Below are 136,458 nucleotides of genomic sequence, written 5' to 3' on the forward strand. Positions count from 1 at the left end.
CTGTGGTCCTACTTACATGATCCTGACTTCAGGAGCCAAGTAAAAGCATTTGATTTGTTTCAGCACAGAAAGGAGGGCCTTGTCTTCCACATCGGAGAAAGGGAAAATCCCTCCCCAGGTCCTGCCCCCCAAACTGGAGGAAATGCTCAAGCCACAGTTGGCAACCCCAGCCCCAGCCAATCATGCCCGTCTTTCACAATCAGAGCTCAGGATATGCCATTCCCGGGTTTAGGTTTGATTAGGCCCTAAGCTATTGAAGGTAATAGGGCCCTTTATATGTCCTGTTGTCCTTTGTCAACAACAAATTGTTGCTGTTTTTTGTGTTGAATATATGCTATATGGTAATTTATGGACCTAATAGGTATCTAAAGCCATTTGAACATAACAAAATATGTATTTTATCCAAATAATTGTTGAACTGAAATACAATTAAGAAGTATATTAATAGTGAAACACTGTTGCTGTATGTAGGTTTTATTTTATTTGTTTTTTATCTTATATTTTGGAAATGTACATCCAGTGTTTTTTTTTCCTTTTAAATTTTTTGGGGGGCCCAAGAGAGTGGGGCCTTAAGCTATAGCCTGTTTAGCTTATACGTAAATCCGGCACTGTTCCTGGCCCACAACACCAAAAAGCTGTTTGAAGAAGAGTTGGTTTTTATATGCCAGGTTTCTCTACCACTTAAGGAAGAATCAAACCGGCTTACAATCACTATCCCTTCCCCTCCCCACAACAGACACCCTGTGAGGTAGGTGGGGCTGAGAGAGTTCTAAGAGAGCTGTGACTAGCCCAAGAGAACCCAGCTGGCTTCATGTGTAGGAGTGAGGAAACCAACCCGGTTCACCAGATTAGAGTCCACTGCTCCTAACCACCGCTTTTAACCACTACAATAAGCTGGCTCGGTCCCTTGCTCAATGTGCAGGACTCCGTGCCAACCTCACTACTCCAGCTGCCAGCGTGTTGTAGTGGTTAAGAGCGGTGGATTGGAGAGGTGGACTCTGAGCTGGAGAACCGGGTTTGATTCCCCACTGCTCCACGTGAGTGGCCGACAGTAATCTGGTGAACTGGATTTGTCTCCCCACTCCTCCACATGAAGCCAGCTCGGTGACCTTGGGCTAGTCACAGCTCTCTCAGCTCCACCTACCTCACAGGGTGTCTGTTGTGGGGAGGGAAGGTGATTGTAAACCGGTTTGAGTCTCCCTTAAGTGGTAGAGAAAGTCGGCATATAAAAACAAACTTCTTCTGTGTGGAAGGTTCCTTTCCCCCTCTTCCGGCGCTGTCTCTCCCTCGCCACAGCCTGGTGAAATGGGCCAAACAGGGACTGACCCAGGCGAGGCCGATGCAGTTCCTTTCCCTCTCCCTCCACGAGCTTCACCCTCACACAGGGCTGGTGCTACCATTAGGCGAACTAGGCGGTCGCCTAGGGCGCAGACCTCAGAGGGGTGCAGAAGTGGCCTGAGGGGCTCAGTTTTAAACAAATTAGTTTCTGGGGGGGGGAAGCATCTGAAAATTTATATATATATTTTTTTTTCTTCTAAGATAAGTACCACAACAGTGGATTGACTCAATAAAGGAAGCCACAGCCTTCAATTTGCAAGATCTGAGCAAGGCTGACAGAGATAGGACATTTTGGAGGACTTTCATTCATAGGGTCGCCATGAGTCAGAAGCGACTTGAGGGCACTTAACACACAATAACACCACAACAGTGCTATGGAATATAATTAAAGCCTTATGAAAAGTTTTGTGCTTTTATTTTTTCTACAAGACCTCTATTTTAGAATTAGCAATGGGGCGCGAGGAGGGGAATTAGCAATGGTTAGCAATGGTCTGGCTGGCCCAGGCTAGCCTGATCTCGTCAGATCTCAGAAGCTAAGCAGGGTCAGCCCTGGTTAGCACTTGGATGGGAGACCACCAAGGAAGTCCAGGGTTGCTCCGGACAGGCAAACCACCTCCATGGCGTGTAGTTTAGGTCTATCAATCTTATAAGATGCCACTGTGCCATGTTTTATCATTTTTAATCCTGCTACAGCGCCTTAGCCCTGACCTGGATGGCCCAGGCCAGCCTGATCTCGTCAGATCTCAGAAGCTAAGCAGGGTCAGCCCTGGTTAGTATTTGGATGGGAGACCACCAAGGAAGACCAGGGCTGCTGTGCAGAGGAAGGCACTGGCAAACCACCTCTGCTAGTCTCTTGCCATTAAAACCCCCCAAAAGGGGTCGCCATAAGTCAGCTGCGACTTGACAGCACTTTACACACACAGCAAAGGTTAGCAATGGGGCGGCGGGGGGCAGCCTTGCCTGTGTGTGTGTGTGTGAGCGAGTGTAAAGTGCCATCAAGTCGCAGCCGACTTATGGCGACCCCTTTTGGGGGGTTTTTCATGGCAAGAGACTTAACAGAGGTGGTTTGCTATTGCCTTCCTCTGCACAGCAACCCTGGTCTTCCTCGGTGGTCTCCCATCCAAATACTAACCAGGGCCGACCCTGCTTAGCTTCTGAGATCTGACGAGATCAGGCTGGCCTGGCCCATCCAGGTCAAAGTCCCACTCTCTTTGCCCCCCCCCCCAAAAAAAAACTTAAAGAAAAAAACAACCTAGATGTACATTTCCAAAATGTAAGATCAAAAAACAAATAAAATGAAACCTACATATAGCCACAGTGTTAACATTTTAAGTTAGAACTTAATAATTATTTCACTATTAATTATTTCACTTAATTGTATTTCAGTTCACTATTAATATACTTCTGAATTGTATTTCAGTTCAACAATGACTTGGATAAAATACATATCTTGTTATGTGCAAACGGCTTTAGGTCAGCCTTGCCTAGGGCGCGGAAATGACCGGCGCCGGCCTTGCCCTCACAACGACCCCGCGAGGTGGGCTGAGCGGAGCGGGAGGCGAAGCTTCCCCCCTCACTCTCCCCCCCCCGCTTCCCCCGCCCTCGCCCCCTAGCGGCGGCGGCGGCGAAGGGCCGCCCTCTTCCCCCAGCCCCGTCCCCTCGGCCTCGCGCGGTGCATGCCGGGCCAGGGAAGGGCCCCCGCGCGCGCGCGCGGCGGCCGGGGGGGGAGGGGAGGGGTGGCGTCGGCGTCGGCGGCGTCGCGTCAGGCCTGGATGTCTCGGGGCGGGTCGGGCCCCGGCTGGGGCTGGTGGCCTCCGTCGCGGCGGCGGCGGCGGGGGGCCGTCGGGGGCCGGGCCTGGGCGCTGCCGGCGGCGGGCCTGGCGGCGCTGGCCGCGCTGCTGGTCGTCCTGCTGGGCCTCTCCGGGGCGGCGCTGGCCGTGGCGGCGGCCGCCGGAGGGGCCTGGGCGGCGGGGGCCGGGAGAGGCAGGAAGCCGCCGCCGCCGCCGCCTGCGAGGCCCGCCCCCGCCGCCTCCTGCTGCTATAAGGCCGGCGCCTTGGCCAACGGCGGCCCCGCGATGAGCGGCGGCCCGGCTGGACGGAAATCGCTCTACGGGTAAGGCGCTCTGCACATGCTCGGGCGACGGCGCGGGAGGCCTTTCCTGCGAGGGGCTGGGCGGAGGAAGAGAGGAAGGGAGCAGGTTTTTTTTTTTAATTATTATTGTTATGAATGTTGTTGGGTTATACATTATATTTAAGTCCATACGGTGTTATACATTTTCTTTTCCCCCCACCCAACATTTTCACACCGCAGTCTTTAACCAGGAGCACACGTTTCTGAATTTCTTTTTTTATTATTATTATTAAAGATTTTTAATGAATTTTCAAACGGAAAGAAAAAACAAAATACAAACAACAAAGAAAGTAAAAAAACAAATTTCTTAGTTATCTTAGGGTTGACTTGAGAGGAAGGGAGGAGTTTTTTTTAATTATTGTTGTTATTCATGTTATTGGGTTATACATTATATTTAAATCTATACTGTGTTATACATTTTTTTCCCCCGCCCAACATTTTCACACCGAAATCTTTAACCAGGAGCGCAAGTTTCTAAATTTCTTAGTTATATTCGGGTTGACTTGAGAGGAAGGGAGGAGGGTTTTTTATTATTATTGTTGTTATCAATGTTGTTGGGTTATACATTATATTTAAGTCCATACTGTGTCATACATTTTCTTTTCCCCTGCCCAACATTTTCACACCGAAAGAAATTCAGAAACTTGTGCTCCTGGTTAAAGATTTCGGTGTGAAAATGTTGGGCGGGGGAAAAGAAAATGTATAACAGTATGGACTTAAATATAATGTATAACCCAATAACATTAATAATAATAAAAAACCCTCCTCCCTTCCTCTCAAGTCAACCCTAACATAACTAAGAAATTTAGACACTTGTGCTCCTGGTTAAAGATTTCAGTGTGAAAATGTTATACATTTTTTCCCCCACCCAACATTTTCACACCGAAATCTTTAACCAGGAGCACAAGTTTCTAAATTTCTTAGTTATATTCGGGTTGACTTGAGAGGAAAGGAGGAGGGTTTTTTATTATTATTATTGTTATTAATGTTATTGGGTTATACATTATATTTAAATCCCTACTGTGTTATACTTTATCTTTTCCCCCACCCAACATTTTCACACCGAAATCTTTAACCTGGAGCACAAGTTTCTAATTTTTTTTATTATTATTAAAGATTTGTAATGAATTTTCAAGCAGAAAGAAAAAACAAAATACAAAGAAAGTAAAAAAAGAAATTTCTTAGTTATATTAGGGTTGACTTGAGAGGAAGGGAGGTTTTTTATTATTGTTATTAATGTTATTGGGTTATACATTATATTTAAATCCATACTGTGTTGGGTGGGGGGGAAATGTATAACACAGTATGGATTTAAATATAATGTATAACCCAATAACATTAATAACAATAATAATAATAAAAAAACCTCCTCCCTTCCTCTCAAGTCAACCCTAATATAACTAAGAAATTTAGAAACTTGTGCTCCTGGTTAAAGATTTCGGTGTGAAAATGTTGGGGGGGGGGAAATGTATAACATTTTCACACCGAAATCTTGAACCAGGAGCACAAGTGTCTAAATTTCTTAGTTATATTAGGGTTGACTTGAGAGGAAGGGAGTAGTGGGGGGGGGGGGGCAGAGCGCGGCCTGGTGTTGTGCCCCACGCAGCCCGTGGAGGAAACGCTTCACGTGTGCTCAGATGCCTTCCCCTCCCACAGACTGGTGTTTTTGCCCCACACATGGAGGAAGGAGGCACAGCCCGTGGAGGAGCCTGTGGAGGAGAAAACACTTCTCGTGTGCTCAGATGCCTTCCCCTCCCTTGTAGGCACAGGCATCTGTAGACAGGGCTAGTAGAGAACCCATGGGGTGAGGGCGGAGTATGGCGTGGTGTTCTGCCCCACACGGGAAGGAGGCACAGCCTGTGGAGGAGAAAACACTTCACATGTGCTCAGACACTTTCCCTCCCTTGTAGCTATGTACAATGTGTATTGCCTGCTGGCATAGGCATCTATAGATGGGGTTGGTAGAGAACCCACGGGATGGTAGGAAGGAGGGAGTGGGGGCAGAGTAAGACCTGGTATTCTGCCCCACACGGGAAGAGCAGCCCGTGGAGGAGGAAACACTTGACATGTGCTCAGATTCCTTCCCTCCCTTGTAGCTATGTACCAAGTATATTGCCTGCTGGCACAGAGTGGAGAGCATATGGGGTGGTAGGAAGGAGGGAGTGGGGGCAGAGCATGGCCTGGTGTTCTGCCCCACATGGAAAGCAGGCACAGCCCGTGGAGGAGAAAACACTTCACATGTGCTGAGATGCCTTCCCTCCCTTGTAGTTGTGTACAATGTGCATTGCCTGCTGGCACCGGCATCTATAGTCTGGGCTAGTAGAGAGCCCATGGGGTGGTAGGAAGGAAGGAGTGGGGGGCAAAGCATGGCCTGATGTTCTGCCCCACACAGGAAGAAGGAGCAGCCTGTGGAGGAGAAAACACCTCACATGTGCTTAGATGCCTTCCCTCTCTTGTAGCAGTGTACAATGTGTATTGCCTGCTGGTAAAGGCATCTGTAGGGGCTAATAGAGAGCCCGTGGGATGGTTAGCATGTGGGACCTGTTCAAATCCGTGCTTGCCAGGAAATTAACTCAGTTGTTGTTTTAATTTCTCAGTCTAGCCTGTTTCACAGGGTGGTTGAGAGGATGAAATTGAGGTGGTCTTCGTTATTTCCACTGCCTTCTTTGTTCAACCATTCTGTCCCCACCCCCAGTGACCATTATTTCCAAGGTTGCTCTGATACCATTGATCTCCATCTATCAACCTTAGTTCTACTGCACTTTCTTGTACCACTGTGGGCAGTGACCCCATTTCAGCCCCTGCCAGGGTGTGATGGCAAAAGGGCTTTCTGCCTGCTAGGGTTATTCCAGAGATGGTAAGTCCAGGAAATGAAAAGAGCCCATAGAGAGTTCTGTTTTCCTTGGTCCTGACCATTACAGGAAATTGCTTTTGGAAAAGCATCTCTGATGCATCAAGGAGACCTTGATGCTGATATGCCTGGCTCAAGTGGAAGGAAATGAATGTTGTTCAGTTGCAACTCTTCTGTAAACCAGGTGGGGAAGGACCTTTGCTGGTGATGGACAGGAGCAGTTTATCCACCAAATAAGTTTAAAGCACAATCTTCCCAAGGTTTCAGTGATGGAACTAGAAGAAGAAGAGTTGTTTTTTATATGACAACTTTCTGTGCCACTTAAGGGAGAATCAAACCGGCTTACAATCACCTTCCCCTCCCCTCCTCGCAACAGACACCCTGTAAGGTAGTTGGGGCTGAGAGAGTGTGACTCGCCCAAGGTCACCCAGCTGGCTTTGTGTGTAGGAGCAGGGAAACAAATCCAGTTCACCAGATTAGCCTCCACTGCTCTTGTGGAGGAGTGGGGAAATCAAACCCGGTTCTCCAGATCAGAGTCCACCGCTCCAAACCACTGCTCTTGACCACTACACCATGCTGGCTCTCTGGAACGAACACTGTATGTGAGCATCTCAGTAATTCTCTGATATTGGTTGGGTTGAGAGTTTGTGGCTTGGGTCCTGTTGGAAAGGTCTGCAGGTGGAAGGGGGAGCTCCCCTCCTACTGCTGCAGCCCTCTCCCACTCCTCTGTCATGTTGTGCTGGGGTTCTTCCATCCCCCAAGACCAGCATTTCAGGGGGCATTTCTGGCTGCTTCAGGGGGTTGCAGCAAGGAAGCATGTAATTTACACAGGATTCAACACAGTGCCTTGTCTAGGACCATCCATTCACTGTGGTGGTTGTCCAAGGGTCTTTGTGTGCAAACCCAGCTCTAGCCACTAAACTGGTGTTTCCATTTGTGTCATGACCACAGTTCGCTAAGTGTTCTACCAGGACTCTGAAAATTTTATTTATTTGTCACACTTATAACCTGCTCTACCCCAGCAAAATGTTGACGAAGGTCTGCCTTGTCAGGGTGTCCTAAGGTGAGATGGTTAAGCATTAGAGCACACTACCTTCCCCATGTCAGATATCCCAGTGCCTGGGCTATTGTGTTTTAGGTGTGATTGTGTGTTTTTTTAACTTTCCCTGGGTTGTGAGAATATCTTTGACACCACTTTGTTGACTGTTTACCTTGTTTGTAGATACCCTCGTATTGCCAGTTTTGTTATTGTATTTTCCATTTTTGCTTGGTTTGTTGCTTGGGTTGAGTGAACCACGCAAGATGTTTTAATACATGAATTGTTTTGTTGTTGATTTTATCTTGGTCTATATTTTATTCATCTTGTTTATGTATCTGTAGCCTTGGTTGAGAAGCGTGTGTTAAATCCTTGCAGGATTTCCTTCTGCTTTCCTGAGGAATTTCTGTAATGGCTTGTGACCTCTGAGGACCTGGAAAGACCATAGAAATCCTTCATCTTCTGTATATCTTGTTGTGTTTGACATTTTTATCCCATCCTTGCTCTAAAGAGCTCAATGCAACATAAGTGATTTCCCCTCTGTTTTATCCTCACAACCCTCTTTTGAGTTGGCTTGGCTGAGCCCCGTGGCGCAGAGTGGTAAGCTGCAGTACTGTTGTCCAAGCTCTGCTCACGACCTGAGTTCGATCCCGACGGAAGTCTGTTTCAGGTAGCCAGCTGAAGGTTGACTCAGCCTTCCATCCTTCCAAGGTTGGTCAAATGAGTCCCCAGCTTGCTGGGGGTAAAGGGAAGATGACTGGGGAAGGCACTGGCAAACCACCCCATAAACATAGTCTGCCTAGTAAACGTTGGGATGTGATGTCACCCCATGGGTCAGGAATGACCCGGTGCTTGCACTGGGGACCTTTACCTTTTTTTAGGCTGAGTTAGTGACTGGCCCAAAGGTTGTTTGAGTTTCATAGCCAAGTGAAGATTTGAACTTGCATCTCTTCAATCCCAGTCCACTGTTCTAAACACTGTATTGTGTTGGTTATCTGTTGTATTCATATATTCTTCTAGAAAGTAGAGATGGTTGTTGCAAAAGAAGCCCCCTTTAATGGTTAGGTTGGCAATCTGACTGCACCATCTGAGATGTGCAGGGAGTTGGGAATGTTTAGTCTGGAGAAGAGGAGGTTGAGGGGGGACATGATTGTTCTCTTTAAGTATTTGAAGGGCTTTCACTTAAGGGAGGGCAGGGAGCTATTCCTGTTGGCAGCAAAGGAGGACTCGCAGTAATGGGTTTAAATTGAGGGTGGAGAGGTACTGGGTGGATATTACGAAAGAAAGTTTTACAGTAAGAGTTGTTCAACAGTGGAATCAGCTACCTAGGGAGGTGGTGAGCTTCCCCTCACTGGCAGTCTTTAAGCAAAGGCTGGACAAACACTTGTCAGGGATGCTCTAGGCTGATCTTGCGTTGAGCAGGGGGTTGGACTAGATGGCCTGTATGGCCCCTGCCAACTCTATGATTCTATGCCCACCACAGCCTTTTGATGTGCAGATTTAGCAAGGAACCTTTGCTGATTGGCGATCTCATCTCTTTCCCTCTCTCCTGACAGTGCGCTGTGTGTGTTTTGTCTCTCCAGGGATCACCTAACTCCACCAACTCACTTTGCGCTGCGCCGGCGCTACCCGATCAAGAAGGCTCAGTATGCGTCCCTGGGGACTCTGCCTTCCATTTGCTGGGATGGTTATCGGCGGAAAACCAGGCTATCTACTCATAGCTCCTGCATGGTCCAGAGCCCGGTGACGGTGAAGATTGCTCGGCCAGACAGCAACATTGGCCGTTCCCCACTGTGAGTATTTTTCTAGATCCCCTTCATACAAGGAGCCTGCTGGCTGCATACAGGACGGCTCTCCAAGAAAGGCTTCATTGCACATGAAGCATCCTCTCTTTTTGCTGATTCTGCTTGCTAGATTGGTCGGTTGGTTGCACTGAAGCTGCCAAGCCATTTCTTCTAGATAGCAACAAAAAGGACACTTTCACTTGCAGGATCCTTCTCAAGGCCAAGCCTTATCAGACCGAGACCTGTCAGTATGACCGTTTAGACCAGGGGTGTCCATTCTTTTGGCTTCCCTGGGCCACATTGGAAGAAAAAGAATTGTCTTGGGCCGCACATATAATACACTAACACTAACTTGGGCCGCACATAAAATACACTAACGATAGCTGATTCATAAGAGCCAGCGTGGTGTAGTGGTTAAGAACGGTGGTTTGGAGCGGTGGACTCTGATCTGGAGAACCGGGTTTGATTCCCCACTCCTCCACATGCGCGGTGGAGGCTAATCCGGTGAACTGAATTTGTTTCCCTGCTCCTACACACGAAGCCAGCTGGGTGACCTTGGGCAATCATTCTCTCTCAGCCTCACCTATCTCACAAGGTGTCTGTTGTGGGGAAGGGAAGGTGATTGTAAGCCGGTTTGATTCTCCCTTAAGTGGCAGAGAAAGTCGGCATATAAAAACCAACTCTTCTTCTTCTTAAGTAAATTTACGATTTTGCGTTGGGCCGCATTCATAGCCGTCCTGGGCCCCATGCGGCCCAGGGGGCGCAGTTTGAACAAGCCTGGTTTAGACAGTCTCCACAGCTCATGGCTCTAGAGCAGGGGTACTCGCTCTGTTACTTGCATCTGGCTGTCCTCGGCCAGGGCCTTTTCACCCCACCCTGGTGAAACACCATGCCTGGTGAGGTTCAGGCCCTGCGGAACTTGAAGCAGTTCCGCAGGGCCTGTAAAACTGAGCTGTTCCACCAGGCACATGGTTGAGGACAGCGACGGCTTCCATCTGGCTGGCCTCCCCTCCCCCTCCTCCCCTCCCCCTCTGTTATGGTTCCTGCTATTATTACTGTTATTGTTGTTGTTATGATTATTGTACTTCTTGCTGCTATGGTTGAAGGCACCTGAATTTTATGATTTGTAGAATTTTACTGTAATTTGTGGATTGGTTTTAAAAAAATTAATGGTTGTGAGCTGCTTGTGAGCCTGACCTGATCAGGAAAGGGTGGCCTATAAATCCAATAAACAAATAAACAAGAGGGCTACATTTGCTATTACCATCAAGCTGAAGAACCACGTGGCCTTTGTGTGGCATGTTGTCACTATCCCTCATACACATACTGTAACATAACTATTGATATTAGCTATGTAACGACAACCTTATTTAAGTACCAGACTACCCCTGACTATGTAGGGTTGTCCGTTCCCACAACTATTGAACCTTAGCCAGCTCTTGTGCGGCTGGAGTGAGGGGAGGGGCTTCCCTGCCTGTCTTCTTGCTCTCTCCTCAGCACGCAGTAAAGCAAAGCTTCTTATGGGGTCAGGTAACTGAATGTGGGGGGTCTCAAAAAAATTGGCAACAGTGAATGGTTTCTTAATGATTTATTATCAGTAAACGTTTGATTTGTATACCTATTTTGTATACCTATATGCCCTGACCTGGATGGCCCAGGCTAGCCTGATCTCGTCAGATCTCGGAAGCTAAGCAGGGTCAGCCCTGGTTAGGATTTGGATAGGAGACCACCAAGGAAGTCCAGGGTTGCTATACAGAGGAAGGCACTGGCAAACCACCTCTGTTAGTCTCTTGCCTTGAAAACCCCATAAAGGGTCGCCATGAGTCGGGTGCGACTTGACGGCACTTTACAAACACACACATACCTATATACCCGGGGTCGCATAAAAATTTCTCGGGCGAAAAGGGGTCGCGAGTGGAAAAAGTTTTTAAAAGCCCTGTGGTAAAGCATCACGAGAACGTGAGAGTGCCGAAGTTCCTGCGGGAGAGCAGACTGACCATGAGCAAAGGGAGTAAAGCCCGCCTCCGCCCCACTGTGGACTCTGCTTGCTGTTTTCCCAGGTGGCTGGCCGTGGTTGTTGCACACTCTCTTCTCTGCGGTCAGCATACTGCCCTCTTGGCTGCCACCCAGGAGCTGGGATGAGAATGTGGAGGCTAAGAGAAGGGTGGGGAGTTGCTTGAGAGGATGGGCCCTTTTCTTCCATCCCTGGTCTGAAGATCAGGGACACTTGCAGCTAACCCATTCTTCAGTGGTTGTTTAAAGGTGGGATCCACCTGCTAACCACAAGCCCTACCCGACAGTGGTCTTGCTCTTTTACCTGAAACATTGGACAGGCGCCAGATTGGGGAACAGTGACGTGAAGAGTCACAGGTGGCTCCTGAGCCACTGCGTCAGTATCCCTGCTCTAGAATACTTTTTAATCTGCATCAGTGTGTTGGCTGTGACATCTGCATCAGTGTGTTGCTTTGTGAGGTCACAAGCCAGCCTCGATGTTGATCTGGACAGGCTTACCTGTGTTGTGCCATTTTGCCTAGATTTGGTCGAAGTGGGTGGGAATGAGGGATGGCCGCGATTCGGGTCTTGGGGTGCCGCGTCATGGTGGAGGAGCGCTCTCACCCTCTGTCACTGCCACATCTTCATCTTCCAGGTTGGATCAGCTGGCTTCTCCTTTGGCTTTCTCTCCAACGCCTAACAGTACCCTGGACCCGTGTGCAAAGGAAACTGTGTTGAGTGCCCTTAAGGAGAGTAGAAAGAGGAATGTGGAAGATGATGACCAAAGCTTCCAAAACAACCAGGAAAACAAGAGACGGTAAGAAGAAGAAGAGTTGGTTTTTATATGCTGACTTTCTCTACCACTTAAGGAAGAATCAAACCGGCTTACAATCACCTTCCCTTCCTCTCCCCACAACAGACACCCTGAGAGGTAAGTGGGGCTGAGAGAGCTCTAAGAGAGCTGAGACTAGCCGAAGGTCACCCAGCTGGCTTCATATGTAGGAGTGGGGAAACCAACCCAGTTCACCAGATTAGAGTCCGCTGCTCATGTGGAGGAGTGGGGAATCGAACCTGGTTCTCCACATCAGAGTCCATTGCTCCAAACCACCACTCTTAATCACTACACCACGCTGGCTCTACACCAATGTGGGACCAGCATGTTAGGGGTCCCAGACCCTGGGATTGGATGTCTTCAGGGAAGGTTTTGCTCAGGGATTAAGACCATCTGCATTGTTTCTCTTCAGTGGTAGTAGGCAGGAAATTGTTAACTCTGCCCATCAAGTTTGTATCCATTTCTTGGCTGCACTTTCTGGCTGAGGAGCAGCTAGTCTGGTTTTCAGGTCCGGAACTTCATGAGAGATAGAGGGGACAAGGGAATGTTCCTTTTGCTAGCGGTGAAGTGCCTGCACTAAGCCTAGGAAGTGGTACCCTTCTCCCCCATTGCGAACAAGAAACACTCTGCAAGTTGGGGCAAAGTCGGAGGTGTTTGTCCGGCTCGGCAACAAGCCTTTCTGGAGACAGCAGTGTGCAGTTGTGGTGGGTGCACATTCCATGGAGCCCCACTTTTTCCAGGCATGGGTGGATCTGTAGTTGCACGCCAAAACTGCAGGCTCTGTGCCACCTTCTTTCAACAGGAACTAGGGGGCAGGGGACATCAGTCCACCAATTGTGGCGTCCTCATTGGTGAGTGTTTATTTACCCAAGTGTAGTGCCTGGGTGGTGATGCCTATGGGCACCGTGTGAAGCCCCTTCCTCAGTTATCTGAGCCCTTATTTTCCTTGATGCCAGAGCAAACAGTGATGTTATGAGATATATACTCATTGGAGTCAGACAACAAGAATATGATTTTCTCCTTTTCAGAGTGAAGGCCTATGGCCACGTACAAATAAATTTTACTTACTTACTTACTTGAAAGGATTAGGTTTTTAGAGTGCTGAGATTTGTTTATTTTTTTTAAAAAAAACTTTTTTAGATATATTGTGATTTATGTTGATTTTAACATTGTTACTCACCCTGAGCCTGGCTTTGGCTGGGGAGGGCGGGCTAGAAATTGAAAATAATTAAATAAATAAATAAAGAATAAGCTGGAGAGTGGCATTGACCCAACTCAGTGATTCAGTGATCCACTTGCCCCTTTTGGGTCCAACATCTTGGCCCTGCTCTGATTTTTTTCACATACAAATTCTTTTCTTCCTGCAGGCGCCATGACAGCAGCGGAAGCGGACAGTCTGCATTTGAGCCCCTGGTGGCCAACGGAGCCCTGGCATCTCTGGTACCCAAGTGAGTCCAGGAACTCTGTTGTGTAACCCTGTTTCCTTGGGGATGCCACTTGGTTAGGCTGGGTGGGGGGAAGAAGAAGAGGAGTTAGTTTTTATACACCGACTTTCTCTACCACTTAAGGGAGACTCACCTTACAATCATCTTCCCTTCCCCTCTCCTGTGAGGTAGGTGGGGCTGAGAGAGCTCTAAGAGAGCTGTGACTTGCCCAAGGTCACCCAGTTGGCTTAGTGTGTAAGAATGGGGAAACAAATCCAGTTCACCAAATTAACCTCTGCCACTCCAAACCAGCGCTCTTAACCACTACACCACGCTGGAGAAATGAAGATGGGTAGCGCACTGGTAATCTTTGACTCCTTCCCTAGGCCTGGTTCCCTGAAGCGGAGCCTCATCTCCCACTGTTTGGACAACTGCTCCTCCAAGAGGTCGCGCACGTCTTCCCTCAGTTCCGTGAACAGCCTTTACGTGGGCGGCATTCCCAGCTCCATCCGGAATGCCATCGCCAGCTCCTACAGCTCCACCCGAGGCCTCTCTCAGGTACGCCGGTCCTTGGTGCTTGGCACAGCGTATGGCTCTGAGTTAGTGCTAGAATTTTCAACTGCCAAAGCAGTCTTATTTAACCAGACTTACAGGGTGATGCAGAAGAGTGGGGTGGGACTGATTTCTTCTTGCTTCTCTGCCATGCTCTTCCCTCCCTTAGCTGTGGAAGAGAAGCGGCCCAAGCACTTCTCCTCTCTCCAGCCCGGCTTCCTCCCGTTCGCAGACTCCTGAAAGGCCTAACAAGAAAGCGAGGTACCCCGACTCCAGCCTCATGTGAGTGTTTTTTTTTAAATTATTTTCAATGTAAAGGGGAATACAGAAAAGGGAGGAGGGGGAAAAAGGGGAATAAGGGTATCAACAATAGATTTGGAAAAAAACGAGAAAAATAAAAAAGCAAATCAATCAGTTGACAGTGCCAGGCTATTCATCACTGTTTTACGACCGAAACAACTGCCCTGCTTAAAGAGAAAAGTTTTTGCATTACTGCCTCATGTGAGTGTTGTTTCTCCATTCCATCCTGATATGAGGCATTGCGATGCTTCTGTCGGCGGAGGTTTTTTTGGAGGAGCTAGGTCTCCTGCGTAGGCTCTGGATTGTGACTGGTCACTTTGGTTTCTTCTTGGGGAATCTCCCACTGCGTTTACCAGCAGAGTTGAACCAAGCTAGGTTTTAGGAGACGGTGTGGCATAATTACCAAGGGAATGAGCTATGATCTGGGAGGTTTCGGGTTCAAATCTCATCTCAGCCATATATCTGCCAGATGGCCTTAAATAAGCCCCTGCCCCTGAGCCCCCTTCCCACATCTGGATTTTTTAAAATAGTGTTGGCCTGATTTTTAAATGCCTTGTGTTTTAACGGCTTTGCTTTTAATGGTTTTTCCTATTAGTTGTAAGCTGTAGATCTCTGGAGAAGGCAGCATATATATTTTCTAAATAAAAAAATCTGCAGTATGAGAGCCAGTGTGGTGTAGTCGTTAAGAGTGGTGATTTGGAGCGGTGGACTCTGATCTGGAGAACCAGGTTTGATTCCCCACTCCTCTACATGAGCGGTGGAGGCTAATCTGGTGAACTGGACTTGTTTCCCCATTTCTCCACATGAAGCCAGCTGGGTGACCTTGGGCAAGTTACAGTCCTTTTAGAGGTCTCTCAGCCCCATAGGGTGTCTCTTGTGGGGAGGGGAGGGGAAGGTGATTGTGAGCCGGTTTGATTCTGCCTTAAGTGGTAGAGAAAGTCAGCGTATAAGAACCTCCTCCTCTTCTTCCTCCTCCTGTAGTACAGGGCTGCGGTAAGGTGATAGGCCTGGTTGATTATATGTAACACTTTTAGCATTACTGTGCTGGATGCTCTGATAGCACCATTTTTCTGTGTAATAGTGTGTGTTTGCCATGACCTGGATGGCCCAGGCCAGCCTGATCTCGTCAGCTCTCAGAAGCTAAGCAGGGTCAGCCCTGGATAGTATTTGGATGGGAGACCACCAAGGAAGTCCAGGGTTGCTGTGCAGAGGAAGGCACTGGCAAACCACCTCTGTTAGTCTCTTGCCATTAAAACCCCAAAAAGGGGTCGCCATAAGTCAGCTGCAACTTGACGGCGCTTTACACACACACAGTATGGTGCTGCTGCGCTCGTCTTGTTTGTGGGCTTCCTAGAGGCACCTGGTTGGCCACTGTGTGAACAGACTACTGGACTTGATGGGCCTTGGTCTGATCCTGCAGGGCCTTTCTTATGATGTTCACACACACAGTGTGTGTGTTTGGGGGTATGCGCGAAATTATTCCATGAAAGGATAGGGCTGGCTCTTCTGACAAGAAAATTTTGGGACCATTGCAAGGTGAGGGGTGAGTGGGACCTAACCTCAGGCTGAAGTCTGGCGTTTGAAGCAGCAGCGATAGAAGTGAGTTGCGAAGAGTTCTCTTAATTTTCTTCTCCATTTGCTGCAGAGAGGCTGAGTCTCACCAATCCAACACGTCAACGCCGGTGAAGGCAAACGCGGAGAAGCAGGCAGAGAAGAGTGAGTGTGAGTGCTTAGGGGACGTGCTAAAAAGAGGGGGCATATTGGGCAGGAGCATAAGCAAGACCTTTCTGTGGATAGAATCATAGAGTTGGAAGGGGCCATACAGGCCATCTGGTCCAACCCCCTCCTTAATGCAGGATCAGCCTAGAGCATCCCCAGCCTAGAGCATCCCTGACAAGTGTTTGTCCAGCCTTTGTTTAAGACTGCCAGTGAGGGGGAGCTCACCACCTCCCTAGGTAGCTGATTCCACTGTCGAACAATTCTTACTGTAAATTTTTTCCCCTAATATCCAGCCGGTACCTTTCCCCCCGCAATTTAAACCCATTATTGTGAGTCCTATCCTCTGCTGCCAAAAGGAACAGCTCCCTGCCCTCCTCTAAGTGACAGCCCTTCAGATACTTCAAGAGAGCAATCCTGTCCCCCCTCAACCTCCTCTTCTCCAGACTGAACATTCCCAGCTCCCTCAGCCTTTCCTCATAGGGCTTGGTTTCCAGGCCCCTTATCATCCTCGTCGCTCACACCTTGCGGGATTGAACCCGGTGTGAGGATTTTCTTTTGTTTTTTTCCGATTCACAGGATTGGTGGGGAGAGGAATGTGTGTCCATAAATGCACAGGAAAAACCACCTGCAGGCCTTTTGCAAACTTATTATTGTGTAGCTGTGGTAATATCTCCTGCCATGATTTTGATGTGTTCGGGACTCATAGACAAATGTTGCCCGATGCTAGTGGTGCAGAAGCTCAATTCTCCTTTGGGTTCAGCATTGTCGCATGCTTAAACCCGGCTTGCTGACTCTGGCCTCCTTCTCCAGATGCAGAAACACCCGTGCCGAATAGGCACAGCTCTCTAAGCTTGCAGTCCTCATCTAGCGGCAACAGCAAACGCAAGCGCAAGATCCAGCTGCTCTCTGCTCGGCGTGGAGAGAATTTCACCTTGGTATGTGTCTTCCATCCTTCCGCGACTTTTTTCCATGTCCTGTGCTAAGGGGTGTCTTGAGATCAAAGTTCAGGCTGCCCTGTGGAGCAGGCTAGTGATGGGGGTGTCAAAGGGGAGTGACATGGGCTTTATTCAAGTCCTGCTCCTTGCTCTGTGTCCATATGAACAAACAAGTGTTGTAGAGTAACACCGTTCCTCCTTTCGTCGGTTCACATGATCCGAGGTTGAACCCTGAGGGTGAGCATTTTGACATGGCAGGCCATCTTTCTCCTCTTGGTGTCTGCTCAGTGGCAGGGTATAGCACCCACCTGCATTTGCATTTTTCTCAGCAGCCTCCTCCGCCTCAGGTGGGCTATGCTGTCACTTCTGAGGACTTGGATGCAGAAAAAAAGGCAACTCTGCAGTGGTTCAACAAGGTCTTGGAGGAGAAAACTGGTAAGAGAACACCTCCTTTGCTCCTAGCTACTTGGGTGTGATTTTCTGTAAATTACAGAACTGAGAGGGGGACAGCCCCAAATGGCTAAAGGGGACGGGCTGTGGCTCAGTGGTAGAGCATCTGCTTGGCATGCAGAAGGCCCTAGGTTCAATCCCTGGCATCTCCAGTTAAAGGGACTAGGCAGGTAAGTGATGTGAAAGACCTCTGCCTGAGACCCTGGAGAGCCATGGAGAGGGGCCGTGGCTCAGTGGTAGAGCCTCTGCTTGGCATGCAGAAGGTCCCAGGTTCAATCTCCAGCATCTCCAGTTAAAGGGACTAGGCAAGTAGTTGATGTGAAAGACCCCTGCCTGAGACCCTGGAGAGCTGCGGCCGGCCTGAGTAGAAAATACTGACTTCGATGGACCAAACGTCTGATTCAGTATAGGGTAGCTTGATGTGTTCATGTGAATGGAAGAGTGGTGGAGTACAAATGGAAAAGGGAGAGGGACATTGGGTCTCGTCTTGCTTAGGCCTTGGAGTGACTAACCCGCACAGTCTCTTCAGGGCATTGTTGGCTTTGTGTCTCTGGAGCCCTGGTGCTTTTTGTAGATGAAATGGCCTTTTGGGGGTTCGCTTAGCTGGAGGCCTTGAAACAAACGCAGAGAGAGACCTTGAATGAGAGAAAAGTTTAAGTTTTATTTTACCGGTAAAAGGAGACATCAAACCCCTAGCCATGGGGCTAGAAGATGATGTCTCAAAGGTACAATTGAAGGCCAATAGCTTATATAGTACAGAGAATGAAACGTATCACTTAAGCATACATCTGAACAGTGGTCTGATAGTCCTATGATGTGACCACGATAATTTTTGACATAAGATCCTTTTTGACAAGTTGGTGTGTTCTCTGTGTTCAAAGTTCTACTCTCTGTCTCTCGCTTCTATTAACTATGAGTAAATATACAACAAGCAAGAACAAGCCAACATGCCAATTCGATCCTGTTGTTCCATGTCACCCCACCACTGTGACTTCTATCATCCAGCCCCCAACTAGACCATTTCCACCTCACTTTTCCAGCCTGGTTTTTCTCCCCAACAGATTCTACCCCAACCACATCTGCAGAGACCGCCTCCCCATCCAGTACCTTGTCCTCGCTGATGCCCGCTAAGCCCGCCTCTGTGCCGTTGGCTGGCATGGCTGTGGGGACCAATCCGCTTCTGGAGAGCCTGAAGAAGATGCAAGAGGGACACAGCGGTGTGGTGCAGGCAGGTCAGTCCTGAGGGGCGGGCATCAGGGTCTTGTCGCTCTTCCTTCAGAAGCACCAAAGGCCAGCAGAGAGCTCACTTGACCAGAGCACTGGCTCCTTGTAAACCAGTGTATATTCCCTTTGGAAGCCCTACTGGCAGCTCCAAGAGGGACGGCTTCTTCCCGTCACGCCGCAGTTGTTACTGGTTGTTTTCTGAAATACCGTGAACACTTTCCTCTTTCAGTTGGCATTTGGAATTTTGTTGGGTTTTTCTCTCTAATGTGTTAGTTTACAGCACTGGTTCCCAACCAGGGATCCGTGGACCCCCAGGGGTCCGCGAGAACTAAATTAAGGTCCGCGAAACAAAGTTATAAACCCATAATAAATTAATATTTTCAATTAAAAGTTCTCTATTGTAAAAATATATATTCAAATATTATTCTAAGTTTAATGTTTAACTAACAGTTATGATTACAGTTTATTTTCAAATTCTCTGAATTTTTATTTTGAACCTTGGGGTCCCTTCACCGAACAAAAAAGTCCTAGTGGTCCCTGGTCAAAAAAAGGTTGGGAATCACTGGTTTACAGGGTGTTATGACAATTAGCCTTGGGTGCATATGTTAGAAGTCAGAAACGTATTGAGAGGCCAAAGGTCTCAAATCGTGTTGGAATTTTGAGATCAGGAAGTGGGCGCCACAAAAAATCCACTCTGGTGGGGGCTGGAGAAAATCACAGAATGGCTGCTATTGGGTTTTGGAGCACATCATCTCCCTACGATGGAGGCTGCTGTTTCTGAATGGGTGCTCCCTGCAGACCCCAAAGTTCATGCCCTCGGGGTACTTCTGAAACTCCTTCTCAAGAATTGGCTGTTTGCTTTGGATATGAAGCAAATGTGTGTGGGGGGGCTTAGTGTCCATGGGTGCCACGTTGGGGATCACTGCGATGGGCTTTTCAGTGACTTGGTACAGAGCCTTCATTAAGCAATTTCCAAACCTATTAAAAAAGAGATCAAGGAGAGTCTGCTGCAACAGACCAGTTTGCAGGGATTAAGGGACCAAGCCAGCATGGTGTAGCGGTTAAGAGCGGTAGCTAGGAGTGGTGGAGTCTGATCTGGAGAACCGGGTTTGATTCCCCGCTCCTACACACAAAGCCAGCTCGGTGACCTTGGGCTAGTCACAGCTCTCTCAGCCCCACCCACCTCACAGGGTGTCTGTCGTGGGGAGGGGAAGGGAAGGTGATTGTAAGCCGGTTTGAGTCTCCCTTAAGTGGTTGAGGAAGTCGGCATATAAAAACCAACTCTTCTTTATGTCATGCATAATTTGGGGGTTTCTGCCAAACCAAACTGAAAAGGTTGCTCTAGAAAATACTAAAATTACTGTGCACCATATTGAAATTTATATATTTGTAAAGTTAAAAACATAAGGCCTGTATCATAGGCAAGTCATTCACAGTCAGTGAATATTGGGTCCTACTTTGGTCATTGTACGATTTTACATCAAATGCGTATGAGTTTCATGTATTTATTGGCTGTGAATGACTCGCCTATGATACAGGCCTTATGTTTTTGACTACTGTGCACCATATTGAAATGTATTTATTTGTAATTTTAGTAATTTCTAGCTCAGCTTTTTCAGGTTGGATTCAACATTTTGGTTGAGTTTAATTTGATTTCCTCCCCCCCTTTTGTTGTGGTTTCTGCCAAACATCATAGGTGGCATATGCTTAACACACCTTCTCCCCCACCGTGTTTGACAATGAGCCACTGAATGTTTGGCTTCTGTCACACATACAAATTTGGGCATTGCCGACAGATAAATTAGCCTTGCTTCTGCCGGGGTGACGCTTGTCCTCCTTTGACCTGCGCTAACGAATGTGAAAGAGCCCCGTGGTGCAGAGTGGTCAGCTGCAGTCCCGCAGTCCAAGCTCTGCTCACAACCTGAGTTTGATCCTGATGGAAGTCGGTTTTAGCTAGCCAGCACAAGGTTGACTCAGCCTTCCATCCTTCCAAGGTCAGTAAAATGAGGACCTAGCTTGCTGGAGGTGAAGTGTAGACAACTGGGGAAGGCGATGGCCAGCCACCCCATAAACATAGTTTGCCTAGTAAACGTCGTGATGTAACATCTTCAAGTACTTGAAGGGCTGTCATTTAGAGGATGCTGCCGAGTTGTTTTCTGTTGCTCCAGAAGGTCGCACCAGAACCAACGGGTTGAAATTAAATCAAAAGAGTTTCCGTCTAGACATTAGGAAGAATTTTTTAACAGTTAGAACGGTTCCTCAGTGGAACAGGCTTCCTCGGGAGGTGGTGAACTGTCCTTCCCTGGAGTTTTTTAAGCAGAGGCTAGATGGTAATCTGTCAGCAATGCTGATTCTATGACCTTAGGTAGATGATGAGAGGGGAGGGCATCTTCTGGGCGTGGAGTAGGGGTCACTGGGGGTGTGGAGGTAGTTGTGAATTTCCTGCATTGTACAGGGGGTTGGACTAGATGACCCTGGTGGTCCCTTCCAACTCTATGATTCTATGATCACCCCCCATGGGTAAGTAATTACCTGGTGCTTGCGCAGGGGACGGCCTTTACCTTTTAAAATTATTGTGTTCTGCATTCTGGATTCACTAATCACAAAGAAAAGGATGTCCTGAGTATGTCATTCCTCACATAGACGCTAGATTTATAAGTTTCTCCTGCTTCTTTCAGATGCCGCTTCTACCACACAGACTCCTCAGACAACAGCCCATGCAGTTTCCCTGGAGTTAGGCTCCCCTACGTCTGCGACCTCATCGGAAGCCAAGCCCTCGCTCACGCTAACTGGACCTCCTTCCTCGGCTCCTTCTTCCTCCCCTGCTGCCCAGCCTGCCAGCAGTATGAGCAGCTTGGTAACAACTTCCTCTGAATTGGGCCAAACCCCCTCGAGGCCCTCCTCGGCCCCAAAGCCAAGCATCCTCTTTGGAATGCTCACCAGCCCTCCAGCCAGCCAGCCCGCTGCAACAACAGCAGCCGCAGCGTCTTCTGTTTCCAACACCGCGCCTGTATTCAAACCTATCTTTGGCAGCGTGGCAAAAGTTGAGAGCGCCGGTTTCTCTGCAGGCAGCACCGTCACCCCGTCTCCTGGGACGGCACCCTCCTCTGCTCCTACTCCTCCTGCTACCCTCAGCAGCAGCAGCACGTTCAAGCCCATCTTTGGGAGCGTGTCCCCAATGGCTACTGCTGCCCCATCCACCACCACGGGGTCTTTCTTTTCATTCAAGAACACCCCTCAGCCAGCTCTGGCCGCCAGTCTGCCCGCCACCACCTCGAGCACATTGTCCGGATTTCCTGTTCTCTCTGAGTCTGTTGTGACCACAGCGATGTCTCCCTCGGCCACAGTCAGCGGGACGACAGTCTCGACGGGCACACCAGTGTTCAGCTTCGGCCTGGGCGTGCCAGCTGCCACCTCTGCACCCAGCACCACGGCGGCTGTCACCACTGCATCGTCCCAGCCCTTCATGTTTGGAGTCCCCTCCAGCGGCGCTGCGGCCTCCAGCTCAGCTGCAGCGCCGCTTTTCCAGTTCGGGAAGCCATCGACCACCTCTGGACCCAGCAACGCCATGGCGAGCTCTGCCTTCAGCCAGGCACCCGCCAGCACAGCGGATTCTGTTCCTGGCAGCACCACCACCGCTGCCACAGGCTTCGGTATCTTCAGCAGCGGGGCCACCACCACTCAGGCCCCGTCTGCCGCACCGCCTTCAACGCAGCCCACACTGACATTTGGGTCCTGCCCTTCTGCTTTCAGCGGGGCCTTTGCCACCCCTTCGAAACCACCCCCTCCGTACACCGGGGATGCCAGCCAGCTGACTTTTGAGCCCGGCGTCCCTGACGGGCAGCAGCAGCAGCTCAGCACCAAGCCGGCAGCCAGCCCAGTGAACTTTGGAACGCCCTTCAACTTCTCTGGCTCGGTCGCTCAATCCGCTGCACAGCCAGCGTTTGGCAGCACCGCGCAGGCGACCTTTGGCGGGACCGGGCCTCTAGCATCCTTCGGCGCCAAAAGTACCGCCCAGCCTGCGTTCGGAGCCACGACGTCCATCTTCTCCTTCGGGACGGCCACCACATCAGCTGTGTCAGGTTTTGGATCCAACACCCAGACGACGAACAGCAGCACAGGGGTCTCGGTGTTTGGCAGCGCTGCCCCGTCTCCATTCACGTTCGGGGCCTCGAACGCGCCAACGGCGGCAGGTGGCACCTTCGGGATGGGAGCTCCGGCGGCAGCGGGGGGCTCCAGCGCCCCCATGGTGGGCTTCAGCTTCGGTGGGCAGAGCGGGACTGTGGGTGCAGTGGCGCCCTTCGCCTCTTCCTTGCCACAAATCCCGCTGGGTGCACCGAGCCAGAATACGCCCTTTGCTTTCAATACCCCTGGCACTCCAGAGAACAAGCCAGCATTTGGAGGTGAGGTGTCTTCTGAATGGTTGGACAGCCAACCATTCTCTCTGGCACGGTGGGGGGTGGGGAGAGAGAGCAGGGGACCCGATGCAGCTGAGTGCTGCCTTCATTGTAATTTTCAATTAAGGGTCTGGGCCAAGGAAGTATTTCTTCACACAATGCCTAGTTAAATTGTGGAACTCCCTGCCCCAGGATGTGGTGGTGGCTGCCAAGTTAGAAGGCTTTAAGAGGGGAGTGGACATGTTCGTGGAGGAGAGGGCTATCTATGGCTACTAGTCACAATGGATGCTAGATATGATGCATACCTATTATCTCCAGGATCAGAGGAGCATGCCTATTATATTAGTTGCTGTGGAACACAGGCAGGATAATGCTGCTGCAGTCGTCTTGCTTGTGGGCTTCCTAGAGGCACCTGGTTGGCCACTGTGTGAACAGACTGCTGGACTTGATGGGCCTGGGTCTGATCCAGTATGGCCTATGTTCTTATGTTCTTATGTTCTCTTTTTCACTGTGGAAGTGAGCCTTTTTTTGATGACGATTCTGCATCCAGAGATCCCCATGGCAAAATTTTGAGAATGGATGTGCACCAATGGCTCGTGCAAACTGGGTGTGAATTTCAGCTTTCAAAACTTGGGGCGTCACTCTCCTGCGCTGCGGAGTAACTCTCGGCGCTTTGGTTTGGGCTTGGGGCAGGCGGGTTGAGTTTGAAGAGGCAGATACCGCAGGGTCCTTTCCTGGGAAGTTAAGACGGCCGACTCCACACTGTCTCGTCCTGCGGGCCTTACTTTGGAAAGAGATGCCATGAAAAGAGGGAGAAAGGGGCGAGACAGCGGAGGAACTGTTGTCCTCACTCCCAGCTATAGGAAGGAGAGAGCAAAGAACCCAATTGCTGACTGCTTCTCATTTACTGTGATAGAGGACAGGTCTCATTTACCCTTTCCATCCTCATAACTTCTTCAGTGCTCCTCTAACTTAACCGTTGTTTCGTCTTCTAGGAACTCCTACCCCCACTTTTGGGCAGAGCTCTCCTGCACCGGGAGGAACTACTGGGGGCAGTAACCTTTCTTTTGGAACCCTCATCCCCCCAGCCTTTGGAGGATCAGGGCCTACATTTGGTAAGATTCTGGGGTTTTGAGCACCGTTGGGTTTTTCAGCTCTTGAATTGGAGGGATTCTTTATTCCTTGGTCAACGTTTTATGAGACTTCCTTGTTTCCCTGTCCCTCCAGCTTGAAAGGGAAGGGTAGGGGTTAAAAATGTGTGTAGCATCTCCCTTGAATTTGGACTTTGTTGTGTTATGCTTGTGGGGCTAGAGAGATCTGAAAGGATTTTGAGGCTGCTGCATGTAAAACTGCTGTGTGTGTGTGGGGCGGGGGGGTCTTCTGCCTTGGGAAAAGGCCAAAGACGACCTTGCTTCTCTCCTCTTCTTCCAGGGCCATCGGCACCTGCATTCTCCATTGGGGCAGGAACCAAAACGAGCCGGCAACGGTTGCAGGCCCGACGGCAGCATACCCGTAAAAAGTAGCCAGGAGCTTCTTGCTTGGACTGCAGCTTCTGGCTTTACTCATTCAGAGTCCTGGGCTGGCCTTACGAATCAAGGGAGATGCGGTTCTGGCCTCTGTCCTTAACGAGGCTGGCCCAGCAGTCTCGTTCTGTGAAATCCACAGGAAATTACTTTGGATTGCAGCAAGTTTGTTTTTGTTTTTTACCCCCTCAAGCAGGACAGGGGAAACCAAGCCCTTTTTACTTGAACAATCCATGGCTGAGTCTGGATGGAATTTTGTACGTTATCTGCTATCTTCCCTTCCCCGTATGGAATAGTCTCCCATGGGTCTGTCTTCCCCAGGTCCTTGCCTTCTCTAACCTCAGCCCTGACACCTAGGTTTGGCTGCCAAGCAAGGGTGGTATGTAAGGGGGGGGGGAAGGCACGTCCCAACTTGCAGCCAACTCCTTTTCTATCATCCCCTCTCTGCCTCTCCCTCCTCCACTCACCCTGCTCCCCCAGTATTTTAAAATTCCTTATATGGTATCCCCTGATCCTGGCACAGGCCAGCTCTTAGAAGCCCTTCCCCAAGATGCTGTCGTGCATCTCCAGTCTCCACTGATCTCCAAGGTGAACCTTCTCCAGTTTGTGGATCGTCTTCTTCCACAGGGGAAGCCCACCCTGTCAAGGTTTTGTGGCTTCACGAGGGGCGGGGGGGCTCTCGGTTGAAACACTAATCACAGTCGAAGGCGGCTGCAGGGCTGGTTCAGAAGTCCCGGTGACGATGGGTTTTCCGGAGTCCCCCCGTCCTCTGCCGCTCGTCTGAGCCAGCGAGGCTCTGCTGAAGTACCCAGTTCTTCTCTCTCCCCTTCCCAAATTCTCTGTGTTTGTTCACTGTACGTTTGTGCTCTAATTCTTCTTTTTTTTCTTATTTGCTCTGTGAATCGAGTTTGGAGGAAGAACTTAATTGTATGTATGGCGGCATGTTGATAATGCCGGACTTGCTGTAATACATTTTTTGGGGGGTTGCCTGTCTCCAGCGGAGACGAGCCCCGCCTAATTGGGTGTGGACGGTAGCATCACTGTGTGGCTACGAGCGTTGAATGAACTTGAACGTGAAGCGTCGTGCTGATTGGAAGGCCGGCAGCGGGAGGGGGGAGGGGGCCCGTTTCCCAAACCGCTCAGTGGTTCAGGGGCCCCGCTCGAAGGTCGGATGCCTTCCTCTCCCGTTCACTGGGAGGGTCGCAGCTTCTGTTGGGGAAGGGTCCCGGTGGAAGAGAAATCGCCACAAAAGAATTTATCTAACGCTTGGCATGAGCCAAAATGCACGCCTGTTGCTCTCTTTTCCCAGTGGATTTCTTCCTGCATTTGCAGGCATTGTAGAAGAGAGACTCAACAAGTAGAATTTCTCCCTCCTGGGAAAAGGGGATTGGCATTAGAATCCCCACCACCTCCTCCCCAGTCCTGAAGTGCAAATCCAGCTGCCGGCTCTTTTTAAATACATTGGAGACAACCGTGTGAATGTGTGCGTGCGCCTGCCTAAACTCTAAATTAAAAAAAAATATTTAAACATTTTTTAACGAAATAAAACTTTATTTTTATATTTAAGCTAAATTGCCTTTGAATTCCTTCAAGCTTGGTTCATAGAGGTGTGAAAGTACAAAGCTGTTTGTTAGGAACCGGCCTTGCGCAGTTGTGGGGGTGGGGGAGGCAGGCATGCTTGTCTGCTCACCGCTACCTCCTCACGTGGGCCGGCGTTTCGTATGTTTTTTGTGTTTAGAATGTGGAACGTGGCTAAGTTGTTTTTTTTTAAAAAAACGCTTTGAGAGCTCTTGCACGTTTAGATGGTGTTGTGGGGGGGGGGTATGTTTTGTCTGGGCCAAACAAGCATCTCTTGAGTACAGGTGGGAGAAATCTGACAGGCTGCCGGATGCGTTTTAAGGAATGTGCGTGGCTTGCAAAGGAGCTGGCCCCGTTGGAGGTATCGACAGCTCAGATACCATCAGCGTTTAGGATACCAAAGCCAGCGTCTCGCCATGGGAATAGCGCTGTCTTCAAGGACCCCGTTTCCGTGGCTGAGGTTTTGTTTTTAACCAGGGCTTAGCCCATAGTGTATCTGCATACCATCCCTACTGTGTTGTAGGGTGTGTGTGTGGGGGGTGTAACTACTGCTTCTGTCATTGTGGAGTTAATGTGACTTTATGTCTCTCCCCCAATCAGGGCTGGATCTTGGGGAGGGGGGTCTGGCAGGGGCACTTGCCCCAGGCGCAAGGAGAGGGAAGGCGCCAGCGCGGGCATGGAGAGGGGCACCACCGGCCTGCCGCGTTTCTCTCTGCTGGGGCCACCAGCACCTGGCGCCAGCATGCGCATGTGGCATACACCCCTCTCCATGTCTGCCCCCAATCTGACAGAGGAGATTAAATTCTGCCCTGTGCGGACATGGGGGAGTGACTTGCAGTTAGTTACCAAACCCACCCAGGGAGGGAGGCAAGCAGGCCTTCTCAAGGCTGCGTCCTTTGGATGCGGAAAGGCCTCCGTGGAAAGCAGCCTGTTGCTGGGAGATGCTGTGTGAGTGGGGGGGGGGGAGGGTGCAGGATGTGAATATGGGAAGAATGGGTCTGACCTTTTTTTTAAGCTGTTGCAAAGAATACTTGGATCATTCCTGTTGAGGGTTTTAGTGTGAATGTGCAATTTTTTCCCCCCTGGCTTACGTTGATTTAAAATAAAAAACAAAACTGCTTGAGCCTCGGTCTCTTTCTTTTCTGTTTTAGTCTTTTCAGTAACCTGCTCCCCTATATTTAACATTGAAGAAAACTGATAGGAAGAAAGTAGATTCCTTTGAAATGTGGTGTTGGCGGAGAGGGTTACGGATACCGTGGACTCCCCCCCCCCCCAAAAAAACCCCAAATCAGTGGGTTATAGATCAAATCAAGCCTAAACTGACCCTAGAAGCTAAAATAACTAAACTGAGGCTATCGTACTTTGGCCAATTATTTGAAGACCAGAGTCACTTGCAAAGACAGTCATGCTAGGAAAAGTTGAGGGCAGCAGGAAAAGAGGAAGACCCAACAAGAGATGGATTGACACTATAAAGGAAGCCACTGCCCTCAATCTGCAAGATCTGAGCAAGGCTGTCAAAGATAGAGGACATTTTGGAGGACATTGATTCATAGGGTCGCCATGAGTCGGAAGCGACTTGACGGCTCTTAACACACACACGTTGAACAGCAATTACTCTGTAACCTCCTCCCACCACCGCACAGGATGCTGCTGGGGCAGAACGCACAGTTCCCTGAACGTGGCTGAGCTACTGGGCTGCTAGGAAAGCCATCTGTGCAGTAATGGCAGAGGCACATCTAGTGATGGGGAATATAATAAACGTGCACCCAAACATGACACAGGAGAAGGAATGGGTCACAGGCACTGACACCTTTTTTATTTCACCTTCCAAAAGTCTTTGCTGTCTCAGCCAATCCCTTCTGTTGTTCACACAGGAAGTCTCGGTCTCAGCTGGCTCCGGCAGCTCTTGGCGCCCCTCCCCTCATTCACAAAGCACCTCTTGCCTGTTTCGCCCTCTTCTTGGGAACAGGACAGGAGTCTCCTTCGGCACTGTTTTCAGCCTCAGGGAGCACAGCTGCGGAGCTAGAAATGAAATAACCAGAAGAGCTGAAAAAGATGCGCTTTACCTGGTTTGTTGGTCAGAGCTGATGTTTTAAGCTACTAAAATGAAGCTTTGGGGGCTTTCCTACAGATAGACCAGGCAGCTGGTGATCAGAACAGCGCCTCCCCACTAAAGCATGATGGATTTGATAGTTTTAAAACTTCATCAAGCGGAGAAGAGATAATTTAAGAGTAGGATTATAAACGACAGGCTGTGGTTTAAGCAAATATCAGACTGCGTTTAAGCGAACACTCTTTTCTGGTGCTTTTTCTAGTTGAAACTTTCTTCGTACCTGAATAAGGATGCTAAGGGGACACTTTTGGGATCCGCTGTAGTGTCAAGAACAAGTTTTGCACCCTCACCTTTCCTCAGAGGCTCCTGCATGCCGCCTCTCCAGCACCGCAACAAAGAACCCGTTTGTCAGAGTTTCCTTCGGAGATGCCCGGAGGCAGAACTTGGCCTCAGCGAAGGTGCCTGAACCGCGATGGGACCAGGAGGGCAGGACTTTCACCAGCCTGTAAGAGGAACAGAAGAGCAGGCCTTGCTTGAGTGGCAGAGAATCTCCTGCTTCTACAGACGGGCCTGGAGTAGGGTTGCCAACCTTCAGGTACTAGCTGGAGATCTGCTATTACAACTGACCTCCAGCCGATAGAGATCAGTTCCCCTGGAGAAAATGGCTGCTTTGGCAATTGGACTCTATGGCATTGAAGTCCCTGCCCTCCTCAGGCTCTGTCCCAAAAACCTCCCACCGGTGGCAAAAAAGGACCTGGCAACCCTAGCCTGGAGTCTTGCAGGCTTCCGCTGGAAGCCAAGTGTGTACATTTCTCCAGTTCTTTAGCAATTATTTCCTAATTAGGCTGAAGATGCTGAATAAAGGCATCCTGAAGAGGCAACTCTTAGACACTGGCTAAGGCCCAAGTACACTTCAGCTTTGGGCTGGGGGGGGGAGCTCAAGATAAACATCCCCCACCCTGGACATCCGCCAATGGAAGTCTTGCCCCATGTTTAGCTCAAAGCAAGCTCTCCATGTTCCCGAAACCCAGTACCTGAAGTCTTTTTCCCGCTGCTGCAACACATCCCATACCACATCCTCATTCTCCTCCTGGTGTACCGAGCATGTGGAATAGACCAGGCGCTGGAGGGTAGGAAAGCTCAAGGCATGAGCCAGCATTTTCCTCTGAAATCCAGCCAGTGCTTGTAGCCGCTCCGGGAGAGGGGCATTCTCCTCCACTGGCAATCGGCCGGCCATCCCTAAGGACAGAGAAAGGGATCGGCTCATGGATCAGGGTGTGAGAATTGATACCCGAAGCTGCCCATTGTACTGTCCATTGGGGAGAAAGGTAGGGTAGAAAGGAAGAAGAGTTGGTTTTTATATGCCGATCTTCTCTACCTTTTTAAAAGAGAATCAAACCGGCTTCCAATCTCCTTCCCTTCCTCTCCCACAACAGGCACCTTGTGAGGTAGGTGATGCTGAGAGAGCTCTAAGAGAACTGTGACTAGCCCATGATCACCCAGCTGGCTTCATGTGGAGGAGTGGTGAAACCAGCCTGGTTCACCAGATTGGGATCTGCTGCTCATGCGGAGGAGTGGGGAATCAAGCCCGGTTCTCCAGATTAGAGTCCACCATTCGTAAACACTACACCACACTGGGTCTCAGGAATTAAATAGTGTTCAGCTCATCCATCAAAAAAGGGCTTTCCTGCACTGCTTAGACCTGTTTCCACAGTTGGATAGGAGGAACCACCATCATCCGTGTCCTTTTTCCTCCAAGGAGAGGAACACTTATGGTGAGTCTAATACTCTGTTTCCCCCTGCCTGTAGCCATCTTTGGTAAGGTAGTAAGCAAATGATTCTCCTGCATCCCTCCCTGGCCACGCTAGAGTCCCAACATCTCTGCAATACTGCAACTGTGCTTGTTCCCCCACTCACTCAAAGACCAACACAGAGAAATACTGCCTTTCTTGGCCTTTTGATCTTGTTGTCCCCCATTTGCTTACAATACTGCAAGAATAAAAGGTTGGAAGACCCTGCTGTAGGATGCTTCTTCCCTACGCCCATCTCCCCCGTTTCACCTGAGCCACTGCACGAGGGGTCCAGAAGGATGTATCTCACTTGTCTGAACTTGGGGTCACCAGGGTCCGTGGTTAGGAAGTCTTGATGCGCCAGCTGGTGGCAGGTGGCCCCTGCCCGCATCAACATCGTGCTCATGGTGGCCAGGCGCTTGGCATCTAGGTCGAAGGCAAAGAGCCGGCTGCATTTCAAGAAAAAGTAAATGTGTACGATAGCTGACAGCGGTAGATGCTGCTGCCACCAAGATGGGGGGAAGGCACAGCATCTCTAAAGGTCAGCAGAACAAAGGAGTTTTCCTCTTTGAAGTTTTCTCTTCTTTGAAGATTTTTAAGCAGAGGCTAGATGGCCATCTGACAGCAATGCTGATTCTGTGAACTTAAGAGGGAGGGCAGGAAGGGTTGCATCAGTGTTCAGCTCTTGTGGCCCTTTCTTACATGCCCAGGGAAATGCCGATCTCCACTTTGGGGTCAGGAAGCAATTCTCCTCCAGGCCAGATTGGCCAGGGAACCTGGAGGGTTTTTTTTGCCATCTTCTGGGCATGGAGAAGGGGGTCACTGGGGGTGTGGTAGTTGTGAATTCCTTGCATTGTGCAGGGGGTTGGACTAGATGATCCTGCTGGTCCCTTCCAACTCTATGATTCTACCAGTGCCTGCTCCACATGGTATTCCCAAAAGGACAGATCCGCTCTTACCATCTCTGTATGCCAATCTCCTCAGCAGCGGACCATGTTTTGGCCTGCTCTCCAGCTGCTGGAAAACAGGCCAGACCATGGGGTGGGGGGAGGTACTACAGCAGCAGTTCCTTCTCTCAAACTGGCAGGGAACCTCAGGAACTTAAATCAGTAACAGCAAATGCCTTAAATTCCAGGAGTCTCTCTCCTTGCCAAGATACACAGAAGCCATTGCATTAGCAGGGCACGTTCTCCTTCCATTCTTGGACCCCCGTCCACGCTCTCTCACCCTTTGTTCTTCATTATAGCAGCCAGGTGGCTGGTCTTGTTACCGGGGGCAGCACAGGCATCGATCACATGGGACCCTGGTGGCGGGTTGAGGAGAAAAGCGGGGAGGCAGCTGGCCTGGAAAGGAGAGACACAAGTTATGGGGAGGTCTGAAGGTTCTAGGCCACCTTCTTTCAACCAGACCGTCAGTCCCAGGATGTGAAGTGAGTGAGGAAGAATTTGACATCATTGGGCTATTCTGACTCAGCACCACCCTCTGCATGCTCTCAGCTGATGTCTGACTTTTGCAGAGAAAGGGTAACAGACAAGGGATTTAAATAGGTACAGGTAAGCTTGAACACATGAAGGTGCCTTCTACTGAATAAGACCCTTGGTCCTTCAAAGTCAGTATTACCTACTCAGACTGGCAGTGGCTCTCCAGGGGCTCAGGCAGAGGTCTTTCACATCACCTACTTGCCTGGTCCCTTTAACTGGAGATGCCGGGGATTGAACCTGGGACCTTCTGCATGCCAAGCAGAGGCTCTACCATTGAGCCACAGCCCCAATTCTTTACTGGGAGATGTTACCACAAGGTGAGAAATCCCAGTTCTTAGCAATGTGTCTCCGCATGGAGCGGGCGAGAAAGGAAACTCCAGAATCAGTTTTAGAATTTGACCTCTATTCCTCTCAGTTGAAGGGCACAACGTTTCTTCCAAAAACTAGCAATTGCCAGGATGTGTTACTAAGACAGACAAGAGTCCCAGAACGTCTCTTTACAGAAAGTGTTTCCTGTAATGCCTTGATTGTATAACAACCCTGCTGCATTCTCAGGGCAAGCCCAGCCTTTGAATACAGACTATGCAGTGTGGGGAAAAACTAGTAGTTGGGGGCAACAGAGAGACTGTTCCCCAGTCTCTCCTGTGCCTCCACCAAGAAGAAGAGTTGGTTTTTCTATGCCGACTTTCTCTGCCACTTAAGGAAGACTCAAACTGGCTTACAATCGCCTTCCCTTCCCCTCCCCACAACAGACACCCTGTGAGGTAGGTGGGGCTGAGAGAGTGTGACTCTCCCAAGGTAGCCCAGCTGGCTTCGTGTGCAGGAGTGGGGAAACAAACCCGGTTCTCCAGATCAGACTCCACCGCTCCAAACCACTGCTCTTAACCACTACACCATGCTGGCTACACCAAGCTCCAGACTGATATAAACCATCTGGACACTTTAGAAAGGACTCTGCCAGACCTCCGCAGAAAACACGCTTTGGCCTTAAGCAGCTACAGTTGGAATGCGGCAAAAATTTCAGCCAGGCAACGCAGCGGCCAACTGCTCAAGAAGAAGAGTTGGTTTTTATATGCCGACTTTCTCTACTTTTAAGGAGTCTCAAACCGGCTTACAATCACCTTCCCTTTCTTTCCCCACAACAGACAGCTTGTGAGGTAGGTGGGGGCTGAGAGTTCTGAGAGAACGGTGACTAGCCCAAGGTCACCCAGCAGGCTTCCTGTGGACAAGTGGGGAAATGAACCTGGTTCTCCCGATTAGAGTCCACCGCTCATAACCACTACGCAACGCTGGCTGTTAAGGAGAACTTGCTGCTGAAATGTGCTCCACACATCCTCCTTGTTCCTTTGAGAACCCTGGTGGCCAACTCACTTGTTTTGCTCTACCTCCGCCCCAGCCGGGCTCACCTTATCCTGCAGGATGATATGCCCAGCCACGTACAGCTGATTGTCATGGAAGTCCGTCTGCGGAGGAAAGATCAGCAGCTCAGGAAGGTGGGGATCCAGGAAGAACTTCTTTCCTGACAAGGAGCTCACTTCCTCCATGCTAAAGAAGAAAAGAGACAGGCGAGGTGGTTCGCTTGGTCCTCATGCCCAGAAACCTTTGCATGCCGTGGCTTCAGAGCAAGCTGGCCAGAAGCACCCTCCCAATGCTGAAGAGTCTGCCTTACAATTGATCCTTAGTTACAGCGATTTGGTCATTCGCATCAAGCTATAATTGAAGAAAGCTCAATTATCCAATTTTTGCTTGAAGAAAAAACCCCTGCTATTTCCTGCGATGTAGCTAAATTTTGCTAAAAGGCCATTACTAAAAGGAATGTTCCAAAATAAAAGGGGTTATATTATTAGTGATTCATCATATGATGAGTGACTATAATGTGCAGTGTTTATTTGGTACTTTATTATGCTGATAATATATTTAATCAGTTTATTTTAGGCCATGTTATTTTACTTTTTATTTTTCCTTTTCCTTCTGTTTTTAATTAATGTTATATAGGTACCTGTATTGCTTTGTTATTTTATGCTGGCCAATGGCCGTAACAATACATTACAAAAAGTCTGCCTCACAACTGAAAACACTCTTAATTTTTTTTTCCTTGAGAGCCAACTACTTACAGAAAACTATGTATAAGGCCAGGGAGAAATGTATGGGAGTGGTGGGGCCTGCACTGGCGGGAAGGACCCAGGCATCATCAAGAGAACACGCACCAGCCTCCCTAGGAGCCAGGATAGGCCAAACTCACCTGCCAGTCTTGCCCTGGTATGAGTACTGCTGCCGTTTGAAGTAATCCACAACGTCGTCCAGGTGCGTTTTCAGTGTGTTCACCCGGACATAGCGTGGCACCTGAGGGGCTGGAAGAGCAAGAATTAAAGGTAAAGTTCCCCTGTGTGCAAGCACCGGGTCATTCCTGACCCATGGGGTGATGTCACATCCCAACGTTTCCTAGGCAGACTTTGTTTACGGGGTGGTTTGCCAGTGCCTTCCCCAGTCGTCTTCCCTTTACCCCCAGCAAGCTGGGGACTCATTTGACCGACCTCGGAAGGATGGAAGGCTGAGTCAGCCTTGAGCCAGCTACCTGAAACCGACTTCCATTGGGATCGAACTCAGGTCATGAGCAGAGCTTGGACTGCAGTACTGCAGCTTACCACTCTGCGCCACGGGGCTCTTAGTGCAAGAATTGGGAAGTTCCAAAACCAGGGTTGTCACTCAAAGCTTCTTCCCCCTGTACCCTCATCTTGACAGGCCCAAGCATAATGATTCTATATCATCCTGACTAATCCAGATATGCATCACATCCATACTATAAGAATCCTCTCTGGTTGCTTCCAACCCTGCCTCCCTCCCTCTCTGGAAGATAGATGCCGCCACCTGTGCATTTTCATGTTATAGAGATTTGAGAACAAGTCTTTAATTAGCAGCCAGATTTTGATTTACAGCTTTAAATGGCAGTCTTGGGGAAACTGCTGTTATTAATAAGCCGCCAGCTTCCCATGCACACACCTTGTTTGGCTCGTCCTGAGGGTGGCAGGAGGTCTTCATTGTGGCTCACCTTCTTCTGGACTTTCAAGCGAGCGAGCTCGGCCTTTAGCCGCGCTTGGTGCTTAAGCACCACGCCCTTCCAGCGCCCTCCGCCACGCAGCCCCTTGCCAAACAGCAAGTCATACGCCAGCACCTGCAGAGGTAAAGGCGGCCTCATGAGCAAGCCTGTAAGTAACACAAGGAGACGCTGGCGGTGGGCAAAAAGAAAAGATGGCACTTGTAATTGCTTTACTTCTGATTAGATTTTTAGTAGTCCCTGTTCCCAAAGGCTCACTGCAATAGTGGCCAGGGGGAAAAAAAAAAAAAGCATTTCTCCCTCATAATACTAGAACGCAGGGTCATCTGAAGCTGGAGGGTGAGAAATTCAAAACAAATGAAGTATTTCTTCACACAATGCATAGTTAAATTGTGGAACTCCCTGCCCCAGGATGTGGTGATGGCTGCCAACTTGGAAGGCTTTAAGAGGGGAGTGGACATGTTCATGGATGAGAGGGCTATAGATGGCTACTAGTCAAAATGAATAATGGTCATGATGCATACCTATTCTCTCCAGGATCAGAGAAGCATGCCTATTTATGTTAGGTGTTGTGGTACACAGGCAGGATGGTGCTGCTGCAGTTGTCTTGTTTGTGGGCTTTCTAGAGGCACCTGGTTGGCCACTGTGTGAACGGACTGCTGGAAGTGATGGATCCTGGTCTGATCCAGCATGCCTTTCTTACGTTCTTAACCTGTTAGCAGGTGAAACAGTGTCCAGAAGAACCCTTTATGTATCCTTCTCAGATGCTTTAATTCATGGAAGTACAGTGTTCCAGGCAGACGGGAGAAAGAGGCAGCCAAAACTGGAGAGTGGCACTGACAGTGTCCCCATTTGGTTTCTCATCAGCCAAGGGACAGTGTTCAAATAATTAAAACAGAAGAGGACTTTTCAGAGCCAATTACTTACTGGAAACCACACATGTCATCCAGACTCCAAAGAGTCTCATGGGATAATCTATTATGTTGTTATAAATCGGGAGGGGAGACTCCTGTTTACCTTAGCCAGGTGTGGCTGCAACTTCTTCTCAATGCGGAGCAAATCAGCAGCGCCCAAGATAGAGTCCAGCACATCAGAATAGCGCAGGGTCTGCGAAATGAGAGCGTACAGTGGCCGAGGGTTCTGAAAAAGGTGAAGACAGGCAGTGACTGGTAATGCTTACACAAGGTACTGTTAGCCACTCCTGAACTGAAGCAATCCATTACCAGACCTGGCCCAAGCTGGCTTGCACCTCCTCAATCGGTAGTGAAAACTGGCTGTTACAGCACTAGGTATTCCCAGCGGTGTATCAAGAGTTTGGAAATTTTATAAAAAATTCTGTTCGCACTTTCAATGTATTTCCACCAATGTATTAAGAGTTTGAAACTGTTATAAAAAATACTGTTCACACTTTGTTTGGCCCCTTTAGCTGTGAAGACGTCTTCCAACCATTTTTTAGCCGTGGCATCCAAAAACCCTTTTAAAGCGATGTTTTTTATAACATTTTCAAACTCTTAATACATCGCTGGGAATACCTAGTGCGGTAACAGCCACTGTCAGAAATGAAACTGAGCTATTGGGGCCTAACCAGAAGCAACGCTTTTAACATTTAAATCTGTTTAGACTTTCTCTGAGATGTATATGATACAGGTAACGCCCACCCAGCTTAGGCCTACCTGTCAAATTTAGGCTGAATAGTGGTGGTGGAAAATGCTGTCAAGACACAGCTGATTTATGGTGACCCCATAGGGTTTTCAAAGCAAGAGAACATTCGGAGGTGGTTTGCCATCGCCTGCCTCCACATGGGCTGAGAGAGTTCTGAGAGGACTTCATGTAGAGGAGTGGGGAATCAAATCCAGTTCTCCAGATTAGAGTCCACTGCTCTTAACCACTACACTACGCTGGCTCTCATGCTGAATAGAGGCTGGGAAAATTCAGAAACTAATGGTTCTTCTTTAGATGTTTGTTCATATTCCTCTATTATTGTTCTCCATAGCAATATCTGTGGCGGCTTCTTTCTACTCAGCACGTTGATATTTACTTCCTTATGTGACTGCCATTCATCTGGCCCTTCAAACACATATACATGTTCAATGGCAGGGTAATGTACAGGCTTGAGTGTCGAGACTGGATTCAAATCCCTACCATAGTGTTCAGTGGGTGGCGTTGGTCCCACCATCATTTACCAGTCCGATCTTCATTGCAGGGTTGTTGTGAGGATAAGAGGAGAGGGAGAAAAACCAAACAAGCTCCTTGGAAGAAGAATGCTTCCACAACTACCCAATCCATTGCTTATTTATGTAGAAACAAGTCTCACAGGGTGCGGGAGCATTTACTGCATTACTATTATATAAGTGCCTTATAAGCACTATAATATCTTGTAGCACAAGCCCGTGCGCATCGACTCAGAAGTGTTCATGACTGAGTTCAGTTGGATTTACTCCCAAGGAAAAGTGCTTGTACGATAGCTAGGGTTGCTGGGTCCCTCTTCGCCACTGGCAGGAGGTTTTTGGGGCGGAGCCTGAGGGGGAGGGGTTTGGGAAGGGACTTCAATGCCGTAGAGTCCAATTGCCAAGGCGGCCACTTTCTCCAGGTGAACTGATCTCTATCGGCTGGAGATCAGTTGTAATAGCAGGAGATCTCCAGTTAGTACCTTGAGGTTGGCGCCTTTCACCTGCTAGTTTTGAAGCTGCCAAGGAAGCGTCTTTCCGAATTTTTTTAAGCTTCTGAATCACACATGCTAATTCTATGCAATTCTAATTCTAAGCCTGAACTGCCCCTAGAAGCCAAAATGACTAAACTGAGGCTATCGTATTTTGGTCACGTCATGAGACGACAAGAGTCACTGGAAAAGACAGTCATGCTAGGAGAAGGGCAAGAGTCCAGTAGCACCTTAAAGACTAACAAAAATATTTTCTGGCAGGGTATGAGCTTTCGTGAGCCACAGCTCACTTCTCCAGATACAGCTAGAATGTGAATCCATCTGTCTTTAAGTAGAGGAGAGTGAATTCAGATAAGCTAGGATAATGCCAGGAAAAGTGGAGGGCAGCAGGAAAAGAGGAAGACCCAACAAGAGATGGATGGACTCAATAAAGCACTGGTTCCCAACCAGGGGTCCGTGGACCCCCAGGGGTTCGCGAGAACTAAATTAAGGTCCGTGAAACAAAGTTATAAACCCATAATAAATTAATATTTTCAATTAAAAGTCCTCTATTATAAAATATATATATTCAAATATTATGCTAATTTTAATGTTTAACTAACAGTTATGATTAAAGTTTATTTTCAAATTCTCAGAATTTTTATTTTGAACCTTGGGGTCCCTGCACCGAACAAAAAAGTCCTAGTGGTCCCTGGTCAAAAAAAGGTTGGGAACCACTGCAATAAAGGAAGCCACAGCCTTCGGTTTGCAAGATCTGAGCAAGGCTGTCAAGGATAGGACCTTTTGGAGGACTTTCATTCATAGGGTCGCCACGAGTCGGAAGCGACTTGACGGCACTTAACACACAACACACACACACAATTCTATGCAAACTTGCCTGGAAGCTGCTTCCGTACACGAGGGACTTCAGGGACCCCTCCCCGTTTTCCAGCCCTGCCAAAACGGAGGCAGCCGCTCCGTAGAGCCCGACCCCGCCTCGTCGTCCACCGCCGCCCCGCCCGCGCTCCACCATCGCGATCCCACCACCCGTTCAGAGGAGCGCCCTAAACACTGTACAGCCACGCGTACGACACCGGAAGAGACTCCTCGTACGGCTTCAGGAAACACGTCGCGCAGGCGCCGATTCCCCGACGCGCATTGGCTATTCCCCCCCTCTCCATATAGAAGCCGCGCATGCGTGATATTTCTTAGACACGCCCAAAAGAAGCGACGGCAAAAATTGCGCGTGCGTGCAGAGTGCGTGAAGCCGAGGGTGGGAAAGGGAGGGCGTCGCGCATGCGTCAGTGGCTGGCTTTCGCTGTGTAAAGGTTCCCGCCTTCTGGGCGGGGTAAAGTAACTGGCGACCAACCAAGAGCTTGGGGGCGGAGCTTAGCTCCTTGCTGCAGGGAGAGGCTTGGGCTGCAAAGTGTGAAAGGGACAATTATGGGATGTTTAGGTAGAGATGTAGTAAGGATAGGGAGCTTTGACTCTAGAAATTATGTAGGAAATATATTATGGATATATATATTTAAAATGTCCAGTGTAAGGAGCAGCTGTGTGTTATTTACACTTAAAATATGCTGTTATGCAATTACACTTAAAATATGCTGTATTGCAAATAGGGCAGCTGTGTTGCAATTTCCTTTCCTTTTATCCCTTAGAAGCTCCTTGATCAATTGATCTTGAGCAGCATATATCTAGTGTCGGAGGGATATAAGGACTGAAACAAATCTTGCCACTGACAATGTAGCCTTGGGGTCCCTATCGCTTAGTTAAAAAGGCATTATGTCAGTCACAGAGGCATTGGATTTGTATGCAGCTCTGTGGGGATTTCCGTTTTTAGCAAGGCCTCCATTTAGGGCTTGCCTCTCTACCTGCTTGTTTTAGTGGCCTGGTACCTTGTTTATTGGCAGTTTCAGAGTATCGAAAGCTGTATTGGTCACCCAAAGCACTCCGTTGCCTTCTGGGACACAGTGGGAGCACCTAGTTGCCCCCTAGAGTAGATGGCAGCAGGCAAACAGACAATGCGCAGGGCTTAGGGTAGCCAACCTCCAGATAGTTATACCAAAACAATCAGCACAAAGGCTCTGCTCTTAAACATCAAATTATATTCACCAATTATGAGTATCCCTTATTTATGTAACACACTATATATATCAATATAAACGTAAAACATTTCCACCAAATAATACAAAGTGTTTATTCACACTAGTCAATTTCAAAATCAAATTTTGAAATTGACTAGCAGAGCCTTCGTGCTGATTTTTTTGGTATAACTGCGGTTAATACAGCATAGATTTATTGTTTGTATCAAAATCTCCAGGTAGTAGCTGGAGATCTCTTATTACAACTGATATCCAGCTGATAGAGATCAGTTCCCCTGGAGAAAATGGCCGCTTTGGCAATTGGACTCTATGGCACTGAAGCCCCTCCCCAAAGCCTTCTCTCCTCAAGCTCTGCCCCTAAAATCTACAAGGTATTTTCCAACCTGGAGCTGGCAACCCTAGCAGGGCTTCCAAGAAAAATACAGTCCCTTTCTTTTTCTGTGGTATTTATTGTGAGTCCCTGAGGAAGCTTGATGGCAGCTTCCTATTTGTTTAGCTTTGTTTTCTTCCCAGGTATGGAGCTGAACATGCCTGACCTCAGATTGTAATGCCCAGATATAAGGACTGGTTTAGAACACTATGTATTCATACGCGCACACATGGAAGCTTTGGGAAGTTGGCATCCGGGAGCCATGAACCAACAAATCATGCTCTCTGTGTCTGGTACCACCTCGCACCAGCAGAGACCTCTGGGTTACGTTCATCTTCAGGAATGTGGTTTCTGCTTACCAAGCTCACAAGATCAGGCACTCACTAAATTACGCCTTCAGCCAATGTCTATAGGTTGTGCTGGTTGGAGTGGGGTGGACACTTAATGTGCATTGGTGCTTTTGTGTATCCATCTGCTTGTCAGCAGCCATGAGCTTGCCCCATGCGAATGCATAAATGATACTGACTTTCCTTTGTTTCTCGGGTGAGTAACTCTGCATCTTTTGTGGGTTATTTCACCCCGGGGTCTCTGTTTAGCTAAATAAAGAACTGTTCCTTTAACCTCCTCCTAGTTGTCATCATTGGACTCTATAAGACTACTAGGCACTTCAAGATCTGCCGTGGGACACCAGGACTTTCCCTTGAGTCTCAGAATGAATAAGTATCTGACTCACTTAATCAGCTCACTGGCTGACTAATAAGTTAAAGGGCTCGCCCAGAGATCTGTGACACCTTAAAGGCAAACAAAACAAATTACAGCGCAAGTATGGTTGCCAGCCTCCAGGTGGGGCCTGGACTTCTGGAATTACAACTGAAATCCAGACTACAGAGAACAGGTCCCTTGGAGGAATGGTATCTTCAGAGGGTGGCACTCTATGGTGTCACATCCTGCTGAGTTCCCGCCCCTCCTCAAAAACCACCTTCTCCAGGCACCAACTCCAAATCCCCAGGAATTTGCCAAGCCAGAGTTGGCAACCCTAACAAACTTCCACAAGCAACGACAGAGTTTTGTATAGCCACATGTGGGCGTAGAAGTCTGTTTTGCAAAGTGAATTTTAAAGATAAGGGTGCATGCATGTGACCAGTCTGATCTTTGGTAGGCTTGAACCCACAGCAGGTTAGGAAACAGTCAGTTAGGCCTGGCTGAGGGAGTTGCCTCTTAAAAACTCCAAGGATTGGTGTGTGTGAGAAGTGGACGGCTGTATGGCTCCCCCAAGGTGAATTAAAGGACCTGAGAGCACAACTTGCTGAGATTCTCCATTAGGCGGAGCCAATTTGGCAGGGATTCCTTTCCAAAGGAGCTGGATTTCCATTGTGGGTTGTGCTTTCCTGGCATCTACTGTTTCAAGACCACTAACCAGCGATCAAGTTGAGAAATACTGCAATTAAACATCATTAGCACTGCTTTTTCCTCAAGCACGGCAGACAAGAGAAAGAAGGTGACCTGGGAATAGGCAAGCTGAACACCAGAAGGTGAGCTAACCCTTACTCTTTGCCAAGGTCTAGACTAGAAAGGAAGTGAAAAATAGTTCGTGCACAGATGGAATTGCATGTTCTCATAGAGGGATTCTACCTGGCCAGGGACAATTTGGCATATAATTACTGTTGGTGCAATGGCTGAGGCTGACATCCTCTCTACTGTCACTTTTTACCCAGCCCTCCTTATAAGGAGCTCCAGATGGCAGACTGGGTTTCGCCTCCCTTAGTTTATTCTCTCAACAACACTGTGAGGTAGGTTCGGCTGAGAGAAAGTGCTACTGGCTCAGCCCTGAAATAAGTGAAGTAAATGTGAATGGAGCCCATGTAGAGCATGCACAGAAAGCATTTCTCTTCTCAGCCAGCTGTGGCTTAGTGGTAGAGCATCTGCTTGGCATGCGGAAGGTCCCAGGTTCAATCCCCAGCAACTCCAGTTAAAGGGACTCGGCAGGTAGGTGATGCGAAAGACCCCTGCCTGAGACCCTGGAGAGCCGCTGCCGGTCTGAGTAGACAATACTGACTTTGATGGATCGAGGGTCTGATTCAGTATAAGGCAGCTTCATGTATTCATGTGAATGCATCCTGAACGGGGGATAAAAACATTTCAAAGAGAGAACAAATTGTCAACCCAGCTTTGAACCCCAGCACAACAAATCTATATTCAGTGCTCCAGAACTCCAGGACCTCTTTGTTTCTGTTTCAGAAGTGTGTGTCAGCTCTTGCTATCCCCTCTCTTACTCCTGCCTTTCTGTGATTCTCTAACTTTCTTCTTGACAAGGGATAGTCTTTACTCCACATCTTGCATTTGCATTCACACTCTGCGCAGGCATGCTCGAAAGCACTCTCTTCTGACTTTAAGCTTGCGTTACTTCATTACCCTTAATCGTATCCGTTGTCATTTCAGGGGATCTGCCCATTGGATCCAACAGGGAAAAGCTGTTCCCATTCCCCATATCTGTCCTATGCTGGGGGGGTTTCCAGCTCAGGTCATTTGATCTCCAGGGCTGTGCTACAGAGAACCTTTCTGTGAAGAAGCCTGCCCCGTGATGGCTCGGAAGATGAGCATGAACGAGCTGGAGGACCAGCTGCTGTGTCCCATTTGCTTGGAAATCTTCAAGGAACCCCTGATGCTCCAGTGCGGGCACTCCTATTGCAAGTCCTGCGTGGTGTCCCTCTCGGGTGACTTGGAGAAGCAGTTCCTGTGCCCCGTGTGCCGAAAAGCCGTGGATTGCAGCAGCTCCCCGCCCAATGTGAATTTGGCCCGCATCATCGAGGCGCTGCACACTGCGAGCAACTCAGATCCCAACGAGGAATCCTGCCCTGACCATCATAACCCCCTCAGTCTCTTCTGCGAGCAAGACCGGGAGGTGATCTGCGGGCTGTGCGGCACCATCGGCACCCACCAGCACCACAAAGTCATGCCTGTCTCCACGGTCTACAGCCGGATGAAGGCAGGTGCTTGGGAGGGGGCACTTGGGCCTGAGTGGGCAGGAGGGGCTGAAGCCTGCTAGGATTCTTGCAAAGAACACTAGACTAGCGGGGCCTGGGTCTTATCCATCCAGCCAGAAAGAAGAAGAGTTGGCTTTTATATGCCAACTTTCTCTACCACTTAAGGGAGATTCAAACCGGCTTACAATCGCCTTCCCCTCCCCACAACAGACACCCTGAGAGGTAGGTGAGGCTGGGAGAGCTCTAACAGAGCTGTAACTTGCCCAAGGTCACCCAGCTGGCTTCGTGTGTAGGAGTGGGGAAACAAACCCAGTTCACCAAATTAGCCTCTGCCGCTCATATGGAGGAGTGGGGAATCAAACCCGGTTTTCCAGATCAGACTCCACCACTCTTAACCACTACACCACGCTGGCTTTCTTGAGCAAGAGTGCAGACTCATGATGTTCAGTGTGCTTTTTGCGGAGAATTCAGGAGAAGCTGCCACAAGTTGTCAGTTTGGCCACGATAAACGTTTCCCATTGATAGATTTTGCATCCCGCTGTTTTCCAGTACAGGCTGATTATCCCTTATCCAGAATGCTTGGGGCCAGAAGCGTTCCGCATTTCAGGTCTTTGTATTTTTGAATGTTTGCATATACAAAATGAGATATCTTGGGGATGGGACCCAAGTCCAAACAGAAATTTCACTTATGTTTTATAAATGTTTTGTATACACTTTATACATATAGCCTGAATGTAATTTTAAACAATATTTTAAATAATTTTGTGTACATTGAACCATCAGAAAGCAAAGGTGTAACTATATCACCAGAGAGAGGCTTGACGTGCTGCTGAGAGCCTGTGAGTAATGCCTGCTAGTCAGCTCAGAACTTCAGATTTTGGGGTCATTCTGGTTTTTGGATGTCCGGTTAAGGGATACTCAACCTGTAGCGTCCCCAATAAGAAGAAATAGATAGGAAGAAAATAGATTCCTTTGAAATGTGGTGTTGGAGGAGAGTGCTACGGATTCCGTGGACTGCCAAAAAAAACAAATCCGTGGGTTAGAGATCAAATCAAGCCTGAACTGACCCTAGAAGCTAAAATGACTAAACTGAGGCTGTTGTATTTTGGTCACGTCATGAGATGACAAGAGTCAGTGGAAAAGACAGTCATGCTAGGAAAAGTGAAGGGCAGCAGGAAAAGAGGAAGACCCAACAAGAGATGGATTGACTCAATAAAGGAAGCCACAGCCTTCAATTTGCAAGATCTGAGCAAGGCTGTCAATGATAGGACATTTTGGAGGACTTTCATTCATAGGGTCGCCATGAGTCGGAAGCGACTTGACAGCACTTAACATACACTCAGCGTCGCCAAAACAGCTTGCAGCATTTGCAAAATGAAACATACGCAGTATCGGCAAACATGGCAACTTATTTTTATTTTGCTGCAAGAGGCTAACGCAGCTGCAACTTGATAATTTATTCTGCGATTCAGTCGAGAATCCAGTGTCTTTCTATTACCCTGCATGAGTGGGTGTTTGGGGCAGGCAGGGGAGTCATGTGAAAGTAAGAAGGACGAGATAAGGAGTCTGGCTGGCTGAAATCCATTATAAAGGGCAGGAGCGGGAAACAATATAGCACAGGGTTTGTGTGTCAAACAAGAAGGGGCCTTCCAAGGGAATGGAAAAGCTACCCCCACGGCTCCTGGCACTGGGTAGGACAAGGAGATAAAGTTGGAACACACAAGCCTTTCTGGCCTAGAGAGGTGGCTTTGGAGGACTTGCTCAGAATCAGGGTGTGTTTGAATCGTACTAGAGGTAGCCTGAAAATCACAACCCTGACCTTGAACCTTCTGTCCCACCCCAGATGTCTGACGGGAGACTGTGGTTGCACAAAGGGGAAAGGCATTTTGCACGTGCTCAGAGTGATGTGCCACTTTAAAAATTCCCTCTTTAGTTCTTCCAGGTCTTCTGCTCTGCCGTATAAAATAGATTTGCAATAGAACCCTAGCTGAAGCTCAGCCCCATGTCAGACATCTCCAAATTGATCTTAGGATATCTTGAAGCCCAATTCCCTATTTTGAACGTTCAGGGATGAGTCAGGAAAAGTGGTTTTCAAGGTGGCCTTGAAAGATGGGTTGATTGCTCCCTCTAAGAGGTTATTTTTTTAAAAATAGGGAGGGCCCATAGCTCAGTGGGAAAGCATGCATTTTGCATTGTAAAAGGTCCCCAGGTGCTTCCCTCCAGTTCCAGAGGATCTCAGGTAACAAGACTGGGAATAGCCTCTCTCTTCCTGAGGTCTTGGCAAGACAGTTTCTCTCTGAGTAGACAAGACTCAGCTGGATGGACCTACAATCCGAGGCATCTTCTTATGCTCAAATGTTTTTGCCATCCCTGGATTGTTCTGCCTCTCATACCTGCTAAAAGGCATGAGTGATGTTTGTCGCAGGTGACTATCTAAAACGAATAGGGGTTCTTGTCCCTAGCATCTTTGTGCCGTGGCTATGAACGTTCAAAGGTATCCAGCGTGCCACTATTGGACACAAAAAGAATTGGGTGCATCTACCTTGTGTCTGGTCCAATGATAAAGTAATCCTTCCATTCTTCCTCCTCAGGAGGAACTCTCTGTGTTGATAACCGAAGTGCAGCAGCAAAAAAGGAGCCTGGATGAACACGTCAACAAGCTGATGAACAACAAAACTCGCATCGCGGTGAGCGCCGGGCCCGATGGCCTTTCCCCCCACCCGCCGTCCAGTGCAGGAACCACTCAGATCTTTCCCTTCTCCATCCCTTCATGCAACACTGCAAATATGCCAGTGTTGGCCACCAGACACACATAAAACAGGGTTACCCAACATGGCACCTAGGTAGGGTTGCCAGGTGCCCGGTGGCGGTGGGCAAACCCCTGGTAATTTACCCCTCTGCCCGCCGACCACCTGAGGGTCGGCGGGCAAATGTGTGGGCGTACACACAGCGTGCACGGCACTTCCGGTTTACAACCGGAAGTGCTGCCTCGCGAGGGGCCTTTTCCTCTTAGTTTGAGTGGTAAAGGGCCAACCTCAATCCCGACCTCAGCCCCATAGCCTCCCGTCAGAGGAATGGGGGGACCTGGCAGCCCTACACCTAGGGTTGCCAGGTCCCTCTTCGCCACTGGCGGGAGGTTTTGGGGAGCCTGAGGAGGGCAGGGTTTGGGGAGGGGAGGGGCTTCAATGCCATAGAGTCCAACTGCCAAAGTGGCCATTTTCTCCTGGTGAACTGATCTCTATCGGCTGGAGATTAGTTGTAATAGCAGGAGATCTCCAGCTATTACCTGGAGGGTTAGGGTTAAAGGTTAGGGTTGGAAACCCTATGTGGAGGCAACCCCTGGAGGTCGGCAACCCTATGTGGAGGCAGATTTTATTTTGCCTCTGCCTCCTGCGGAAGCCATTTTGGGGAGCCACTCACCACCCCCTCCCAAAATCCCACAAGCGCAAACATTTGGGGGGCCCTGGCATAATGCATGAAAGGGAGAGTTGCTTCAACAAACGCCAAAGGCAGACTTCTCTCAGAGGGGTGTGTGTGTTCTTGTTACGGCTTCCCAGTGCTTATCCACAGCACATCCTTGAGTGTTTGGAGATGCCCGCACATGTTTTCTGCACAAATACTGACTTGTGTGCCCCAAGCAACTTCATGCCTTTCCATCACCATATTGCTTAACTACTCTTCTTCCATTCCTGCTGGGGAGACTCCTCTCCTGAAACGCCAACCCCGTAATTAATCACACTGATGAGAACTGACATTGTAATTCAAGTGAATATAATTCATCTGAACTTCAGATGGGAAACTTGCCAACAAAGGGACGCTTGAAAGAAAATGACCGTGAATCTTATTTTTATTGAATAACATTAACGTATAACTTGAGAGTGCAGTCCTGTGCAGAGTTATTCCAGTCTCATCCCATTAATCTGCTATATCACATCTGTTTTCTAAAACTCTGGCAGCATCCCAAAGCAAATGCTGAAGTACAAATTCAACTAGGTGGGGTGGATTTGAATTTTTGCATGTAATCTGTAATGTAAGTCTCAGAAACTGGCTGAAGGGTTTTGCTTGTCTGGTTGGTTGCTTTCAAATTTGAGGTCTGACTGCAAATTTGAAAGCTTGTCAGTTTGGAAGGATGGTGTGGGATTTTTCTGTCCTGTGGTCGTGATAGCCTTTTATGCAGGGATGTTTCCCCGCGGTCATCCCCACCAACTGCTTCGGGGCTTCCTTTTGATTATGCATCCCTTTTCTGTCCGTCAGAGGTCACCTCACTCTCCCCACACATTTTGCCCGTGTTTTCCAGATGTTGTTTTAGCCCAAATCCGTAAAACATGGGCAAAATGCGTAGGGAAAGCAAGGCGACCTCTGACAGTCGGAAAAGACATGCATAATCAAAAGGAAGCCCCAAAGCTGTCGGCAGGGGTGACTGCAGGGAAACGTCCTTGCATAAAAGGCCAATACCAAATTTCTCAGAGGAAACAATGGATGTAACTGGAAGTACCTGTAAGGAGATTAATGCACAACAAAGCCACATTATTCCAGGGCAACCTGTACCAAAGCACCTGCTGTTGCACTATCTGTGTTGATCTTGTGGGATTGTGCTGGCTCCAGCCCAGGTGTTTTTTTTGCATAGGTTGATCTTGCCGTCAAGGACATGGGGTCAAAGCAACTCTTAACAGCAAGTGCCCTGCCACTTATGTTTTTGCTGCCAAGGAGTGTTTGGGCAGGCAGTTCCTTTGCTCATCAGGAAAACCAACCCCATAGGAAGATGCCAGAGTTAGCACTTGTGACCCCCCCACCCCCAACTCTCCCCATCTCACACCAAACCCAGCCTTTTCCACGTTCTTCTCAGAACGAGTCAGACGTCTTCAAATGTGTGATCCAGAAGCAGTTCCAGGAGCTGCACAAGTACATCGACGAAGAGAAGGCCAACTTCCTGGAGCAGATCGAGAGGAAGGCAGCCCACCTCATTGCTTCCATCGAGGTCCAGGTGCAGCACACGGCGGGGGCCCTGCAGAAGCTGAAGGAGCTGGAAAGATCCTTGGAGAAGCTCAACAACGAAGGCCATCTGGATTTCATCAGGGTATGCCTGATTGTCATGGGTAATTCTCCCCTCTCCCCAATAGGCTTTGGCTTCAGAGAAAGTAAATTGAAATGGCACCCCTAACTAATTAACGTGGGGCACAAATCCAGCAGGAAGCTCTCCAACGCAAGCCTCACTGAAACAAACTTGATTCCCTTAATTTGAGTGGGGCTCAAGGTTGACTCAGCTTCCATCCTTCCGAGGTCGGTAAAATGAGTGCCCAGCTTGCTGGGGGTAAAGGGAAGATGACTGGGAAAGGCACTGGCAAACCACCCCATAAACAAAGTCTGCCTAGTAAACGTCAGGATGTGACATCACCCCATGGGTCAGGAATGACCCGGTGCTTGCATAGGGGGCTACCTTTTTTAACCTATGCAGCACAGTATTTATTTATTTATTATATCAATCTTATAATCCACTCTACCCCGGCAAGCTGGGCTCAGAGCGGCTCACACAAACCATAAAACAATACAGTAAAAACCATAAAATCACATCTGACAGTGAGTTAAAAACTGCCCTAACCCATTAAAACCATATTTTCTAATGGCGCATATCATTGCAATATAAGGCCTCAGTCTCCCAGGGCAATATTGCCCTTTGATCAGGATGGACCGTTCCTGGAAGTCAAGGCACAGCAACTCTGCCCATGCCTCCTAGGGCCCACTTGGTTCAGCTCAACAGTGTGATTTCTGCTTTGCAAAGTTCACTATGTAAAGTAAAGAGTTTTAGAAATGAGCAGTTGTTTGTGGGCAGGGTGTTTGTTAGTCCTGTTGGGATTTGTCCCCATCTACTTCCTGCCCCTTCCTGTGTCCTACTTGCAGAACAGCTTCACTAAGCCTTTCTGCGTCTCTTGTGTTTTTTATTTTGCAGAAATATGGATCTCTACCTTCAAGGTATGTGGAACGAGAGAGCAAGACTATGAGTAACGTACAGGCCTTGAGAGGGGTGACGGAATGTGTGCATCTCCATGTATGGGGAGGGGGAGAACCCAGAGGGAACTGACCGGGCCTGTTTCAACTGCAACAATCTTCAGCGTTTGTTTTTCCCCACGTGTTACAGAATCCATAATGAGAGCCAGCGTGGTGTAGTGGTTAAGAGCGGTGGTTTGGAGCAGTGAAGTCTGATCTGGAGAACCGCGTTTGATTCCCCACTCCTCCACATGAGCGGCGGAGGCTAATCTGGTGAACTGGATTTGTTTCCCCACTCCTCCACCTGAAGCCAGCTGGGTAACCTTGGGCAAGTCACACTCTGTTAGAGCTCTCTCAGCCCCACCTACCTCACAGGGTGTCTGTTGTGGGGAGGGGAAGGGAAGGTGATTGTAAGCCGGTTTGAGTCTCCCTTAAGTGGTAGAGAAAGTCAGCATATAAAAACCAACTCTTCTTCTTCTGCCCCATGTGTGGTTTGGCTGGGCGCCACCTTTCCCACCATGTACTGGGCCCAGCCATGTGCCTCCATCCCTACCATATATAGGGCGAGGGCCACCCCTCACTTGGGGCCAGGGCCCCACTGGAACATTGTCCCACTGGGTATTTCCCCGGTGGCCTTAATGGCCAATCTGCCTCTGGTTTGCAGCCTTAATTTGGAGGAGGTAATAACAATGGTAAACCTATGCTAGGTCCGAGCTCCCTCGCCAGCACCCGGCCGACGGCACTTTCAGCGCAGTCTCTTTTAAGCCCGGCTTCCACCAAGATGACATCAAGATGACCGTGTGGAAGCGTCTGCTACGCAAAGTTCTACCAGGTATGGCTACCGTTGGAGGCATGGCTTTTGCCAGCACGGCTGCTGCTGGGTGGGCAGGTTGCCCTGCGAGCATTTTCACACGAGATGCTGAAAAGCACATGTGCTAAATTGGTTTAATGTGTTGGTTTCACATTGTTAATGTGTGTGTGTGTGTGTGTGTGGAGAGATGCCTAACGGAGGCCTGAAGTGGTAGCATCACAAAACGGGTAGTTTTTGATATTGCTCTGCCATGTTACGGCTACCAACTCCTTGGTCATCTTGTTATTTCCAAAGGATGGCAGGAGGCAGTGGCCAACTCAGAGCACTTGAATATTGGTGGCTTGGCAACCCCAACAGTTTAACTGACTCTTTCCTTAGACCCTCAGGAGCCCTCTCGGTTTTCACTCCTGAGAGCCAGCATGGTGCAGTGGTTAAGAGCGGTAGACTCCAGTCTAGAGAACTGGGCTTGATTCCCCACTCCTCCACATGAGCACTGGACTCTAATCCGGAGAACCGAGTTTGGTTTCCCCACTCCTCCACATGAGTGGTGGACTCTAATCTGGAGAACCGGGGTTGATTCCCCATTCCTCCACATGAGCGTTGGACTCTAATCCGGAGAACTGGGGTTGGTTTCCCCACTCCTCCACATGAGCGGTGGACTCTAATCGGGTGAACCGGGTTTGATTCCCCACTCCTCCATATGAGCGGTGGACTCTAATCTGGTGAACTGGGTTTGAGTCCCCACTCTTCCACATGAGCAGTGTAATCTGGTGAACCGGGTTGGTTTCCCCACTCCTCCACATGAAGCCTGCTGGGTGACCTTGGGCTAGTCACAGTTCTCTCAGGTCTCTCTCAGCCCCACCTACTTCACAAGGTGTCTGTTGTGGGGAGAGGAAGGGAAAAAGATTGTAAACCAGTTTGGTTCTCCTTAAAAGGTAGAGAAAATGGGCATATAAAAACCAACTCTTCTTCTCCTCCTCCTCCTCCTCCTCTTAGCGCCTGAGATGCTGAAGCTTGACCCTGTGACCGCACACCCCATGCTAGAGCTGTCCAAGGGGAACACCATGGTGCAGTGTGGGAATCTGCTCTACCAGCGGCGAGACAGCACCTCCGACCGCTTTGACTACAGCAACTGCATCCTGGCCAGCAAAGGGTTTTCATGGGGAAAGCACTACTGGGAGGTTATCGTGGGCACCAAGAGCCACTGGCGCCTGGGCATCATCAAGGGCTCGGTCAGCCGCAAAGGCAAGCTGAACAAAAGCCCGGAGCACGGGGTGTGGCTCATTGGCTTGAAGGAAGGCAAGGTCTATGAGGCCTTCAACAGCCCCCGGGTGGTGCTGCCGCTTACAGCTCGCCCCCAGTGCATCGGGGTGTACCTGCACTATGAAAAGGGCGAGCTGACCTTCTATAATGCTAACAGCCCTGATGAGCTAGTGTCCATCTATACTTTCCACGCGGAATTCCAGGGCAAGCTGTACCCTATCCTGGACTTGTGCTGGCACGAGCGGGGCACCAACACTTTGCCCATCATCCTGCCTACTCCCACTGTGCCACAGGATTCTTGGGCCCAAGACAGTGGCTCTGAATCCCAAGAACCCACTAAGCTATAGAGCTCTTAGCCAGGGCATTTCTACCTTCTGCTGAGACAGTTGTGCCCCAAGCGTTCCAGGTAAGAGATGAGTGGAGGTAGTGTTGCCAGGTTCCTCTTGGCAACCAGCAGGGAGGTTTTAGGGCAGAGCCTGAGGAGGGCGGGGTTTGTGGAGGGGAGGGACTTCAATGCCATAGAGTCCAATTGCCTAAGCGGCCATTTTCTCCAGGCGAATTGATCTCTATTGGCTGGAGATCAGTTGTAATAGCGGGAGATCTCCAGCTGGTACCTGGAGGTTTGCAACCCTAAGTGGAGGTGGTTTACCATTTCCTTCCTCCACACGGCCACCCCAATCTTCCCTGGTAGTTTCCCATCCAACTACTGACTGTGGCTGACCCTATTTAGTTCCTGGGCTTTGACGAGCCTGGGCTAAGCTGGGCTTTTCAGGCTTCTCAACTAGTTTAAACTTACAGCCAATATTCTGTTGTGAACTGGAGATATACCAGCGCTACACACATGGGTGCACAATCAAACTAGCAAGGGGAACGTGAGAACAGAGAGGAAATGTGGGCAAAGAAGAGGTACAACATGAAGATGTCCTTGCCCAGACAGTCACAACACTTACAGGCAGGTGTAAGTATACATGAGGACAGTGTCATATCTGGTAAGACATTCACTTCCTCTTCAGACTTTCACTTGGGCTGAGACCTTTTGATTTACATATGCTTTTGGAAAATTAGTGGCAGAATAAAATGGTTGTTAGGTATTTTGTCTTTTTTACTTTGGTTGTTGTGTTCGGTTTGGTTGTTTATTTCATGTTTCTAAATGTTGTATCTTAAAATAGTTTTTATTATAAGCTGTCTTTAAAGGCCCTAGAGGGAGTGTAAGGATGTGAAATAAAGGTAATAAAAGTTGTTGATTTTTAGCTCAGACTCCTTTTGCATGAGACTCAGTGTAATAAATTTCATAATAGCCTTAAGCTAAAAGCTTTTTTAAATGCCTGTTTTCCCGCCCCGAGATGATTACACAATAATTAAAATAATATATAGTTTTCAGCCACACAAGCTGGGCACCTTATACTGAAACTCCACGAATGTGTGCATGTCTAGCATTATAATTATAGATAATTGTGATAATTCATATTTTACAAGTATAATATACATGAATGATCAGCATGTTATAATATATTTCTATATTTGGGGCTTAAAAGCCCACACATCAAGTCCTGTGTGAGTTTTCAGATGAATCATAAACTCCATTTCTTGGAGATGAGCAAAGCATGTAAGCAACCCAGATATGGAGGAGAGGGAGAATAGGCATCAAGTTTCATGCCTGCCCATCTGACCTGACATTTGCTGAGGGTGATCAATGAAGACTTCTCTGGTCTACCACACTCTCTTGCACCTCACTTGCTTCCTTTACACACTACACAGAACCTTGTGAGTTCCTGCAATAACTAGGCTTGCCAGGTCCCTCTTTACCACAGGCAGGAGGTTTTTAGGTGGAGCCTGAGGAGGGGAGGGTTTTGGGAGGGGAGGGACTTCAGTGCCATAGAGTCCAATTGGCAGAGTGGCCATTTTCTCCAGGGGAACCAATCCCTATCGCCTGGAGATCAGTTGTAATAGCAGGAGATCTCCAGCTAGTACCTGGGGGTTGGCAACCCTAAGCTACGCTCAACGGTACAGTTCAATTACAACAATCCATGTGACAAACCAACAAATTACAGAACCAGTGAACACTAAAAGTATGGGGGTGAGGTAGTTGTGAATTTCCTGCACTGTGGAAGTGGTTGGACTAGATGACTCTGGTGGTCCCTTCCAACTCTTATAATTCTATACTGTTGTGGGTCATTAGCGGATTAAATTTTAAGAAGCATGGCTCTAAACTAAGGCAAGACGCCCTTTCCCTCTCAATCTACTCTTTCAGGGCTATTGTAAAGATTACAGCAAGATAAATTATGTGAAGTGCCTATCAATCCCTCTCAACCTACTCTTTCAGGGCTATTGTAAAGATTGTGTGTGTGTAAAGTGCCGTCAAGTCACAGCCGACTTACGGCGACCCCTTTTTTGGGGTTTTCATGGCAAGAGATTATTAACAGTGGTGGTTTGCCAGTGCCTTCCTCTGCACAGCAACCCTGGTATTCCTTGGTGGTCTCCCATCCAAATACTAACCAGGGCTGACCCTGCTTAGCTTCTGAGATCACAGCAAGATAAATTATGTGAAGTGCCTATCAACATAACCATGTTTATCAGGAGGCGTGTTCAGAAGCCCTTGGTGCGAGGTATTAATTTTTCCCCTGAAAAGAAAACCTGTTCAAATTCTATTCTGTATGAGTGTGATATTTGGGCACTTTCACACATGGCAAATAATGCGCTTTCAATCCACTTTCAGTACCGTTTAACAATTGGCCATTACCGCACTAAGTATTCCCAGCGACGTATCAAGAGTTTGGAAATGTTATAAAAAACACTGTTCGCACTTTCTATGTATTCCCACCGATGTATTCAGAGTTTGAAACTTTTTATTAAAAATACTGTTCGCACTTTGTTTGGCCCCTTTAGCTGTGAAGACGTCTTCCAACCATTTTTTAGCCTTGGCATCCAAAAACCCTTTCAAAGCGATGTTTTTTTATAACATTTTCAAAGTCTTAATACATCGCTGGGAATACCTAGCGCGGTAATGGCCAGTAGTAATTTGCAAGTGGGTTTTGCCAGTTCGCACAGTAAACACCAGCTTCAAAGTGGATTATTTGGCATGTGTGAAAGTCTATTGTTTATTAGTGTACTTTACTGAGAGAGGAGCATGGGAATTGGGTTGGGAGGTGGGGAGAGAGACCCAAGAACATTGTTTCAAGAGACAGTTATTTATTTGGAGCAGCTGCAACCCAGAGGCCCTAATGGGCAAAAATCTCTGAGTCCCGATTGTACTGAGGGAGAGATATTTATCCAAATTCAAGATATGACAACCCATCAACATTCAGGGTAAAACTGATAGCGCTACAGGCATAGAGGCGGCAGTAAAGTAACAGTTTCACCCAGTTCTTGTTATGGTCCACTGTAACCCTCCGTGACGGTTGCCCCAGTGACTAGCACACAGACACACAGAGAGACCCTGCCCAGCAACAAGCTATTCGCTTGCTGTCCTAATACATATACAGAAAGGAAAAGAGATTATTACAAATTGCTAAATCAGTGGCTCTTCCATAGTCAGGGGAAGTCTACCTTGCTGCCTCACTACTTGACTGAAGGAAAGGAAAGGAAACGAACTACATGTCCCATCATGCATCAGGGAAGCGAGGGATTCACTCTTGCCCCAGCGACTAGCACACAGACACACAGAGAGACCCTGCCCAGCAACAAGCTATTCCCTTGCTGTCATAATACATTTACAGAAAGGAAAAGAGATTATTACAAATTGCTAAATCAGTGGCTCTTCCATAGTCAGGGGAAGTCTACCTTGCTGCCTCACTACTTGACTGAAGGGAAGGAAATGAACTACATGTCCCATCATGCATCAGGGAAGCGAGGGATTAGGGGGCGCGGTTTCTCGGCGGAGGGGGCGTGGCCAGCAGCTGCCTCGCGTGCCTATTGGGCGAGGGGCGTAAAGGGGCGGGTGGCGACGAGCGCGCGCTGCAGCCGCGGCGCGGGAAACGGGGCCGGCGGGCTGAGGGAGCGCGATGGAGGTCGGCGAGGGGTGGCGGGGGTCGGGCCGGGAGAAGCGCAACGGGGCCTATCCGCAGGCGGGGAACGACGAAGCCGTGGTGAGGGGCGACGCAGGCGGGAAAAGCAACGGGGGAGGCATCTCGAGCTCGGCCCCCCGCCCAAGCACGTGCAGAGCGCGTTTCTGGTTCCTCTCCCGCCTTCGCCTTACGGCTGAGCATTAGGGTTGCCAACTTCCAGGTAAGTTGGCAACCCTAACATAATATAATACAAGATAATATCATGTGAAATATACCAACTGGAAAAGAAAGCAATATTATAGAATATAATAATTCTATTTTTTGGAAAATCCAAAGCACAACGATATTTAAAGAGACCAATAATAAAGGCTTCTAGAAATAATGATAATCATAATAATAATAAGGCTTATTGTGGTCGCCAAGCTGAGGAAGGATTGGATTCCGAAACACGTACTTGTGATAGGCCCACCTTGGACCTTTCTTCGTCTCTTCGTGATTTTTCATGGACTATAATTCTTGAGTATACATGAGCCTTTGTTAAGGCCACAGAAATAATTCTTGAATTTATGTTGTTCATGTTTTGTAGTTGAAAGCAATCTGTATATATACATGTTTTTGTTATTTCAGACCCAGTGAGGTTTCTGTGTGGCTTTCAACACAGTGTTTATGAATATATGTTGTGTTTTGGATTTTCCAAAAAATAGAATTATTATATTCTATAATATTGTTTTCTTTTCCAGTTGGTATATTTCACATTTTATTATCTTTGAAGCCACGTGCTGACATTTATTATAGTTTCAACTATTTCCAGCATGGGTATTCTTCCAACCAACCTCCAGGTGGTGGCGGGAGATTTCCTGCTCTTACAACTGATCTCCAGGCAATGGAAATCAGTTCCCCTGGAGAAAACGGCCGCTTTGCCAATTGGACTCTATGGTGATGAAGTCCCTCCCCTCTTCAAACCCCGCCCTCCTCAGACTCCACCCCCAAAATATCCAGGTATTTCCCAAGCCGGAGCTGGCAACCCTACTGAGCATGTGTAGAGTGCCTTTGCTAAAAGGTCTTTTTTGTAGGGGGAAACGGTACTTCCTGGGAAGGTTCTCTGCACGTGCTCAGAGGTAGAGCCTCCCCCCCACCTCCAGTAGAAGCAACTGAGCTCTCAGGTCTATTCTGTAAGAACTAAACGTCGCTGATAGAGAAAAGGCACTGAATTTTCACAAATAAGACCCTCTAGCAAAACATGTCCTGAGTAAATAAGGAACACCCTTCCTTTGTGAAGGGAACCAATTTCTGGTTTGGAGTATTTAATAGAATCATAGAGTTGGAAGGGACCGCCAGGTGTGCATGCTATGGACCTACGGTAAGGTGGCCAACTGGGGTTGGGAAATTCCTGGAGATTCAGGTATTATGTTGGGGAGTGGAGGAAGCTGAGCAGGGAAACGATGTCATGGAGTCCACCCTCCAAAACAGCCATTTTTTCCAGGGGAATTGATCTCTGCAATTTGGAAATCAGTTGTAATTCTGGGAGATTTGGCTCCACCTGGAGGTTAGCAACCCTAACTTAATGTAATTTCTCCAAGCATATAGATTGCCCCCCGGGAACAAAAGGAAAGATGCCATACCCCCATGAATACAAATGAAGCTGCCTTATACTGATTCAGACCCTTGGCCCATCAAAGTCAGTGTTGTCTACTCAGACCGGCAGCGGCTCTCCAGGGTCTCAGGCAGGGGTCTCAGGCCATCACCTACTTGCCTAGTCCCTTTAACTGGAGATGCTGGGGATTGAACCTGGGACCTTCTGCGTGCCAAGCAGATGCTCTACCGCTGAGCCACAGCCCCTCCTCAGAAGCACTTCTGTGAGGTTCCATTCTCTTAAAATGTTTGTGGGAAGAGAGCATGTGGAGAGAGATACTGCACTCATGCAAGAAGCAGTGCTTTCTTGGGGTCTCAGTAGTGACAATATAACAGGCACAGTGTCCTTCTGAGCATATGTAGAATGTTTCCTCCCACATCAAAGTATTCTCACCTTTGTCCTCTGAGGAGAGTGGGGAAAAGATGGACGGCACTGTTATTGCTCAGAGACGCTATATGTTTGGTTCTGACCCATAAGGACAGATGTTGGTTCCCTTCACAGAGAGTAAAGGAACTTTGCAAGCGATGCTGTGCCTTTGATCCCTTCTCAAACAGGGCCCAAGGCAAAATACTTACCTAAGCATGCTGTTGATTAAAAAAAAAATCATTTTAGAGAAAGGAGGAATTATAACCCAAAGCAGTGGATACCTAAAATACTTTTTGGCTTTACATTCTTGTTTTCTTTTAGCTGTACAGGGGGATGAAATTCTGTCACCTAGCCAGGGGGGAGCATGGTGGTCTGCTTTTCTCCAATACTTAGAATAGAAGCTTGATTTGCAGAAACCCAGAAAGAACAGCTTCCCACTGCATAGAACTAAAAAGACCAGCAGGAGTGGGTCAAAAAGCCTCCTTGTATAACTGATAGCGCTCCTGGCCCCCTTATTCCCAGACTCATGGTAGCTGTGTGCAGCTGTTGGTCACCACAGCAGGAAAAAATCCTTTGCTAAAAAATGTATACCCTTCTCCATCCCAAATGTTCAGGGTGGGTAATGAAAGCCGAAACAGAGATATTGGTTATTTTTATTTGTTTCTATTTATTCTACCTTAATAAAGAATATATAATGGCGCACAGTGGGAAACTAGGCTGACAGAAGCTAGTGCATACCTCTATAAATGGAAAAACTGGATTTAAAGAAATCTGTGTAACAATTGCACTACTGGAATTAAATTAGTCTAGTGTGTCTGGGAATGTTGAGCTGTCTCCTGTTGCAGCTGCTGCTGGGAAGGGCTGTGCCTAGAAATGGTCAGAATCACCTTTTGCATTTAATTACCTTTTGGTCCACCTGTTCAGGAGCCCCGTGGTCCAGAGTGGTAAGCTGCAGTACTGCAGTCCAAGCTCTGCTGACAACCTGAGTTCGATCTCGACGGAAGTTGGTTTCAGGTCACTGGCTCAAGGTTGACTCAGCCTTCCATCCTTCTGAGGTCGGTAAAGTGAGTGCCTAGCTTGCTGGGGGTAAAGGGAAGATGACTGGGGAAGGCACTGGCAAACCACCCCATAAACAAAGTCTGCCTAGTAAACGTCGGGATGTGATGTCACCCCATGGGTCAGGAATGACCCGGTGTTTGCACAGGGGACCTTTACCTTTTTTTACCACCTGTTTACATTTATATGTACATGTATTCACCAAGTGAAGATACACTTCATGCATTCAATGAAGTGGGCTCGTTTACAAACACTTCATGCAATAATAGTGCTTGTTCCAACTACAACAGATTGCTTGTCATTCCACTTTCTGTAATGTTGATAGTATATCTTGCATCAGGTCTTTGCTGGTAACATTCTCTAATTCTGTAATCTTAGTCTGATGGCATTGCTCATTGGTTGCTTTATGCTGTTTGATTGCACAGTTTTAGATTCTTTAATCTGCCTTGAGACTCAGCCAAAAAGGCAGACTGTAAATTAAGAAATGAATATGATTCTCCGCAGAACTCTTGCTGCTTGCACGTGCAGAGAACTTTTTTAGGCTTAATTCTTTTAATAAGAAGTTGACACAGATATAGTATTAAACTACAACAGTATGTCAATCACTGATTTTTTTAAAGGCCTCTGGTGATATGGGTGGGGCAGTTGCAGGCCCCGGGGGAAGCCAAATAGCACTGATGCAGATGGGATCTGCAAAAATGTGCATCTTCCTGTCCACGCGGTGCAAGCATGCTTTGACTGCGATCTTTCCACTGGGTTAGGAAAGGTCACAACAAAGCAGCAAAACCTGGACAGTGGACGATCATGGGGCAATGTCATGTTGTGGATGCTCAAAAAAAGAAAAAAAGGACCCCATACCTAGGATGAGACCAAAGGGGAGCAACCCCTCCATGTGGAAGCCACCTGACATGACTGGGTGTGTGTTAAGTGCCGTCAAGTCGCTTCCGACTCATGGCGATCTTAGGGATCAATGGCCTCCAAAATGTCCTATCTTTGACAACCTTGTTCAGATTTTGCAAATTGAGGGCTGTGGCTTCCTTTATTGAGTCAATCCATCTCCTGTTGGGTCTTCCTCTTTTCCTGCTGCCCTCAACTTTTCCTAGCATGACGGTCTTTTCCAGTGACTCTTGTCTTGTGTGACCAAAATACGATAGCTTCAGTTTAGTAATTTTAGCTTCTAGAGTCAGTTCAGGCTTGATTTGATCTATAACCCACTGATTTGTTTTTTTGGGAGTCCATGGTATCCGTAACACCCTCCTCCAACACCACATTTCAAAGGAATCTACTTTCTTCCTATCAGCTTTCTTCAATGTCCGGCTTTCACTCCCATACATAGTAATAGGGAATACGATGGCATGAATTAACTTGATCTTGGTGGCCAGTGACACATCCTTACTCTTCAGAATCTTTTCTAGCTCCTTCATGGCTGCCCTTCCCAGTCTCAATCTCCTTCTGATTTCTTGGCTGCAGTCTCCCTTTGGGTTGATGATGGAGCCAAGGAATAGAAAGTCTTCAACAATTTCAATTTCCTCGTTGTCAACCTTAAAGTTGCGTAAGCCTCCTATAGTCATTACTTTTGTCTTCTTGATTACCATGCTGGAATGTGTCATATTAATTATGTGTTTGGCCTCGTTTTTTAATTCCCCGCCACTAGTCTCCTTACCAGCGATTGAGTGAACGGATGCAGGACATCACTGGCGATGGAGGAGTGTTGAAGGAGGTTATCCATGCTGGGCTTGGCGAAGTAGTGCCCCCCGATGCTTCAGTACTAGGTGAAACTTCTTGTGTTGAAAGACTGTCACTTCAAAACCCTATTGGACTTTACAGTGCCTCTTGTTCATTTGTCACAGCGGGTGGTCTCGTCTAGGGATGTCCACTAGAAAAGCTGGCATGACATAGTGGTTAGAATGTTGGACTAGGACCTGGAACAACCGGGTTCGAATCCTGCTGTGCCCTGGAAATTCACCGGCTGACCCTGGGCCCATCGCAACCTTTCAGCTTAACCTACCTCACAAAGTTGTTGTGAAAATAAAGTGGAGGAGGGGAGAACAATGTGAAAAGGTGCTTTGGGTCCCAGTCAAGGAGAAAAGCAGGATGTAAATTTTGAACAAAATCCCTCCATTTCAGTACTTGAATACTGTGATTTATCCCATGGCTTAATCCTTTTCATTCATTATGTCGGTATGTCCATAAGGAATCGGTGTCTTATGACTCTCCATCTGAATCTCCTCTTTTACCTCCCATTTGCAAACTCCTTAGTAGTAACTACTTCTAGCTAGGCTAGGGAAACAGAATCTCATTTGGCTGTCATAGAGAAATTTAGAAACCCGGTCTTTCCAAGGCAAGGATTAACTATTTTATGTAATAACTGTTTATTTTATTTTGGTTTGGAGACAAAAATATCTGTCAAAAGAGGGGGGTGCTTTTTAGCAGACGTCTCTTCTGTTTGTGGTTTTCATTTAGTGAGCAAATGTGAACTTTTGGGGGTAACTACACAATACTCTTGACATGTTTTGGGTCACAGGTGTATTACTGGACTTACAATCAGATGTACATCAACAGAGCTCACCTTAAAAAGTTCTGATTTCCTTGGTGCTATGAGGGGGTAGAAGGAGCTTTCAGTTTCCCTCCCTCCCCACTTTCCCCAGTGGAAAGGGGAGTGGGGGAGGGTTTTTCGCCCCTTTTCTCTAACTCCACATGTCCTTCCTAGGGGTGAGAAAAGGGGGTGAAAAGCAGAGTGAGTGTAAAACTGAAAGCTAGTTTGGCCCTCTGTTCAAGGCTTTTGTGTGTTTAGAAGGAGCAAAGAACCATTTGTCAAGCAGTTCCTTCAGGTGAGTTTCGGTTTCCGTGTTCAGAAATAAGTAGAGGTCAACATAGACCCCAAGACCTGAAGTAACATTAACAAATTGGACACCTTTGTGTGTTAGAACAGATGCAGCAGTTGTGTTTTCTCTCATCAAGGAACTTCTGGGAAAACACAGCAAAATACATCGTAAAAGGAGAGTCAACAGTTGTCTGCTGATGACATAAGTAATAATATACCTATAAGTTGATTTCTTCTGATTTTGAACCCTCAGTGAAATTTTCGGGGTATTTGGAGCACATGGACCAACCCTTTGACACAAACTGCTTCAAAAGAAATCTAAGACTCATGAAAGTTGGCGAAGGTGAGTCCAGGTTTGCAAAGTAGCCCTGAACAGTATAGAATAGTCTCATGGGGCACAAAAACCGTTCATGCTCTGTGCTGGTAAGCATATGCTTCCCACTAACATCAGTCACCGTCTGAAATTCCCTTCCCTTCTTCTGACCAGGTCCTTTGTATCTTCTCTCATACTCTTTTATGATCATCCTGCACTATCTGCTGTCAGTTGTTTCTTTCTTCCTCTCCCATCTCTTGCCATAGGAGTTCTGATGCCTGCCGCCATTTCTAGGGTACATTGTGGGGGTTAGTACAGGGCCCCCAGTCTTGTGAAGGCTGTGGGTGTTTTGGGAATTTTGAGAAAGGTAGTGAGTACAATCACAAAATGGCTGCCACAATTCACACCGGTTGTTTGTGCAGATGAATATTTTGTCTGCTCTTCCTTGTGCGACGCCAATATCCAGTTCTGTTAAGTAGCTTTTGCTGCTGTGCTATGTACACATGAGCTGCCTTCTACTGAATCAGACCCTTGGTCCATCAAAGTCAGTATTGTCTACTCAGACCGGCAGCGGCTCTCCAGGGTCTCTGGCAGGGGTCTTTCACATCACCAACCTGCCTAGTCCCTTTAACTGGAGATGCCGGGGATTGAACCTGGGACCTTCTGCATGCCAAGCAGATGCTCTACCACTGCGCAGTCATGTTTATTGTGCATGGCCATAGGCCTTTACAATCTAGACAATTATTACAACAGCTTAAAATATAAAGTCCCTTAAAAGTCATAAGATTAAAATACACCAATTTGGCTCCTTTCCTTATTCAGTGGCTTTCTTTGCCCTAATGTTCGTGGCCTCTAGGCCATAAAGTGCCATTCTTTGGGAAACAAAAGGGACGATATCAGAAAGCAAGAAAATTAGTTTGTTGGCATCAGATAATGAGTGTAAAGCAGAAAGAATATATACTAGCGAGCCAGCATGTGTAGTGGTTAAGAACGGTGATTTGGAGTGGTAGAGTCTGACCTGGAGAACCGGGTTTGATTCCCCACTCCTCCACATGAGCAGCAGAGGCTTATCTGGTGAAGCCCCACCTACCTCACAGGGTGTGTGTTGTTGAAGGGAATTTCACTGATTGTAAGCTGGTTTGAATCTTCCTTAAGTGGTAGAGAAAGTTGGCATATAAAAGCCAACCTTCTTCTACTTGGAACTTATTCCAAGGTTTGATGTAAAGAGGGCTAAGTAGCTTTTGTATACTTGGAACTGTTTACCATTCATTATTCAAAACGTAATGTTGTTCAATTGTTTGAGAAGACTTGTGTTCACGACATGACTGTATTTTAGTCTTTTATTTAGTTTCTTGTTATAAAGAAAAAAATTAAAAGTAAAAGTAAAAAACAAACAAAATGACAACATCCTGTAATGGAGGTTAATGTTTTCACATGGGGGCTCCCTGTAGATACAAAGGCTTCTGGGGCTTCTCTGAAGTACTTTCTGTTCTAGGTAAGGCAGAAGAAAGCCAGGATTGGCTTTGTGCTTTAGAGAAGTAAGAGGATGTCAGGAAACGCATTGGTGTGCACCATGTTGGGGATCACTGGAATGCTAACACGGCATATGCATTTCAGAAATAAATGATTATTTTCCTTTTTATCTTTGCAGATATCACATTGCGAGGTATGGCGGTTGGGCTTCTGACAATGAAGAGAGGGGAGATGGCGCGGTTCCTTTTCAAGCCAGATTATGCCTTCGGAATGGCTGGCTGCCCGCCCTTGATCCCTCCCAAAGCCACAGTCTTGTTTGAGATTGAACTTTTGGATTTCTTAGACACCGCAAAATCTGACGAATTCTTTGAGCTGGCTCCGGTGAGATGATCAGCCAAGTACTGAGTTGTCTGAACTAGCCCACGTTTCCTAACGTAAAACGTCGAATTCCTAGCCACTAAAAGCATGAAACACTAAAACAGCCACTAAAAATCTTTCTTGAAGCTCATAGCCTACAGCTGGAGCACTCAGGGAAGGGGGGAATTGCATGAGGATCTCCTTACCTGCAAGAGGCCCCTAGAGGATGACCAAGGGGAGCGTGGGGGGGGGGGGTTGTAGCCGGAGAGGCGGTCCCATAGGTATGAGGGTTCCAGACCATTAACAGCTTTAAAGGTTAATTAGCATCCAGTTAGTTCCTTTCACCACAGCCATCTTGGAGTTTATTCCCCCATTCCCTACTCTCCCTTCTCATCCTTTACTCTAAAGGGTCTCCAATGCTATTCTAAAGAATTGAAGTGCCCTGTTGACATATAATATTTCATTGGCAGATAAGCCCAGGATGTTATACCCAGTGCTATTAGGTCCTATAGTATTGCCTGAGTGGGTATGGATGGTATCTGGGCTTGTTGCAGAGTCTGCTCCCTGGATGTGTGTACCTTTTAAAGGGGGCTGTTGTTGGTAAGACGTTATGAGTCTGTGTATACACAATGAAAGGACTAACTCCAGGCTGTAAATCATAGATGCATTAGACTTGTTTGAGTTGGGAGCTTTCAGGTGACAACCTCAGGTTTTTTAAATCTCTTTTGGGCCTGTCTTGTTGTTGGCTCCTTCTGGTACCAGCCGATACGTTCCTTCACTTTGTTGGGGTGGGTATTGGGCAGTCTTTGGGATTGCAATGTAAATTGTTCTAGAATGAATACTTGTTCAAGGAACTGGAGTGAATGCAGTTGTTATGTATCCGTTTTGTCTTCATGCATCTTTATTACAGAGAATTTGAAAAATGCACTTCAGTAGATACATAGAGGTCTAAATCTAATAAAGGCAATGGATTCTTGTAGGTTATCCGGGCTGTGTAACCGTGGTCTTGGAATTTTCTTTCCTGACGTTTCGCCAGCAACTGTGGCAGGCATCTTCAGAGGATTAACACTGAAGGACACTGTCCTTCAGTGTTAATCCTCTGAAGATGCCTGCCACAGTTGCTGGCGAAACGTCAGGAAAGAAAATTCCAAGACCACGGTTACACAGCCCGGATAACCTACAAGAACCAATGAACTCTGACCGTGAAAGCCTTCGACAATAAAGGCAATGGAGTTTGTATGAGTGCATACAAGTTTGTATGAGTGCATTTTGAATTTTACAAACACCATTTTACCAAGTCACAAAGATTGCAATATTTACATATATTAATGTTCTTGTATTGTGGCTAATTGTATTCAGAATTTTATGCTTGCAGACCACTGAAGAAGGTTTTACAACCAAACCGCGTTTGGTCTCAGCTTTGGTTTTTTTGTCTGGTTGTACTTTTGTGTTTTATTTGTTTTGTATGTTTAATATTTACACAGTGGCTTGAACTGGGCTATATATAAGTTGTTTGTGTACGTCTTAAATTTATTACCGGTATATATCATTCATATGGTCGTTTCTATCAATATTAGCCCTATGGTGTATATGCATAGATTCCTGTTCGTTTTGGCCCCAGCGGACTTCACACGAACTGCGCCTGTAGAGCGATTAGTATGAAACCTCTCTCTGATGTGTCTGTTCCAGTTTGTATGCTGGTGATCAGTAGTGCTCTAGTCTCTGTTGACTAGATTGTGGCTTGTTTGCGCAGGAGCAACAGAAGAGGTTCCCTCTGGAGAAAGTGCTGAAGGTGGCAGAAACAGAGCGGGAGTTTGGCAATTACCTCTTCCGACAGAAGCACTTCATGGATGCCAGAGAAAGATACAAGCGTGTAAGTGTAGCACCTGTGAAGGTAGAAGGGAATGTGCCTCTCCAGAGCGGTGAGAAGACAAAGGGCAAGCATCACCTGGGCCTCTGGGGTGGTTATGACTCATGGTATGGCCTGATCTCGTCAGATCTCAGAAGCTAAGCAGGGTCAGCCCTGGTTAGTATTTGGATGGGAGACCACCAAGGAATATCAGGGTTGCTGTGCAGAGGAAGGCACTGGCAAACCACCTCTGTTAGTCTCTTGCCATGAAAACCCCAAAAAAGGGGTCGCCATAAGTCGGCTGCGACTTGACGGCACTTTACACCCACACAAGGCCCCGTGGTGCAGAGTGGTAAGCTGCAGTACTGCAGTCAAAAGCTCTGCTCACAATCTGAGCTTGATCCCTACAGAAATCGGTTTCAGGTAGTCGGCTCAAGGTTGACTCAGCCTTCTGTCCTTCCGAGGTCGGTAAAATGAGTACCCAGTTTTCTCAATCTGTAGACAGCTGAGGAAGGCAAGGGCAAACCACCCTGTAAACCCAGTCTGCGTAGTAAATGTTGGGATGTGATGCCACCCCATGGGTCAATAATGACCTGGTGCTTGCACAGGGGACTACTTTTCCATTTTTAAGCCCCTACCGCTCTGCATGTAGAAGGTCCCTGGTTCCATCTCTGGCTTCTCCAGTGAAAGGTAGCAGGTAGCAGTTCCTTCTATGGAAACTTCGGGTGTCCATCAGTCTGCCTGTGAACACCTACCCTGCCCACCGTGAACAACGGTGCCAAACAAGTGCGAATTGGCCCAAAGGGAGATTTCCCCTGCTTTTTCTACATTTCAAATCTCTTTGCTGAATTTTTTTTTAATACGCACTCGGTTCTTGTACCGGCACAGGCTTCCTCGGTCTTGCATCGTGTGGCTGCCAAGGAGGACGAACAAGTCAAAGTAGATTCTGCCAAGCTGCTAGTCCTTTTGAACTTGTCCATTACTTATCTGAAGCTGCAGCATCCCGCTCGGGCACTTTCCTATGGAGAAAGGGCTTTGGAGCTAGATCAGAAAAATGCCAAAGCCCTCTTCAGGTGTGGACAGGTAAAGTGTTGATTTGAGTGTGTGGCAAAGGAGTGTGTTTCAAAAGAGAGGGTTTGGTCCAGATTCATGCTAGGGAATTGCCTAGGGCTAGTTTATGCCCTTACCTGGATGGCCCAGGCTAACCCAATCTCATAAGCAAGGTCAGCCCTGATTAGTTCTTGGATGGGAGACCACCAAAGAAGTCCAGGTTTGCTATGCAGAGGCAGGCAATGGCAAACCAGCTCTGTTTGTCTCTTGTCTTGAAAATCCTATGGGGTTGTCATAAGTTGGCTGCAACTTGATGGCAAAAACAACAACAACAACAACAAAAAGATTAAGAAACCATGTATTGAGGCTGCAGGTGTACACATGAACACATGAAGCTGCCTTCTACTGAATCAGACCCTTGGTCCATCAAAGTCAGTATTGTCTACTCAGACTGGCAGCGGCTCTCCAGGGTCTCAGGCAGGGGTCTTTCACATCACCAACCTGCCTGGTCCCTTTAACAGGAGATGCTGGGGATTGAACTTGGGACCTTCTGCATGCCAAGCAGATGCTCTACCACTGAGCTACAGCCCCTCCCCTAAACAGTGTAACAGTATGCAGTGTGTTTGAGCCATATTGTAAAGACTCCAGTTATAGTGCCACTGAAGCTCTGAAAACCAAAATCAGAATGGGGAAAGCCTGCCATGTAGATGTGCCCTTATGGGGGTCCCATTGGTCACCTAGTAAATACCACTGGTTTGGGAGGAGAAAGGGGAAAGGATGCACTTAAGCCTTAGTTCTCTGGCAGTGAATCAGATGTTCAGTTCTTTTTCGAGGGAGCTTCCAGCATCTTTCATACGTTAAATGTATTCCACTGATCTTCTAAATTCCAGGCGTGCCTTTCTCTGGCAGAGTACGAGAGAGCTCGGGATTTTCTCATCCGGGCGCAGAAAGAGCAGCCCTTTAACCATGACATCAACAACGAACTGAAGAAGTTGGCCAGGTGAGGGAGCCCTTTCTTCACTGTTAGCAAACTTGTTTCACTTGAAATAAAACAAGGGGGCTGCGGCATCTTTAGAGACCAGATAATTTATTGTGGCAGAAGCGTTTGTGGGTTGGAGCCTGCTTTGTCAGAATGCTTGCTTCATCCGTTTTTGTGGTATAATAAATCTAAATTTGTTCCTTAAAGCTCTTTTATGGTTTATGTATCCTCCTAATGCTCTGGCTTCCATGCGCAACAAGGCTTTTGCATTTGTATAATATCTCAGGACCAAGCCACACATTACATCTAAATTTTGACTCCAATAAATCTTGCAGCTACATGTTCCCTGTGGGAACTGAATCCTGACGGTGATGCTGGGGTCCAGTTTGGATCAGGATTGGGGGGGTGACCGGTCCTCCCCCCATGCTACTTTCCAGACCCATTGGGGGACAGATGGCACCCCCATGGTTATTTTGGCCCAGGAGGCTGAATCCCCTCTTCCTCGCATGCCACAGTTCTGATCTGAATTGGGCCCCTGCAGCACTGTCAGCATTGAGTTCCCACAGGGAACTTGCAGCTGTAAGTCCCCTGTGGCAGCCATGAAGAAGAGTTGGTTTTTATATGCCGACTTTCTCTACCACTTAAGGCAGAATCAAACCTCCTTAAAATTACCTCCCCCTCCCCACCACAGTCACCCTGTGAGGGAGGTGGGGCTGAGAGAGCTCTAACAGAGCTGTAACTTGCCCAAGGTCACCCAGCTGGCTTCGTGTGGAGGAGTGAGTTAGATGTAATGTCTAGTTTGGGCCTCCGCAGCTCTCTTCCTTTGGATGAAATGTTCATTTTATAGTGCAATTCATGTTCAGTTGATGTGGACATATTTCCAGTAATTCTGAAATCATATCTTGTGTGTCACCTATATGAGGGCTGCACTAGTTCATTGAGGACAATTTAAATGCTGATGTGAGATTTTAAGTGCCGTCCTAAGCAAGTCTGCTCAGAATCCTGCTTGGGTCTCCTCCCAGGAAGGTGTTCTTCAGACTGCACTGTTGGTCACTTGGAATAACACCTGGATTTGATGGTGACTGGGCGTTAGTGCCAGCATGGAGTAGTGGCTAAGAGTGGTGGTTTGGAGCGGTGGCGTCTGATCTGGAGAACCGGGTTCGATTCCCCACTCCTCCACATGAGCCGGTGGAGGCTAATCTGGTGAACTGGATGTGTTTCCCCACTCCTACACACGAAGTCAGCTGGGTGACCTTCGACTAGTCACAGCTCTCTCAACCACACCTACCTCATGGGGTGTCTGTTGTGGGGAGGGGAAAGAAAGGTGATTGTAAGCCGGTTCGAGTCTCCCTTAAGTGGTAGAGAAAGTTGGCATATAAAAGCCAACTCTTCTTCTTAGTAGAAGCCTGGTTTCATTCCCAAATTTATGCTGGCTGCTACTCAGCACCTAGGGAGCATTGAAGTGAGGGAGGGGGAATGACAACAATTTTTTGTTTTAAAGCTTTAAAGCTAGGGTTAAGGACTGGCAAGTTCAGGTGGTCCTTGGTGCTTTCACCCGTGCCTAAGCTGTTGTTCTCAGATTCCTGCAGGACGGTTGTGTGTTCAGGCTTCATTTCAAAACATGTGCTTTTTAAACAGAGCTGGCAAGCCTGTGACCAAGGTCTGCTCCCTTTTGCAGCTGTTACAGAGAATTCAAGGACAAGGAGAAGGAGATGTGCACCAGGATGTTCAGCTCTCTTTCAGCAGGAGAAGAATTAAAGGTAATGGGGTTGATGGAGTTGCTGTATCACAATAGCATTATAACGTTTCAGCAATACAGTGACTACTGATGTAAAAAAAGAACAAGAAGAGTTGGTTTTTATATGCCGACTTTCTCTGCCACTTAAGGGAGAATCAAACCGGCTTACAATCACCTTCCCTTCTCCTCTCCACAACAGACACCCTGTGAGGTAGGTGAGGTTGAGAGAGTGTGACTAGCCCAAGGTCACCCAGCTGGCTTTGTGTGTAGGAGCTTTAGAGAAGTAAGAGGGTGCCAGGAAACGCATTGGTGGGCACCATGAAGAAGAAGAGTTGGTTTTTATATGCCGACTTTCTCTGCCACTTAAGGGAGAATCAAACCGGCTTACAATCGCCTTCCCTTCCCATCCCCACAACAGACACCCTGTGAGGTAGGTGGGGCTGAGAGAGTGTGACTCGCCCAAAGTTACCCAGCTGGCTTCGTGTGTAGGAGCACGGGGGGAAATGTAGGAGAAAAAAATAAGGAGAAAAAATGTAGGAGAAAATGTGGCAGGGAGAAAAAAATAATAAAGCCAGCAAAAGCAACAACAACCCAGTAGCGTGGGAGGGGCAGCTGCAAGGGGGTGACCGAAGCAAGTGTGACAGAAAGTCCCATGTGGACACTCAGTAGCTGCCATGAATGTCTCTGCATTTGCAGCGGCTACAAACATACAACAGAGGCCTTTTATGCAGGGATGTTTCCCCACGGTCAAAAGGGCTTCCTTTTGATTATGTGTGTGTTTTGAGACCGTCAGCAGTTGCCTTGCTCTCCCCCCTGCGTTTTGTCCCCATTTTCAGATGCTGCTTTTAGCCAGAATCTGGAAAATGGGGGCAAAACGCGGGGGAAGAGCTTGGCGACCTCTGACAGCCGCAAAACTCATGAATAATCAAAAGGAAGCCTCAAAGCAGTCGGCAGGGGTGACTGCGGGGAAACGTCCCTGCATAAGAGGCCAGACGACTGTCACCGTGTGGAAGCAGCCTGAATGGCATTGCGTGGGGCTTCAGTGTAGAATCCTGTGACACTTGAAGCTAAGCGGAAAGATAAGATGAGATTGCAGCTTTGTTGATAGCTCCTTTAAAGGGCTTGGCAGGGAGCGGACAATGTTAAGAAACACCTCTCTCATGCAAATGGAGTCAAATCCTGATAAAGTCATAAGAGGCTGCAGCTGGAGTCACAGAGCTGTAATCGAATAGGCCTGATTGACATTTGAAAATGGCTGTTTTTGCTTTCGACAACAAGCAGTGCTTAGAGCACGCTCTTGCAAGGCTGGGGCTCTTCGGGTGGTCCGGGAAGACTGCAGAACCCCCTGTGTCTCCGTGCTGCTTCTCTGAGGGCTGGTTCTGGCCTGCACATTGTTGGAGTGTGTCTGACAGCCACATCTGAGATATAGCTTTGTTTGGTCAGGTACCCAAAGCTTCTAACAGATTGTCTCTTGCTCCCTTGGGATTTCTGGTGCCGGAGGGCAGTTGCTTGCTCTCCTAGGTTTTGGTTTATTATCATTTCATACAGCATCAAACCACTTACCGTTTCCCGGCTCCCGCCCCCCATCGTTCCCGGCCGGGAGCGTGCGTGTCTGTGTGTGTATGTGGGAGGAGCTGGAAAAGCTCCCCCCTCGCTCCCAACCAGGAGCGTGCATGCCTGTCTGTGTGTGTGGGAGGAGCTGGAAAAGCTCCCCCCCCCCCGCCATCGCTCCTGGCCGCTTGAGCAGGTGGGCACATGCTGTGTGTGTTTGGGAAGGGGAAGCTGGGAAGGCTTCACCCGTGTGAGTGGGGGGGAGCCTCTTTTTCTTTCACACACTCTTCTTTCTCCCCCTTTCTCTTTTTCTGTCTCCTTCCTTCCTTCCTTCCTTCCTTCCTTCCTTCCTTCCTTCCTTCCTTCCTTCCTTCCTTCCTTCCTTCCTTCCTTCCTTCCTTCCTTCCTTCCTTCCTTCCTTCCTTCCTCTCCTTCCTTCCTTCCTTCCTCTCCTTCCTTCCTCTCCTTCCTTCCTCTCCTTCCCCCCCCTCCTTTTCCCCCCTCCTTTCTTTCCCTCCCTTCCTCCATTTCTTTCTCCCTTTCTCTCTCTCTCTCTCTCTCTCTCTCTCTTTGTCTTTCTCTCCTTCCTTCTTTCCCTCCCTCCCTCACCTTCTTCCTTCTCTTCGTAGCCTCTCCTAGGGTTGTCAACCTCCAGGTGGTGGCTGGAGACCTGGCAACCCTAGTTCCTTCCTAGTCTTCCTTTCCTTTCTTCCTTCCCTCCCTCCTCTGCATAGCCTCTCCTAGGGTTGCCAACCTCCAGGTGGTGGCTGGAGACCTGGCAACCCTAACCTCTCCCCCCCTGCTGGGAGATCTATGCCTGGTATGGTCCCCGAATGATGTTAAAATATGCAAATTGCCCTTGGCAGGAAAAAGGTTCCCCACCCCTGCTTTAAAGCATCCTAGGGGGCAAAGGCTAAGCAGCGTTGCTGCAAGCAGAATGTTGGAATTTGACTACATTGGGGAAAAAATATTTTTTTTGCTATCTTACCTTTTCACCCTTAAAAAGAAGAGGAAAAAACCACTAGTAAGATGGGCCGGTGAGGTGTAATCTCGGAAACAGGCATGTGGCGCGTGCATAATGTGTTCAGTTATAGAATCATAGCGTTGGAAGGGATCACCAGGGTCATCTAGTCCAACCCCCTGCACAATGCAGGAAATTCTGAACTACCTCCCCCCCACACACCCCAGTGACCCCTACTCCATGCCCAGAAGATGGCCAAGATGCTTTCCCTCTCATCATCTGCCTAAGGTCATAAAATCAGCATTTCTGACAGATGGCCATCTAGCCTCTGCTTTAAAACCTCCAGGGAAGGAGAGCTTACCACCTCCTGAGGAAGCCTGTTCCACTGAGGAACTGCTCTAACTGTTAGAAAATTCTTCCTAATGTCTAGACGGAAACTCTTGATTTAGTTTTAACCCGTTGGTTCTGGTCCGATCTTCTAGGGCAGGGGTCCTCAAACTTTTTAAACAGGGGGCCAGTTCACTGTCCCTCAAACACTGTTGGGGGCCGGACTGTTGCGGGGGAGGAGGCGGAGGCACGAGGGGGCTCTCCAGAAAAGCATGCTCCTTACAAGCCCGGTCCTTCCCCCTGTAGTGGTTAAGAGTGGCGGTTTGGAGCAGGGACTCTAGAGAACCGGGTTTGATTCCCCACTCCTCCACGTGAGAAGCGGAGGCTAATCTGGTGAACCTGGTTGGTTTCCCCACCCCTACTCACGAAGCCAGCTGGCTGACCTTGGGCAAGTTACAGCTCCGTTAGCGCTCTCTCAGCCCCACCTGCCTCACAGGGAGTCTGTTGTGGGAGGGTATGGGAAGGGGATTGTAAGGCAATTTGAGTCTCCCTTTAGTGGTAGAGAAAGTTGGCATGTAAAAACCAAGGCCATTTATTCATGGAAGGGTTTGCCTTGGATTTGCCGCTCTCCAGATGCACATTTTCCCCATCCGAATTCTCCAAACTCTCCCCTGGGGTGGGGGTGGGGATTTACTTTTGAGTTCTGAGAATTCAGATGGGGAAAATGTGCATCTGGAGAGCGGCAAATCCAAGGCAAAACCTCCTGTGCATAAATGGCCACAAGTCTTTTTCTTCTCCCTGGAGATATGCCCAGCCCTCCCAAGGGGCCCCTACAATTATCTCCAGGCCACAAGGATACCCCCAGGAGGAGAGAGAGGCCCGAGCCGTGAGAACGCTGCCAACTGTGGCCAAAACAGGAACGCCAGGACAGGAAGGGGGCGACTGGGCGGCGTGCGAGGCAGCAAGAGGCCTCGAGCACCCAGGAAAGGAGGTTTTGGGCCTGGGAGGGAGAGGGGGAAGGGGGCGACCGGGCGGCACGCGAAGCAGCAAGATGCCTTGTGTGCCCAGGAAAGGGGTTTTGGGCTGGAGAGGGAGCAGGGAAGGGGGCGACTGGGGCGGGAGGGAGGCTTCCACTTGTGCGTACACAGCCAGGAAGCCCAGAAAAGCTCTGGGGAGGGGGGCAAGGGGGGACTGGCTTCCTTGGTCCCCGGGCCGGATAAAAGCCCTCCGGGGGCCGGATCCGGCCCTCGGGCCTTAGTTTGAGGACCCCTGTTCTAGGGCAACAGAAAATAACTCGGCACCCTCCTCTATATGACAGCCCTTCAAATACTTGAAGATGGTTATCATATCCCCTCTCAGTCTTCTCCTCTTCAGGCTAAACATACCTAGCTCCTTCAACCTTTCCTCGTAGGTCTTGGTCTCCAGACCCCTTACCTTCTTTGTTGCCCTCCTCTGGACCCGTTCCAGCTTGTCTACATCTTCCTTAAATTGCGGCTAATCAAATCAAACCAGTTGTTTCCGGGCTTGTGTTTTCAAGCAGAGGAAGCGCCCTTGTAGCAGCACGCTTTTCTCGCAGCTGCAGGAGCAGGCCTCGCTTTGAAGGCCGCCGAGCCCACCTCCTCTGCACAGAGGACCCCCTCCCCCCCCCCCCGGCCCCCAAGCTCCGTTTTTGATTCTGTAGCCCATGGACAGGAATGAAAGAAAGGAGCTGATCAAATGGTCCTTCGAATAGCTAAAGGGGTTCCAGCTCCAGTGCTTCTTGCTTTCCTCAACCCCACACACAATTTTTAATTAGCTGCATGCAAAGACTTGAGACTGGATGCCTTCAAAGAGGATGACAGGATATATATTTAGTTTGAACCCCGTTGCTCGTTGCTGAGCAAAGGGGGCTTTGTAACCCTGGGTGCCGTTTCTCGTCCAAGTCTCAGCCCCAAAATAAAATTTGTGCGAAGAGGTGTAAAATTGGCAGGGTGGAACGGGGGGGGGGGGGCTTTTTTAGCGAAGTACCCGAGTGCTACATGATATGTTTCCACACCTTTAAAAATACAGCCGTGTTTGGCTTGCCTTTCCCAGGCAGTTCCGGAGGCGCTGGGCTAGACTAGACCAGAGGTGAGCAGGCAAGAGGCGGATTGAGTAGCTGGGGTTTAAGGCCAAGCTATTCCTGTCCCTGTCAGCCATGTGTGTGTGTTAAGTGCCGTCAAGTCGCTTCCGACTTATGGCGACCCTATGAATTAATGTCCTCCAAAATGTCCTGTCTTTGACAGCCTTGTTCAGGTCTTGAAAATTGAGGGCTGTGGCTTCCTTTATTCAGTCAGTCCATCTCTTGTTGGGTCTTCCTCTTTTCCTGCTGCCTCCACTTTTCCTAGCATGATTGTCTTTTCTAGTGACTCTTGCCTTCTCATAATGTGACTGTCAGCCATGCTGGTAGGTAAAGGATTGTGCTTGGCAGGTCCCGCCTACCTGAGTCTTTGAGTGACCACTCAAGCCACTTCCTTGGTCATGTACTAAGCAGATGATTCTAGGGAGGGCATCTTGGCCATCTTCTGGGCATGGAGTAGGGGTTACTGGGGGTGTGGGGGAGGGAGATAGTTATGAATTTCCTGCATTGTGCAAGGGGTTGGACTAGATGACCCTGGTGGTCCCTTCCAACTCTATGATTCTACTAGTAGGTAGAAGTCCCCCTACCTTGGCCTGGTTAGCCCAGACTAGCCCAATCTTGTCAGACCTCAGAAATGGGAAGGGGCTGTGGCTCAGTGGTAGAGCATCTGCTAGGCATGCAGAATGTCCTAGGTTCAATCCCCGGCATCTCCAGTCAAAGGGACTCGGCAAGTAGGTAATGTGAAAGACCTCTACCTGAGACCCTGGAGAGCCGCTGCAGGTCTAAGTAGACAACACTGACTTTGATGGACCAAGGGTCTGATTCAGCATAAGGCAGCTTTATGTATTCAAGCTAAGTAGGGTCGGTCCTGGGTAGTACTTGGATAGGAGACCACCGAGAAATTCCAGGGTTGCTACACAGGCAGGCAATAGCAAACCACCTCTGCATGAAGAGCCAGCGTGGTGTAGTGTTTAGGAGCAGTGGACTCTAATCTGGTTTGATTCCCCACTCCTCCACATCAGTGGTGGACTCTAATCTGATGAACCAGGTTGGTTTCCCCACTCCTCCACATGAAACCTGCTGGGTGACCTTGGGCTAGTCACAGTTCTCTTTGAACTCTCTCAGCCCCACCTACCTCAGAAGTTGTCTGTTGTGGAGAGAGGAAGGGAAGGAGATTATAAACTGGTTTGATTCTCCTTTTAAAAAGGGAGAGAAAGTCAGCATATAAAAACCAACTCTTCTTCCTCTTCTATGTCTTTTGCCCTGACTTGGATGGCCCCAGCTGCCTTGATCTCGTCATATTTCAGTTGCTAAGCAAAATCAGCCCATGACATCAAACTGGAGACCACCAAGGAAGTCCAGGGTCGTTACACAAAGGCAGGCAATGGCAAACCACCTATGAGCATACCTTGCCTTGAAAGCACTGTGGTGTTAAGTCAGCTACGACTTCATGGCAAAAAAATAATAATCCCCACCACGTTATGACTGTGACAACTTTACTCTGTTAAGCTTTGGGAAGTGTTTCGGCTAATTTTAGGGGCTCTGAACGATTGTGGTGTTGGTCATTTCAGAGTCCTGCCCTGCGGAAGGAAGGAGCAGACCCATAATGGGAGGAAGGTGCTGCCTCCAGCCCAGTTCAGACCCACGAGCGAAGGACCCCTCGCTTCGTTCGAGATTTGGAGCTGAGAAGACGGTGAGGTCGTTTGGTTTCGTTTGGTTTGGTTTTCTTTGAAAACAAATGGTGTGTTTGGCCAGGTGTCGCTCCTGGCCAGTAGTGCCCTGAAGCCAAGAGCATTAAAAGCTCCTGTTGAACAGAAAACGTTTCCCATCGCCCGCTGCTTGATGGGAAGAGAACCCTCAGACACTGAGAGCCGGTTGCTTTATTTGGAGGCTGGCTTGTGTGCTTTAGTTTTCTGCCATAGCAGGGAGTTGCGCCGTTCCTCTGTGTTTGCGTCGATCCGAGAAGGTCCTTAGAAATAACGTGTTCCCTGGCTGGAGAAAATAAACTTGGGAGAAAAATTCTTATCAGGCTGGTGCCAGTTCATTGTGTAAGGACGAGTCTCTCGATGTGGAGAAAGAAACCGCTGTGCCGTGTTTGCCTTGGCCATGCTGCTGTCTCGGGATGTGAAGCGGCTGTTCTTTTTGTTTGCTGGGTGTATTTTTTGGAGGTTGACTTTAACACCTTTCATAATGTAGAAGGTTTCAGAAACTCCCCTTCCTCCACCCCCCAAGCCTGGTGTACTGTGGCGAATTGGGACTTGTAAGTAAGCTGTACCGCAACCACAGTGGGAATGCCAGCGGCGTTACCCGCTTTTTCCTTCTCTGGAATAAAAAAAGAGAGCAGGGAAAACACGACAAACGAGAAGGGGAGGAAAAACGGAGCGATATGCAGAGAGGGAAATGGACAGATGTAGTAAAAAGGACAGATCTGAGCCAAAGGTAAAAAGGTAAAGGTTCCCTGTGCAAGCACCGGGTCATTCCTGACCCATTGGATGACTTCACATCCCGACGTTTACTAGGCAGACTTTGTTTACGGGGTGGTTTTGCCAGTGTCTTCCCCAGTCATCTTCCGTTTACCCCCAGCAAGCTGGGGACTCATTTTACCGACCTCGGAAGGATGGAAGGCTGAGTCAACCTTGAGCCGGCTACCTGAAACCAACTTCCGTCGGGATCGAACTCAGGTCGTGAGCAGAGCTTGGACTGCAGTATTGCAGCTTATCACTCTGCGCCACGGGGCTCCTCTGAGCCAAAGATGAGTCCCAAATGTGAAAGGAGGGGAAGGCTTTTGGTATGAAATAGCTAAAGGTATGAGGCCGTCGTCTCCGAGGGGGCATGATCAGAAGGCGCATGATGCATCAAGCTGATGGGAGCCCTCCTGGGTGGACTCTGCCCCTCCCCTCGTACCACATTGAGTTCCATAGTGGGAGAAAGTCAGGATATAAATGTAATAAAATAATCTCTGTCTTCAACACTCAGTCTGCAGTAAAGAGAGGATAATACTTACCTGCCTTTATAGATCTGTGGAGGAATCGTGAAACCTTGTCTTGTCTAGTGTTATGTTATCTGAATTATATCATTTGTACACTAGCTGAAGATTTATGTTACAATTTTTGTATAAAAGTTCATAAATGAAAGAATATACCATTAATGAACGCGTACAAAACAGCTTTATGTTTGCATAGTGATACTTTCCCCAAGTTATTTAGTCCTAGGTACCACTCCCCTCTTTATATTTAGTGTGGAATTGGGAATAGAGTTTGCAAATCCCTGCCCTTAACTTGTAGCTGTCCTGTGAATGAATGATACACAGGGCTGAGGTTGGCTGGCAAGAACCACGGAAGAAAAGAGAAAGAGTCCAGTAGCACATTAAAGACTAACAAAATTTCTGGCAGGATATCTGAAGAAGTGAGCTGTGTGTGGCTGCCAGAAATTTTGTTAGTCTTTAAGGTGCTTCTGGACTCTTGCTCTTTTCTACTGCTATCTACAGACTTTAACACGGCTACCCATCGTGATCAAGAACCACAGAAGGCAGCAGGTGGCAGCAGACACCTGGCTAATTCAGGAATGCTCATTGGTTCTGTCTGAACTGGCCTCTTGGATCACCTGCTTCCACTTCAGTTTAGCTCCTCTGTTCTCCTATCCAAGCTCTACATTATCAAGACTGTACACGGCCCAGAGAGCGCTGCCATGGTTTGAGTGTTAAGTGTTGTCAAGTTGCTTCTGACTCATGGAAACCCTATGAATCAGTATCCTCCAAAACGTCCTATCCTTAACATCCTTGCACAGATCTTGCAAACTGAGGGCCATGGCTTCCTTTATAGAGTCAATCCATCTCTTGTTGGGTCTTTCTCTTTTCCTGCTGTCTTCAGTTTTTCCTAGCATGGTTGTCTTTTCATAACGTTACCAAAGTACGACAGCCTAAGTTTAGTCATTTTAGCTTCTAGGGTCAGTTCAGGCTTGATTTGATCTATAATCCACTGATTATTATTTTTTTGGCAGTCCAGGGTATCCGTAATATCCACCTTCAATTTGTATGTTTTAGGTCTGATTTAAAGGCGATGCCAACGAGGCCAAATAAAACGCCTGTGCGGGCTTTGCGTTCGCAACAGTCTTGTTTAAGCAGGACTTCCATCCGTGCAAAGCAGCTGTGCTTGTGTGAGCCAGGCCCTAAGGGCTGAGGGTCTTTCGCCTCAACCAGCATCACGTTTAAATCAGGACTTATTTCAGCTACAGAATGATCTAATTTGTTTTTGAGGAAATACCTTTTGTGTTTTGCTGAATGCAGAATGAATCGATTTCCAGTAATTGTACCGTCGCCTAGAGAAGAAAGAAGAAGAGTTGGTTTTTATATGCTGACTTTCTCTACCACTTAAGGGAGACTCAAACCGGCTTACAATCACCTTCCCTTCCCCTCCCCATGACAGACACCCTGTGAGGTAGGTGAAGCTGAGAGAATGTGACTAGCCCAAGGTCACCCAGCTGGCTTCGTGTGTAGGAGTGGGGGAACCAACCTGGTTCACCAGAGCCGGTTCACCAGAGCCTCCACCGCTCATGTGGAGGAGTGGGGAATCAAATCCGGCTCTCCAGATCAGATTCTACCGCTCCAAACCACTGCTCTTAACCACTATACCACGCTGGCTTGTTTAGCCTTGTCAAAGATTTTCAGGAGGGGATCAGCAGCAAGGTGAGTTCAGTAGAAAGTTAGGCAAGCAGAGCAGCCTGGGTAAAGGAATCTGTTCTGAATCCCCCTTCCTGACATCTCTTTTACTTGTGTCAAACAGACGTTGCACAATGGGTTTGGGGGTTTTGTTGCCATCGAGTCTCAGCTGACTTATGGCGACCCTGTAGGGTTTTCAAGGCAAGAGAAGTTAGGAAGTGGTTTGCCAATGCCTGCCTCCGGGTCCCGACCCTTGCATTCCTTGGAGGTCTCCCATCCAAATACTTGTCAGGGTCGAGGCTGAGGGTGTGTGACTGGCCCAAGGTCACCCAGCAAGTTTCCATGGCAGAGTTGAGATTCAAACCTGGGTTTTCCAGATCCTACTCTGACAATTTAACCACTACACCCTGCTGGCTCTCTTGCACAGTGTTGTGTGTGTGTGAAGTGCCGTCAAGTCGCAGTCAACTTATGGCGACTCCTTTTGGGGGTTTTCATGGCAAGAGACTAACAGAGGTGGTTTGCCAGTGCCTTCCTCTGCATAGCAACCCTGGTATTCCTTGGTGGTCTCCCATCCAGATACTAACCAGGGCTGACCCTGCTTAGCTTCTGAGATCTGACGAGATCAGGCTAGCCTGGGCCATCCAGGTCAGGGCCTTGCACAGTGTTAAGTCTCCATAATGCATGAGGACTGGACGCTTGCTTTTTTATATACATATTTTTATTGGTTTTCAAAAATAGATAAGGGTACAGAAAGAGGAATAGGGAACAGGGAAAAAACATTGCATAAATATTGTTCAACATTGGTATGCCTGGTGTAGCCCCCTTATAGAATATGGTAATACATTAGCTGACTAGTAAAGTGTATTTACTCTCCAACTTAATCCTACTGTAGCCGAGTTTGATTGTTATTTTTTTGTTTTAATGTAGTCATAGAAAGGTTTCCATTTGTCCCTGTTTTGTTTTTGAGTATCCTTTTGTAATGTTTCCGTTAAGTGAGCCATTGTTATATATTCATAAGCTTTCCAGATAACATCGACAAGGATCAACAGAATGTATTAAAGTATTTCATTACAGCTGCAAGAGTAGTGTTAGCATCTTTATGGAAAACAAATAGAATACAAAAAATTGAGACAATACCAAAAATTGAGACATGGATTGATAAAGCTTATGGACGCTTGCTTTTTTAAAGTGGAAAAACTCATATTCTCAGAATTGCATGGCATCTAGCAAATGCATTACCCTCAGACCTTGTTCTCCACAGCTTTGTCCCAGTCAAGCTTACTTCTCACACACAAAATCATTTCTGGAGCTAGCATGGTGTGATGGTTGGAAGGCCAGGCTAGGACCAGTGAGACCCAGGTTCAAATCCTCACTCAGCTGCGAAGCTTACTGGGCAACTTGGACCAGTCATTCTCTCTCAGCCTAACAGCTCAACGCCTGCCTCCTTTATGAGAGGGAAGCCTTTGACGCAGCCCCTTGGTCTTCTTCCCAATTAAAAAAAAGTCAAGTACAGGTAGCTGCATTATGCACATCTGCCCATCATCCTTGCCTCTGTCAACCTGTTGATTGCAAGCTCCTTGGGGCAAGGTTAAAAAGTCTAGTTCCTAGACTTTTAAAAAGTCTATTTTTTTGTAAAGAGCCAAGTACAGATCTATGTCAATGATAATTATAATAGCTTCAGGAGCACTAGATTCGAATCCAGTAGCACCTTAGAGACCAACAAGATTTTCGAGCTGTAAGCTCTCGAGAGTCAAAGCTTCCTTTGTCAGTGCAAGTGAGCCAAGTTACATAAGGCATGGAGGGGGGTTGTTTTTATTTGCTGGAGGTGGAAGGGGATGCTAATAGCCAGGCTTGGCCTGATTGAGAGTTCCTTCCTGAACCCAAATATGAGCTCTGGAGTTGGAACAAATGAGGTTCATTCCGCCGTGCGGGGGATGCCGCTTTCCCCAAATGGCTCATTCTTGTCTCTGTTCCACGCTTGCCGTTTTAATGAGCAGGATCGCTTGGGTGCTTTGTCACTGCACAGGTTCATGACAGATGGCCTATAGCAAAAGCAAGTTAGGCTGGAAAGAAGGCGGTTAAGGGGAGACATGATAGAGGCCTATAAAATTATGCTTGGTTTGGGGAGAGGGGACAGGGAGAAGCTTTTCTCCCTCTCTCATAATACTAGAACGCGGGGTCATCTGCTGAAGCTGGAGGGTGAGAGATTCAAAATTGATAAAAGGAAGTATTTCTTCACACAACACGTAGTTAAACTGTGGAACTCCCTGCCCCAGGATGTGGTGGTGGCTGCCAACTTGGAAGGCTTTAAGAGGGGAGTGGATGTGTTCATTGAAGAGAGGCATATTCATGCCTACTAGTTAAAATGGATACTAGTCATGATGCATACCTATTCTCTCCAGCATACCTATTCTCTCCAGGATCAGAGCAGCATGCCAAATATATTAGGTGCTGAGAAACACAGGCAGGACGGTGCTGCTGCATTCATCTTGTTTGTGGGCTTCCTAGAGGCACCTGGTTGGCCACTGTGAACAGACTGCTGGACTTGAGGGACCTTGGTCTGATCCAGCATGGCTCTTATGGCTGCCAACTTGGAAGGCTTTGAGAGAGGAGTGGACATGTTCATGGAGGGCTATCCATGGCTACTAGTAAAAATGGATACCAGTCATGATGCACACCTCTCCAGGATCAGAGGAGCATTCCTATTATATTAGGTGCTGTGGAACACAGGCAGGAAAATGTTGCTGCAGTCGTTTTGTTTGTGGGCTTCCTAGAGGCATCTGGTTGGCCACTGTGTGAACAGACTGATGGACTTGACGGGCCTCGGTCTGATCCAGCATGGCTTTTCTTATGTTCTTATGTAGGAAGTGAACAGGGGCAGCCTTTTCTGTACAACTCTGCTGCGTCTGGGGCTCAGCAGAGCGGAGACCGCACTCTGTGGCGCCAGCCGAAGTGTTGCCGTGAAGCCTATGACTGGCACCTTCAGGCTTCCTGACTTGGGGTGTGTGTGTGTGTTTTTTTCACTTGGCGGGGGGAGGAGATGTTGGTTGAAATGTTCTCCCTGTCCCTGCCCCTTAGTTTGTGTTGGCAATCGCCGGGGAATGGAGCTGATTTAACTGGCAGTTGTATTTTGCGGCCAGGGCACTATGAAAAGCTTTTCTGTCTTCCCTCTCCAAGGTTAGCGCTGAATGTTTTCCTTCTTAATACACTGTTCGCTTCATTATTAGCTAAAAGAGGCTCTCTTGTAGCATTTTTTTTTTAAAGGAAACCTTTTTCACCCCCTTCTCCCCAAACTTTTCCAAATATATATATATAAAAAGTCCCTTCATGCTGTTCTGTTTTGGGACCCAGGAAGTCCCCTGGACAGGAAGCCCGGAACCTGTTGGTCGGTGTGATTGATACTGGAATTCCTTTCTTCCCCAGTGAGCTGGAACAGTGGGGCCGATGTGTCAGTTTGCGGCTGGCTGCCTGGCTGCAAACTCCAGCCATTGTTACTCCTTTTGTCCGGCATGGCAAGCAAGCCGCTTTTGTTTAAAAGTGATGAATGAGGTGTTTCTTTGAGCTGGGAATTCAGAGGAGGCTCCCCAAGCAAGGCTGCCCGGTACGACCACTTTATCCCTTTAGAAGTTTCTGCCCCTTTCTTTGTTCCTGTGTCGGAGGGGGTTCTTTCTCTCTGGAGCAGGAGCGAGGACCGTTGTCGGGTTTGATGCTCCCCTGGCAGCCTAACCCCTTCGGTTCAGCTCTTTTTCTTCACTGCTGCCGACCAGGCAAAGCCTGGAGAAATCTTGTGTGAGTTTCGTCCAAAGGGCTTGGAGGCTTTCTCCTGTGCCTGCAGCTTTTTTCCCCTTAAGTTTTTATGTGCAACCAGACAAAACCGAGCAGTTCCAGGAAAAAAATGTGCAGTTCCAAAAGAACACTGGTGGAGTTCAACAATTCAAGTCATGCAATATTATGTTAGGTGAGAACAATGTAAAAAATAAAGTGAGAAGTCCAGGCTCCTCTGCAATCCCAGACGCTGGTTGTTTTATCCAGATAGGATGTAGAATCATAGAATTGGAAGGGACCAGCAGGGTCATCTAGCCCAACCCCCTGCACAATGCAGGAAATTCCAAACTACCCCCCACACCCCCAGTGACCCCTACTCCATGCCCAGAAGATGGCCAAGATGCCCTCCCTCTCATGAGCTGCGGAGGTGTCGAACTGAATTGTTATGAGGTCCGGATAGGATATAAATGTCACCTGGTCAGGCCAGACCATGCTTTCCCAGCCCAGGTTTAGAAGGGGTTGGCTGCCTCGGCTGGCTTAGGGGCCGGATAAGAGCTCTCGGAGCCAGCCCAGGCCTGCAGGCCTTATGTTTGACACCCCGATGTAGTGTGCATGTAAGAATTAAGACCTGTAGGTCTGGTGAATTGTGTATGTACAGTTGTGGTTTTTCTTCTTCTTGTTCTTAGGGTTTTTGTTGTTGTTGTTTAATTTCCTCACTCCAAATAAAGTTTTGTTGGAGTTCGTGATAGCTCTTGTGTGATAACAGATTCCCACTAGGATTAGGGTTGCCAGGTCTCTCTTCGCCACCAGCAGGAAGTGTTGGGGCAGACCCTGGGGGGAGGGACTTCAATGCCGTAGAGTCCAATGGGCAAAGCGGCCATTTTCTCCAGGTGAACTGATCTCTATCTGCTGGAGATCAGTTGTAATAGCGGGAGATCTCCAGCTACTACCTGGAAGTTAATATAAAGATAGACCCTTCTGTGTATATAGTAGTTAAACGAAAATTCACACAGAAAACAAATATTCCAAGCAATTTCAATATAATTCCAATATTACCATCATAATTCAAAAGTCCTATCCAAGCACAGGTCATAAATCATGTCACATGTATTGTTCACCAGTAGGTGCATACAAACATGTCATATGTATTATTCACCAGTAGGTGCATACAAACAGGTAAGCGTATAATCCTGGTTTTAAATATAGGTACCTGGATGGCCCAGGCTAGCCTGATCTCGTCAGATCTCAGAAGCTAAGCAGGGTCAGCCCTGGTTAGTATCTGGATGGGAGACCACCAAGGAATACCAGGGTTGCTGTGCAGAGGAAGGCACTGGCAAACCACCTCTGTTAGTCTCTTGCCATGAAAACCCCAAAAGGAGTCGCCATAAGTCGACTGCGACTTGACGGCACTTTACACACACAAGTAAACACATCACCATGTATATAATAATTCTAACAATATTTTTTTACTTCTGATGAATATATTGTTGCTAAAGAAGAAGAAAAAATATTGTTAGAATTATTATATACATGGTGATGTGTTTACTTACCTATATTTAAAACTAGGATTATACACTTACCTGTTTGTATACACCTAAAAGGTAGGTAAAGGTCCCCTGTGCAAGCACCGGGTCATTCCTGACCCATGGGGTGACATCACATCCCGACGTTTCCTAGGCAGACTTTGTTTACAGGGTGGTTTGCCAGTGCCTTCCCCAGTCATCTTCCCTTTACCCCCAGCAAGCTGGGTAGTCACTTTACTCACCAGCAAGCTGTATGCGCCTACTGGTGAACAATACATGTGACTTTGTAATTTATGACCTGTGCTTGGATACTACCTGGAAGTTGGCAACCCGAACTTGGATCTCCTTAGGGTTTCACCTTCTGTGCCGGAAACCAGGTTCTGCCTTTCTCAGCTACTCTTGCGGAGTCGTGGAAGCAGCACAGCCTTTGAGGCTATTGCTTAATAAAAGGCACTGCTGGCCCCACGAACCAGGCAGTCAAGCCTGGCAACTGTATTTTTTTTCTAATTTAAAAGGAATGTAAACACAGGAGCCTGAGCCTGCCTGCAAAATTCTAGAAGCCAGGTCGTGTGCCCTTTCCTTCCCCCTGTGGCTGGTGCCATCATACTTTGCAGTCCTGCAGAATGCATTAGGGGCTGAGCCGCAAAGCGGTGATGATTCAGATCTCCTTAGTTATTGTTAACAATCAGCATTTGCCCCCGGTGGCCATCTGTTTTTTTTTGGGGGGGGGGGGTGCTGCTGTTGCACCGGGTAAGGCGAGACTCTTGTGAGACTCTTGCATGTGTGTCAGCATAAGAACATAAGAAAAGCCACGCTGGATCAGACCAAGGCCCATGAAGTCCAGCAGTCTGTTCACACAGTAGCCAACCAGGTGCCTCTAGGAAGCCCATAAACAAGACGACTGCAGCAGCATTTATCCTGCCTGTGTTCAACAGCACCTAATATAATAGGCATGCTCCTCTGATCCTGGAGAGAATAGGCACACATCAGGACTGGTTTTCATTTTGGCTAGCAGTCATGGATAGCCTTATCCTCTATGAACATGTCCACTCCCCTCTTAAAGCCTTCCAAGTTGGCAGCCATAAGAAAAGCCACGCTGGATCAGGCCAAGGCCCATCAAGTCCAGCAGTCTGTTCACACAGTGGCCAACCAGGTGCCTCTGGGAAGCCCACAAACAAGATGACTGCAGCAGCATTGTCCTGACTGTGTTCCAAAGCACCTAATATAATAGGCATGCTCCTCTGATCCTGGAGATAGGTATGCATCTTGACTAGTATTCATTTTGGCTAGTAGCCATGGATAGCCCTCTCCTCCATGAACATGTCCACTCCCCTCTTAAAGCCTTTCAAGTTGGCAGCCATCACCACGTCCTGGGGCAGGGAGTTCCACAATTTAACTGTGTCCACTTCGTGGCTCCCAGCTTCTGTCATAGTTACTAAGGCTGGTCCGGAGAGAGAAAGCTGAACAGTATTAAGGTCCTTTCAGTTGGATGCTTGAAGGGAGGGGAGAATCTTAGCAGAAAAAGCGTTCTTGCTGTCAGGAAATGCTGAGCAGCGGAGTCATTATGTTTTCATGAGTCACAAGCCCAGCGCTGTTGGAGTTAGGCAGGGGATTTACGAGCAGGTGAGCTGAGCTTCCCATCTTGAAGGGGAACCCATTGGATGCATTTCAAAGCATTGTGTTTGAGGTGACAACAAAGTCCCGCCTCTGGTGTTCTATCTGTGCTGGCAAGCAAGTCCTCAGATGATGTATCAGTCCACAACTAATTAACATTACCAGCCCTAAAGTTATGGAAAGGTTCCTTTGAGGTTTTTTTGCCTGCATGCTGTGGAGATAGTCTTCTGAAGAACACTGCTTTTTCCCCTCTCACAGTTATCCTGCCCTTCCTCCAGGGAAGAAGAAGAGTTGGTTTCTATACCCCTCTTTTCTCTACCTTAAGGAGTCTCAAAGCGGCTTGCGGTCACCTTCCCCTCTCCACATCAGTCACCTTGTGAGGTAGATGGGGCTGAGAGAGTTCTGAGAGAACTGTGAATAGCCCAAGGTCACCCAGCAGGCTTCATGTAGACGAGTGGGGAATCAGACTCTGTTCTCCAGATTAGAGACCACCACTCTTAACCACTACACCATGCTGGAACACATGGTTCTCTCATCTCCCCTTCTTTTATCCTCACAGCAGCCCTGTGAGGTAGGTTAAGATGAGTAAGTGACTGGCTCAAGATCACCCTGGGGCTGCTTTGACATGTTAAGTGATGCACTTTAACAATCCTTTGCACTTGGAGGAGATCGTTAAAGTACATCGACCTCACTTCAGTTCTTCTATTCTATTGGTCGGCCTGAGACCCTGGAGAACCGCTGCTGGTCTGAGTAGACAATACAGACTTTGGTGAACCAAGGGTCTGATTCCGTATAATGCAGCTTCATGTGTTCATGTGTCAGAGAGGTTTTCTTGGAGGATCCTTGAGCTTCCTTCCTGGATTGGTCCTTCAACTTCAAGCCATCTCCATTCCAGCCTTTCCTCCCTCCCTCCCCACACACCTGCGATTGCATCCTGGTTACTTGCATCCCCATCCTGGCAGTGCACCTGAGCTGGAAGCTTTGAACTTTTGCAACTGCTCCTGAGTAAACAATCCACAATGGAGAAAGTCAGGCTGCCCTTCCATCTTAGGGACACGTGGCTGTTTGATTGCTCACACTCCACCCCAAATGCAGTTGTGGGTTGCTCCTTTTTTCTTTTTTCTACATACTTGTTCTTTTGCTATTTTTTTGGCTGGGGGGGGTGAGATTCAGGAAGTTCTTGGCCATGCTGTCTGCAAGCAATTACACCCACCTTCCTGCTTAACTGCAGCCGTTTTTTTTGGGGGGGGGGGGTTCCTGTCTTCATATACACACACACAAATCAGGTTTGTACCAACAGTGGCATTTTTCTTGGTGAAAAATGCCTTTCTAGCACTTTGTTTGATATTTTCCGAAGGGTGTGTTTGTATATCTATTTCTCCCCTACCACCCTACTCTTTAGACAATTTGTTTCTTTCTCATGAGCACTATTAGACAGCACAGACAGAACCCTTAAAAAAAAAGACTGCTGAGTTTTGTTGAACCGATGTTTATTTTCCTTAGAAGGGTAAGAGCAGGATTACCGAGCAAAACTGTAAATAATATTTTGGTTGAGCATACCTGAAGGTTTTTCCACTAAGAATTCCCTCATGTCCAGCCAGGGCAAAAATATTCAGGGGGTGTTGGTTGAAATAAAAGTCCTTTGCATTTGAGGAAAGCGAAGCCATAAATGGGGGGGGGGTGTCTTTGTGACTGGCTTTCCCCCAGTGGCTAAAGAGAGATGTCACTTGGAGCCAAAGCAAGAGGGGGTCTGACTCCTTAGATGATCCCTGGGCAGATTAAAGCAAAACGTTGTACCAAGTCTCCATAGCGTCTTTTCGAAGAACCATTTATCTCTTGTAGCAGCTGTTCTCACATACACACACCTGCCGAAATGCATGAAATTCCAAGGTAGGATAGGACCCAGAGAACTTGAGGCCTTCTTCCCCTTTTGGATGCCCCCCTAACATCCTAGCAGAGTGTGGTTGGGGCATTCAGCCCCCCATGTGTGGTATAGAGAAAGTGGGCAGAGGGAACATCTCCACCCTGAATATTGTACTAAACTTGGAGACACTCAAAGAAGTTGATGGACAGCTGATTCAGGAAGGGGCAAGAAAGTCCTTCACTACATAATAGAAAAAGCCCGTCGCTACATGATAGTTAACTTACAGAACTCCAGCCAGTATGGTGTAGTGGTTAAGAGTGATGGTTTGGAGCTGTGGACTCTGATCTGGAGAACCAGGTTTGAATCCCCACTCCTCCACATGAGCGGCGGATGCTAATCTGGTGAACTGGATTTGTTTCCCCGCTCCTACACATGAAGTCAGCTGGGTGACCTTGGGCTAGTCACACACTCTCAGCCCCACCTACCTCACAGCATGTCCATTGTGAGGAAGGGAAAGTTATTTTAAGCCGGTTTGAATCTTCCTTAAGTGGTAGAGAAAGTCGGCATATAAAAACCAACTCTTCTTCTTCTTCCCTGCCATGGAATGCACTAGGGTTGCCAACTTTTAAACTGGTCCGTGTCCCTTTAAGATCAGTATGATCTGCCAGTAACTCTGGGGTGGTGATGTTTAACTTCATGACAGGAAAACAAGATTCAGGTTTCTGTTAGCACTCTTAAAGGGACAGGGCCTTGCCAAGTATGGTCCAGGCTAGCCCAATGTCAGCAGATCTTGGAAGCTAAGTAGTATTGGCCCTGGTTAGAAGAAGAAGAGTTGGCTTTTATAGGCCAACTTTCTGTACCACTTAAGAGAGACTCAAACCGGCTTACAATCATCTTCCCTTCCCCTCAGCAAACATCCTGTGAGGTAGGTGGGGCTGAGAGAGCTCTAAGAGAGCTGTGACTTGCCCAAGGTCACCCAGTTGGCTTCGTGTGTAGGAGTGGGGAAACAAATACAGTTCACCAGATTAGCCTCTGCCGTTGATGTGGAGGAGCAGGGAATCAAATCCAGTTCTCCAGATCAGACTCCACCACTCCAAACCACCGTTCTTAACCACTACACCACGCTGGCTTAGAACTTAGGTGGGACACCAACAAGAAAGCCCAGGTTGCCTTGAAAGCCCTACGGGGAGGGAGGATAGCCATAAGTCAGCTGAGACTTGACGTCGCTTTCCATCATCTAAGGGACACGACCATTTCTCCCCCATCCAGTTGGTAACCTAAGAATGTAATGACGAATCACCCCTAGTTTAGAGGGTTTTAAATTAAGACTGTACATTCAAGGAGCAGAAGCCTTTTTTGGGCTATTAGCTGTGATGGTTCTAAATTGAACCTCCTTATCCAGGGGCTGTGTACCTCTGAACGCCAGTTCCAGGAGAGGCAGCAACAGGGGAAAGCTTTGGCTTCCATGGTCTGCTTGGTGGCCTTTCAGGGGCATCTACTTGACCACTGCGGGAAACGTGGTGCTGTGTTATACTGGCTTTTCCATGGGTCTGTCCCAGTGGGGCTGTTCTTGTCACCTTAGGTGTGTGTATTGCTTTTGTAATCCTGAATCCTAATTCAATCAAAAACTGCTCTTCCTGATGATCTTTAGTTAGTTCGTTAGTTTTCTCTTGATTAAGTACACATTTTATGCTATGGGCCAAAACCAGTATAACCTAACCTAGCTTTCACTGTCTTAGGCAATGGCAAACCACCTCTGTTAGTCTCTTGCCATGAAATTGACTGCAGTTTGACACACTTTGCACATACATTTGCTGTTTATGCACAAGGTCACCTCTTCAGTACCCCTCACTTGACTCAAAGGAGAAGGAAGAGAACTGGGATAGAGACTTGGTTCTTTCCAGCTTGTTTGGAGGGCCATCTTGAATGTATACTGCTATGAAACAAATATCGCTTCGGTGACCAGACTTCAAGGCTGATTGACAAGTTTAAGACTTCTGCTTATTTCATGAAAGGCTTTCTTTTCTTCCTCTTCTTCAAACCAGAAAGGCTCCCAAGTATTTTATTTTTTAGAAATAAGTGCCCCGACCTTTCACACAAGTACCCCTCAAGGGTTCCCGAGGCAGCTTCCAAAGTAAAAGACAAAGCAAATAATAACAACACACATAATGACACAAATAAAAGAAAAAACAACTGTACAAAAATCAGATGGATCACATAAAACCAGCCGTAAAGCGCAACAACCTGCAGCTGAGAACAGTCATGAAATATGGAAAAACCTGCCAACCCAGCATCAATAAAACAGTAATGTATGTGAGCTGTGGAAAACAGAGAGGAAAAGGAAAAAATTATTAAAAGCCTGAACAAGAAGGAGGCTGAAGTTTCTTCCCATTTCCCAGTTCCTTATTCACATTTCCTAGAGCCATTCCCCTAAAGGCCTGACATCCCTCACCTTAATTTACGCTACATTGTCAAGAGGGTGATATCCAAGCAGAGCCTTTTCTGGTAATCTTTATGGCAAGGTAAAGGTAAAGGTCCCCTGTGTAAGCACCGGGTCATTCCTGTCCCATGGGGTGACATCACATCCCGACGTTTACTAGGCAGACTTTGTTTACGGAGTGGTCTGCCAGTGCCTTCCCCAGTCATCTTCCCTTTACCCCCAGCAAGCTGGGTACTCATTTCACCGACCTCAGAAGGATGGCAGGCTGAGTCAACCTCAAGCCGGCTACCTGAAACCGACTTCTGTGGGGATCGAACTCAGGTCAGGTCGTGAGCAGAGCTTGGACTGCAGTACTGCAGCTTACCACTCTGCGCCATGGGGCTCCCTTTTATGGCAAGAGGGCTCCTTAAAGCTGTAGATGCTCCTTAAAGCCTCTGCTGCAAAAGATGTTATTTTATTGCATGGTCTGAGCCACCAAGTTTGCTTGCAAGACTAATCACGGGCTGCCTACAAACTCAAATTTAGCAAAGTTCATTTTTAATTCATTTGCAAAGTGGCTGTGCTCTTATGAAGCCAATATGATGCAGGGGTTTGAGTGCCCCGCTCTGACATGGAAACTTGTTGGGTGACCTTTGGCCAGTCACATGCACTCAGCCTAACCTACCTCACAGGGTTGTTGTGAGGATAAAATGGAGGAAGAGAGACTACTATAAACCGTTTTGGATCCTCATTGCAGAGAAAGGTGGAGTATAAATGTATAAATCAAGAGCTTTTGCTTTGTTTGAGCAAGCCTTGCTGTGATACAAAAGCTGAGCTTGCTATATTGGAGCAAAGTATTCCTTCGGCAGCTACAGTTGCATGGCCAAATTGCTTCCCTTGCAAGTTCAGTTCATTTGCAGAGTGGAGCAGCCGGTAAAAGTATTCAGGACATGACCAGGTCAAAAGCACAGAGGCCAGATGCACAGATGGGAGAGACCAGGGGCTAGGGTTGCCAGGTCCCTCTTCATCACCTGCGGGAGGTTTTTTGGGCAGAGCCTGAGGAGGGTGGGGTTTGGGGAGGGGAGGGACTTCAATGCCATAGAGTCCAATTGCCCATGCGGCCATTTTCTCCAGGTGAACTGATCTCTGTCGGCTGGGGATCAGCTGTAATAGCAGGAGATCTCCAGCTAGCACCTGGAGGTTGGCAAGCCTAGCAGGGTCCAACAGCAGACAGTAGGGTGCAAAATAAGCAGGGGGGCATCTTGTGGCAGCTTTGCCTCCGGGTACATTTAGTGGCAGCGTCTCCAGTTAAAGGAGCTCAAAGAGCCGTTGCTGTAAAAGACCTTTTGACTGAGAGCTGCTGCCAGTCACCGCCCACAAAGCTGAGCTTGATAGATCGGTGGTCTTCATCAGATAATATTTACCAATGGAAGAATTGAAAGAGGGGACTTGAAGAAGAAGAATCCAGGGCAAGGATGTTCAAGGGTGGTAGAAGCATAGGGAAGGGAAGGAACGGTGAGTGTGGAAAGAGAGAACCGTCTACAGGTTGGCCGGGGGAAGAATTTGCTTGCCTCCCCAGGAGAGTGCTTCTAGACTACAGTGTGGACTGGCTAGGTAGCCCTGGGAGTTTCCTGGCACTCTGCTCCCAAGGACGGCGGCTGTCCCTGCAGAGAGGCAAGCCCGGCCTTCGCAACCCCTCGCCCTACCTCGGGGCCTGTTTCCCAAGGCCAGCCCTGAGCCGTCCTCCCTCCGCCGAAGCTCCAAGACAGCCTTGCCTCCCCCCCCAATTTATTTATTTCTGTTGGGAATGTAATAAAACTCCATCAGGAAATGGAGCTGGTTCCATGAAATTCTCCGCAGCAGCCCGCTGCCGGGAAGGCCGAACAAGGAGCCACTTTGTGTGAGGAGAGGCTCGGCTGCCAGCCGAGGCCGGCCACTGGGCTGGGGGGAGAGGGAACGTGGGGGTGGGCGAAGAAAGGGGGATCTGTGCCGAACCCTCCCCCCTCCCCCTGCCACGCCTCGGGCCTTGCCACCTCTGCCAGATGAGGACCGAGGCAAGGGCGAGAGCCTATCTTTGAGGTCTGCCCCCAGGGTGCCGCCGTTCCACCCGCCCCAAACAAAACACAGCAGGGAACGTTGCAGTGAAAAAGCCTTGTGTGCCGGGCATGCAGAGCCCATTTGCGGTGATGTGGAGCAGGAGCCAAGCCGCTTGCCACTCCAGGGATCTGGAGGGCCGGGTTGGGGGCAGAGTGCATAGCCTCATTGTCCCATGGGTGAGTTAGGAAGTCATCCAGAGGGTTGAGCAAGAGTGTCAAAGGGCCGCCACTGGAGAGGACGCTCAAAATGGCCTCCCTGCGCCCAGCCTCTTCACATTTTCAAGAATGAGCCTGGAGACCAAGTCCTATGAGAAAAAGTGGAAGGAGCTGGGTATGTTTAGCCTGGAGAAGACTGAGGGGTGATAGATAACCATCTTCAAGTACTTGAAGGGCTGTCATATAGAGGATGGTGCGGAGTTGTTTTCTGTTGCCCCAGGAGGTCGGACCAGAACCAGTGGGTTGAAATTAGATCAAGAGAGTTTCCGTCTAAACATTAGGAAGAATTTCCTAACAAGTTAGAGCGGTTCCTCAGTGGAACAGGCTTCCTCAGGAGGTGAACTCTCCTTCCCTGGAGGTTTTTAAGCAGAGGCTAGCTGGCCACCTGTCAGCAATGCTGATTCTATGACCTTAGGCAGATGATGTGAGGGAGGGCATCTTGGCCATCTTCTGGGTATGGAGTAGGGGTCACTGGGGTTGTGTGTGGGGGAGGTAGTTGTGAATTTCCTGCATTGTGCAGGGGGTTGGGCTAGATGACCCTGGTTGTCCCTTCCAACTCTTATAATCCCGTTACGAGACTCTGTGTTCCCGTGTCATGTTAATGACCACCCAAGAGAGATGAAGCATTCGTGGAGGCTCATGATAGCAGCCAGTGTGTTGTAGTAGATAGGGTGATAGACTAGATGTGGCAGGCCAGGCTGGAAGAAGAAGAGTTGGTTTTTATGCTCCACTTTTCTCTACCTTTTAAGGAGTCTCAAAGTGGCTGACAATCACCTTCCCTTCTCCCCACAACAGACACCTTGTGATGTAGGTGGGACTGAGAGAGTTCTGATAGAACTGTGACTAGCCCAAGGTCACCCAGCAGCTTGAACATATGAAGCTGCCTTATACTGAATCAGACCCTTGGTCCATCAAAGTCAGTATTGTCTACTCAGACCAGCAGCAGCTCTCCAGGGTCTCAGGCAAGGGTCTTTCACATCACCTACTTGCCTAGTCCCTTTAACTGGAGATGCCGGGGATTGAACCTGGGACCTTCTGCATGCCAAGCAGATGCTTTACCGCTGAGCCACAGCCCCTCTTCATATGGGGAATTGGACCCGGTTTTCCAGATTAGAATTCGCTGCTCTTAACCACTACACCACGCTGGAATCCCAGCTCTCCTCTGGAAGCTCACCGCAGTGACCTTGGGCTAGTCCCACACACGGAGCACAGCCTACCTCACAGGGTTGTTGCTGCAAGGGTGAAATGGTGATGGGCGAACTGTGCATACCAGGCTGAGTTCCTTGGAAAGAAGGGTGGAATAAAACTGTACTAGATAGATAGATGTGGTAGGTAGGGTTGGGGAGGGAAGGGACAAAGAGCAGGGTATAATGCATTATACCCTGCTGTTTGCCCCTTCCCTCCCCAAACCCCAGACTCCACCCCCAATTCTCCAGGAATTTCCCAACTGGGAATTGACAACCCTACCTACCACATCTATCTATCTAGTACAGTTTTATTCCACCCTTCTTTCCAAGGAACTCAGCCTGATATGCACAGTTCTCCCATCACCATTTCACCCTTGGCTTACAATCACCTTCCCTTCCTCTCCCCACAACAGACACCCTGTGAGGTAGGTGGGGCTGAGAGAGCTGTGACTAGCCCAAGGTCACCCAACTGGCTCCATGTGTAGGAGCGAGGAAACAAATCCAGTTCATCAGATTAGCCTCCGCCGCTCATGTGGAGGAGTGGGGAATCAAACCCGGTTCACCAGATCAGAGTCCACCGCTCCAAACCACCGCTCTTAACCACTACTCTCTAAAGAAACTTGAACCTGGGAAAGACGTCTTCACCGCCAGATAACTTATTTTTCTACAAAGATGGACTCAGAATAAGGCAGCTTCGTATATGTCGAAGGAGCTCATCCCATTGGTCAGTGTTATTGGCACCACATTGGCTTGGAATGGGAAAGTGAGCGTTAAAGAACACATTGAATAGAGGCCTTTCTTCCCTAAGGATCGGCAAATCGGTGGACGTGTGCAGTATCTGGTTTTAAGCTCCTGGCTGCGAAACCCAGAAAAGCACAGGGATTCTGATCCCCTTCACAGAGACGTCTCCCCCCCACACCCCAGCTCCGTTTGGATTGGAACTGGCAGGACGGCGCAAAGCCAGAGTTCCCTCACGACCTTTTTACTGGGCATGCAGCACAATCGGCCTTTCAGGTGAGGCGTGAGCAGCGGGGGAAGAAAAACACCACACTTTCCAAAGAGCCGAGTGGGAGGGAAAACAAGGGGGCTCGATGGGGGGGGGGGTCGTTAAGCCGACCCTGGGATGGCTGGTGGGGTACCGCCTGCCCTATCCTGCCCACACGGAGGATTTTTTCCGGAGGTTAAAAATGCGAAGGATGCCGCAGCCTTGGCTTAGCCGTGTCCTCTGACGTTCTTCACCCCTCGCTCTCCGCTTCAGGAGGAGGGTTGTGGCGCACACAAAAGAAGTGTGTTGCGTTAATGGCTCACGATGACTTCCCGGCCCGATTTAGCTCTTACAGCTGCTAGAATTACCCTTGCTGCACACAGGAATACTGGGAGGCCTGTCAGCAAAACCTCACGGGGAAAAGTTGACGGAACAGAAGCTTCTCTCTGCAGAAAGGGTATATTTATCTTTCTGTATGTGCGCATGGGTACATGCCTTGAGTTGGCAACCGGGGCTCAAGTGAGTGTACACGGGCTGTGGTAGGAGCCCGCAAAGGGAGATTCCCTTTCCTCTCCTCTGTAGAGGTAGCAGAAGAAGAGAGCTCACCTTATTGTGAAGTGACATGAAGCAGTTTCTCAAAGCGGGTTCTACGTTTCCTGAGTTCAGGACTTGTGCGTCCTTTTAAAAAACAAGCCCCACACACGGTTTTGACTTTTTACTTTGTGTGGGAAAATATCTGAAGCCAGTATGGCTGGAAAACTCAGGGTTTCATGCTTCTCTGTGGCCAGGGTCCAGCGAATCTTCCCTATGCCATAGAAGACTGACCAGTAATGCTGGAGCACGACCTATAAATACCGTTGGCATTACTATTTGAACCTTTTGGGAGCTACTTTGAATATATGCCTTATACCGCATCAGACCATTGGTCCATCAAAGATGGTATTGTCTACTCAGATTGGCAGCAGCTTTTCAGGGTCTCGAGGTTTTTCATATTACCTATTACCAAATCATTTCAACTGGAGATGCTGGGGATTGAACCTGGGACCTTCAGTATGCTGAGCAGATGTTCTACCTCTGAGCCATGGTTCCTCTCTTCCCCTTGGCTTCTCTGTGTCTTCACTGTCTTTATGGACAGCCTAGAGCGGTTTCCTCGTGGAGAGTAGGCACCAAACCTAACTGATGAGGGCACAGCAAGACAAGTTTTTGATGACCGTGCCCCGAATGTAGTCTGAAAGAGTTGTAATTGTGCCAAGGAGCTTCCTGCTTTGCCTTTATTCACAGGTATTGGGGCAGCCGCTGCCCGTGTGTTTACCTGCCGTGCCACCTGCCCACCGGCAGAGAACCTGATCTTTGAAGAACAGCGTTATGTGGCCCCTCTAAAGCTGACCTCCCTGGATCAGGTTTCCTTCCCAATGCCAGGCGGTTGCAGGAAATGCCAGCGAGCTTAACACAACCCCTGGCATAAAAATAACAGCAGCTTGGCCGTAGGTTTATAGCTGGCAGGACTGCTAATTCCCCTCCCCCCCGTACCGGGTCTCTCATTAAGCTCCTGCAATTAATACCTGGTTGGCATAACACAGAAAAACTCTGCTTTTGTGGGTGTGGAACCCCTCTCTTCGTGACCCTCTTCCCAACCTTCATCAAATCGCTTGCTGTATCTGTAACCCTTAGAATGGGTCAGGAATGTACATACATACATACATATAACCTTTATTGGCCTAGATTGGGTCAGGAATGTGATGTTGAGGCTAAGAAGGAAGATGGAAAGGACCGTTCAAGAAAGGACCTGGTTCAAATTATACCATACCTATGAACTTGGCATACTGGCCTTGGGCGAGCCACTGTTCTCTGAGCCCCAGTTCCCCACCCCACCGGCAGTAGGGGAATAATGCCATACCTCGCATGGCTGTTGTGTGGATTGGTGAGGCTTTAAGCATTCATCAACATAAATTATATTAGCTCCTATTATATTAGGTGCTTTGAAACACAGGCAGGATAATGCTGCTGCAGTTGTCTTGTTTGTGGGCTTCCCAGAGGCACATGGTTGGCCACTGTGTGAACAGACCGCTGGACTTGATGGGCCTTGGTCTACTCCAGCAGGGCCTTTCTTACGTTCTTATGTCCCTGATGCACATTCACTGTTCCGGTATCTGAATTGCTTTCAGTGTCAGAAGGTGGACACTCAGAACGAAGACTGAGTTTGTTGGTTTAGAAAATGTATACGATGCCTCTGGCTCAAGCCGGGTGGCCACTGGAGCTTTACAACAAAACCCAAGCAAGCCGTTAAAAACAAGCCAGAGCATAAAAATTACATAAGCAAGCTACAGCGGTATTCCAGAAGCAGACCGTCTCATCGGATCAGGGAAGCTAATCAGGGTTGCCCCTGATTAGTGCTTGGATGGGAGGCAAAAGAGGTCCAGGGTCGCTGTGCAGAGGCAGGCAACGGCAAACCACCTCTGTTCTTCTTTTGCCTTGAAAACCGTACAGGGTCCCCATCAGAAAGCTGTGATTTGAAAGCGCTTTCCATCAACAAAAGCAGACTGTACAAACAGCTAAAAAAAGCAGATAGAACCCCTCAGTTAAGAGTCTGATTAGCAGTTTTCTCAGCCTTGTGAGTTGAGTGGAGACTATATTTTAGCTGCCTTCTTATGGAAGTGTAACGTATGCATGCTAGCGATTGATCTAATCAGTGTAATGTATACACGTTACTTGCTGATCTAATCAAGTGGGAACTCATTCAATTCCCAAGCTTGGGTCCCCATAGGCCTACGGTTTAAACCACCCAATCACGATCCCGGATGGGGGACAGCGCGGGCCAGCAGTGGGCATAAAAGCAGGGGGATTGAGCCCCAGTTCAATTCGCTCTTGTTGCCATTACTAAATAAACCGGTTGTCATTCGAACTCCGTCTCTGGCCTCGTGTATCGCCCACGCTACATAATAGGAAGCTTCTTAAGAATCCAGGATGAAATCTTCCTCCACTCCCCTTCACCTGCACGAGCCACTTTCTTCACTAACTTGCTGTCACATCCAGTTGCACAGAAAGAAGAAGAAAGTTGGCTATCTGGCGCACATCACCAGTATCCTCAGCAAGTACCCAAAAAGGAAGAAAATGTTGGTGGGTAGAAATCGCTCGCTCCCTACAAAAACTGCCTTGTTTCAAGAATGTCGTCTTGAGACTTCCAGGACAGCCAGTGGCAACACAATACCCTTCTCTGCTTCCACCAAAAGCTTGACTTTCCAGCAAGAAGGCATAACTGGAAAGACATCTCTAAACAAATGAAAAGATGTCACATGAAGAAAAATCAGCACAGCTGTGCAAAGCTGCTTTCAAATCTTGGTAAATGCAAGCAGATTCCGCTTTTTTTTGTAATAAAGTTAAGAGTCTGGATTATAAAAGCCATGTTTTGGCTTGGTGCCTAACAGAGGATTAGGTAGCACCAGGTTAGCCTCAAGGGGGAAGACATTCCAAAAGCCGAGGTGCCACCACCGAAAAAGCCCCGTTTCTGATTGCCACCCACTTATTTATTTATCCATTCATTCTTATATCCCATTCTTCCCGGCAGAACCAGGCTCAGAGCAGCTTACTTCCCCTCTGCAGGTGGGAGCCCAGAGAACAGGGATTCAGAAGAGGATCTTAACTGGTGGGCTGGACAAATTGGATGTCCTTGAGCATGGGAAGAGTGACCTCCAGTCAACCGCCTGGGAAGAGCAGGAACTGCAAGAATATGGTGCTTCCTACTATCCTAAAGAATCTACTGAAATGATTCAGAGGTGCCCAGAAAGTGTCGTTTCCATTGCCGGACATGGTCAGTCAGCCAGGTGAGAAAAAGATCAAGGGCTCCAGACTCATCCTGGAATACCTGGGGCTCAACAGTATCTGCACACTCTGTGGCAAAGGACAGTGCGGGGCAACTGGCCTGTGCTGTGGCAGACAGGACTCACCCGGTCAGGAAAAGCTTCACCTGTTGATTTCTTTCTCTGTAGCTGTTCCAAGATACGGACCATGATGAAGCTGGCGGGCAGGAAGATCTGAAACATGATTAAGTCGCGTAGGGTTATCCTGATAATTAGGGGAGGGGACGGCATATTCGGGGACAATTAGTCTCCCTCCCCCCCAGAAGCCTGCTGGCTCCACGCTTAGCGTTGCCTCCAATAGCCCTTTGAAACTCAATCCCACAGCCCTTTCGCTCCATCTATTTCTGTAAAATTCCAGAGGAAGATAATTTTATCTCTCAAGGATCAATCTGGATGAGTTTGGCTGTTCGCCTCAGCTAGAACTCCCTCTCCCATGAGGGTGGGGTGGACCAGAGGAAGGGTTTCCTGCAGGCTGATCTCTAGACTGATGTTCCTGGAGAAGCAGGGCTCCCTGTTGTGTCAAGGGAAGGTCTTGGATCCTTACTGTTCAGCTGGATGGAGTTGGTGTGGCCAGAAATGTCCCCCTCCTAAGAAGCAAGAGGGATCCTCAAGGGATGAGTGCTTGATGACCGCCCCACAGCAGTGGAACTCCTGCCTTTCCCAGGAGAAGTGACTGCATTTATTTATGCCCTGCTTTTCTTCCCAATGGGAGGGAAGGTGGCGTGGTAGATCTCATCAGAGCTTGGAAGCTAAGCAGGGTTGGCGCTTGAATGGTAGTCCACCAAGGGAGGCTCTGCAGAGGAAGGCAACGGCAAACCACCTCTGCTTCTCATTTGCCTCGCAGGTTCCTTGCTGGGGTCGCCATAAATGGGTTGCGGCTTGAAGGCCCTTATGTACATATGTTTCTTTCCAAAGGGGACCCAAAGCAGTGTACAACATTGTTGTTCCCACCTCCAGCATGGTGTAGTGGTTAAGAGCGGTGGACTCTAATTTGGAGAACCAAGTTTGATTCCCCACTCCACATGAGCGGCGGACTCTAATCTGGAGAACTGGGTTTGATTCCCCACTCCTCCACATGAGTGGCGGACTCCAATCTGGTGAACCAGGTTAGCTTCCCCACTCCTCCACATGAAGCCACCTGGGTGCCCTCGGGCTAGTCACAGTTCTCTTCAAGCTCTCTCAGTCTCACCTACCTCACAAGGTGTTTGTTGTGGGGAGAGGAAGGGAAGAAGATTCTAAGCCACTTTGAAGGGGTAGAGAAAAAGCAGGGTATAAAAATGAACCTTTCTTCTTCTTCTTCCATTTTATCCTCACAGTGGCCATCTGTTGAGGTAGGGTAGGCAAACAGAGGCTGTCCCAAGGTCACCCAATGAACTTCCATGGCAGACTTTGGGTTCGAAAATGGATCTCCTAGATCCAGGGCTAACCACTACATCACCCTGGCTCTCTCTCCTTTAGAGCAATGAAATACTTGTTTATTTAGCTATCCTCTGACAGTCGGTTTTAAGCCCAGGTAGGGAATTCAGTTTCTTTTATCCATTTTAATCTGTTTTAAGAGGGATATTCTACCTATACAAAGGACCTGCCGTTGCTGTAGACAAAACTTTTGCAGGTTCAGTCGAAAGAATCTGTGAAGTGCGGGTTCCCTCTGATTTATTTAATAGAATTCTGTACTGCACACCCCTCCCAAAATTGCCCAAGGCCGTCTCCAGAATAAAAAGAATCTGTTAAAAAAATATCTAAACAATAAGCCAACAAAAACAGCATAAAGTAAAAAAGTATAAAAATAGAAGAGAGTATAAAGGCATAGCAAATGTTTGAAAACCTGCTGTGCAAATTAAAAGACTTTGCAGCATAGTTCAAATAAAACCACATATAAAAAGAATCGAACGGCATGATTCTAAGGCCAGTGTGTAAACTGCTTAGGATAGCATTTAAACCTTCCGTCATCGTAATGTACATTGAGGCTGCTCGATGGGAAAGGGGAAATGGAGAACACAGGTTACTGGGAAGAAGACCACCAGATGACATCCATTAACCAGTCCGTTTTGGCAGTTGGACTCTATGACATTGAAGTCCCTCCCTCCCCAAACCCTGCCCTCCTCAGACTCCACGCCAAAAACCTCCAGGTATTTCCCAACGTGGAGCTGGCAACCCTATTTCCAACTCTGGAGTTGTGTTTTGGGGGTGGAGCCTGGGGAGGGCAGGGTTTGGGGAGGGGAAGGACCTCAGCAGGGTACAGTGCTGTAGAGTCCACCCTCCAAAGTAGGCATTTTCTCCAACAAGGATGGTGAGGGCAACAAAGATAGTGAGGGGTCTGGAGACCAAGTCCTATGTGGAAAGGTTGAAGGAGCTGGGTATGTTTAGTCTGAAGAGGAGAAGACAGAGGGGATGTGATAACCATCTTCAAGTACTTGAAGGGCTGTCATATAGAGGAGGGTGTCGAGTTGTTTTTTGTTGCCCCAGAAGGTCGGTCCAGAAGCAACGGGTTAAAATTAAATCAGAAGAGTTTCCATGTAGTCATTAGGAAGAATTTTTCTAACAGTTAGAGCGGTTCCTCAGTGGAACAGGCTTCCTCGGGAGGTGGTAAGTGCTCCTTCCCTGAAAGTTTTTAAGCAGAGGCTAGATGGCCATCTGTCAGGAATGCTGATTCTATGACCTTAGGCAGATGATGAGAGGGAGGGAATCTTGGCCATCTTCTGGGCATGGAGTAGGGGTCATTGGGTGTGTGTGTGGGGGTGGGAGGCAGTTGTGAATTTCCTGCATTGTTGGACTAGATGATCCTGGTGGTCCCAACTCTATGGCCATTTTTTCACGGAGGTTTGGCACGGTTTCGCCTTTGTTTTGGCCCGCGGCAAATTTTTGATTATTCATGAACGGTTCGAGTTTTAGCAGAAAAACCGCGTCAACTCCACGTCTTCTCAAACCTGTGTTGGTCTGTTCTTTGTGGTTGCTACGTGTTTTTTTCCACTCCATGAAAAACATGAAAAGTGGGCCTATGATTCCAGGGGAACTGAGCTCTGTAGTCTGGAGATTAGTTGTAATTATGGGAGGCCTCCAGCCCCCCCTGAAGGTTGGCAACTCCTAGATATCCAGGTCTCAGACCATTTAGAGCAGGGGTGTCAAACATATGGTCCATGGGCTCTTGAGAGCTCTTATTTGGCCCACGGGCCAGCCAAAGTAGCTCCCCCCCCCCAATCTGGGCTGGCGAGGCATGGCCCGGCCTGACCAAGTGACATTTATGCCATATCCGGTTCTTGTAACAATTGAGTTCGACTCCCCTGATTTAGAGCATAAAGGTCAAAAACAGCCCTTGAGCTTGGAGACAAGTAGCCTTTTTGGCTTCCAAGATTCACAGCTCCTCCCCTCCCTAAAAAAGCTTTTTCTTCCTGGCCCCTGTTTCCTCACTTTCTTCCCACCATCTGACCTCCTTTATCTGGCCTCTTGTACCCCCTCTGGCTGACCCCTCCTTGCTCTGTCTCGGCAGCCTGCTTGCTTTCCTTACATCGACTCCTCTCCAAATGCCTCAGGGTGCCTGCCTTTGCGCAGGGCAAAGCCGACCGTTCTTGCGTTTGTGGGTTTTTCTAAAGGCAGATGGGTTCCTTCAGCTGCCTGGTTTTTGTAGGCCAGGGCATGGATTTGTCAGAATGCTTTTCCAGCCTGCCGTCCCCTCCCTCCCTTCTCTACATCACGCAATTTCCAAGCTTCATCTGTCGAGAAGAAAAGGAGAAAGCGAGGACCTGCAAGGATGCCAGGAACCACAGTCTCCCAGCTTCCTGAGATACAAACTTTGCCTTCGTCTGCCCCTTCCATCCTGAACGGGTTCTGGGCAGTCTCCCCGTCCGAGTTCTATGCCTCCTTTCTTCTGGCTATTGATATTGGATCCCCTTCCAGGGCCATAAAGAAAGGCGATCTATCCTTCCACCGAGAGCGTTTTGCCTTCCCCTGAAAGTCTTCCAGTCCTGGCAGAACAGGGGCTGATGTGCAAGGACCATTTCCAGCATGTGGGGAACGAGGCTGTTGTTACAGTGCTCGCGGCAGAGAGCGGCCATGTTGTGTACACAAGCCAGAGTTCGGCTCCTGTTATTATCCCGGGGAGAACATCTGTCTACACCAAAAGGAATTCCAGGTTGTTTCAGCCTCATTGGCAATCTGGCTGCATTTCTCAAGAGTAGAAGCTTTCAAACTCTCTGTCTGTATTGATGTCTGGTATGGAATCCAGGCACATTGCAAAAGATTCTGGGACAGATTTGAAGGCGCACATTGGACGGAGAGTGTGCCCTACAGCAGGGCTGGCCAGCGGGCGGCCTAAAGGCTGGTGTGAGAGATCCCCCTCTCTGAGTTTGCTTCTCCAAATCAGTTGCTCAGACGTTGATACAGAAACAATAGATTTATTGAAGCCTTCAGGAGATGAGACAGGCACAGGTAGAAAGTTGCAAGTGAGGGGCTATACGGGTTTACAGAATATATTGACTCCAGGGCACTGGGGCACTGGGGTTCACACTTATTGTTATGGGAAGTTACAAGCTTGGCATAATACAAAACATCAGACGGATCCCAGGAAGTCTGGTGCGGCTATCACACTTCCAAGGCCGCACCGGCCTGAGGGAGTACTGGCAGGAAGAACAGCGGGGGGGAAGATACATGGGCCATCAGGCCTGGCGCCTGAGACCAGAAGGTGTGAACTGCTTTTACGAGTTCACTGATAACACCGCAGGTGATGGAAAGCAGAGACACAAAGACAGAGACCCTCACATTCTGCCCCCCTTAAGGCCCCCCTCCGAGAGGACGAGGCTTATCGGGATAAGCGAGGTGGAATTCTCGGACCAAGCGAGGAGCTGCCATGTGGGGTGCGGCCACCCATTCGTCATGAGCGGAGCCAAGGTTTTTCCAGCGAACAAAGTAAAACAGTCTCCCTTTCTTCCATTTGGAATCTAAAACCTTGGATATTTCCAAATGGGTATCCCCTCCTACTACGGTAGGAATCTCATGAGCGGGAGGGGGGTGGAACTGGGGAGCTGCTACATAAGGTTTGAGTAGGCTTATATGGAAGACTGGATGAACTCCCTTGAGAGTCTTAGGGAGACTCAGTTCCACGGTAACCTCGTTGATTACTCTGGTAATGGGGAAAGGTCCTACATAACGGTCGCTCAGTTTTTTGCAGGGGCGAAGAGAGCGGAGGTTTTTGGTGGACAGATAGACTTGCTCCCCCACCTTGAGTTCCCACCCCGGAGACCGGTGTTTGTCTGCTTGTTCCTTGTACTTGCTTTTTGCCCTTTCCAGATTTTTGAGCAACCATGGCCAGGTGGATTTAACCACCTGAATCCACTCCTGAAGATCAGGGGTAGACTGGAGCTCTGGCGAGACGGGGGCAGAACCGAAAGGGCCAAAATCCGTCCCGTATATAACTTGGAAGGGACTAAAGCCGGTAGAGGAATGAGGCGCATTGTTGTACGCATATTCGGCAAATGGCAGCAGGTCGACCCAGTCGTCCTGGTGGAAATTTACATAGCAACGCAAATAACATTCTACTACCGCATTTACTCGTTCCGTTTGACCATCCGTTTGGGGGTGATAGGCGGAAGAAAGGCCCTGTTCCTCCACTCCCATTAACTTTAGGAAAGCCCGCCAGAATTTGGCAACGAACTGGACCCCCCGGTCGGAGAGGACCTTCCTCGGGATCGAGTGTAGCCTGAGGACGTGCGTGATGAACAGTTTAGCTAAGCCCTGGGCTGAAGGAAGACCTGCACATGGAACGAAATGAACCTGTTTGGAAAAGAGGTCTGTGATAACCCAGAGAACCGTTTTCCCCCGACTTGGAGGTAGGTCGGTGATAAAATCCATGGCGATGACTTCCCAGGGACGGGAGGGGTTCTCAAGCGGTTTGAGAAGCCCCGGGGGTTTTCCCATCCGTTTCTTGGCTGTGGCGCAGGTGGGGCAGCTGCGCACATACAACTCTACATCAGATCTCATACCGGGCCACCAGAATTGCCTTCGAACCAGGTGAAGCGTTTTTATGAAACCAAAATGACCCGCTAGCCTGGCCCCATGTACAAGTCCCAATACTTCTTTGCGAAGGGAAGATGGGACATATAGTTTCCCCCCTTGCACCCACCAAGTGTTGGTTCGTTCCAAGCCAGTGGGGAGGAGATGGTGCTCCTCCTCCTGTAAGGAGGCGTCCCGGAGTCGCTGTTGGAATGCTTCCGGGATACCTTTGAGCGTAGGGGGGGTCTCCGGTTGGCGGGCTTGGGATCGGGTGGTGACGGCCAAGCCAGGGACTTCCCCTCGCTGTTCGGGAGTGAACAGGGAGTCGACGGGGCGATCGAAATCGTTGCGATACTGGGGAAGTCGTGACAAAGCATCAGCTAGGGCATTTTCTTTGCCAGGGACATGTTTGAGGGTGAACCGGAATTTTGCAAAAAATTGGGCCCACCGAATTTGTTTGGCATTGAGTTTTCTAGCTCCCTTGAGAGCCTCAAGATTCTTGTGATCTGTGCACACTTCGAACGGCAGCTCGGCCCCCTCCAAGAAGTGTCTCCATATGGTAAGGGCATGTTTGACCGCTGCTGCCTCCTTCTCCCAAATGGCCCAGTTGATTTCGGACTGGGAAAACTTCTTGGAGAAGTAGGCGCATGGCCTCAACCGTCCCCCCTCATCCCTCTGCAATAGGGCCCCGCCCATGGCTACATCCGAGGCATCCACCTGCACCACGAAGGGCTTGGTGCAATCCGGGTGAGCCAAAACGGGTTCGGATGAAAAAAGTAGCTTTAAACGTTCAAAAGCTTGCTGGCACTGGGGAGACCACTGCAGACGGGCTGAGGGGAGTGCGGCGCTAGCCCCCCTGTCCTTGGTACGCAACAGGGCAGTGAGGGGAAGCGCAACTTGGGCAAAGTTGGGAATGAAATTCCGGTAAAAGTTGGCAAACCCCAAAAACTGTTGAAGTTGGCGGCGGGTAGTGGGGGTTTCCCAGTCCCGCACCGCCTGGACCTTGGCGGGATCCATTTCCAACCCTTGGTGGGAAATCACATACCCCAGAAATGTAATAGAAGGTTGGTGGAATTCACACTTGGACACCTTAGCATACAGTTTGTGCTCCCGCAGCCGCTGGAGCACTTCTCGCACTAGGCGCACATGTTCTTCCATGGTCTCAGAGTAAATAAGAATGTCATCGAGAAATACCACCACCCCCCGGAACAGTAAATCATGCAAAACTTCATTAATTAATTGCATAAAGACACTCGGAGCCCCCGAAAGTCCGAACGGCATGACCAGGTACTCAAACATCCCAAAACAACTGGAAAAGGCCGTTTTGGGTTCGTCTCCTTCTTTGATGCGAATGCGGTGGTAGGCTTCTACCAAGTCCAGTTTGGTGAAGATTCGGCCCTCCTTTAATTGTGCTAGAAGGTCAGGAATAAGAGGGAGGGGGTAAGCATTAGACTGGGTGACTGCGTTCAGTCTGCGAAAGTCAATACACAGTCTTAAATCTCCCGTCTTTTTCTTTACAAAGAAAGCTGGGGCTGAATAAGGAGCCTTGGAGGGGCGTATGAAACCCCTCGCCAGATTGACATCCAGATAGTCTCGCAATACAGTCTTTTCACTAGGGCTCATGGGGTAAACCTTTCCCTTAGACAGTTTGCCTTCCCCTACAATCTCGATGGCACAGTCCGTTTCTCTGTGGGGAGGCAGTTCGTCGCACTCTCTAACATCGAAAACATCAGTAAACTGCGAGTACTCAGAGGGTAATTGAGGAGAGACTGGGGCGGGGGACCCTACCAGTGCGGCGGCTGGAGTTCTGAGTACCCGTTCCTTGTCATGCAACCCACAGGGGTTTTCGGGGAAGGAAAGCACCCGTTTAACCCAATCAATGGAGGGATTGTGTCCCCTTAACCAGTTCATCCCTAACACCACAGGGGTTACAATAGGGGCGATGGTGAAATACAACCGTTCCCAATGTTCCCCCACGGACATAATCACGGCTGCAGTTCTGTGGGTCACAGGGCCCCGTTTAAAGTCACTCCCGTCCATTTGGGAAAAACGGAGGGGTCCCGGAAGCCGCTTGCGCCGGACACCCAACTTCTTGGCAGTTTCCTCATTTATCATGGTGCGGGCACACCCCGAGTCGACCAACGCGGGGACCTCTAACGGGGAACCCCCTTTGGGTAGGGACAGATGAACACGCACAAATACATTGTCCTCTTGGGCGCTTACCATCGGTGGAGCTCCTTGCACAACGATAGGGACGGTCTGCTGCGGAGCCCCCTCTACAGCAGACCGACGGCGTTTTTTGCCGGCTGTTCCCACTCTTCCTCCTCGCTGGAAGAGGGGGACGGGGTGGTGGCTTCCGGGGAGCCGTCCGAATCAAAGACGGTATTTGTAATCCGGGACCCCGATGGGACCGTAGAGTCGGATGCCCCATCCTGGGGGCGCGCGTGGAGAGCGGAGGGTGCGCCGGAGCGCCGGCTCAGTGGTCCACTTCTGCGGCGAGGCTGGCTGTCGGCGGCCGGTTTCGTCGGCTCGGCCTGGGTTTGGCGGGGGGGGGTCGGACGGCCTGAGCGAGAGGGGCATTGCGATGCAAAGTGACCCTTTCCCCCGCAGATCAGGCAGACGCCGGCCTCGAACCGCTTGCGGCGTTCCGCGGTCGAGAGACCCCCGCCACCCCCTTGCCGGAGTTCCCGGCCACGGTCACCTCGGGGCCTGGGGTCTCGCCCAAGCCGTTGCTTGGACAAGTTCAGGAGTTGTTTGCGATTCTCGATGTCAGCAGCATGGCGAACCCAACCTTCCACATCCGGGGGGTTCCCTTGCATGAAGGCCCAATGTTGGAGGTCTGGGTTGAGACCCTCCCTGAAACATTGTACCAAGGTAGCTTCACTCCAGTCCAGAATTCGGCTAGCCAGTGACTGGAACTCACTTGCATACTGCGCCACCGACTTAGTCCCTTGGCGCAGTTGCATCAGGGAGGCTTTAGCCCGCTCACCCAGAGTCGGGTCCTCAAAACGGTTTCGGAGTGCTACCATGAACTCGTCCAGGGTTCGCAGCACCGGCGAGCGGAGTTCATACTGCAACACCATCCAGGCAGCCGCCTCCCCTTGCAGTAAGGAAGCCACGTACTGCACCCGGGACTCCTCAGAAACGAAGGTTCGGCCTTGTTCCCGCATAAAAATGTCTACTTGGACCATAAAAAAGGTCAACTGGTCTCCCGACCCGTCATACGTGACTTTCAGGTCCCGACGGGCCGGGGGGGCAGGGGTTGCGGGCGGAACTACCGGCGCCCCGTCTGGGGGAGCACCGGCTGGAGGTTGCAACTTCAGCGCATCTAGGGTCGTGGCCATCTCACCCATTACGCGTTGCATGATCTCCATCTGCTCCTGCATAGCTCGGCGGTCTTCCTGCCACTGCTTTCGTTCTTCCTCCATGAGGGCCTCTTTGCGGGCCGGGTCCCCTTCGAGTCCCGTGCTGGGGAAGGCCAACCGGCGATCCTTCGCCGCAGTCCGTGAGAGCGACCAGCCCTTGGGAGAGTCCAGCCAATAAGTAAACCCCCGGGGACGTCCGTCCCGATCTTGGTCGGGGGCGCGACCCTTCGGTTTCTTTGGCTTGGCTCCCTCCTCCTTCGGGTCCGGCTTCTCCGGCTCGTCCGGTTCCTTGGGGGCATCGGGGTTAGGGGTGGTGTCCTCGTCGGCTGACATTCTGTCCAAAGCGGTACAGCTGCAGTCCGAGAGGCAAGGACTTGCAACTTAATGTGAGAGATCCCCCTCTCTGAGTTTGCTTCTCCAAATCAGTTGCTCAGACGTTGATACAGAAACAATAGATTTATTGAAGCCTTCAGGAGATGAGACAGGCACAGGTAGAAAGTTGCAAGTGAGGGGCTATACGGGTTTACAGAATATATTGACTCCAGGGCACTGGGGCACTGGGGTTCACACTTATTGTTATGGGAAGTTACAAGCTTGGCATAATACAAAACATCAGACGGATCCCAGGAAGTCTGGTGCGGCTATCACACTTCCAAGGCCGCACCGGCCTGAGGGAGTACTGGCAGGAAGAACAGCGGGGGGGAAGATACATGGGCCATCAGGCCTGGCGCCTGAGACCAGAAGGTGTGAACTGCTTTTACGAGTTCACTGATAACACCGCAGGTGATGGAAAGCAGAGACACAAAGACAGAGACCCTCACAGCTGGTCCAAGACCCCCGAACACCGTTCCAGATTTCAGTGAAGGTGCAGTTAAAAAGTTTTCTCACAGCTTCGCTCGCAAGGAAAAGAAAAAAAATGTATCCAAATTGTAAGAAACTGAGATATTTCATAAATGCAAACACCATTCTTTGGGAGCTTGTTATATAATATCTATATAATATATTTTTTGTTTTACACTAACTTCAAGAAGCAAAAAATCTTGGCCTAGGGCAAACGTGTTGAGCTTGCAGACATTTTTAGAAGCCAAGAAAGGGCATCAGGCACCACCACAAAAATATCTGCCATTAGAGGCAGGATTGGTACTGTGCTTTGGTGCCTAGTTTTGGCTTCCAAGGGGGAGGATTGGCTCCCTGCATAGGGTTGCCAACCTCCAGGTACTAGCTGGGGATCTCCTGCTATTACAACTGATCTCCAGCCGATACAGATCCGTTCCCCTGGAGAAAATGGCCGCTTTGGCAACTGGACTCTGTGGCATGGAAGTCCCTCCCCAAAGCCCTCCTTCCTCAAGCTCCGCCCCAAAAATCTCCAGGTATTTCCCAACCTGGAGCTGGCAACCCAATCCCTGCATGGTCACCCAGAGAGGTTTGCCATGCTCAGAGACAAAGGAAAGTCTCTGCCTGTGGATAGACTGTGAAGCACTTACCCAGGATTTCAGACACTTGCTAGCCAGTCAGCTTGTAGGGAGTGACTTGAAGCTCCTTGATTTGATTGGGGTTTTTATTTTGCTCCATTCAAGGCCCTTTGTTTGATCCACAAGGCTCCACAAGCACCAGGAAACGCAACGGTGAGCACCGTGGTACCAATGGGCTCCAGGCTGGGGAGTGCTGCCCTAGGAGGTACCTGCTAATGTTTAACAACAGGATACTCCCATTCAAGCCAGAGGTGCTCACAGGTAGGATATTCCCTTGCGAGCTGGAGGCACAGGCAGGCAGCAACAGGCCAGGATTTGGAAAGGCTGCTCTTCTGGGTTTCCTCCGACGTTTCCTTCTGAGATGCCTCTTCCCCAGGTGCATCAGTCAGGAAATGCAATTAACACCTGGAGCCGGATCAGAGGGGCTAGCAACCTGACGGCAGGGGCAGGGTCGGGCAGGCGTCCTCGCTCTGCCCCCAGGCTCCCTTGTGGTGGGTTTAGGGAGCAGCTTCTGTGAAGGAGGTCCAAGAGGAGGTGTTTCGAACGCATGACGGAGCGCCTGCACTCGAGGGCCTTTCCTGACAGCCTGGCTTGTGTCTGTTCAAAAAGTGCCCCTGGACTTCAGAAACCACCTACTGCTTTGGGCGCCTCTGGCCAAGAGCAACAGTTTTACATATTAAATCTAAATTAAATTAAAAGGCGTGTTTGTATAGTTCCCCCCCAGCACCACGGCCCCCCCTCCCTGTTAACTCTTCCCTCTCCGTTCTGTCTCAGAAGAGTCTACATGGAGTTGAAGCAGATATTGGGGGAAGCGTACGCAGGGGAGAAAGCAACAGGGGTCACTGTCTTCTTAACAGGGCTTAACTTAAACAAGGGCTTGTTTCTTGGCATTATTTTCATAAGAACATAAGAAAAGCCGTGCTTGATCAGACCAAGGCCCGTCAAGTCCAGCAGTCTGTTCACACAATGGTCAACCAGATGCCTCTAGGAAAGCCCACAAACAAGACGACTGTAGCAGCATTGTCCTGCCTGTGTTCCAAAGCACCTTATATAATAGGCATGCTCCTCTGATCCTGGAGAAAATAGGCACGCATCATGACTAGTATTCATTTTGACTAGCAGCCATGAATAGCCCAATTCTCCATGAGCATGTCCACTCCCCTCTTAAAGCCTTCCAAGTTGGCAGCCATAAGAAAAGCCATGCTGGATCAGACTGAGGCCCATCAAGTCCAGCAGTCTGTTTACACAGTGGCCAACCAGGTGCCTTTAGGAAGCCTACAAACAAGACAACTGTAGCAGCATTGTCCTGCCTGATTTCTACAGCACCTAATATAGTAGGCATGCTCCTCTGATCCTGGAGAGAATAGGCACGCAATGTGACTAGTATTCAAGAAGTATCAGCTAGAAATTCTGAAAGGTCATTGAATAAATGACTGGGGGATTTCATGCCCATTTGATGCCCAGCAGTTTTGTTTGAAATACTGGACTCACGGGGCAATCCTAAGAAGACTTTCTAGGGAGTAAGTCCCATTGAATACTCCTGAGTGGGATTCTGAGTAGACTTGCTTAGGATTGCTGATTAAGGGCCGAACAAGACACAACATCTGGCACGAGTCGGGCGTGGGAGTCCTCCGACCCAAATCGTGTTGTGTTGCAGCCAAATATTGCTGGGTGGAAATAGTTTCCAGGTGGGCTCGGGCACAGTTTGGATTGGAACAACAGCACTGAGGGAGTGCGGTATCAGCCTTTTCTACCTTTGCTGTTTTTTCTTGGGCCAAAATGGCCCCACGCAGCCCCACGACTGGGTAAATAGAACCCTTCCAGTACTATTTCAGTTTGGGAAAACAGTGCAGAGGGGGATGCTAAAGTCCCTTCTCCCTCGGCACCACAGTTCTGATATAATTTGGGCTTTGTCATGCTTGGGAACTATGTTTCCAGGCAGTATGGTTGCCAGGTCCCCCTTTGCCATGGGTGGGAGGTTTTTGGGGTGGAGCCTGAGGAAGGCGGGGTTTGGGGAGGGAAGGGACTTCCATTCCATAGAGTCCAATTGCCAAAGTGGCCATTTTCTCCAGGTGAACTGATCTCATTTGGCTGGAGATCAGTTGTAATAGCAGAAGATCTCCAGCTAGTACCTGAAGGTTGGCAACCCTACTAGGCAGTAACCTTTGGCTGTAACACGATACAAGTCAGGTCCGGGGTCCCCCAAATCCCAACTTGTGCCAAAAGTCACATCTAGTTTGGCTTTAAGTGGCTGATACTGCAGGTAAGGGAATAGTGTGGAATGCCAGCAAAACTAATTATTGCTCATAACTGGAGGGGGAAGTAAGAATCCAGTCACTTAATTAAATTTACAGTATTCCTTGCCGTTGAGAGGGAAGTTTGTGAGAAACGAGGTTTTATTTCTGTCCTTGTCTGTACATGGCAAAGAAGGGTTACCTCCTGATGGCCAGGCAGGGAAATCTCTGTAGGAAAGGTTCTTTTTGAGGCTGTTAAGAGACATCATGTGTGTAGGTAGATAGGCTGGGGGCCATTTGTGTAAGCTATACTATTAGATCTCAGAAGCTAAGCAGGGTCGGTACTTGGATGGCAGACCATCAAGGAAGACTCTGCTGAGGAAGGTAATGGCAAACCACCTCTGCTTAATCACTTGCCTTGAAAGACTGTGTTTATGGGGGGGGGGGGGTTTGCCATTGCCTTAATCATCTACACTCTACCCCCAGCAAGCTGGGTACTCATTTTACCGACCTCAGAAGGGTGGAAGGCTGAGTCAACCTTGAGCAGGGCTACCTGAAACCGACTTCCATTGGGATCAGACTCAGTTTGTGAGCAGAGCTTTGACTGCAGTACTGCAGCTTACCACCCTGTGCCACGGGGCTCCTCTTGAGGAGAAAGGCAGGGGATAAACAAAGTCAATTAATGAAGAAATACCTTTCAATGGAAACAAGCCATTATTTTCTCCGGGAGCGTCCTAACAGGCAGCTGTTGACGCTGGTAACCTTCACCCCACAGCCAGGCGTTCTCTAGAACGCTGCAGTGTGCGACTGTAGCAGATCAACAGCCAGCAAATGGCAAGACTGCCTCTTTCCCCCCCTGCGGAATATTTGTTTAGTTCTCTGGTGCTGATGGGAATGAAAGTTAGGACCAAAAGAACAGTAGGGCACGGTCACGTTGGTGCGAGCAGATGTCTGTGGGTGGTGGGAATTTTGCAAGCTGCTGGCCATTGACGAGAGAGCCCGCGAGACACAGGAGAGGTTCAGACATGGGGATCGCTCTAATAGCTAGCTGAAACCTTGAGATTAGGAGCAACAGGGAAAGGCAAGAGCCTGCGCGGGAGGCCACTTCTGGGGTGGGTCTGTGGCGTTGCCAGTGTACCCAGGAAGCCCCTGGAAGGCCTAGGGGGGAGGCCGGAAAGTTCTGTTCCACAGGTGGAAGTGCCTTCCGATAGTGCCCTTCCACGGTTTGCACTCTGCTTTTGAACACATGAAGCTGCCTTATAATGAATCAGAGCCTCGGTCCATCAAAATCAGTACTGTCGACTCACACCGGCGGCAGCTCTCCAGGGTCTCAGGCAGGGGTCTTTCACATCAGCTACCAGCCTGGTCCCTTTAACTGGAGATGCCGGGGATTGAACCGGGGATCTTCTGCACGCAAAGCAGAGGCTCTACCACTGAGCCACAGCCCCTCCCCTTTTGTCTAAAAACAAACAGAAGACCCACCAATGCAACATCTATAATGGTGAATGCCACTGAAAAATGTTTCATAGGGGAAAAATGGCTTCCAGCTATGATGGGCAAAGGGGGTGATTTTTCACATCAGGTCTTAGCAAGCATTCTTAGGAAGAAGGGGGATGGTTTTTAGGGGTCTTCCCCTTCCTAGAGAGCAGCTTTGGGAGCATCTGACAAGATCCAGCAGTCACCCAGTAGTAATCTCTACACTGTGTGTATCAAGGGCGCAAGTCTGATTTCAGAAGTCTTTCCAAGGTGGTTTGGGGTGGGTGGGAGTAGCCATGTTGGCCTACAGTAGAAGAGCAAGATTCAAGTTCAATAACACCTTAAAAGACCAACAGATCTTATGAGATCTCTAAATCTTGTTGGTTTTTAAGGTGCTACTAGACTTGAGACTTTCCAAGTCATAGTCCATTGAGAGGAGGGGGGCTGAACAAGCAGAAAGTCACTCTGCATGAGCTCAGAGATGCTGTCCGCTTTTATTTTTAAAGAAAAAATGCTTCCTGCTTATTGCATTTCTTTCCCACTGTTTGTCCAAGGAGCTCAAGGGCTTCCCTCCTCCCTCCTGGAGAACCAGCGTGGTGTAGTGGTTAAGAGCGGTGGTCTCTAATCTGGAGAACCAGGTTTGATTTATACCGGGTTTGATTCCCCACTCCTCCACATGAGTGACAGACCCTAATCTGGTGAACCGGGTTGGTTTCCCCACCCCTGCACGTGAAGCCTGCTGGGTGACCTTGGGCTAGTCACAGTTCTCTTAGAGCACTCTCAGCCCCACCTACCTCAAAAGGTGTCTGTTGTGGAGAGAGGAAGGGAAGGAGATTGAAAGCGGGTTTGATTCTCCTTAAAAGGTAGAGACAGTTGGCATAAAAAAACCAACTCTTCTTCTTCTTTAGCTTCAAGATGAGATTTGAGATAGGGATACCTATCTCATTTTTTTGCCTTTCCTCCAAGGAGTTTAGCATGGTATACCTGGTTTCCTCCTCCCCATTTTATTCTTGCAACAACTCTGTGAGGTAGTCTAGACCAAAAGAGAGAGAGGAGGTGAGCAGTTGGCCCGAGTTCATCCAGTGAACTTCACGGCTGATCATGTGTTTGAACCTGAGTCTCCCCAGTCCTTTATTCTAACCACACTGGTTTCACAGTTCATGGGATATGGAACCAGGGTCTAGAGCTGAGAAGGCTCAAGTTAAGCCCTGCCTCTCTGTGCTTTACTCTTCCAGGAACTGGAGATTGAAAGTGGAAAAGCAGATCCTCCTTTTCTGATGGGCCCTTTGCGGGTTGTCACTGGCTGGTTGATTGGGGGGCGGGAATCAAATGTCCAAATGCTCCTGCATGTGAAAGCTAGGCTAGGCCTTCCTTTAATGTGTGTGGGGGAGGGCTTCATTGAAATACCAACCCCCCCACCCCCCATCCAGAAGAGCCTCCAAGGCTTCTGCTGATGTAAGCTGGCCTGAACAGAGAGGGTATGAGGCTCCCTTCCTCTGTCTGTCTCACAAGGTCTTTCTTCACAGTTTCTTTGCAAAATCAGTCTGCATTTGTTTACCACTTGAGCCACACGGTTCTCCTTGCGATATTCAGCCCCCCCCCCCCCGGTTAACCTGGTTGCGCCATGGGCACCTAACCGCTTGACACTTGACTATTTTGAAATCTGCTTTGTCTTGAAATTGCCGCTTGCAGGAGTTCCCCTCTGCCCCTGCCTTACTCATGTTTCTCCAGGGCGAGGGAAGCGGTTTCTGTTCCCAACACTTGGTAGGAACAATCAGGAGAGCAAAGGCTACTTTGGCAGCTGTGCGGGACTCCCTTCGCCCTCCGTTTATAAATCTGCTACCTGCTTGGAAAGCCGGGCCTTTGATTTGAATCAAGACTCAATTTTTCCATGAACAGAAGGGGAGGTGTACTTTCCAGCCATTCCTGCTGTAGACTCCCCCACTTTGCCCCTCTTGCCATTCCTTAGGGTCCCCTATCCCCCAGGACCACCCCCTCAAGAAGATCGGTAGGCAGCAGGACGGGAGGGGGCAGGAAAGTTCTGTTCCACGGAAGGAAATGCCTTCTAATAGCAGAAAACTTAGTTTGGATCCAGCCCTATATCAATACTTCCATCAAGGGATAAAATTAAGAAAATAACAACAACAATAACACTTTTATTTATATCCAGCCCTCCCAGGCTCAGAGCGGCTCACATCATAAATTGAATACAGTACATAAAACACAGTACAATAAAATAAGTAATTGCAATATAAGTAATGCATCTTGGCCATCTTCTGGGCATGGAGCAGGGGTCACGGGGTGTGTGTTGGGGAGGTAGTTGTGAATTTCCTGCATTGTGCAGGGGGTTGGACTAGATGACCCTGGTGGTCCCAACTGTATGATTCTATATAATAAAATCAATTTTACAACGCTGAAATCTGTTCAAATTGTCCATTTGTGGCACCAAAAATAATTCCCAGCAGGGAGGGATGTTTCTACGTCTTCGTAACTAAACTTGTACCACAGGGGAAGGGATGCCAACACAGACGAGCCCACAATAGCAGGCTGTTGCCAAGGTTGCTTCAACAGTGCAATGCCCTTTCCAGGAGGGTGATGCCCACCAGCTCACCAGTAATTGCAGTTCAAAGGTGCCAGGTCTTGAGAGTGCCTGGGCATTCTTCCCCTAACCCCTAATACTTGGAGCTGGCCCATGTAGTTGGTGTGCGGTGAAGAGCTTCCTTAAATCTGGTAGAGACTAAACCTGTTAAGAATCACTCTGTGTAATAAGAGTTTGCAACCAACCAAGGGAGAGACTTTGAGAATTACCAAATCATACTGTGCCCTGACATGGTTAGCCCAGGCTAGCAGGATCTCATAAGAACATAAGAAAGCCCCAGCTGGAGCAGACCAAGGGCCATCAAGTCCAGCAGTCTGTTCACACAGTGGCTGACCAGAGGCCTCTAGGAAGCCCACAAGGAAGATGACTGCAGCAGCATTGTCCTGCCTGTGTTCCATAGCACCTAATTAAGAGGCACACTCCTCTGATACTGGAGAGAACAGGAGAGAACAGGTATGCATCATGACTAGTATTCATTTTGACTAGCAGCCATGTATAGTCCAATTCTCCATGAACATGTTCACTCCCCTCTTAAAGCCTTCCAAGTTGGCAGCCATAAGAAAAGCCCTGCTGGATCAGACCAAGGCCCATCAAGTCCATCAGTTCACACAGTGGCCAACCAGGTGCCTCTAGGAAAGCCCACAAACAAGACAACTGCAACAGCATTGTCCAGCCTGTGTTCCAAAGCACCTGATATAATAGTATTGCTCATTTGATCTTGGAGAGAACAGGTATGCATCATGACTGGTATTCATTTTGACTAGCAGCCGTGTATAGTCCAATTCTAATGAGCATGTCCACTCTCCTCTTAAAGCCTTCCAAGTTGGCAGCCATAAGAAAAGCCATGCTGGATCAGACCAAGGCCCATCAAGTCCAGCAGTTTGTTTACACAGTGGCCAACCAGGTGCCTTTAGGAAGCCTACAAACAAGACAACTGTAGCAACATTGTCCTGTCTGTGTTCCACAGCACCCAATATAGTAGGCATGTTCCTCTAATCCTGGAGAGAACAGATATGCATCATGACTAGTATCCATTTTTACTAGTAGCCATGAATACTCCTTAATGAACATGTCCACTCCCCTCTTAAAGCCCTTCAAGCTGGCAGCCACCACATCCTGGGGTAGGGAGTTCCACAATTTAACCGTTGTGTAAAGAAACACCTCCTTTGATCTGTTTTGAATTTCTCACCCTCTGAGATCTCGTCAGATCTCAGAAGCTAAGCAGGGTCAAACCCCGGTTAGTACTTGGATGGGAGGCCACCAAGGGAAACCAGGTTGCTATGCAGAGGCAGGCAGTGGCAAACCACCTCTGAGTGTGTCTTGCCCTGAAAACCCTACGAGGTCGCCATAAGTCAGCAGTGACTTGACGGCACTTCCTACCACCACAAATCAAACGGAACATCCTCACATTGCAGCATCCTTCACCTAAAATCTTTCAGGCTCTCTGCCCTTCTCAACAACCGGTGGCAATGAATTCCACAGGCAGGTGAGGCTTTGTGCAAAGGACCTGTTGCTCTTCAGCTGGCTGCCCCTCTTCGGGTCACCGGAGATGGAGGAGGACAGTATGAATGCCCCACCTGCCTCCCAGGGCCAGGAGATCTCCACGGGCAGGGAATCTGAATCCCTGGAATGTCTCTTTGGCCAGCCTGGTTGCAGAAGAGCCACAATGAAACACCCACCTCCTTTGGCACCCCCTGGGGAGGCCTGGCAGCACAAGAAAGACCAGGTGGTCATGGCTGCCAGCCGTTGGCAGCTGTCTTTCCAGACCAGGAGGGGAGGGACACTGAGCACCGAGAGATCCTGCAAAGCTCTGCCTGGCCCCATCAGACATTTCCAGCCCTCCTCCTCTGCTCAAAGACAAGCCAGTTTGGGGGCTGGCAGGCTCTCCTCACACACACACACCAGTGGCATCAGGTAAGGGGGTGGGGAAGCTGCCCAATTTCACAGGCATATTTGTGTCCGTCAGGAGGAAGTCTGCGAGCGGCAGGCTGTCGATTAAATATTCTGTTTATTACGTGTGTTTGCAGAGCAGATCCCCGCATCTCCCTGGTATGTGCCTACGTGTGCCACATACATAATAATCCTGTAACTTAACAGAGAGCGTTTCATCTTCAAAGCCCTTCCCAAAGATCCCCTAATGCATTAAAGATGTCGGCTCCCGGGCGGGGGGGCTGTGCTTAAGATTTCTAGCTCCCCTTCTGGAGTAATCTCTTGCACCCTAATTGTAATGAGGTTTTGGGAGGGGGTAATTAATTTTGAAAAACGGGGGGGGGGCTGTTACAAGGGAAGTCTCTTTTGCGGCTACTCAGTGCTAGATAGCTGCAGCGCTTCCCAGAGGGATCCTAGGTCAACAGAAACCTGGGAGAGACTGCATACCTTTATATGTGTAAAAACAAAGATGCCTCTAGAAAAGTCTCTGCGCACGCGTGTGTGTGTGTATAAGAATACTTCCCAGTTCCACTTAAAAGTACTTTTCTTAAACAAGTGCAATTTTCCGAATACACAGCGGAACATTTGAATGACCCCCCCTCCATACGCATACATTATTCCCATAGATTAATGTAGGGTACGCTGTAGCTGGAAATTGTCTTGTGCAAGCCCCAATGAAATTATGGGGCTCTGCTTAAGAGCTGGGGTGTGCACATGAATACAGCGCATTGTCTGATGATAATGTTTCTTTAATGCACCATCAGAACGTGCACGCTAGCTAAATTCCAGTCCCTGTGGGGCGCCCACCACAATTTGGGAAATGCCCTCCCCCTACCGACTAAGGAGATCATGCATAATGTACTGTGCCAGAAGCATGGTTTAGGAGCCAAACGTTACACTTGGCTGGCCGATTCAGGTTCTAGTTAAATAAACCAAACACTCCAGTTGGCTCAAGCGAGTGAGCCCATGTGCATCCTACAAAAAAAGACCCTTTGCCAGGACTAAGACCTCCAAGTAGAGAGAAACGGCCTCACAGGTCTGGTCACATGACATGCCCTCAGGAAGAACCGTATGCAAGATTAACTTCCCTGGTGTGTGTGTGTGTGTTAAAGAGCCGTCAAGTTGCTTCCAACTCATGGCTACCATGAATCAGTGTCCTCTAAAATGTCCTATTTTTGGCAGCCTTGCTCAGATCTTGCAAATTGAGGGCTCTGGTTTCCTTTATTGAGTCAATCCATCTCATGTTGGGTCTTCCTCTTTTTCTGCTGCCTTCCACCTTTCCTAGCATGATTGTCTTTTCCAGTGACTCTTGTCTTCTCATAATGTCACCAAAGTATGACAGCCTCAGTTTAGTCATTTTAGCTTCTAGGGACAGTACAGGCTCGATCTGATCTAGAACCCACTGATTTGTTTTTTTTTTTGGCAGTCGACGGTAACAGATGGCAGCAAGAAAAGAGGAAGACCCAACAAGAGGTGGATTGCCTCAATAGGAAGCCAGGGCCCTCAGTTTGCAAGACCTGAGCAAGGCTGTCAAAGCCAGGACATTTTGGAGGGCTTTGACTCATAGGCCATTTATGCCTGGGAGGTTTTGCCCTGGATTTGCCACTCGCTAAATGCATTTTCCCCACCCGAATTCTAAAAACTCTGCATGGGAGCTGACTGTCAAGTTTTGAGAATTTAGGGGGGGGGGGGAAATGCGCATCTGCCCTGACCTGGATGGCCCAGGCTAGCCTGATCTGTCAGATCTCAGAAGCTAAGCAGGGTCAGCCCTGGTTAGTATTTGGATGGGAGATCACCAAGGAACACGAGGGTTGCTATGCAGAGGAAGGCACTGGCAAACCACCTCTGTTAGTCTCTTGCCATGAAAACCCCAAAAGGGGTCGCCATAAGTCGGCTGCGACTTGACGGCACTTTACACACAAATGCGCATCTAAAGAGTGGCGAATCCAATGCAAAACCTCCCAGGCGTAAACGGCCATAGGGTCGCATGAGTCGGAAGGGACTTGACGGCGCTTGAGACATACGCGATATCCGCGCAGCTTCCCCGCTGTGTGTGTGTGTGTGTTAAGTGCCGTCAAGTCGCTTCCGACTCATGGCGACCCTATGAAAGAAAGTCCTCCAAAAGGTCCTATCTTTGACAGCCTTGCTCAGATCTTGCTCAGAGATCTTGCTCAGAGATGTGCGCGTGTTAAGTGCCGTCAAGTCGCTTCCGACTCGTGGCGACCCTATGAAAGAAAGCCCTCCAAAAGGTCCTATCTTTGACAGCCTTGCTCAGATCTTGCTCAGAGATCTTGCTCAGAGATGTGCGCGTGTTAAGTGCCGTCAAGTCGCTTCCGACTCGTGGCGACCCTATGAAAGAAAGCCCTCCAAAAGGTCCTATCTTTGACAGCCTTGCTCAGATCTTGCTCAGAGATCTTGCTCAGAGATGTGCGCGTGTTAAGTGCCGTCAAGTCGCTTCCGACTCGTGGCGACCCTATGAAAGAAAGCCCTCCAAAAGGTCCTATCTTTGACAGCCTTGCTCAGATCTTGCTCAGAGATCTTGCTCAGAGATGTGCGCGTGTTAAGTGCCCTCAAGTCGCTTCCGACTCGTGGCGACCCTATGAAAGAAAGTCCTCCAAAAGGTCCTATCTTTGACAGCCTTGCTCAGATCTTGCTCAGAGATCTTGCGCGTGTTAAGTGCCGTCAAGTCGCTTCCGACTCGAATGAAAGTCCTCCAAAAGGTCCCATCTTTGACAGCCCGGCTCAGATCCTGCAAATTGAAGCTTCCCCGCTACAACCCACCAAACCCGGGAACGTCGCCGGCAGGCGCGCGGAAGCGGGGGTGCGGGGTTTTGGGGGAGGCGCTCCTCTGGGCGACCAGACCCGCCCTCGCCTCCGCCCCATTGGAAGCGGCGCGGGGGTCGAGAGGGACGCCCCCCACCCCGATCCCCCTCGAGCCCGGGGAAGCGGTTTGGCCCGGCGGCGCGGGGGTCGAGAGGGGCTCCTGGCTTTGGCGCTGCCCCCCCTCCCCGCCCGCGTCCCCTCCGCCGCCCCGCTCCGCCCCGCGCTGGGTGTGTCCCTCCGGCGCCGGGAACGCCCCCCCGGGGGTGTAGGCGCGTTGCGGCGGCGGCTCCCACGAGCGCGGAGCCGGGCCGGGCCGGAGCGCGTGGCGGCGCGCCATGGCGCAGCGGCGCGGCTAGCGGGCGGTCGGGCGGCGGCGGCAGGTGCGATGCAGTGAAGCGGGCGTGCAGGCATGGGCGCGCCTGGGCGCCTGGCCCCGGGCGAGCTGCTGCGGGCGGCGGCGGCGCTGCTGCTGTGCCTGCTGGTGGTGGCCGGCTCCACGCTGGAGATGCTGGGCGGCGGCGGCGGCGGCAGGTACGAGGCGGAGCGCGGCCAGGAGGGCGGCGGCCGCTGCCAGCCCATCGAGATCCCCATGTGCCAGGGCATCGGCTACAACCTGACCCGCATGCCCAACCTGCTGGGCCACGAGCACCAGGCCGAGGCGGCCCTCAAGCTGCAGGAGTTCGCCCCGCTGGTGGCCTACGGCTGCCACGGCCACCTGCGCTTCTTCCTGTGCTCCCTCTACGCCCCCATGTGCACCCACCAGGTCTCCAGCAGCATCCCCGCCTGCCGGCCCATGTGCGAGCAGGCCCGCCAGCGCTGCGCCCCCGTCATGGAGCACTTCCACTTCGGCTGGCCCGACGCCCTGGACTGCGCCCGCCTGCCCACCAGGAACGACCCCCACGCCCTCTGCATGGAGGCCCCGGAGAACGCCACCACCGCCGAGCCCCACCGGGGACAGGGCATGCTGCCCGTGGCCCCCCGGGCACGGCCCGCCGGCGGCGAAGGCCGCCCCGGCCCCGGTGCCGCCTGCGGCAATGGCCACAAGTTCCAGTACGTGGAGAAGAGCCTCTCCTGTGCGCCCCGCTGCTCCCCCGGAGTGGACGTCTACTGGTCGCGGGAGGATAAGGACTTCGCCTTCATCTGGATGGCCGTGTGGGCCACCCTGTGCTTCGTCTCCACCTCCTTCACCGTCCTCACCTTCCTGCTGGACCCCCACCGCTTCCAGTACCCCGAGCGGCCCATCATCTTCCTCTCCATGTGCTACAATGTGTACTCGGTGGCCTTCATCATCCGCTCGGTGGCCGGGGCGGAGAACATCGCCTGCGACCGGGAGAACGGCGAGCTGTACGTCATCCAGGAAGGGCTGGAGAGCACCGGCTGCACCATCGTCTTCCTCATCCTCTACTACTTTGGCATGGCCAGCTCCCTGTGGTGGGTCGTCTTGACCTTGACGTGGTTCTTGGCGGCCGGCAAGAAGTGGGGCCACGAAGCCATCGAGGCCCACAGCAGCTACTTCCACATGGCCGCTTGGGGCGTCCCCGCCATGAAGACCATCGTCATCCTCACCATGAGGAAGGTGGCGGGCGACGAGCTCACTGGGCTGTGCTACGTGGGGAGCATGGACGCCAACGCCCTGACAGGCTTCGTCCTCATCCCACTCTCCTGCTACCTGGTCATCGGCACGTCCTTCATCTTGACGGGCTTCGTTGCCCTCTTCCACATCCGCAAGATCATGAAGACTGGCGGCACCAACACGGAGAAGCTGGAGAAGCTCATGGTGAAGATCGGGGTCTTCTCCATCCTGTACACCGTGCCGGCCACTTGTGTCATCGTCTGCTACTTCTACGAGCGGCTGAACATGGATTACTGGAACCTGCGGGCCTCGGAGCATGAGTGTGTAGCCTTCCCTGGCCGGCGCGGCATGGACTGCTCCTTGGACTCTTCGGTGCCCACTGTGGCCATCTTCATGCTCAAGATTTTCATGTCCTTGGTGGTGGGCATCACCAGCGGGGTCTGGGTGTGGAGCTCCAAGACTCTTCAGACCTGGCAGAGCCTGTGCAATAGAAAACTGGGGGTGAGGACTAGGGGGAAGCCGTGCAGCGGGGGGACCTGCCCCGGGGCGCACTGCCATTACAAAGCGCCTGCCGTCATGCTGCACATGACCAAGACAGACCCTTACCTGGACAACCCGACGCATGTCTGAAAGCGGGAGAAACCCTACGGAGTCCTCTCTGAGGCGCAAGGGGGGAGATCTCAACTTCCCGGGATCTGCTTATTTTAGCAGGTGTAAACAAAAGCCAGCGAGGAAATGACGGGAACAGAGAATGGGAGGCGTTAGAAAGGTTTTGGGGGGTTGCTGCATGCTGGCGCCTGGGTTGGGGGGGGGCTACGGCGTGACGACTTTGTCGAGGGGACCCCAAAGATGACACTTAGCAGAGAGACCTAACCCTTCCACACCGTCCTGCCGCCTTCCTGTTAAATGTAGTTGTTCTTTCCTAACCTTCGGTCGTCGTTTTTGGTGTCTCGGTTGCCCCAATCCAGTAACTTTCCTAACGTTTTGTTATCGAGGTGAGACGGGAGAGGATTTGTCCAAGTTTATTTAATTCTGTAATTTATTTTAGATTAAAAAAAAAATGAAAGAAAAAATCATTAGCTGAAAGCAATGGAAAAAGAACCAAAATATCCCAATAAACCCTGGCTGTGTTATTTCAACGGAGGCTAATGCTGTTTGCAGGAATTCAAGCAGCTTTGGAAACAGCTGTTCCGAAAGAAGGAGGGGAAATGGGGAGGAGGGGGATGACGACTGGAGCGCAGCCCTAGAGATATGGGGGGAGGGTTAAAGCTCCCTTGCTCCGGTGCCAGCAACGGAGCCTGGGTGGTAGGCGGCAGGTTAGCCTTTCCTCCAGCCCGGGGGCACAGCTTTCCATCCTGGCTGGTGGGAACGATTGCACAAGTTGTGATGAGCGGTTGAGGCCAAGGGCAGAGGGCTCTCGGCATATTTTTAGCCCTGCCGGAGTGTGACAGAGTAGGGCCGGCCGTGCCAAGTCTGGAGGAGCCATCCCACACACGCCTGGCCGAACACAGGCTCCCCCCCCCCCCATCGCTGCCAGAACTCTGACCTTCAGCCTAGTATGCTGCTGGGATCCAGACCGGCAGCTGCCGGGGGCTTGCAGTCCCGAGCAGCTGTCTCGGGGGCTTTGCCAGGCCTGGCCTCGGGGTGCCGGCCGAGAGAGGCGTCATCCCGGGTGGCTTGTCCCTGTCGTCATCCTGGGGAGGAGAGCTAGTGTGGTGTAGTTCATAGAATCACAGAGTTGGAAGGGACCACCAGGGTCACCTAGTCCAACCCCCTGCACAATGCAGGAATTTCACAACTGTTAAGAGTGGTGGTTTGGAGCCGTGGACTCTGATCTGGAGAACCAGGTTTGGTTCCCTGCTCCTCCACATGAGCGGCGGAGGCTAATTTGGTGAACTGGGTTGGTTTCCCCGCTCCTACATTTGGCCAGCTGGGTGACCTTGGGCTAGTCACAGCTCTCTTAGAGCTCTCTCAGCCCCACCTACCTCACATGGTGTCTGTTGTGGGGAGGAGAAGGGAAGGTGACTGTAAGCAAGATTGATTCTTCCTTAAGCGGTAGAGAAAGAAGAACCAACTGTTCTTCTTTTGCCCTCTGTAGACCCGAGCAGATGGGAGTTGGGAGAGAGCACGATCCTCCATGCTTTGCTGAAGGACAGCCCAAAACCATTTGGGAGGAAGGGATGGAGGGAGGGTGTGGGCATCTCGGAGGTGTCGAGTTGTGTTTTGGGTGGCAAAGACGTTGCTTCCAGCACGCCTGGGTTACCACTGGCGCACTGCAAAGCGAGCAAAAAGCCAGTTTAGGCACAGCAAGGAGGACACAGGTCCAACTTTCTGCATGTGTCACCCCTTGGAGGGTTGGCCGTGCGCTTGGAAGTTCAAGGCGAGGGCCAGGATCCGCTTCCTGTTCCTGGCCACTCATAGCCAAGATCTGGAGAACCAGGCCCCACCCTAGCCGTGCCGCTCTTGGGCTGCTCTTAGCAACAGGTTGGGAGGGGGGGAAATCTTGCATCTGTCCCTTTGCTCTCTGGTTGCTGCTTAAGAGCTAATATATCCCCCCTTGTCCCTAGAGAGCTCCTGGCCCCTTGCCAGGAAGGAGCCAGCTGCGTACATTTGTGTGTGTGTGTGTGTGTGTGTGTGTGTGTGTGTGTGTGTGTGTTTGGGACTGCTTGGGAGCAAAGAGGGCCAGGCCTGGCTTCGTCCTCTGCCTGCCTGCCTGCTCTCCTTGGCTGGGTCAGTTGTTCAACTCCTAGTGCTGATTTTGGCACTCTCCTTCCTCACCCCCAAGCCTGCCAGGAGCCAGGCCTTCCCGCAGGCAGATGAATAATCCTTTCCATTCTCCCCCCCCTTCCTTCCAGGTGATTTGCTTTGGTGCCTCATGGCACAAGAGTTTTTGCAGGCGCCGAGAGCCCCTAGGAAGGCGTGAGAGAGACCCTGGGCTGTTTGTGGCATCCCTTACCAAGCAGCGAGGGAGCTGTGGAGAAGATGGGGGGGGAGGAACCATTTGGTGACAGAAACATGGGGAATGGCAGCTTTTCTTTTCATATCTTCTTGGTTTGATTCTCCTGCTGTCCAATCAAAGGGCAGAGAAGGGAGTTGGAGAGCGGAGGAAACCTTACATTGGAGAGGGGCTGTGGCTCAGTGGTAGAGCATCTGCTTGGCACGCAGAAGGTCCCAGGTTCAATCCCCGGCATCTCCAGTTAAAGGGACTAGGCAAGTAGGTGATGTGAAAGACCTCTGCCTGAGACCCTGGAGAGCCGCTGCTGGTCTGAGTAGACAATTCTGACTTTGATGGACCGAGGGTCAGATTCAGCATAAGGCAGCATCATGTGTGTCCTTGGAATCACAGGGTTGAAGTGGACCCTTGCTGTTGTCTTGGGGGTGTACAGGAGGGAAGTTTTAGGGTGGCACTGCATTAAGCAGGGGTTTGGGCTAGACGGCCTGTATGGCCCCTTCCCACTCTACAATTCTATGAAGTGTCGGGGCCTCCAAACCGGGCTGGAGTAGCCCGCAACACAAGCCCTGTTCACAAGTTACAGTGTACACTCGGTTGTTCTTTATATATATATATATATTCATCGAGTCATTTCCATGCTACAGTTGACAGGAGTGCAGGTGAACATGGGATACTAGCCCCATGTTTACCCAGGTACTGGTCCTCAGTTTCATTTATAAAGTGAACACTCCTTGGCTCTTTCTTACAAACAGGATGTGTATGCATTCACTGTGACATTTAAACAGGCTACAGCCTCCCTTAGGAGCCCCGTGGCGCAGAGTGGTAAGCTGCAGTACTGCAGTCCAAGCTCTGCTCACTACCTGAGTTCGATCCTGACGGAAGTCGGTTTCAGGTAGCCGGCTCCAGGTTGACTCAGCCTTCCATCCTTCCCAGGTCAGTAAAATGAGTACCCAGCTTGCTGGGGGTAAAGGGAAGATGACTGGGGAAGGCACTGGCAAAACCACCCCTTAAACAAAAGTCTGCCTAGGAAACGCCGGGATGTGAAGTCACCCCATGGGCCAGGAATGACGCGGTGCTTGCACAGGGGACCTTTACCTTACCTTTACTTGCCTAGTCCCTTTAACTGGAGATGCTGGGGATTGAACCTAGGACCTTCTGCATGCCAAGCAGTTTCTCTCCCACTGAGCCAGAGCTCAGTGGTATCCATGCACCCATGCATCTAATGAAGTTAGCTGTTGCCTGTGAAACTTTGCTACAATTCAATGCTTTTGGAGGAGCCTATCTTGATAGGGAGTGAGCTCTCTGTTGGCCTGGGGATTCGGAGCAGTCCCAGAGCTGGGAGCTAGCGGAGGTGGGGTGTCTGTCGAAGCCTCAGAAGGTACCTCAGCCAGCCGCTCTGCAGTCAGCCGCACGATATCCACCTGGCCTCGCATTGGTGGATTTAGCTTTGCCGACTAGCTGTGCGTTCAACACATGGCAATCAGATAGCGGGAGAACAATTAAGGGCAAGGCAAGGGCTGGGGCTTCCCCTTCTGGCCCTTGGCAGGGGAGATCTAAGGGCACGTTCTTCTGGGGCAGAGCCAGCAACACCTGCGAAGGGTGGCATTTCTGGGAACACCATGGAGAGGTTCCCCCGGCCGTGCCACTTGCAAGATGGCTTATTGCTATTTGCTGACCTGCTGAATGTGATGAGGGAGGGTGGGTGGGGGAGATCTTTTATGGCATCAGTCTGTTCACAATACGTTTTTGATTTCCAAATGGTTTCTTCTCTGTCGTGCGCCAGAATCTGAGCCCTCTGTTTGCACCTTCTGTCGCACGGTCCGCATCTGCTGCAATCAAACTGGAGTGAGAAACATCAAAGGGGAGCTCTTATCTCCCCTCCTCCAGAGGTGATAGCTGACAATGGGGAGTTTCCTTGTGATCTTCTTAGTCAAGCAAGCGGGAAACATTATGACCTGACCAAACAGTACCAAAGGCAAAGCCCTCTGGCTCTCAGATGCAGCTTGGCCATTCAGGGGTCATGGAGGGGACGGGAGGTGTGCAGGAAACTGTTTCCATCCAATGGGGAGGTGTTGTGTGCAAATCGTCCTTCTTGCATCCTACCCCACCCTGAAGTGGAGAGAGACTGGCTCAGTGGTAGAGCATCTGCTTGGCATGCAGAAGGTCCCAGGCTCAAGCCCCGTCATCTCCAGTTAAAGGGACGAGACAAGTAGGTGATGTGAAAAACCCCTGCCTGAGACCCTGGAGAGCCACGGAGAGGGGCTGTGGCTCAGTGGTAGAGCATCTGCTTGGCATGCGGAAGGCCCCAGGTTCAATCCTTGGCATCTCCAGTTAAAGGGACTAGGCAAGTAGGTGATGTGAACAGACCTCTGCCTGAGACCCTGGAGAGCCGCTGCCGGTCTGAGTAGACAATACTGACTTTGATGGACAATACTGACTTTGATGGATTCAGTAGACGGCAGCTTCATGTGTTCAGGTGGAAATAGAAACTTGGGGAAATTCCTGCAGCTTGAAGGCTTGAAATGCCTCCCCCCCCTCCATTTCCCTCCTCCAGGGATGTTTCCAGCAAAGGTTGCTGGCTCAGCCAGATCTGGGCCTCAGGCGTTCTTTGAGCCAATTGTTTAACATGGCTTCTGCCAGCTCACTCCAAGAACTTGTCTCCAAATGCTGGAGTTCGGCCCCTGAGAATGTGCAGAGAGCTCTTCCCTCACTGCTGAGCAATTATATCCACCCCATTCCCTAATGCAACTTCCAGGCATTGTTCACCCCTGCACTGGAGAAGATCAGCATTCATGGCCGGTGTGTGGCATAGTGGTTAAGAGTGGCAGACTCTAATCTGGAGAACCAGGTTCAGTTCCGCACTCCTCTACATGCAGCCTGTGGGGTGATCTTGGGCTAGTCACAGTTCTCTCACAACTCTCTCAGCCCCACCTACCTTGCAAGGTGTTTGTTGTGGGGAAGGGGAGGCGATTGCTGAAGCTGGAGGGTGAGAGATTCAAAACAGATAAAAGGAAGTATTTCTTCACACAACGCATAGTTAAATTGTGGAACTCCCTGCCCCAAAATGTGGTGATGGCTGCTAACTTGGAAGGCTTTAAGAGGGGAGTGGACACGTTCATGGAGGAGAGGATGGCTGCTAGTCAAAATGAATACTAGTCATGATGCATACCTAGTCTCTCCAGGATCAGAGGAGCATGCCCATTATATTAGGTGCTGTGGAACACAGGCAGGATGCTGCTGCTGCTGTCACCTTGTTTGTGGCTTCCTAGAGGCGCCTGGTTGGCCCCTGTGTGAACAGACTGCTGGACTTGATGGACCTCGGCCTGATCCAGCAGGGCCTTATGTTCTTACGTAAGCCGTTTCGAGACTCCTTAAGGGTAAGGAAAAGTGGGGCAGAAAAACCAACTCTTCTTATGCTGGCCTTATTTAACTAGAAGCATTTGATTGCCTTTCTCTTTCTCCTGGGTCAGAGAGCACGTGTTTCCCTGAGAAGCTTCCTTTCCTGTTTCCAGGGACTCTTTCAGTCTGAAGCAGCTACAGCTTGGAAACTGCAATAAGGGGCATCGGCTTGGAATTCCAGCATACATCGGGGAAGTCACAGGATGTGCTTCCCTTAGAAAAAAATGACGTTCTCCCCCTCCCCCACACAGCAGAGCACTATCAGTGCTATGAAAGGCAGGCACAGCTGTCCCGGCAGCTCCCAAACAAGTGTTTTGTGGGTCACTCTTCCTCTCCCCATGTCCAGCTCTCCCTCAGCTCACCTCGGAGCTGTGGTTTGCATGTCCTTCCCCCCCCCCCACCTTCTTTGCTTGGGCCCCTTCTGGCCGGATGTTTCTCTAGGAACTCCCCAGGATGGTTGCGTGGCGTAGTGGTTAGGAGCGGTGGACTCTAATCTGGAAAGCCGGGTTTGATACCCCACTCCTCCACATGCACAGCAGACGTTAATCTGGTGAACCGGGTTGGTTTCTCCATTCCTCCACAGGGGCTGTGGCTCAGTGGTAGAGCATCTGCTTGGCATACACAAGGTCCCAGGTTCAATCCCCAGCATCTCCAGTTAAAGAGACTAGGCATGTAGGTTATGTGAAAGACCTCTGCCTGAGACCCTGGAGAGCCACTGCCGGTCTGAGTAGACAATACTGACTTTGATGGACCAAGGGTCTGAGTCAGTAGAAGGCAGCTTCATGTGTTTTTGTGTTCAAGCCTGCTGGGTGACCTTGGGCTAGTCATGGTTCTCTCAGAACTCTCTCAGCCCCACCTTCCTCCCAGGGTGTCCGTTGTGGGGAGAGGAAGGGAAGGAGGTTGTAAGCTGATCTGATTCTCCTTAAAATGTAGAGAAAGTTGGCATATAAAAACCAACTCTTCTTGCTGGGCCTTTCCCGGTGTGCGCGAAGGGCCTTGTCCAGCCTTTGGGCTCCTCAGTAACTGGTTGGTGCTGTTAATTTGTGTTGTTGTTGCTTTATTTTTGTGCAACAGCAGGTTGTAAAACAATAGGCATGCATATTTGCAAATCTGGGGCCTTCTTTCGACTCTGGCCCTTTCTTTGTAGATGCCAGCTGGCTTTTCCTGTCCTGCCTGCAGTGCCTTTGGTCACCTTGCCGTTTGAGCTCAAGTCTAGCAACAGCCGGGCAGTGCAGTGGTTAGAGAGTTGGGCTAAGATGCAGAAGACCCAGGTTCGAATTGCCACTCTGCCATGGAAGCTCACTGGGTGACCTTGGGCCAGTTACTGTCAGCCTAAATGGCAGAGGGAAGAACAATGTTGTAAGCTGCTTTAGTTCCTTATTGAAGAGAAAATCGGGCATACATTGCCTAATTTAAAAATAAAAATAAACAAACATCTCTCCCTGCTTTGTGTCCTGTTCTACCCTTAGCTAGTGTGGCTTTACCCCCATCCCTTCCTCCAAAGAGCTCAGAGTGGTGTACATGGTTCTCCCTTCTCTGGTTTATCAGCACAACAACCCTGTGAGGTAGGTTAGGCTGAAAGAGTAACTTGCCCAGGGCCACCTGGTGAGTTTCATGGCAGAGTGGGGGGGGCGGGGGGGGGTTGAGCCTAGATCTCTTTGATGATAGTTTGAGACTAAACTACTCTTCTTCCCTGGAGGTTTTTAAGCAGAGGCTAGACGGCTATCTATCAGCAATGCTGATTCTATGACCTTAGGCAGATCATGAGAGTGGAGGGCACCTTGGCCATCTTCTGGGCATGGAGAAGGGGTCACAGGGGGTGTGGGGGGGAGGTAGTTGTGAATTTCCTGCATTGTGCAGGGGGTTGGACTAGATGACCCTTTTGGTCCCTTCTGATTCTATGATTCTACCCTTGCTTGTGAGTTTGTGCAAGTGAGCTTTGCAAGACCTCAGAGGCACATCTCCAAATTTCTCTTGCACAGTCCAAGGCCTGCCTCAGGAAATTGACGCAACAGGCGGTCCCTCACTGCTCAGCTGGAAGAAGAAGAGTTGGTTTTTATATGCTGACTTTCTCTCCCACTTAAGGAAGAATCAAACCAGCTTACAATCACCTTCCCCTCCCCACAACAGACACCCTGTGAGGTAGGTGGGGCTGAGAGAGCTTGAAGACAGCTGTGACTACGCCACAAGGTCACCCAGCTGGCTTCATGTGGAAGAGTGGGGGAAACAAATCCAGTTCGCCAGATTAGCATCCAGCTGCTCATGTGGAGGAGTGGGGAATCAAACCTGGTTCTCCAGATCAGAGTCCACCGCTCTTAACCACTACACCACGCTGGCTCTCCCCCCACACCACTGGCACCACCCCAAACTCACCTTGGGCTCCCATTCTGGTGGATGCTGGGCCGGCTCCAGCAGCCGGTGGGTGAATCCTGCTGCTGTTCTAGAAGAAAGCACAGTGGCTGCCTTTGCATGTCCAATTTGAGCTGACGTGATTGATGTCAGGCACTGCTTTAATCTGCCACTCCTTGTGGGGGGGGTTGCTCTGTGTCTTCAGGAGAAGTTGTGAGTGGGCTCAGAGAGAACATTTGCCTCCTGCGGGAGCTGGTGTGTTCAATCCTGTGCGACAGCTAGAACCATTTGTAGCCCATTCAGTTACAAATGTAGTCTTGGGCTCTGCTTTGAAGGCATGGGAGACACCAGGCAGCTACTCAGGGCAAGCTCCAAACATCATATGTGAACCTTTGGTAGTGGGATAGGAACCAGAAACGGGGGCTGAATGAGAGCCAGCATGGCATAGTGACTCAGTGGTAGATCATCTGCTTGGCATGCAGAAGGTCCCAGGTTCAATCCCCAGCATCTCCAGTTAAAGGGACTAGGCAAGAAGGTAATGTGAAAGACCTCAGCCTGAGACCCTGGAGAGTTGCTGCTGGTCTGAGTAGACAATACTGTGATGGACCAAGGATCTGATTCAGTATAAGGCAGCTTCATGTGTTCAAGAGCGGTGGTTTGGAGTGGTGGACTCTCAGCTGGAGAGCCGGGTTTGATTCCCCACTCCTCCACGTGAGCGGCGTACACTAATCTGGTGAACTGGATTTGTTTCCCCACTCCTACGCATGAAGCCTGCTGGGTGACCTTGGGCAAGTCACAGTTCTCTCAGAGCTCTCTCAGCCCCACCTACCTCACAAAGTGTCTGTTGTGAGAAGGGGAAGGGAAGGTGATTGAGTCTTCCTTAAGTGGTAGAGAAAGTCGGCATATAAAAAACAACTCAACTCTTCTGAATTATATGGAGGAGGGTGCTAATATGAGCCACTGCAGCTGTGTGCACGTGCTGAATCTTCCTAGCTGCCAAGGGTTTGTGTGCATCACAACTGTATAGCAGCCAACACTGCCAGTTATATGGTGAATTGCAAGGATACGCCTGACATCAACCCCCCCCCCATTTTAAAGGATGCTTCGCAGTTGGGCAGCACATTCGGGCCCGGTGCTTTACACCAGCCCTGCAAGGTAGGTCAGCATCATTACCCCCATATTCAGCGGGGGCCGAAAGAAGGTGGCTTGGCAAAGGACACCTGTCGAGTTCATGGAACAGGTGAGATTTCAACATGGGACCGCCCAGATCCTCATCACCACTATAAGCTTCTGTTGTTCTTGGCAAGCAGTGTCCGGCTTCCTTCGTCTCGCACCTGCCCTGGCACACCTTGATGAAGCCCCAGCATAATTTCCCAAAATGCACCCAGTGTGGAGTCCCCCCCCCCCCCAAGTGGTCCAGAAGCATGGCTGGGGCGGGGGAGTGAACAAACAACATGAACACATGATGCTGCCTTATACTGAATCAGACCCTTGGTCCATCAAAGTCAGTATTGTCTACTCAGACCAGCAGCAACTCTCCAGGGTCTCAGGAAGGGGTCTTTCACAACACCTACCTGCCTAGTCCCTTTAACTGGAGATGCCGGGGATTGAACCTGGGACCTTCTGTATGCCAAGCAGACGCTCTGCCACTGAGCCACAGCCCCTCCCCACAACCTTCGTAGTTCACCTGCCTGAGTGTTTGTGGGCCTAGTTCAAGGAGCAGGTTTGAGCCTGAGTAGCTTGGGAGCTTCTCCTTCTCGCTGCCATTTAACACCTGCCGAGGAGGCCACACAGAGTGCCAGTGTGGCGTAGTGGGTGTCGGACTAGGCTCTGTGGAACTCCCGGTTCGAATCCCCACTCTGCCGTGGAAACTTGCTGGGTGACCTTGGGCCAGTCACTCTCTAAGGTAAGCCTTGGCTCAGGCAAATATTTGGATGGGAGACCTCCAAGGAATACCGGGGCGTGATGCGGAGGCAGGCGGTGGCAAACCACCTCTGGAAACATCTCTTGCCTTGAAAACCTTACGGGGTTGCCGTAAGTCAGCTGTGACCTGACAGTAAACACACACACAAAGAGGCCGTGTGGTGTAAAAGCCTTAAAAAAAGCCTTAAAAGCCTTCCCTGGAGGCTTTTAAGCAGAGGCTAGGTGGCCATCTGTCAGCAATACTGATTCTATGACCACAGGCAGATCATGAGCGGGAAGGCATAAGAACATAAGAAAAGCCATGCTGGGTCAGACACAGGCCCATCAAGTCCAGCAGTCTGTTCACCCAGTGGCCAACCAGGTGTCTCTAGGAAGAAACAAGACGACTGCAGCAGCATTATCCTGCCTGTTTTACAGCACCTAATATATTCGGCACGCTCCTCTGATCCTGGAGAGAATAGGTATGCTGAAGAAAAAAGGAAGGGAATAAAACCCAACCTAATAACAAAAGCTGGGTACCCAAGGTTGGGTGAAAGGAAAATATATATAAGTCTATGTATAAATACTGAAAGTATAATTTATTAGAAGCTCTATTTAAAAGCATTAAAATAGCACAATGGCATTTCCTGAGGTTGATAACTATACGCACATACCAAATGCGTTTTGGCCTATGGGGCCTTCATCAGTGGTTAATTAAAACCCTTTGTAAACCTGCACACGTTTACAGAAATACATTAATGAATACAAATACAAACAATTCAAACCCAGCCAGGCATGTGTATATCAACCTAGTAAAGGTTGATACCTGCACACATAGTATTTGAGAGACTTATACTAACCAGTATTACAACAAGAACCTATTATACCAGATGTTTGAGTAATTGAGAATAGAATTTACAACATATACACATGCCTGGTTGGGTTTGAATTGTATTTGTATTCATTATTTCTATAAATGTGTGCAGGTTTACAAAGGGTTTTAATTAACCACTGATGAAGGCCCCATAGGCCAAAACGAGTTTGGTATGTGGTTATAGTTATCAACCTCAGAAAATGCCATTGTGCTATTTTAATGCTTTTAAATAATTTTAACTTTTATATAGCGCTTCTAATAAATTATACTTTCAGTATTTATGCATAGACTTATATATATTTTCCTTTCACCCAACCTTGGGTACCCAGAAAATAGGTATGCATCATAACTAGTATCCATTTTGACTAGCAGCCATGAATACCTTCCCCCTCCATGAACATGTCCACTCCCCTCTTAAAGCCTTCCAAGTTGGTAGCCATCACCACATCCTGGGGCAGGGAGTTCCACAATTAAAGCATCTTGGCCAACTTCTGGGCATGGAGTAGTGGTCACTGGGTGTGTGGGGGGGGAGGCAGTTGTGAATTTCCTGCATTGTGCAGAGAGTCTGACTAGATGACCCTGGTGGTCCCTTCTAACTCTGTGATTTTACAACATACTCCCAGTGCTCACGTGGCAGCTAAAAGGAGCCCGGCAGTTTCTGCTGCAGGCCTGGAGCTCTGGAACATGGCGGGACTAGCATGGGGCTCCGGTGCGGAAATAGTCTAAGCCTTTTCCCATTGTCTGTTATGCCTGCAGAGGCTGAATGGCGAAATCCTTTTTTTCTGCTCTGCTGCCCATTTGTTTTGTCGGCTTAGTTCTGGTTTGTATTGCTTCGCTTCTCATGGGTTTACGCTTCCCCCCAAAAAAAGCTTTGTTTTTTTTAAAGGCTTCATATACAGCTTTGGACATTTTACATAAGAAAATGGTGCTGAAAAGAAATTTCTGCCTAATTCTGCCATGAAGAAAGTGAAATTGTCCGGCTTGAATAAATCCTGCAAATGTTAATATTTGCACCGGTTGGAATTGCTTTGCACAAAGTGGTGGGGAGGGGGCAAGGAGGGCAACTCAGTCCTCAGAAGCTACTGCTGAGATTTCTCCATGCTCAGCCCTGATATTTTGAAAGCCTTGGCTAGAAACCTGCAGGCATCAGCTACCGCATTGAGTCCTTCTGTCTGGCCATGGGGAATATATATACAAACCTCCCTGGGAATACAAATATCAGGGCTGATTCTGTGATTGATCATGTTTTTAAAATCCAAGCCCTTGTTGAGCTGGGCCTTCTATACCTGCATGAAGTGCGCGGGCACTACGACGCACTTCAGCCTGGAATTCGCTGCTAATTACCAAGCATAAATGGCCTGCGTGTTCAGGACATCACCTTCATCCAAGTACCAGGCAGCTGCACCATCTGTGTTGACGCGTGTCTCAGAACTCTAGAATCTCCAACCGCACCGGCAGCCCAGGGTCACGCTTTCTCCTCTCTCACTGTACAAGCCATGCACTTGGTAGGAACATACCTGGATCACTTTTCCATGGTGGAAGTGTGCATCTCACAGCTGAGCTTACAAACCCAAGCCTTGGTCAAACCAATTCAGAAAGGAGCCAAATCTCTTACAGAGCTTTGCGTATCACGCTACACTTAAGTGCTTCCTACCGCCACAACGGAACAGGAACTCGAGAGGAATAGGCACAGAGGACCTGCATATATTCAAGCTCCTACTGATGATAGCACATCTATGCTTGGCAGCATCACACAGAGGTCCCGCCACAGGCCTCACTCAGTGGCGCGGTCTTCAAAAGCGAACATGTCTTAGAGCCAATTCACCCAGTGTAAAGCCAGCAGCTGTGGCAGGAGTTCCGTGCAGAGGGAGGCAGGCTTTACCCTCATGCTGTCTTTCCCTGACTTGTGTGTACTGACAATTGCAAGTTTCCCCAACGGGGCAAAAAGCCAGGTCAAGAGACCATTTTAGTCCAAGAAAACTGTCCCTGTGGAAATGCTTAAGCCCCACTCTACCTCTATTTTCCGAGCTGAACTGCCCCCCCACACACACACACAGGGGTTAGATTCCCAGCATCCTACTCCAGGCACGTCTACCTGCATGCCCGATGGATTCTGCAACATGTGAATCAGCCTCCAGTGGGTGTGGAGAAGGGCTCAGGCCCTGGCCTCTCTACATAAGAATCTTGGATAGCAGGTACTGGAGGACTTCATGCCTGAGAGCTGCTTGAGGACTGCAAGTTGGATTATGCGTGGCACATTAACACATGAAACTTCCTTCTAGCGAATCAGACCCTTGGTCCATCAAAGTCAGTATTGTCTACTCAGACCGGCAGCGGCTCTCCAGGGTCTCAGGCAGGGGTCTTTCACATCACCTACTTGCCTAGTCCCTTTAACTGGAGATGCCGGGATCTGAACCTGGGAACTTCTGCATGCCAAGCAGATGCTCTTCCACTGAGCCACAGCCCCTCCCCACAGTGGCAACTGTGTAAGGCAGTTCCACAGTCAGACGGCAACATGGTTGTACCTGTAGACCGCCCTGGAATTCACCCCTCCTTTCTCTAAGAGTCTTCTCAAAAGAACCCTTTGGCCTGTGCTGCCCTCTGCTGGCAGCTCTTCCAGGAAGTTGTTCCGATAGAAAACATACTGAAAGCGCAAAAGAGGCTTAAAGCAGCTGATTGATTCATCTAACAAGCAAGGGGACAAGCTAAGAAAGCCAGCAGCAGTTCGGCAGCACTAAGAAAGCCAGCAGCAGTTCGGCAGCACCTTGTGGGTACGGCCCCACCTTCGTGACCACAGCTGGTCAATGGCACTAAATTTGTACTATAAAGAAACCCATCTCTAAAGCAACAGAAGGGACCGAGCGACTCTAGGCTACCTGTAAAATGGTAAGAGCTGCCCCTCACAGCGCAGTATGCAGGAATGGGATGGTCCATTAGAAGCGTTCTACAAGCAGGACGACTTTTTCAAATTTCGGGCAGGAGCTGTATTCACAAACGCGATGGACTCAGCTGTTTCCTTCCCCCGTTTTAGAATCATCACACGCCAAGGACCATGAGCAAGGAAAACGCAAGGGTGCTGGATAGAGCAGAGACGCCTGCCTGCTTGCCAAGTTGTTTCACTGTCTACAGAGAAGCTGTAGACAGTTAAAGCGGTTCCTCAGTGGAACAGGCTTCCTCAGGAGGTGGTGAGCTCTCCTTCCCTGGAGGTTTTTAAGAAGAGGTTAGATGGCCATCTGTCAGCAATGCTGATTCTATGACCTTAAGCAGACCATGAGAGGGAGGGCATCTTGGCCATCTTCTGGGCATGGAGTAGGGGGTCACAGGTTGTGGGGGTTGGACTAGATGACCCTGGTGGTCCCTTCCAACTCTATGATTCTAAGGTCATTTTTGTAGCCTGGAAACAAACTCCAGCTCAGATCAGGAGCAACCATTCCAATTCGGGGGCGGGGGGCGGAGAAACAAAACCAGCAAAGGCATCCAGATGAATCAGGTTCACTTTTATACTTCCAATTTATTACAAGTACAGCCCTTGGCAGAATTCCCCACCCCCCTCCCCAACAAACAACAACCTTTTAAAAAAAAAATGTAGTCCAAAAGTTTCACTGTGTAAGGAATCGCATAAAACATTTGACCAAAAAAGAAAAACGGGGGAGGGGGGGACGGGGACGGACAGGAGGGAAAAAAAGAAGCATGTCACTGTTTATGAAAGTCAGTGCTAGATCACCCCCACCCATGGTGGTGTGAAGGGAAGCTGAGAGCCGGCTGTCCTCTCCACAGGAACAAGGAAGGAACCTAAAGCTAAGCTGGGCCGATCGGCAGCAGGCTGCTGTGCGTGCTCCAGCCACAGAACCTGACCTGGCGGGGGGCCTTTTGACATGGAGGGGAAACTCCCAACGTGTGCTTCTTTCCCAAATTCCCAGCCTCGGATTTAAAAAAAAAGCAATTCTTGAAATGGAGAAGGCCCAACAGAAAGAAAAAAAAACTTCAGTTAAAGCGGAAAAAAAAGAAAAGAAATTCTCGTTTAGGAGGCACAGCCTGCCAAGAGACCACTCTGAGAGGTCCCAGAAACATCACTTCTCCAACTGGGTGCTGTGAAGCTTCAAACCACCCCTTGACCAAGATGGGGCAGGGGGGAGGGGAAGAGGTGGGCTAGAAGGGGAAT

The 136,458-nt window shown here is 49.3% G+C and overlaps 5 protein-coding genes across 5 annotated transcripts; 4 read left to right on the plus strand and 1 right to left on the minus strand.

Moving 5' to 3' along the window:
- The first annotated feature begins 8,939 nt into the window (after positions 1 to 8,939).
- Positions 8,940 to 24,531, plus strand: LOC130491353 (nuclear envelope pore membrane protein POM 121-like). Its single transcript, XM_056865071.1, has 12 exons — positions 8,940 to 9,149; positions 11,788 to 11,949; positions 13,332 to 13,412; positions 13,775 to 13,946; positions 14,110 to 14,222; positions 15,886 to 15,956; positions 16,770 to 16,894; positions 17,227 to 17,329; positions 18,406 to 18,576; positions 21,247 to 22,971; positions 23,961 to 24,080; positions 24,397 to 24,531. The coding sequence occupies exons 1-12, from the start codon at positions 9,085 to 9,087 to the stop codon at positions 24,486 to 24,488; spliced, it is 3,000 nt and encodes a 999-aa protein (XP_056721049.1). The 5' UTR covers positions 8,940 to 9,084; the 3' UTR covers positions 24,489 to 24,531.
- Positions 24,532 to 26,645: 2,114 nt separating this feature from the next.
- NSUN5 (NOP2/Sun RNA methyltransferase 5) lies at positions 26,646 to 38,125 on the minus strand (the record flags this gene model as incomplete). The annotated part of the gene is made up of 11 exons (XM_056865571.1): positions 26,646 to 26,875; positions 28,003 to 28,088; positions 28,470 to 28,622; positions 29,154 to 29,358; positions 30,180 to 30,358; positions 31,137 to 31,252; positions 32,797 to 32,935; positions 33,633 to 33,741; positions 34,391 to 34,562; positions 35,463 to 35,585; positions 37,982 to 38,125. Coding segments are annotated over 11 exons (1,656 nt in total), but the record flags the coding sequence as incomplete, so codon positions are not given.
- A 4,014-nt stretch (positions 38,126 to 42,139) lies between these two features.
- TRIM50 (tripartite motif containing 50) lies at positions 42,140 to 50,948 on the plus strand. The gene is made up of 6 exons (XM_056865572.1): positions 42,140 to 42,544; positions 45,134 to 45,229; positions 47,389 to 47,619; positions 48,490 to 48,512; positions 49,235 to 49,359; positions 50,335 to 50,948. The coding sequence occupies exons 1-6, from the start codon at positions 42,140 to 42,142 to the stop codon at positions 50,946 to 50,948; spliced, it is 1,494 nt and encodes a 497-aa protein (XP_056721550.1).
- Positions 50,949 to 54,602: 3,654 nt separating this feature from the next.
- Positions 54,603 to 97,541, plus strand: FKBP6 (FKBP prolyl isomerase family member 6 (inactive)). The gene is made up of 10 exons (XM_056865573.1): positions 54,603 to 54,686; positions 59,315 to 59,432; positions 60,738 to 60,827; positions 62,449 to 62,651; positions 64,381 to 64,500; positions 65,365 to 65,559; positions 66,417 to 66,526; positions 68,184 to 68,265; positions 97,107 to 97,327; positions 97,493 to 97,541. Exons 1-10 carry the CDS (start codon positions 54,603 to 54,605, stop codon positions 97,539 to 97,541), a joined length of 1,272 nt encoding a protein of 423 aa, XP_056721551.1.
- A 22,114-nt stretch (positions 97,542 to 119,655) lies between these two features.
- Positions 119,656 to 121,485, plus strand: FZD9 (frizzled class receptor 9). The gene has a single exon (XM_056865074.1). The coding sequence runs from the start codon at positions 119,656 to 119,658 to the stop codon at positions 121,447 to 121,449; it is 1,794 nt and encodes a 597-aa protein (XP_056721052.1). The 3' UTR covers positions 121,450 to 121,485.
- Positions 121,486 to 136,458: the final 14,973 nt, after the last annotated feature.

The sequence above is a fragment of the Euleptes europaea genome, chromosome 19 (genome assembly GCF_029931775.1).
Source record: "Euleptes europaea isolate rEulEur1 chromosome 19, rEulEur1.hap1, whole genome shotgun sequence".
Lineage (NCBI taxonomy): Eukaryota > Metazoa > Chordata > Lepidosauria > Squamata > Sphaerodactylidae > Euleptes > Euleptes europaea.

Bases quoted from the DNA above. Each gene is read 5' to 3' on its own strand.
- FKBP6 (XM_056865573.1), top strand. From the start codon at position 54,603: ATGGAGGTCGGCGAGGGGTGGCGGGGGTCGGGCCGGGAGAAGCGCAAC. The intron at 54,687-59,314 runs GTGAGGGGCGAC...CCCCGCCACTAG, and splicing joins CGGGGAACGACGAAGCCGTG to TCTCCTTACCAGCGATTGAG. The intron at 68,266-97,106 runs GTAATGGGGTTG...TCCCCTCTGCAG, and splicing joins CAGCAGGAGAAGAATTAAAG to GTGGGAGCCCAGAGAACAGG.
- FZD9 (XM_056865074.1), top strand. From the start codon at position 119,656: ATGGGCGCGCCTGGGCGCCTGGCCCCGGGCGAGCTGCTGCGGGCGGCG.
- TRIM50 (XM_056865572.1), top strand. From the start codon at position 42,140: ATGGCTCGGAAGATGAGCATGAACGAGCTGGAGGACCAGCTGCTGTGT. The intron at 47,620-48,489 runs GTATGCCTGATT...TTTATTTTGCAG, and splicing joins GCCATCTGGATTTCATCAGG to AAATATGGATCTCTACCTTC. The intron at 49,360-50,334 runs GTATGGCTACCG...TCCTCCTCTTAG, and splicing joins GCTACGCAAAGTTCTACCAG to CGCCTGAGATGCTGAAGCTT.
- LOC130491353 (XM_056865071.1), top strand. From the start codon at position 9,085: ATGGTCCAGAGCCCGGTGACGGTGAAGATTGCTCGGCCAGACAGCAAC. The intron at 13,947-14,109 runs GTACGCCGGTCC...TCCCTCCCTTAG, and splicing joins CCACCCGAGGCCTCTCTCAG to CTGTGGAAGAGAAGCGGCCC. The intron at 16,895-17,226 runs GTATGTGTCTTC...TTTTCTCAGCAG, and splicing joins GTGGAGAGAATTTCACCTTG to CCTCCTCCGCCTCAGGTGGG.